At 39.9% G+C, this 144,179-nt stretch overlaps 2 protein-coding genes across 4 annotated transcripts in view; both read right to left on the minus strand.

Annotated features, from left to right (window-relative positions):
* Positions 1–1,324: 1,324 nt before the first annotated feature.
* Positions 1,325–87,446, minus strand: KIF21A (kinesin family member 21A). 2 transcript variants are annotated; one of them, XM_041474639.1, is made up of 37 exons: positions 87,286–87,446; positions 58,473–58,695; positions 57,011–57,193; positions 53,997–54,146; positions 53,220–53,354; positions 49,950–50,117; positions 48,465–48,580; positions 44,389–44,584; positions 43,410–43,599; positions 42,761–42,824; positions 41,789–41,992; positions 38,525–38,563; positions 36,247–36,331; positions 35,958–36,075; positions 35,426–35,614; positions 34,325–34,524; positions 33,820–33,927; positions 33,246–33,314; positions 32,925–33,136; positions 32,079–32,232; positions 31,546–31,746; positions 31,117–31,218; positions 29,209–29,374; positions 28,701–28,721; positions 24,794–24,854; positions 24,526–24,580; positions 22,912–23,129; positions 18,604–18,714; positions 17,934–18,062; positions 16,352–16,390; positions 14,248–14,384; positions 11,686–11,866; positions 11,173–11,337; positions 10,365–10,482; positions 7,348–7,518; positions 4,311–4,510; positions 1,325–2,568 (listed from the first exon to the last, which is right to left on the minus strand). In XM_041474639.1, the coding sequence occupies exons 1-37, from the start codon at positions 87,327–87,329 to the stop codon at positions 2,475–2,477; spliced, it is 5,016 nt and encodes a 1,671-aa protein (XP_041330573.1). In that variant the 5' UTR covers positions 87,330–87,446; the 3' UTR covers positions 1,325–2,474. The 2 variants fall into 2 exon arrangements, with proteins under 2 accessions (XP_041330573.1, XP_041330572.1); XM_041474638.1 differs by lacking the exons at positions 17,934–18,062; positions 38,525–38,563.
* Positions 87,447–112,118: 24,672 nt separating this feature from the next.
* The window catches only part of ABCD2 (ATP binding cassette subfamily D member 2), a 42,391-nt gene continuing 10,330 nt past the window's right edge, over positions 112,119–144,179 (minus strand). For both annotated transcript variants that reach the window (XM_041474548.1, XM_041474546.1), the window contains exons 5-10: positions 141,001–141,095; positions 139,429–139,574; positions 125,527–125,672; positions 118,886–118,970; positions 118,040–118,165; positions 112,119–116,479 (exon numbers count right to left, since the gene is read on the minus strand). In XM_041474548.1, coding sequence (XP_041330482.1) covers positions 116,269–116,479; positions 118,040–118,165; positions 118,886–118,970; positions 125,527–125,672; positions 139,429–139,574; positions 141,001–141,095 — 809 coding nt within the window. In that variant the 3' untranslated portion in view covers positions 112,119–116,268. The remainder of the gene's footprint in view (positions 116,480–118,039; positions 118,166–118,885; positions 118,971–125,526; positions 125,673–139,428; positions 139,575–141,000; positions 141,096–144,179) is intronic.

Genomic DNA, 144,179 nt, shown 5'->3' on the forward strand with positions numbered 1-144,179 from the left:
TTTGTGACTTCTTAGAAAATTAATTTTTCAGAGACAACCTTTGGTTTTTTTTGACACAAACATGTTCAGACAGTGGGAGTCTAGTGCTTACCTTTCTCTGATTTCATATTATCTTTTGTCACATATATGGGTTTACAGCACAGATGAAGTTTGGAGATAAACAAACAGTCAAATAATTCTCCATTAAGACAAGACAGTGATAATGTGACCTTTACAAAATGACACTTTTCTTCCAATTACTTGATGGCAAGAACTTTCAGAGCAAAAGTGTGAAAGCTCTGTTCTATGGTAATACCTGGTTTAGGTGGAATATCTTTCTGGAAGAAAAAAAAAATTAAAAGGAGGTATTTTTTAGGAATACATTAAATAACATTAGTGCCTATCAGGAGATAAGCCAAACAAAATATCTGCACTGCCAGGCATCACTGGAGAGGAACATCTGCAGCTCAGGTCAGGGCCACGCAGCCCCATGTGGTGCGTCAGTCGAGCAGCTGGACAGAAGCAGGCTTTTCCCAGGTCTGCAAGGGCCTGTGTCCTGCAGTCACAAAACACAACATTCACATGAATCTTGCACACACAGCCATGAGTGTCCAGCCCCAAAAGCAGGGGTCACCAAGCTGTTGGTATCATTTGTGTAGCTTGGCAGAACATCTGCTGGGCCAAGGGGAATGGGGACCCTCCACCAGGCACAAAAAGCCTCTCATGTTAAGTATTGCATGTAAATCCACTCTCCACTGGAATTTGCTCAAGGCTGTCACATAGTCCCAAATCATTTGTGTGTATACCCTTTGAGTAGCTAAAAAGCATGATAGACAAACACTGAGTGGTAGTGCTGCTGCTTATTTTAACTAATTTATACATTGTTTTTTAACAATATGTATCATTCATCACCTGTTTCTATTAAAACTTGGAATACATTGGTAACCTCAAATTTCAAGCAGTATTTTCATCTCCTTTCAAGCTGAGCAGAGAAGGAAGTAATTCCTCCAAGTTCAGTAAGAGGCATCAGCACTTTTCCTTATTTGACAGACCATATGCAACAAGGTAAGAGAGGTGTCATCTCGTAGGAACAGGAGTCACCTGCTTCATTTTATGTCTGTACTGTACTAAGTGTGAGGGAATCCCCCTAGGGTTCCTAAGTACTACAAAAACACAAATAATGGCCAAGGAGAACACAGACATGGGATACGATGGGATATACAGGCTGTAGTGCTCACCAAGCTACTCTACTGCACTGTGTAAAACCATGGGTTTTATATGCAACACCTTTGCAAAGGAAATGAATTTTTTATAAGGAAGTATGATGAACAAGGCAAAAAAGCAGTTCACATTCACATCTTTATTTGTTAACTACACAAGCTATAATTTACAGACTGATATTTTCTGAAAAATAAAAACAAAACAACCAAAAAACCTCAATATCCAAACACTGTTTCTGAATCTACATAAAATTTTAAAATTTGCAGAATTTACAAATTAATATTCAGAGCAGTTGGGTAAATTATACATCCTCCCTCAATATCCAGGTTCAAAGAGCTTTAAAAGTCATACAGGCACAAGATATTTTCTTTATACAACCATCTATTTACATAGCTTTTCCCAATAAACGTGGTTCAGTTCTCAAAGTAACTGCCAAGGTTTGCAAAACAGTGTATTTAAAATACATTTAGCAGCATATAAAATTAGATAAAAAGGAAAGACAATTTGCTTAAAAAAAAGAAAATGTGAGATGATAGAAACAAATCCGTAAGAAAAATAGATTAAGATATATTTATCATGACATTTTGAACATCTAGTCATTGCAGAACATAGGCAAAACACAAATAAAACATAGCCATTTGTGGGCATTTGAGTTCTAGTCCTGAGCACAGAGTATACACAGCTGCACAACTTTGGTCAACACAGATTATAAGCTATCAACACACAAATCATATGGCATTTGCTGTTAGCAGGATACAGCCATGTCAGGTAGATGTATCGTTAACAGCTTCTTCCCATCTATTATTCACTCCACTTTCCTAACAACAGTGTAAGTGACCTTTAAAATCTTCAAACTGCCTCTCATAATCAAAGGCTTATTCCTGGGACACGTTCCTTCCCCTGTTACCCTAAAATGCAAAACAGCTGATCATACTTGTGAGTGAAATACAGCAGAGCACTTTTGTTATATATTTCAGGTTATAATTTTGAGATGGTCATTAGAGAAGACTGAATTCCCGTTAATTTAAACTGTGAGTATTACATATGCACACAAATTCAGCCATAATATGTAGAGATACACGTGACTGTTGAGACTCAAGCATGTTACCAAGAGGTTATTAAATACAGTACATATTTTAAGGACAGCAGGTCTAGTGGAAGAGTTCACGCATTTTCAGTCCATTCCAGTCATCAGTGTTTAACTAACAGACATGCAGCGAACTGCATAGAGTGCACCTCAAATTTATCAATGTATTCCTTTATCCCCTGTAATTTCAATTACTGGCAAGATCTTCATTTGCATCTCCTGTATCTGAGATCTGTCCATCTATTACATTTCGAGCTTTCCAGATCCTCACAGTGCGATCACTGAAAACCAAAACAAAGCAGTGTTAGAGCACTGTGGTTACACTGGGGAGGGAGAGAGGGCGGGCAGGGGAGGTTTCCTTAAAAGCTTGAGTGTCTTATTGAGGTATTGTTGGCAAAATAACAACTCTTTAATGGACACGCAAAGGTTACTCCACCTCCACGAGACTTCGTAATTTAACATGTACAACACTGAAGATTCCCTAACCTTATCACAGCACTGGCTATGACCTTTAGCCATCTAAGAATGTATAAAGACTTTATGCCTAAGGAAAGTGGTGTCAGTCTATCATAAGAAAAAGTTAAAAAAGCACAAAACCACAAGACAATTCGAAGTCCTAACTCTCCAACAAAAAATACCCAACAAACCCAAACCCATTTGCAAGACGCTAGATAGCACATGCCAGTGAGCTGGTGCTTGGAAGCCCAGACTCTAGTTATGTATTTTTGGAAAGAAAATCACTATTTACACAATTTTAAAGTATGTGTAAATAAAATATCACATAAAATGTGTTACAAAACTCTGTTATAATTCAGAAGTAAAATGAAGTGTTAGTCTTGTTAAATAGCAATTTATTCCATGAAAGGGAAGTTATGAATTTCTCATAAACATTAAATTGAGTGACTAGCCAACACTGATTCATATATTCCTCACAACCTCTCAAAAGAAACCAGCAGGCAGAGCAGACTTCGTGACAGTTAAAAGTGTTTTCTGACTTGTGCCTTCATTTTACTGTTAATTGTTAGGAACCATCTAAATTTTTTAGACCTTAAGCCCACTGCTAGAAATACCAAAATTTTTTTTTCTATAGCAAAAAAGAATGTATTTCAGATGGATGTATGTTCTAAATGGATTAATAATCTTTAGGCAAACAGAGACAGAAGCTTTGACATCTCTACCCCTACCTATTAGTGCTTGAACATAAAACCTGACCAAATACGAAAACGTGGCAACTTTGAAATCCTGCTATGATTCAGAAAGACCTGCTTGTAATTCAGAAGGCCAGAAGCTTCCACAATTGGCACAAGAATGTAACACGTCAGCTTTCACAGCTCCTGTGCTCAGACTACACCACAAAGAGGCTCTGTCACCACCTCCTGCATATTCTCCACAACAAGGTACTTTTCTTGGTCAATTCCCCTGAGGTTTCAGGTCCTCAATTTGCTCGTTTTTACTGGCAAACAAATATTCAAACCAAGGTGTTTACAGGACAGCAGGATGGCTTGCAAAGCTTCTTGCAAGTGCTGTATGCCAGCACTTAAAAACAAACCAACCACAAACCAACAGCCATGAGCCATGGCTTTTAGGAGAATTTGCACAGGTGAAGAATGAGTCATACCAGGAAATAATCCAGCTGTAGAGACAAGCTTATAAAATTCTCAAGTACTGCCAAATTGTCCCTGTCATCCTGTAGATCAGTGGTTCCCAAACTTGTTTTGATCATGCACCCCTACCACTAAAATTTTTTTAAGCCCACACTGCTGTGTATATTTATTAATTATAAACACATACTACTGAGTTCTGATCATTTATTCCAGCACCCCACTGGGTCATGTTGTGCATCCTCTGGGGTGCAAGCACCCCACTTTGGGATAGCTGTAATAGATATTAGCACTGAGGGGCATGGACTGGACAAGGTCTCCTGATGCTTTCTATGAAGTGAGTTACATGTCTTAAACTCATGTGCATGGACAGAATTCTAGCAGGAGACACAGAAAATAAAGATTCATGGAGAAGAACTCACTCTGCTGCTGTGAAAATCTGGCTGGAGTTGGTGCAGATGGCATTTATAGGGCTGTCATGTCCCTTCATCTCCCCGATGGGTGCAAAGGTATCCACGTTCCAGAGCTTGAGGGTGCCTCCCCTGCAGCCGCTGAGCAGAACCGGCACACCGGGCACCAGGCCAAGAGCACAAACCCAGTCCTTGTGAGCATTAGGAACTTGCTGAAAGAGAGAAGGCAGACAAGTCTCACAGGGCTGCAAAAAATTCCAGAGGAACAAGCACAGAAGTGGAAAAATCCCAAGTTGTAAGCCTGATTCCTTGTCTTGCAGCAGTTTTGCTACTTGGCTCTGGGTGGCTTCTGCACCTTTAGAGCAAGGAGAGTGCTAACTTCCAAGAGTGTTTCTTTTTGTGAAATAATACTGCAAAACAAGAAGAAAATCTAATATGCACAATTGACCACATATGGAACAGAAATCAGTTCAGGATAATGCAAAGTCTCCATGTTTTCAAATGCATATTTGAATGCATTTTTGAACATATGGTCTCTGTATATGTTTCAGGTCTCTATAACTGCTATAAAACATATAAAAAGAAAATCCAAAATACGGCATAAAAATAAACCAGGAAGAGAGAAGCTCTGTCTTTGCCTTCTTTCTTTCTTATTTTCCCACTACACATTATAAATTGATTTTTTGATGTTGCACTTCACAGAAACACCTTAATTCTTTATTGAGGAAGGGCACTAGCATTTTAGTTCTCATTCAGAGAGCAAAATGCTGCACAGACCAGCTGAGAACAGCATCCTTTTGTTGTTCTCAAATTTATTTGAACACATATTTATTCTCACAAATAAATACACAGGGAAAAATAAAAACATGGGGAAATAACAGCCAAAATTTGCTGTCTTTTGGAGATAGCAAATGTGGCTTTTCTCTAGTTCAGTTTGGTAATAATTGCTTTGCTTTGCTGTAGTGCTCATAATGGAGTATATTCAGCTTTCTAGGATCACCTTGGTGTTTCATTTATAACATACACAGCTACCACAGCACTGGTAGTCTGAATCTGCAGCACTTCATGAAACTGGGAGTGGCAGGGGGGTGGGGTCATCATGGTTCTTATAAATCCCAATTTTGTCACAGCAGGGTTTTGTGATTTGGGATGTGCAACAACAAGTGAAGTAGATGATTCAAATTCTTTTGAATAGCATGCTTGTTAAGGGATTTTCATCAATTACAGGGGATCAACACGTGTATGCCAAACCAGAACCTCTGATGGAACATTAGCATTTCTGCTGTAAAGCAGCTTGGCTCTGTTTCAGGTTTTGGTTGCTGGGTAGATTAAGGAGAGCAGCTGTTCAATCTGCAGCCTTGGAGGTTTTGAAAACTCAGCTGGACAAGGCCTTGAGAAACCCGACCTAACTACAAAGTTGGCCTTGCTTGGACCAGCAGGACAACTTTACATTGTGTGACCTCCAGTGGGCCCTTCCACTCTGAATTATCACATGATTAGCAAAGCAGCAGCATTTCTCATTCCCTATAAAAGACAATGAATAAAAATTATTTCTACTCTGTCAAATTCTTCAGTCTCACCTCCTTGAAAAACATGCAGCATTTTATAGAAACAAAAAGAAAGAAGTAAGTGTGAAATTATTCTTACCAAGTTCTAATTTTCAAACCAACAAACAGGGCAAGGCCAAGTGGAGAAATTATGAAATGCACATATACCAAAAGGAAAGTAAGGAAAGTGATATAACTAGACCAATTTACATACTTATTCACCCCTGATCCTGTACTCTCTGATGGTAAATTAATTGCAATAGCAAAAATGCATATTGCATAATATTTTAATGAGCCTAAAATGCAAGAGTGAAGACACTCCTTAAAACTTTAATGAAGTCACTCTGAGAATACAAAATCTTTTCAGTGCCTATGATTTTGATACAAGCTGCTTAGCACATTTTTCTGGACAGACAAACGTGAGGGCAGATGTCCCAATACAGGCAAGTGAAGATTTTTGTAAGATGCTAAATTTATAATCCTTATTTTAACTGCAAAGTCTTCGTAGTACTTTGAAAAGGAACTGGCACTGAACTGGATGATTTTAAATGAAGGTCAAGAAAGTTTATATATTTATGGAAGACTAAGTATGGCCATATAGAAATTTTCTTTTTAAAGTAACTAGTTCATTATTTTCTCATGTCCCAATACTTTAAAATTTCATTTGCTTTCTTGCTATCAGTCTGCATGTTAAATGCATGCTACTCCTTTCCCTAAAAATTACTGCAAAACCAGCACTCTCTTCTGGTATTTGTTTTTCTGCCTTCCAGTTCTCGTTCGGTCTCATGCTAAATAATCACAACTATACCTCTCAAGAACCTCTCATAAGACCCAGAAGAACAGATCAGCTTATAGCAGGTAGGCAAAAAGCAAAGTTCTTCATGCCAAACAAATTGCAAATTCCCTGGATTTGAGGTCCTTTTACACCCACTCCCTTTTTTTTGATTTTTACATAAGGAATAACATACAGCAAATGTGTTCTGACAGCAAGTGTTATTATGAGTGTGTTGTACAAATAATGTAACACATGCACTGTATAAGGAGATGATCTAAGATCTAAGACTGGGTGGAGTGAGATAGGCTGTAAAACCTCCTCACAAGAAAATATTCTGTAGCCTGATTTAAAGTATGTTTCTCATTAATGAATTCCCAATCCAAAATTTACTAACTTGTCAAAGACAAGTATCCAATGATTTCAGTTACAGATGAGGCAAATGCTGCTTTTATTCTGAAGCAGAAAAACAACCCCCATGTACTCAGAGCTAAAACAGGATAACCACTTCATTAGAATTTCCTGATGCTACATGCACAGAAGAGAAAAGCAACTGCATGTAAAGATCAAGTACATTATTGATTTCTTTCTTAGTCAGTGCTCTATGCCTTTCCTATTAAAAGCACCAGTGTCTATGTGAATAGTCATTGTATGAGCCTGAACATTTATACAGCCTGAAAACAGTTCTACAGCGTGACTGTCACAGCAGCTGCATGATTTTTTTTGTTACCTGAAGAAGGTCTTTTTGAGACAAATCCCATTTCTTAATTCCATTATCTCTCGATCCACTAAAAAGGTTGTCTCCCATAATAGCAAGTGCTTCAATGCCATCATAATGAGGAGGTTCAAAATTGTGTGTAGGACTCACGCTTCCAAGAGCCCCTTCAGTCACATCAAACATCTAAAATAAATAATAAAATATGTTATATGAAATTTTCTGCCATCTAACCTGCTTGAAAGTCATGCAGCAAATAACTTCAGGGAAAAAACATATTACAGTCTTATTACAGGCCACAGTATCATGATGTATATTTGACAGAATTTATCTACCAGAACCACTCCTTTCTCCTCTTCCAGCTCTTGCCTGAAGTGGGAATACTCCAATGACTTCAGAAAAGACTGCTCTGGAAAGAAGTACTACTACTTGAATATCATATATACAGCAGTTTCACAGGAAGGGCCTATATGTACCCTGTGAGTGAGTTTGGAAACATAACTCACTCTGGGAGAATTTGCACAGGTAAGTAGCTTCAGAAAGAGGCATTAATATATTTTTCTGGACAAGTTGTTTTGGTAAGTGTTGCATACTATTACACACTGATGCTTTTCATGTACTAGACACACCTCTCTCCTTGCCTGTGCTCCAAGAATGGGGTGTTAAAACAAACTCTTTAAGAAAGGCTGCTTTAACAATTTAAGCCATAATCAATCCCATCAGGTCTTTGTTGCTAGAGCTGCAGTGTAAGCAATTCTGATTCATTCTGCATTGTAGGGAACCAGAACTCACCCAGTGAGACTGAGCTGAAAGAACAGATGAGCTGTAACTTTTTAAACCACCAGCTCTGTTTCACAAGCAAATGTCAAACTTGATCCTCTATTATTTGCTCTTTATTGGCCTTTTAGAATGAATAAGCTTAACGGTAGAAAAGGGAAAGCTTGGTGTTGTAAAATAATACCTTGTGAGCTAAAGGTATTTTAAAATAAGTTACCGCATTCAATTAACATGCATCAGTTCCAACTGTAACAAAAAATTCAGTGATAAACCAGAAAAATCAGGTACCTAGAGATGACTAATATTACTGACTCAGTAGACAAGACAGTAGTTTCCTGTGGCATGACAGTATCTGTCACCAGACCTGGTAGCCCAACAGACTTACCCATGCAGAGAACCACAGATTGTTAAGGGGTTAAAATGGACCTTAAAGATCACGTAGTCCCAAACCCTCTTCAGTAGTAGGGACACCTTTCACTATACCAGGCTGCTCCAGGCCTTACCCAGCCTAGCTCTGAATACTGCCAGCACTGGGGCATTGACAACCTCACTGGGAAACCTGTTTCAGTGTCTCACCACCTTCACAGTGAAAAATTTCATGTTAATATAATAACATAAATTTCTTCTTTTTTTAATCTGTGCCCATCACTCCTTGTTCTGTCACTACAGTTCCTGATGAAGAGTCCCTCTCTGGCTTCCCTGTAAGCCCCCTTCTGATACTGGAAAGTTACGAGGTCTCCACATAACCTTCTCTTTTCCAGGCTGAACAGAAGCACTGAGAATTTGTAGACAGCTGCACATACAGATCATTTATGACCTGTATCACTATCCAAAGTGGCTTGACAATTCTGGAGGCATTCACTTTGGAGAACACACACTACTCTGAAGCATACAGAAATGGCTGAAATATCCCTGGACATTGTAGTGATCTAAGTCAAGAGGCAGGCAGACAGGAGGATTTATGTAGCCTGGCCACAGAAAGGAAGGAAAAGAGGGACAGATGAACATCTCTGACTGTTGACAGCTTTGTTTTCCAAAAGCCCTCCCACCTCCATGCTTGTCACAGGAGCTCACAGCAGGACAAACTTGCATTACATGATTCCACCCTGTTGTTCCCACTGAGGTCCTTCCCTCATTACCATGCCAAGGTGGCAGCTCATAATTAAACCAATAATCTGAACTGCGCAGAGAAGTAATTCTCAAAGTGTCTGCCTCTGTCTCCCCACTGCCTAAGAATCCACTGACCTCTAACCATAGGGACACTGCTGATAGAATTCAAATCCACAGCCCAAACTGTCCAACTATGCACTAACCTCTCAGGCAGTTTTTTGCATCTGGCACAGTGCACAGCCAAGCATCCAAGAATTGTAGAATAATATGAAAAAAAGAAAGCTGAGCTCAGTGAGAAAGCTCACACAGGTTCTGGATCCTGCTCCACTCCCAGCTGTGTTCATACACTTTTTCCAGTGTGTGAGAAGAACACAACAAAGGGTATCCCCTCATAACAAGCTAGGGTTTCTTGCCCATTCTCTCTGGCCTCATGCATCATACATTCTTGGCAGTGTGAGCATCAGCTTTATGGATGATCTACAGTTCATTAGGTCTGGTGATTTGGGTGTAGCCCTGAGAAACAGGAGCTTGTGAGTTCAAATAGCCACTGGCTGAGATAAGCCAAAAAAAAAAAAAAATTCCCTCCTCCCAAAAAACAGATTTCCATATCCTTGAGTGAATTAAACACAATTCCAAGAAACAGAAAAGTATATTGGGCACCTTGGCTGAGAAGTGCTGACTTTGCTGTCTTCCCTGCTTCAGAACACAGGTAACACTTCAGAAAGAGCCTGGGCTAAACCTTGGACTCTCTTACGTAAGGAACACACAGGATGTCTCTGCTGAAACAATTAGGTCTGCACACCAAAACAGAGGCACTGACTTAAGATACTTTAAAGAGCTAAATGTTACCTAAAAGTAGGTGTTACGAATATTTCTCCAAGACTTTGTACACCTGACATCCAATTTAATGGGGATTTAAAAAACAGCTTAACTGGAGACAACCACGCATCCATCTTCCTTGGTGAAACAAAAAAGGCACTGAAGTGGTAAGTATTATGACTGAATATTAATCATGATCCATGACTGGTGAAATAATTTTCATCCTGGCCATCACATTTTGAATGTGTAGATGTAAGCTACTTCTGCTGAAGCCTGCATCGCATGCTGACGTGCCAAGTTAAAATAAGCAAATACTAGTGGTTTACCTTTATATAATGATCCTTTGAACCAGTGATAATAAGATCTTGTCCATTGGAGATCTGATCAACAGTAAGGCACATAACAGGACCCTGGTGACCAGTTAGCTTTCCTGTAGACTGAAATCTTTAAGGATAAGAGAAGAAATGAGGATTTGTTAATTTTTCATATATCCAGTATAGTCCATAGCACTGTTCCTGACAGAATGGATAATTTTATTTTTACTATGTCTTCTGTACTCATCCTCTTGTTTACCTATACTCTATTGTTCATATCCATGGATAAATATTAAATCTACATTAAACACAACAAAACCCCTCTACTTATGCAAAACAGGAATTAAAACATTTTAAAGTAAAGATGAATCAGTCCCCTCATAAGTATTTTCTGTATTTGGAATGCACTCTTTGGGAGCAGGTTCTGTTTGGAAAAGTGTAATTATAGTACAGCTATCATAACCCCATATTATATTTCATTACTTCCATTGGCTTCCATCATCTCATCAACAATTACTAGTCAGGATTCCCATCCTCACCTTACAAAAGTGTGTTTTGTAGTGCCTGTCAAACAAAACCTTGTGTTTTTCCAGTCATTTATTACTGAAATGATTCACCACAATCTTAACACATGAGAAAATCATTATCTCAGTAACCACCACAGATGGGTTAGCTGATCTGTAACTGATACCATATTTTGCCCAGGTATGGACACTACCATATAGAAGGAACACTTCACTGACTGTTTCATGTGCACAACTTTGCTGCCTATGCACATGTAACCACCAAAAGAACGTTCTCTTTGGCTGGTGTTCAGTACCTTTTCAGGTCCCACATCCTCACTGAGTTTCCAGCAGCTGCATAGAGGAATGTGCCAGTTGGATTCAGTGCAATTTGATTGATCTGGTTCTCTCCAGCTGGCATAGCAACTGTTCTGTTAGTACTTCCTGAACACACATCAGCAGGCATAGCTTGGCCTGAAGACCTGAGTCAAAGAAGGACAAAAAAAAAAAAAGAAAGAAAAAAAAAAAAAAAAAAAAAACCCCACAAATTCTACAGTTAGTTTGCCATACTTTGTATACTCTCTAAAAACAAACGTATTTCACTGAGCAAAAAAGGCTACAAGCCAATTATGAATACTGAACATCTGATAAAACTCTATATGCAAATTTTTTTGGGCTCCCATTACTGACTGGTGCCCCATACTGACTTAGCCTGAACATGTAAAGAAACATTCCCAACAGTGTACTGCAATACTGAATTAAATATAATAAAATGTATCTAAAACTAAGACTCATTTGATTCTTTGGCATCTGAGGTTAAGCATACTCACGTCAATGTCCGAATGCACTTGGCAGAATCTCTGATGTCCCACACCTTGATATAGGAGGTTGAAACTGTGAAGACCAGGCTTGTGTAGTTGCAATATTTAATAGAAACCACATTATTTGGATGACCCCCTAAAGACATAATCTCTTGTCCAGTTACCAGATTCCAGACTTTGCAGGTACGATCTAAATAAAGACAAACAAAAAGGGGAAAAATATTAACAATAAAAACCCCCTGAAAAATCTCATGCTTTCCCTAAACTCAGTTAATTAAAAAAAAAGCACACGCACTCATTTGCACTCATACATTTTCCTCCATTTCTGCAGACACTGCAGAAAAACAGCTAAATGAAGTAGTTCTTTAAAAATACACATAGGCATCCATCTATCATTCTCAAAACTAAGCAAGGTTAATAATTAAATGTGCTTTCAAGATCTGCATATTAGTTCTCGAAGCATTTTATCAGGATAAAAATCTCAAGGGAAGTGAGAATGCAGACAATTTAGAGGCTGTAAAGTATGGATGATGATAGATGAAGAGAAGAATCAAATTTTTAATTCAAGAATTCATTATCAAAAAAATAGTTCAGGACGAGTTTTGAGACCTAGCATGGCCGAGTTCTGACTGCCACAACAAAACTATAAAGGTGAGAAGGGACCCAAACTCTTCAGTGTTTTGGGGGCCTCTGAAAATCCCAGCAGAGAGTGCTTTAGTCACTGTTTTGATTCTGTAGCAGAGGATTTAAATGCTGCAACCTTTTATGTGTTAAAATCCCAAATGTACAGAAGTTGTCAAGAAATCTGCAACACTATGGGCAAGAACAGGAAACTCTCCTTGCTGCACCATGTCTGTATCACTCCATGTATTTTAGATATACATTTATACTGAAATAAGTACAGGAAGGATGAAGAGAAAGCTTTATGTATAGACTCTAGTTTTGATAGCATGAAGGTAAGTATAGCAAGACCTGTCTGCCACTTTAAAACACCAACTACCAAGATCAAAGATCTGCAATGCACATGAGAGCTTACTGGCATTTCTGAATTTGTCTGCAAGTATTATCTGATGTCAGTGAGCCAAGACTTTCTGCTTCAGCAACAATTTCAAAAGATTCAACTTTATTTAATTAACAACTGTCTACACTCTTGAGTAAAAGTGTACTTGGTAAGCTCTCCTCAAAAAATATATACAGGAAAAATTCTCCCATAAGTTTAAGAAGCTAGGATATGACTTAAAAAAGGTAAATATTTGCAACATTTGCAAACATCCATTAAAAAAAAAACAAACCAAACTACCAAACCTTTAAAATACAAATCTAGATCTAAAATAAAATTCTAAAACATGCCCTTTTTTCCCCTCACATAGCCACTAAATTCAAAGTCTCAACAGAAATTAACTAAGTATTATTTACAAAATCTAAATCAATATCCTTTTTTGCAACTGTATATGCTTGTACAAATCTCGAAAAGTAGGCTTAAAACCTGCAAGATCAGAAGTTTGCCAACTCAGTAAAAGTGTGTGATTTGGTATTTTTAACAGCCAGCTAGTAGAATAGCCACAAAAACCATAACTGAATATTAGCAGTGGAAGACCTACATCTGATGGGGTTGTCAACTATGCTAATACTGGGATAAAAGGGATGTCCTGAAATTTCAAGGTTTATTCATTATATGAACTATTGAAAAGGAGAGTCTCCCTGTCAGCAGGTGTTAACTTCTTCCCAGACACTCTAATTCCTGTTAGCTTTGATACTTTCAGGAAAAAAAGAGTCTGCCATAGTTTCAGCTGCACAACTAAGACTATAACAAGTCCTTTATATTAAAATAGGTGTTTGTGAAGAGAAACCATTGAGCTCTGGTGGCCTCTGGTGGTATCTTCAAGCCAAACTGAGCAATGATACTGGAAATTCACTACAGACAGGAGTGAATGTTTTCTTCAAAACAAAGAAAAATGTTTTCTTCAAAACACTCCTTCTATCAGTTTGAGAAGTTTAGAGAGTGACTGCACCATCCAGTAAGGAACTTAGAGACTACTAAAATTCCAAGCTCTCCCTCTAAGGAAGTCAGAGACTACTAAAATTCCAGGCCATACAGTTCTTATAACAACAAAGGACAGGCAAAGGACAACAAGATGCACAGAGGAAGCAGAAGATGCCTTCAGATGAAGAAGATAGCTCAAAGAACCAACTATAGCAGGAAGGGTATTCAAACCCTGTGCAGTAGAGCCAAGTATGTGCCAGTTCCCCTTCCACCCTTACCCTGAAGCTATTTACATTGCATATCCTGTGTGTACATGCTACCATGACTGCTTCCATCATATCACTCAACAACTGTTAATATTACTGCTTTTTGTGGCTTTCCACTACAAATAAGCAGCCAAATACTACACACTGGAGTTAGAAACCTGTACATAATTACTGTAAATCCCTCTTCAGCTTATGTTGAGAAATGGACCTCAGAATTTTCCATTGTGTTTACAGCACTAAGCACAAATTGAGAATTTCACAACACCCCAAGTTATCAAAGCAGCCTCTGCAGACAACAGAGATGAACAGAGCTCGCCCAACCTTTAGATCCAGTGAAGAGAAGATCATCAGTTGCATCAACACAAAGCACAGCCTTGGTATGTCCCTCAGCTGTATAGATACACTGAAGCGGGGACGATCGGATGCCTTTGGAAGGAGGAAATGGGTTAATTATCCCCCTAAAGAAAAAAAAGGAATGTGAGTTGGGCATAGTAATAGATACAGATAAAGCTAATTTACTTGCACGTAGGGAAAAAAAAATTAACCTAGTGTTCTTAGATCATGAACTGTGTAAGGACTTTTACTATTTAGCCTCAATACACGTGAACTCTGAACTATCAGTTAACCACATACAAAAACAAACAAATGAAAAGACAACAAGATGCTAAATGCTGGGTACATGGCAAAGTCTGCATAATGCTGAACAAACCAGGACACTTAAAGCTTCTGTATGCCCAAGATCAACCATCTAAACAGCACAATGTGAAGAATTGAGCAAATGTAATGTGCGCTGCCAATTCCAAACTCGGCATGCATTTCACATCATCTGCATTCTATGGGCAGACACAGAGAACTGCTGTTAACTTCTGTGCCTGAAGAAGGTTCCCACTGCACCCTGTACCCAACAACATGCTCATGCTCAAATGGCCAAAAGGGAGGATGATTGGAATGCTGACACCCCAGAGGAATCTTCCTGGGCACTTTTGGCTAATTCTGTGGTGATGCCAAAAGACTAACTTGCCTGAAATAAACACCTCACAATTCTTTACCAAACAGAAACTACTAGCAGTCTAAAATCCCATTCATACAACTGCATGCACACAGACCTCTTTATTTCTGTGAAGTGTAGAAAAGCCTCAAGGTAATGCCCAAAACATGCAACACAGCTGTGACCTGGCCAGCTTGCAGTTAAGACTCACTGTCTTGCTCTTTTGGGAACCACACACATAACTGAGGAAAAGGAACTAAACCATAGCCCTATCTCATCAAAACAAAACAAAGAAAGTATCAGATGCTTTAGGAAAATGTAAAAAATTCATAATATTGTCCAGAAGTTTGCTATAGAAAGGAAAAAGTCCTTTATGATGCAAGCTAACTTTGTGACAACTGGTTAATTTTAATGTACTAGATAAACTATGACTTTAAACATTTTTATAGTTCGGACATCTTCACTCACATACTTCATTACTCCTCAGCAATCCTTCTATAGATTTTAGTAGTATTAATAGTGTCTTAAATTGTGTAACATTATCTTCCTCATTTTGGAAAGGCATTCACCTTCATGTACACTGTTTTATGCTTTCAAGAAAACAGGAACAATTTGATTTTTAATTAATTTAGGTCTCCATGCTTTTATTTTCTATCATCACACTAAACTAACATGATTTTCTCTGTAGTATTCCCTAGTGGATCATGCTGCCTCTGAACTGAGTTATTCCTCCTGCTGTTCTCATCCACTCACTTCCATGACAAGCCATGTAAAATACATGTCCTGGAGCTATTTATCTACCTATATGCAGTGTTCTAAAATCTACAGACAAAAAACCACTACAACTACCACAAGGACCAGCCAAAGCCACCATTACATTATTAGCAGTTATTTGACTGCCCTTCTCTAGATAAACTAATTTTTTCATTGAATACCAAAATCCTAACTCACAGGGACACAAGTGGCAACATTTCTTTCATCTCTTAAGCTATTGTGCATTCCCTCAGAAAGACATAATAAAAAACTACTCATTTTTATTTACACTAGGATTTCATTTTAGTGATCAAAGCATACAATGGAAAAAGAAAAACAAAAATAAGGAGAAGTAAATAAAACATAAGAAAATGTCTGCTCCTATTTTTTTTTTTAAGAAAACAAAGAGAGAAATAATGTGTCCAAGGTCTAAGGAAACGTTTACACCATACTTCAGTTGTAATTAAAACACCTGACATGCTCAACAATGATAAAAGAATATCCTAAAAAAGGAGAGGGGGAGACATGCTTGACCCAAATCTCAGATATTTCATATTCCGGCAAAAGCAAGAGAAACAATGCACAGGTATCAGGAAAAATCATGCAGCAAAATGAAATGTCTTAAAAACTGGAATAACTTTGGTGAGAGATGCCAAGAAAACAGAAAAGAGAAAGAGAGAGTACCTTTGTACCTCCGACAGAGAGGAATCACTTTCATCAGACCTACAATCAACAGTGGTGGAATTGTGAGGAGAAAGAATATAGGTATCAGCAAAGGAACGCCTCCACATGAGAACACACAACAGCATGGCCAACTCAGAAAAGCAATGCAAATCCACGTACATTATGCAGCATTGCTCAAGGTATATCTCAAACCCATGATGATACAGGGGGTAGGGGGGAAAGAATAATTATCTTAAAATATCACTCTCAGCAGTAAGTTACAGTAGACTGTTTCAGCTCCAGAAGATGAGTAACAGCAGCTGAGCCGTTTCTTATTTCCCCAATATTTTCTTAGAGAAGTAAAGGCAAAAAATTAAAAGAAGACAGATGCACAAGTTAACTTCCGTAAGATAGTGCTTGTTGAGAATATCAAAAGAAGAAAAAAAATACTCTGAACATCACTGCCTGCTAAGTGTAGAAGAAACATGCAAACTATTAGTCATAGAGATATAAATGTTAAATACGATAACTCAAATAAATACAGCAATTTGCAAGCCATGCTAAGTTCAAAATCCTTCACCTCTCATTTTGAAAAATGTTTAAAAATAAAAACCAAGAAAAGATACAAGACAATATTTTCCCAAGACATGATGATTTTCAGTACATATTAAGATGTCCTTCATTTTCAACTCAAGCAGATTCAGCAGTTTCTATTTGACTTCAAAGTCAGTTCAGAGAAAATGAAAAGGGTTTGGTGGGAGTTAGCAATAAGAAAGCTAAGATATAGAAGTCATAAGCACAGTTACTGAAAGCCTTGCAAGCCTTGGTATGTGGTGGCTGTAAACCTCTGAAAAAAACCATTTTATTCAAAAAAATAGTGTAAACAGACAAAAGCAATTTCTTATCTTGCTAGACTTATAAATAAAGGTTTATTTTAAATCTGAGTTGCAGTTCATAAGCACTGCATGGTATTTGTATGAGTACTGAAACCTGTAATAAAGATTCTAGTCAAGTCCACTGCCATTTGGAGTAACGCTCCTAAACAGATGCCTAATGTGAGAAAAATCTGTTCTACTTCTTCTAAACAAGATATGAATATCATCTACTCCTGCAGATCACCTCCTAAAGTCAGTCTGTTCAATAATTTGGATAATCTCTAAACAACTGTGTTCTACCCATTTCTATGTCCCAACCTCTGAGGTGCTGTTCTGAGAGCACTCTGAGCAACACTGGAGCAACTGAGTGACTTTCAAAAGCACTACTTCCTAAATTATCACCTAAAATCTATTTTTGAGTGTAAACACACACAGAAATACACAAACATCTAAGAATTCTACCATTTTCTATTTTGGGTTTAAAACTACAAATACCAGACATAGCCTAGAAAACAGGAAACAAGGTTCAGCAGGAAATTTCTCTTCTCAAATTTTTACAGTGGTTCCATGGTAATTTAAAATATTTCCTTTGAAAACTACACAATAACAGGAGAAGTATCTCCTCCTGTCTTGCAGAAGGGCAAAATTTCTACCAGACACTACACTGAAAACTTGAGCACACTTTGCATTTCCCTGGTTGGGGGCTGAGGCTTCCCTTTGTGACTTACTTATCCTGCTGAACTGATGTGTTTCCCTGAGAAACAGTAAGACGACTAAAAACATTCATTTCATTACGGGGCCGGCTTGGTGGGGAAGTAGGAGGTGACAGACTAGCCTCTGGGGCTCCAGAATCTGAGCTACAAAAAAAAAAGAACATCTTAAACAGGTTATGAATGGTTAGAAGAGTTAAATGCAACATGCCTCAAACGTTAGATGCTCTTTTCTTAAGCAAATAATTAAGATTGTAATACTAGCTACAGATATTTCTCAGAGAAGGCAAAAAAGCTTAAGGCCGCAGAGTGCAAGATGGCACAATGTTCAAAGATTAAGTGGTAAAAGTGAATGCTACAGGCAGAAAACACACATGTAAAACGAAGAAAATCTTATAAAATTGAAGGCTCTTAGAGATATTGATGACTTTGATTTAAAAAAAAAAAAAAAAATTTGCAAATGCTCCAAAGGACATTTTCTCAGGGCTCTGCCCCTGAGTTATTTTGTACAGAAAAACAACCTGGAAAAAGCCTCAAACAACCACACATAAGCTGAGCAATGAATATCAACACTGACAACCATACAGACTTGTCCTGGAAGAAAAGAAATAGAAAAATACAGACTTATTTTTCAAGAAAATTCAAAGTTCAAATTATGTCAGAGGAAATAAATTTTAAATAATCTTACAGTTTTTGTTCTTTTGTCTTTGTCTTTTCCATTGTTTTCTCATAGGTTTTTCTCTTTGCTAAAGGTGAAGGCTCAGGTATTTTCTTCTCTGGAAGAGATGGTTGTCTCGAACTAAAACAAGAGCAATCATTATCTCACTCTAAGGCCCTTCACAGAACATTACCTATCATTCTCTCAGTGTGATTTCAAATTTTAGAACATACTTAATCTATTATTGTCTCTCTTGAACTTAAGGATTATAAACTTGTTCTCACACTTGAACATAAAAATATACCAAGTTATGAATGTTCAAACTTGATCAACATACAGTGTCAGGTACTGAAAAGTTAAAGGAGATTTACTAAGTCAATAATAGAGACTCACTAAAAGAAATAAAGTGGAGCATGCATCCAAATTAAGATCATGGAAGTTCTTAAATTTCAGATTCCACATTTGCATATACAATAAATCATTTACAGACATGAAGAACACATGATTCTTATACACAAAAGAAACTTTGCAGTAACACATTCATGTTAATTAGGAAGTGAGAAGAGGTACTTCCCATTGACAAGCTGACTATTATTACATGGTTTCTCTTTGTCCCCCACTTCCTTTCTCCCTTGCTTTCCGTCCCTCATTTGTCTCTCCAGTTCTTGCTCTGAAAAAGTTCCAATTCACAGTCACTGTGGTCTTTCTCCCAACCTTTTATTCCCCATTAAAATTAGCAAGAATATCAAGAGGACAGTATTAAAGCTGACACCCAAATGTTCTCATTTCACCACAGTCAGACAAAAGAAAAAATGAAGGAATCTGAATGGTCTCCATTCCTCTGAACTTCCATTTCTCACTAGATGAGCAATCACAAAAGCAAAATTTGTTTTGTTTTTTCCTATTTCTTTGTATTTAGAAGGATTTTTTCCCATGAATATGAAACACTCATTAAAAGCAAGAAAGCAGATTCTGGAAGTGTTTTTGCTCCACACAACTCCATTTATCAGATAAAGCCCATTTGGCAGGCCACCTGCCTGACATGGTTTCAACCATCACTCTCAGAGCTCTACAGGTTCTGAATATGCATAGCTCCAACTTCTCGACATGTTTCCCTTAAGAGGAAGTCTGTGCTACATAAAATCCACCTGGAGACTGGAATGCAGAATAACATGATTTAACATGGACAGCACAACCACAAACAGCTACTTGACTCAAGCAGATGAGACAGTCTCATGTGACCACAAACCCTAACTGGAATGTGAGGGACCTGTAGGACCTAGTGCCAAGAACTGCATGTCAACCCTAGAGTTCCCCAGGGTCTTCAAGAGACAGGAAAAGCAGGACAAGCAATAACCTGCCTGGTTTTGCACAGAAGCCTAGAAGTTAAGTAATAAAAACAGGGGAGAAAGTGGGTCCAATTCCCTCAAGGCCAGAGCACCCATTTCTGTGTAGGGCTACCATACCTCTAGGCACACTGTGCAAAGGACACCAAAAAAGGTGGAACAGGACACACTCCCTTCCCTCTCTCTACGCTGGACCAGTATGCATTTAGGAATGCAAAAATCCTGAGGTTACAAGGCAAATTCTATGAATCGGGCTGACAGGTCTTCCAGCAAGGATGACAAACAGGCTAGAGTGTCTACTGCCAGGGTTGCTTATACATCTACTGAGCAGCTGCTTGATTAAATAAAGCAAACCAGAAACTGGAGCCCAAGCTCCTCTGCCTCACCCTGGCATCCTGCATACTCAGACATGGGGGCAACTTTCACTTGCTCACTCTCTACCTGCCTGTGAGTCTTCCACCAGTGGAACATCTCTCAGAAGAGGGTGTAAACAGCATCATCATTTTTCTGAATTCTTTTTGAAAGCTTGGGAAAGCAGATATTATAAAAATACAGCTGTCTTGCTGGAATGAACTTCCTAAGCACAGGTGTAAAAACCAGGTGCATGATGGCAATGACCTAACAGAAAAAGAACAGGACACATGCCTACTTCCAGGTTTCCAGAGCCCTTTTACATTTGCCAGGACATCAGACACCTGAATAGAGCTGACAGAAGTCCTACAGAAGACAATTATGCTCTGAAAAAGCTGCTGTAGATGAGTTGAGTATATCAAAGGACAAGGGCACTAACCAACTTTGTAAACAGAATTCCAGTTAAATTAACTGTTGGCCATATGTATTTAGGTGCCTCCCTAAGTAACAGAATCACACAATGGTCTGGATTCCAAGGGACTTACAGATCACATAGCTCCAACCCCCTTCTCTTAGGCAGGAACACATTCCACAAGACCAAGCTGCTCTAAGCTCCATCCAACCTGGCCTTGAACACTTCCAGGAATGGAGCATCCACAGCTCCTCTAGGTAACCTGCTCCAGTGTTTGACTCTCACAGTAAAGAATTTCTTCCAATATCTCATGTGCACCTATAATCTTTCTGTTTGAAGCCATTACCCATTATCCTATCAACACACGCCCTTGTAACAAGCCCCTCTCCAAGGACCATGGAATCACCACAAACCTTAGAAAACTGAGGGAGTTCCAGAGTGGAGCAGTTTGTACATATGCAGACACCTAAATTTGCACCTAAACATATAATTAATTTCTGTCTCTTTGAGAATCCATATTTTGAATTACTGTTACAGCTTCTACATTCCTGAATGTCACTTAAGTAAGTGGCACAAGGGAGAAAACATTTATTGCAGGTAAGGTCAAAATCTCTTCCTGAATAATATCTTTTATTACAAGAGATACGCTGGCACCACAGGCCCGTAAGGGAAGGCCAGATGGCTCATAAAGAAAAGCTTTCTTCAACTATGACCAGATAAACCAGCAAGAGTTCTGGTTTTGAAAAAACATATACACTTGCAGTAAGAAAGTCACTGCAGATTGACTGTGGGAATTTTTGATCAATTATCTACTAAAACATGATCAATAACAATTCAATATGTGAGGCCTACTGCTGACTGAATTGACTTTTTGACAGTACGTAACTCTCAAATTCTTGCAGAACACTGTTTTGGGAAAATCCTGGTTTGCCTTTTTGACAGCTCACTTTCACAAATGGATACATTCTAGAAGATGGAGTGAGGCAAAAGTTGGTATTACCTGAGTCTTGGATGTCAGGTCATAACACTTGATGTTTTAGATCTTGAAGCTTCAAAAGTCTCTACTCATCTCACACTAACTGCTGAAACAAGTGGGTTTTCTCCACCTATGCTCACCCTCAAGAGCATCTTTCCAAGCAGATTCTATTTGCACTGAAGCCATCAGCATGGGTTAATAATTGCTGTCAGCAGTGTTTTACTGTACACGATTGCCACCTCAAGCACATGCCAGAAATACATAGTAAAAAAATACAAATTGCAAATGTACATTAGATAGAGACTGCTGTAAAAATATTATGCAAATAGGACAGATGAATATTAAAAGATGCATAACTCCAGAACCTGTAATGTGAAGATAGCTATGGGACACTGATTTCCACATCACTGAATGTGGGAAGTGCATTGAATTTACACATGAGCTTGTGCAACACAGGAGCTAGTACCTAAAAAGCCAAGAAAAGGGTCTTTAGCAGTGAATGGCCAATAACCAGCAGTGACATTGGTAGATATAAAATGAACAGCAAGAGCAAGTGAAAATAAAAGAGTGTGCATGAGAGACATCTGCTGGCCCCAAAGTAAAAAGACAAAATTATTTTTAGTTCTGCTTAGAATCAAGAGAACAGTTAGTAAAACTGTTCTGCAGGTAAGTGCGACCTGCAAACAGAAAGGACTTTTGAGAATTCATAATATCTAACATTTTCCTTTCAACTTTTTACTTGAATATACTCTATTGTTGCACAGACTTCATTTTATGCATGGTCCATACATGACAACTCACAGAAAGATTTTCTCCTAATAATTAGGATCATATACAAATAGCATGATAAAGTTTTTGGGTTGTGTTGTGTTTTTTGGTTGGTTTTTTTAAAATCTCTCTGCTCTTCTAATCAGATTCTCGCTACAACCCTAGAATATGCATTTCCCATAGCACTAATACAGCAAACTATTCAAGGTATTAGAAGGGTTTTCCCCTCTACATAGAACATGGTTACAATAACAAAGCAGCTTAACAGAACTTATATCTTCAGTAAGAACCACAGTACTTACAAGACTGCATTTATACTTTCTAGAGTGGCAATGGTAGAAAGGAAGGAGCTTTTGTCAGTATTATTTAGTAAGCTTCCAAGTATATCAACCTCATTTGTGAAGTTAAAATAATAGATTACAAGAAATTGGCAACATGCATTTTTTAAAAGCAAAGGATAATTAGTACAGCATGGCCAAACTTACATGCTGCCTATCTTAGAAGGTAAGCCAGATGGTGGGGGTATAAACTCTCTGTCCCTAGCAGAAGTATCATGTGTGTCAGCAGCCACGCCACCCTCCCGGGTTTCTGCGGCGGAGGCGGCAGAGCCGGCCAAGGCAGAGTCCGCGGCGCTGCTGCCCGAGCCCAGGTCGCCGCTGGCTGCGTACAGCAGCTCCATCTGCGTGGTGGTCCTGCGGCGGGCCTGGAGACAGACAAAAACCAAACTGCCACTTCAACATGCAAAGGTGTGTGTCAAGAGTCAGCTTATCATTACACTACACTCAGCTTATCATTAGCTGGCAATTAGCATCTCCCTCAAACACTTGGCAGTTGCCTTTGGAAACTACAACAAGAAGCTCATCTCTGCTTTAGGGCAATGATTTCAGAGGTAATTCAAATTCAACGGCATGAAACACTGATTTGACAACTCGTTTCCAAGGATATCCTTTCAACCAGCTGCCTGCCAATACTATATGAGCACAATTTTACTCACCTACAGTTTATCCAAATGAAATGTTACAAAGCAGAGAGGAAGAAAGCAAAGTGTCAATTTAAATAGCTACAATTATACTGGTGTGACTTCTAGCATCAATGCTTCTTCTCATATACAAGCTCTGCTTCTTCCTTAGTTTAAGTCACCTCAAAAGTCCACATGAATTAAAATTCATTCAGCATTTCAACAATTTGAAAACAACAGAAAAACTCACTAAGAAGCTAAGCTTTGTGTGACACAGTAATTTGCAAAAAATGGTTCATACATGTTAGGTGTGATTTTACAGTGAAATTCAGGTCTATTCCTCAGGGAAAGACAGACCAAAGATCCAGTCTGAAAAGAGCCATTACAAAAATGATATGTTTATTTCACTGCCTTTTCAGACCAAACTCAGTTAAAGAGCCCAAAAAGCTGCACACCAAGGAATGCTACCAAATAATTCAATAACCAACACAGATGGTTTCCTCCTAAGCCAACTGCAGTTGGAAAAGTGGAGTATAAGCTTCTATTTACTTTGCAAACTTGGTTTGTTCTCCTGTGAGCACAGAAGCAAAACTGCCATCAGTGCACATTTCCAGTTCACACTACCATTAATATTAAAATGTAGTCAGCCTAGATATAGTCCTCCATTTTCAACTGTAATTAAGATCCTGGGGGTCAAACTTTTGTTTCATAAACTTCAAGATTTCTGTGACAAATGGCAAACCATAAGCATGTTCGCAGTTCCCACTGGCAATAGCATTGAACTGTAGCCTAACTAATACTAATCTGCAAAACTACACCAGTTTGGAGTGCAAATAACTGGAAGAACACATCTCTTTCTGGAATTCTAATAACTCAAACCCAAAATACTGAAGAAGTTGTTTTTATAATTGCTTTTTAGAGAGGAGTGTCACACAAAGTCATATTGCACACAAATCATATGTAAAGTACATCAGTTCACCTTCTGCACGTCTCCATTCATTGCAGTCTCTTGGGCAAAGCAAGAGCTTTTTTTTTAATGATACCATTAGATATCATTAAATTATGAATTATTATAGAATCATAGAATCACTTAAAAGACATTAAGAGAAATTATCATCGTCATCATCACTGTAAATCCTACCTTGCTTTTGGGCTTGACTTCACCACAAAGCTTCAAGAGATCTGAAGATAATGAACTAAAAGAAAAATTGCATCACAGTTAGAAAGTCATAATTGTTGCAGGTTTGCAGATGTGTATTTTTATTTTTTTCTTCTTTCTACTGAAATCGTGGGCAAAGTATAATGAAACAATGTTAGAGATACATTCTAAAGGATACATGATTCTGCATTACAAAAGGAGGAAATTACAGTAATTTTTCTAGAACCAGTAGTCACAAAGATTTCCTCACCTTCCTTCTGTTCCAGGACTATGCAATGGGGCATCCTCATCAGTACTATCGTCCAAATTTTCTAGAAAATTTCCAGAAGAATAACATTAGTCTGTCCCTCTACAACAGGATGTGAAGGCTTTAAGTACTATAGAAAGCTACATGTTGAATGTAGATGAACACAGTACAAAAGATGGGGGTTTTCAAAATATCTTGACTATTTTCTATCCACCCCCCACTGATTTTTACTGCCACCTAAAATAATTATTTTCATACAATCTAAATACATCATACATCTAGGCATACTGTGGCAATTGTGGTCCTCTGTCTACTGTACCAGAGGAAGAGATGATAGAAAACCAGAAATTCTAGAAGGAAATCTGTAAGAAAGCAGATAAAGCAAAGAAAATTATCTGCAAGACATGGAAGATATGGGATGTAAATCAATGGACAGTAAGAATGTCTTTCTTCTCTTTTTTTTCATCTTCTTGCTGCAAGACGGAATCAGCCTGGCTATAATGAAAAAGAAAATTGTATTTTTAGCTAGCTAGTGAGCTGAGGCTCAGCCTCCTCTGATACAGAATGCCACCAAGCATTTGAGCTGACACGAAGCAAGCACTTGATTAGTATATAAGGATTCATTTCAAAAGAGGATGATGCTACCACTCAATACTTCAGAACAGCTTCCTAAAAAGAGATTAATTTCTAAAGGAAGCTGCTCAGTAGAAATGTTCCTGAAGCAAAAATGGGTGCACAAACCTGTCCACAGAAGACAAAACCAGCATGCATGCCACATACTAACACTGTCAAACATCCAAGTAACACGTCTGCATGCAAATGGTGCAAAACATTAAGCTGAGACGACGAGTCAAGGGCACATGTACAATCAGTTCCAAATGCTGGGAAAGCAAATCCCCTGAATTGCGTGTTATTCTAATAATACATTTTAGGCATAGATCAAGGACATGGGTAACACATTTTGCAAGCGATGTCCCTTATTTTTGAACATACTCATGAAATATTAAGGATTAAATAACCTTGTAATGACATTCCATTACACCTCCTCTTTACTAGAAAAGACACTGAGTTTCTTTTCTCAATTTCTGCAAAAAGCAGATACCATTTGCAATGCATAGAACAAATATATTTGTAACCCATATTAAAACAGGTTTCTCCGTGTGTATGTTTTAAGTGCGAGTTCATGCTTTTGGAGAAAGGGAACAAAGATATGCAGCTTTCAGCTGAATTTTAAGAAGGAATAGAAAAAAGAGAAGGAAAACACTGCCTTTTGTGTCTGCTGCATCTAAACTCATTCCCTGAAAAAGTTAAAACCATCAGCATAGAACCAACACCAATAATGTACTTCAGAATTACCAAACTGCTGAATTAATCTTAACAATGTAATCTTAATTATCAGAAATACAACAATATTCTAAAGAAAGGAGGGCCACAGGAATAGCACTCTGAATTTTCAGGTTTCTTTTTGTTCCATCATGGATTTGAAGCCAGATTAAAACCTTTCAATACTTATTATTGTCACTAGTGTTGTTATTATTGCTATTATTATTATATGCCTTCTGCAAAAGTGGGAACTTAGAGTACGGCTCCTTTCAGTAAGACAAAAGCAGCATCCCTAAAATAAATGCATTTTAAAAAAATATATGATTCCTATTAGAATTATGTTACTTCATCCCCTGCTCATAAAGAACTTGTGATCTCTTTCTACAAGTAACTAAGTAGAAAGTGTGGAATGACCACAAAAGGTGGGATTTTATTTGTAGGCTCACTCTCATGTGACCTGATGAGTTTCTTCAGTTTGCCTGCAATTCAACACAGGAAGACTGCTCAAAGCCCCCAGAGAAACCAGTGCACAGAATCAACAAAAAGGTAGAAAGAGCAAGATTTTGCGAGAGTGAGAAGAGATGAAAGGAGAAATGAAGTTAGTAAAGACAGTAATGTTTGCAGGGATAGCTGCTAGCAAACCACTGCTTGCAGAACAGGTGGAGAATTTTCTGATTATTCATCTTCATTCTCATGCAGTGGCAACTGGATGATACCAGAACAATGCCATGCACCAGCACAGTTCACCCAGAGGAAATGACATTTGACCAGCCCTCTCAAAATCTGCACATAGACTGTTGTGACTCACATCCATGAATGCCCATACATCACAGGTGGGAAGTAAAAGCAGCTTCCACAACTCCTCAAAGAGGAGTCACTTCAGCAACATTCAAAACTCAGTTTCATGGTCATTTTAACTCTTCACAAGAGCAGATGGGATAGTGAATGGCAGCTGGTTCATCCACCAAGGTGGATGTGCCCTGAAAGTCCATTCAAATCAAAACCTGAGCCTGTGATGTACTTTTCTGCAGACTGAAACCTCTTGTCTACAATGCAAGTGCACAACTACACTGGCGAATGTACAAGCTTTTCTGAGCCAAGTGCATTCAAATAGCTAAGAACTTTGAAGATGGTGGACCTGAAAGTAGGCATCAAGAGGGTGAATCTCAAATACCATGGAAATGCAATCCCTTTGCTTGGATATGGCTCTCTGTACTCTACCACGGAGATGTCAGGCATCCTGGTGAGACTGATCTCAGGATCTGCTGCCACCCACAATTCTACCTGCAGGAACTGTGTCAGGCCCTGCCTCAACAACATCCCTGTGAACCAGCCAGCAATCCCAGCACCAAAGTCTCACTACAGTGGTGTCTGAACTCCCTGCTGCTAAAAGGTTTGGTCACTAGTGATCCACAAAACACAGACTACCAACAGCCTTGGACCTAGCTTGTGCAGCACATTCAGCTGCATTTTCTTCCTACAAAGTCTTAGCAGAGTCCTGAGTGGCTTAGATACTCTGAAAGCCTCAGGTCATGCTTGCAAAGTGTTAAAAAGCTCCTTTAATGAGATAAAACTCTATGAAAAATTTGATTACAGAACTACTGTTTCAATACATTTAGCAAGTGGCTTTTCATTGCTTCAGATGTTGTTAATAAGTAAAAGCCTGCCCAGAGCTAAAGAAAATACAATGTTGTCAGGAGAAACAATGCTCCAACAGGAGTGAACATGCACACACATTAAAGGCCTGTTCTAGAGACACTATGATGCTACAAACCACTGAAGTTCCTGAATAAATAACTGGCTGCATGTAGCAAGATCCCCTGACACAGGTCTTCAGGTGCCACTTGACAGAAAGCTGGCCAAGTTCTCACCATCTCTACATTATGATCTAGACACTTCCATGTAGTTTTGTGCTTTGAAATGCTGTGCAAACAGGACAGCAAAATGTGACTGAAAATAGCACAAGACAACACAAAAGGAATTATCACTGGTAACAGGATTATTTTTCTCAAGTTCCAAATATAGCCAATTCTTTGGAGGGAGGAAAATAAGTTTAATTCATTTGGGACTAACTCTAAAGCAACAGCAAAAGAGACTTATCTCAAAATCAGTGAAGTCAGTAACTTGAACCCAATTTAAAAAGTGGGATATAATCCTGCATTCTCTATAATATATACATTACAAAATGAGCTATTTGCAAAAGGTTAAAAATGACCTGCAAGTTAAGAATTGCCTTTTTTTCCAAACCTAAAAAGATGAACATAATTTGTCACAACAGTAGTGTATCACAAAATAGTTTCATGTCATCTGAACATCTTTCGGGCTCGCAAGCACCAAGTTATAAATTTGAAATACAGCTCTGCTTACTGTCTTCACTTTTAACTACCACAAGGGCTATTACCACAAGAGCTAGGGGTGGTTTCAGAAAGGAAGAAATGCTCTTGAAGCTCATGATAATGAGTACATTTACAGAATAGTTCATGCAAATTTCACACACTCACAAATTCTAAGATGCATCAGTTAGTGAACATGAATGAATTAGTAACTCATGCAGCTGTACAGTACACAGAAAGCTAAACATACTTACCCAGTGGTATGCTATCTAGGTCTGTGTAAATACAGCAACAAGGAAAAAAAAGCAACATTCCAATCAAAACATATCCATTTATAAAAAGAAATAAAAAAAAGTACCCAAATGTATTCTAAATTTTTCTTAGTATCATCTCATGAGAAGTAGAATAGATGCTGTAACAACGTAAAATGCCAATCCAAAATCCCTAGCATATGATGACTGAACGGGATTGAATTTTTGAACTTCCCATTCAGAAGTTAAAACAAATCCAGACTGTAAAAATAACAAGCAGATTATTTGAATTTTAAAAAATCTCAATAATTAAAAAAACTTTGTTTCCTGCATTTCACTGCTTAGAGGGTCTACTTAAAAATGCCATACACGCATGTCAATTGTGAAGTATAAGATGTTACAATACAGCATCTATTCAGAAAAGAAATAGTCTAGAATGCCCAGTACAACATGCATAAAAGGCAAACATGACATGCAGTTGACTATTCAGAAAACAAGATGAAAAAACTACCTTGCAAAGCATGACCCAGAAAAGCATCAAGTTCAGGATTTAATTCAGCTTTTTCTTTTAGCATATGAAACAGCAGTTGGTTTTGAGTAGCACTAGTAATTTCTGTCTGCTTAAGGCGTCCCTCAAGAACCTTGATCTGAGCTTCTTTCTGAGCTGCTTGGAGACCCTAAGAGAAAGAAAGATGAAAAATGTTTTATCACAACCCTTGTTTTACAAAATGAAAATTGTCAAAAATTTTTAAAAACTACAAACACAAACAATGTGTACATTGCAGCTGCCTTCTCACATCCTGAAGATCAGGTGTCAACAAAGGGACTTTTTCTTTCCTTCACCTTTTGAAGGGACTCACTAAGCATTCCTTTAACTTGCATTCCTCAGACTGCCTTGCAAATATGCATCTAGTGGCTAAGTGGGACATGACTCCCAAGTGCAATTCAGAGTCTTGGCATTTTTTTAAGAGTAGCAAGCATCTGAAAGATCAACACCTCCACTTTTCCCAAATAACTACTTTTTAAAAAATTATTACCAAAAAATTATGGTACTCTATGACAAGGAGCAAGGGGGAGGTGGAAGTGGGACAGGGTGGGACACAGAACTGTAATCTTTCCTACCCAATCACTCAGTGACTTTCAACTTCTAATGAAAGATCTTATGGCCTAACTTATGACAGAATTCATTCTAAGAGAACTTCCCTAGATCCATGGAGTGGAGGGAATTTTTTAGTTGTAGAAAATACAGCCAAAGAAATTTATGGAACGGTTTCCAAATAGATCTCCAAATTCCAAAAGAAACAGTAGGGAAAAATGAAGGTACAACACATCTTCTCAAAGTCTTGTAGGGCAACAGCAGACTTTGAGTGCTAGTGCTTGAGTAACAAGTGCAGCCCTATGAATTTACACATTACATTTTGAATGAACTAAAGCTACATATCAATAGACACATTCTGCAGGTGAAAACAAGCAATAGAATAGACAGTAGGCATGACCAATTTTGAAAAAAAAAATCCCTTCAGCTTTTCTATGTGATAATTACTAAAAAAAAGATGATAGAATCCTTCACATAATGGAGCTTTTTATCATAATAAAGAGAAATTGTTAACAGAGTGAGTCAGACTCACTTTTCTCATATTAACTCTGTTGCAAAATCCATTCAAACACATCCAAGGGTTGAAAAAATATTAGAAAATTGAAATTTCCAGAAGCCAGTGTGATTGTGGGAATTTTCTTTACCCTTTTTTTCTCTCACAAACTTTTTGGACTACCTGCATAGTGACAAATCAAGAATGCAAAAGAAACCCCAGAGAACTGGTCAGGGGGCTGACCCAAAGACAGTTTCAGTATCATCGAAATCTTCCATTTGACTCAATGAGACAGAAAGAAAAGCAGCAACAAGAGCACATGATACATGTGTGCACAGGGTTATAAGCTGCCAAATACTTATTTTGAAAATATAAGAGCAAACATATTTCCCCAACACCTTCAGAAGAATCTCTGTGGCTCTACTCAGACTGAAGTACGTCATGCACCAACGTGTAACTTAAATTTTGTGAGGTTCATATTTGTACAAAGATGACTGAGCCAGTCTTTCAAAAAAAAGATCTTGAGCTCTCTTTAGGAGTTTGTTGAAAATCACAGAGATTTATTTGATTACAAAAAGCTAGTGCTCTTGTAAGAACAACATGAGCTAATACAGTGAAAAAGGCTCTACTGGAGGTTGGGAAACATGCATTAAGTTGAAGAGGACAACAGATCTCAAGGGCCTTCACACTGAGAATCAGCATGACTCAGTAATGTCGACCAGCTTTGCTCTGTTTAACACACATTAGTTATGTCTTGATGTCAGGACAACATAGCTGCTCCTGGCACATGCCACAGTCCTGGCACACACATACTTCACTTAACACTTTACCTTATTGATACCCATCATAAGGAAGTGATCAAGCAAATATCGAGCTTCTGTCAAAGTGCAAGCATTAATCACTGCTGTTACATCCAAGGTCTCTCCTTCTTCCTATATGTACAAGAATAAGCCCATCAGATTGTGAAAAAGTCCCAAGAATTATATTAATTTATTGCCAGCATAACAGAAAGTATCAGCTTTGACATTTAAATGCTTTGCAATCTTAACCTGCAAATTACACTACTGACGCTAAAACTCAGGTATCAATTGTATAAGTCTTCATCTCAAACTTCACATAAAAGTTTTCACCAATTTTCACTTCGTGGCTCAATAATTACACAGACAAAAACTGATTTCTAAATGAGAACATTTTCAGTGCTAATACAGTTGTGTTCTCTTGTCCCCATTTTACCATTTTTGCAATAATATTTGACCTACCTTTGCTTCTTCCATTTGCATAATGTTTGCTTGGCAGTCAGAAATGCTGTCATTGATGTAGTCTATATTTGCAGTTACTGATTCCATCTCCTCATTTATGTTTTGGACACTTCTATCTGCTTCACTGCCACCCCCACCCTTGATGAGCTTCTCCCTTTTCTTTGAAAGCTTATCTCTTCTTTTGGTGAGTTCTTCACGTTGCTATTTTCCACAAAGACATAATATTACAGAAAAAGGAATTAGTAAGCCCTTAGAATACTGAAGCACCTTTTTGTTTTCCTTCGTTTGTTACAGTTTAATTAACATGTCATGATTCCCATGGGAAGAAGTTACACAGGTGACTACAGTAATCTATTTGCACATGATGCCATTAATGTGCTTCTTAGTTCTTACTAAGCACAGCAATCCTATTGCTCAAATGTTTACTGGAGCCAAAAGTGTCTTCACTGACAACAGTAGTGAAGCCAATGCTGCCATAACAGCAATTAATTTACATTATTTAATACAGCCAAAGTGCACAGCAGATCACCCACCGTAAGCAACCTGTTCATATCTGCCTCCATGTTGGAAATAGTCATCCTCTGCATAATAATATCAGTTACTCTGCGTTCCAGCAACTGCCACTTCATCCTGGCTGCCTTCGAGGAGTAAACTCTGCTCGTCACTGCTTTCCGCTGGTACTTCCTTCTGTGACACGTTCAAGACAAACACACAGCTAAGTCTGAAGTAGTCCAGTGACAAATTCGAATGTGGAAAGGATCAGGCTGGAATATTTTTCACAAACAACTTAAGAATGTCATGCAGAAGTTGTTGTAGGTTTTCACAGCACCAGACAGCTGCCTCTACCCAGCCCCGAACTCTACTGCACTCTAACATGCTGCACTTGAAAAACAGGTTCTAAACACTGCAGCATCTTTCATGACACACTGTTGAGCTCAAATGCCACGTAGGTGTTGTTCTCTATTTACCAAGGAGATCTGCTTCAAATCACAGTGGAAAAGCACAAATAGACCTGATACACTGAGCTGCATTTTCCAACAAGTTTCTCCATGAACTTAACACTGCTGGCATTGGACCACCAAGGTAATTTCTCTTGAAGGGCAGATTTAAAAACCCTCAAGATTTCAAAATCCAGTTTATGTGACCTGCCCCTTAATGCCACTTTATATTATGATATTATTGTCTTAAACTCAGAAATCTGAAATTGCATTTGATAATGGTAAAATGCCCATTTTATGAGCATTACATGATAACAGTTTGACAGCTAACAGCTCTTGCAATGAGGAGGATGACACAGGTGTTCTAGCAGATGTACCTGCTAGAAAGTGCACACAAATTTCAGTTCTTGTAAGAGAGTTCTAAAAAGCTTTAACCCTTACCCTGTTCCATTTGTTGCAGTTACAGATAATGCTTGAACCCTTGCAACAGGAATTCTCATCTTCTGCTGTGCCGCTGTTCTGGAGCCATCATGCTCGCCTGACAAACTAGAACTTGCTTCCTGCATGGAATGCTCAGGCAGACTCAGCTTTCGACTCACTTTGCCTGCCACTTTATCAGACAGAGGCCTTACTTGCCGACGAAGGGCTGTGACCTGAAACACAGTGCAAAGACATGATTAGCTCTCCCAAAACTGAGTTCTAAGTTACAGCAATACAACATTGTTCTGTTTTCAAAGATGCATTGCTGTTTTACCACAGTACCTCTTCAGTTTTGCGACGCAAGATAACTTCTTGGTTTCTTTTCTGAGCTTCCAGAAGCTTGAGCTGATGCTGTGAAAAAATAGAAGCAGCACATGATATTTTTTCCATTCTCTCTCACAAGGACTGCACTGTATAAACAAAAAAAGAGACCTCTACACATTAATACATATCTGCAAAATTGCTGTGACATGAAGACTTAAGTCATGATTGTTTCTTGATCTTCCTAGTGCAGAACAAAAATAAGTGTTTCACGGTATCAATTCTATCAAAACCAATAATGCCATGCAAGCAAGGTGGTAGCAACAACTTTGTGAAGTTTCACTAATCACTAATTCACTGATAATGTTGATATACATACTCAGTAAGCACAACAGTTCATAGAAGACTTATCACCTGAAGCTGGGAACTGCGTTTGCATGGAAGTCAAACCAAATTTTGTGCATTTTTATGGTGAAAATATACAGGTACATGCCTGCCTCTTTGAATGCATATACACAGTGCGTGCCTGCAAGCAGAGGCACATCATAATAGCATGTGCTTATTCCAAATGAAAGTTCTTTATCTGTGAAATCACCTCTCGTTTGCGTTGCTCCTTTTTAAGCTGTGCAATCTCTCTATTTCTTCTAGATTCAGTCATTCTAGCTTTCTCCTGCTCTTCTTTCATTTGCTTCATCAAGCGAACCTGTAAAGAGGTCATCACTTAGAAAAGCTGTTCACACTGAAGTGCTGCTCCCTGCCCTCAACCATGTAGAGTTTTCTCTTCAAATTGCCATTTTCCACTATATTACATGCTTTTAGCCATTTACATCTTCTATCTAATGTCGTCTTCACTCAGTGCTGAATAACAGCTAATAAACTGTGCAAGCTTATGCATGTTTGATTCCTTAATTTCTGTTCATTAAACCTAAAAGCTGCCCCTCTCCCCCAGGAACAGCCCGATGCTCACATCTCTTCTGTTTTCAGACTTTCAGGCAGATAACAGCAAGAACAGACTTATCAGATAGATGGATGCACAGGAGATTTCAACCCCATTTTCAGTAAACATTCATTGTGCAACACTTCAATTTACTGAAATATACCTTGGTTTTCTTCATCTCTGTCACCTCCTGCTGCAGTTTCTTCAGCTGCTTTTCATATTGAGACTGATTTTTAAGCAAACGTGCATGCTCCTTTTGCGCTGTTTGAAGTCTCTGCAGTTCTTTATTCATGGCTTGGAGTTTCTTTTCATATTCTGACTTGATTTTTTTTGCCTTTTCTTCTGAATATGTCTCTACAGAACCTAGAGTAAAAGGGAATTCTTAATCTGCTTTTGTTCAGGGTACTTCTACTTTGCCAGCCACAGCAGATAATTTCCTGTGCTCTAGCACTGCTATAGTGTTGCTCTGCAATACCTTTAAAACAACCTAATTTCTCTCTAGTTCCTGCTACCTGCACTGCTTTGAACTTGTATGCATTCTGGGATAAAAGATCAACTATTCACACTTTGTAACAAATCTGAGCACCTGAAAGCACAAATACACACATTCACACTATGTACACAGGAGCATAATACCACTCCTAAAAGCCATCAAGCCTAGCATCCCTCTTCTGACACTGATCAACCGGGAAGGTCTAAGGAATAACAGGGGAACAGCAAAAGCTTAGACAGCATATAACCATAAAGGATATATATGTTTAAAAAATAAAACCAAACAAAATACTTTCCACAGCACTCCCAAAGTGCAGTTATTTATGGCTTGGGATTCCTGAGTCATAGGTGGTTTGTCATCTCAATGCTAATACATATTCAAAAATGTTTGGCCCATAAACACCTCTGAAATGTGTGTTTCACTGATGCTTGTTCCTATTCTCATGCAAATAAAAAGAAAGTGGGGAGGGGAAAGAACACAAAAAAACTTTTTTATCAGGAACTATCTCCAGGATTATGAGAGCTCTTAGAAAACTGAAAATGCTTATTCACCCAAATCAAATACCTGTCAGTAGCAACACATTTCAAAAATTTCTTCTCTCAATTCTGATAGAAACTAGAATGAATAAAGAATGATTCACTGGCATTATGGGTACAAAACATACTTCTGTTTTCTGCAATTTCTCATCAAATTTGAAAAAGAAAATGACAGAAGTAGAAGATGGTTCAACTTGAACAGCTTATACAAGATCAGTGATTTTGTACTTCTTACCCAAGTTTTGAAGAACCTGATCTCTTTCAAGCTGGGTGTCTCGGATTTTATGTTGTAGCATCATTAGCTTCTCTTCATACTGTTTTTTCAGTGTTTGCAACCTTCGCTGGCTGTTTTCTAGCTCATCTATCAGTTTCTGCTTAATGGCTATTTCACAGGTGATATTTGCCAAGTCAGCTTGATAATTTTCTAAAATAGAAAAATCTCTGTTAAAGTAAAGCAAGGACCACTTGAACACGGATAATCCTTGCAATCTTAGGGTCACTGTAAATACATATTGCACACGGGAGGATTCCACACAAATCACAGTGAACCTGGCCTCCGGTCAATTTCAAAACCCATACAGGGACACTCAATCAGCTGTCTCATATTACATGTTTTAGCACCATAACAAAAAAAAAAAATTCCCATAACATGCTCTTCACAGAGAATTACACACAGATGGTTTACAACACACTTTACTGCCTACCAAGACCTGAGATTTTTACAGACATTATTTGCAAAACTCTACAGAATATTGCACTGACATCACCTTTTTCATCAGAATCAGAATCTGATTCATCTGAGCTTTCAACAACTTCCATATCATCTTCATCCTCATCATCTTCCTCTTCTTCATCATCATGATCACTGACTTCCTGAATTTCCTCCTACAAAACATAGACATTAAAGCACTCCACACTTTTCCAGGCTTAAGTAATTTTTGACTATCATTATGAAGCAGCAGTATTCACCTAGCACATTCCTAATTTTCTTTCTATAACATTGTAAATCTTTAAACAGACTATGAACAAATAAACCAAACACTTATAAATACTTACTCCCTCCAATTCATTATTCTCTCTCTCTGAAGTGCCTTTTTCATCTCTTTTCTCCTGCTCGTTGTCTGTGTTATCCTCCTTGACACTAGTAGAAGAGGCAGACACAAATTATTCACAAACTGAAATGGCAATTGTTTCCCATCCCCCAAACCAGTAAGACGTAATTCCAAATAAAGATGAAAAACAAAGAGTAGTTAGAAAAATGTACCGGTGTTGGGCATGGGTAAAACACAACTTCCAAACTTCTGCAGATAATGAAATAATGCCTAATTACTCTTAATCTTGGTTTGCAAGGTAATAGTAATGATTAGCACATTGTTCCAGCATACTGCACAACTGGGACAATCAGAATACACATCTCCATATACTACAGCAGCACTCATTTTGCATGGAAGTTGCAGTGTACCCAGAGTAGCTTTTACAAAACAATAAAATAACATTGTGTGCAAGTACAACATACATTTCAGGTATTCCTACACTTTCAAGCTACAACAGAGCCTACTGTACTTAGAATAGTCTTAAAATTTATGTATAAACCTTAAACAATATCCTAATTCATCATAATTTATACTTTTTCAATTCGTTATCTACTTTGACATAAAGGGAATGCTCAAAACAGTCACGGATACAACAATAAAGAGGGTTTACAGAAGGGTTTTTTTGATTTTGTTCTAAATGTTTGGTGTATTACTCCTTAGGGCAAGTTTTAACATTTTTAACTGCACATTTAAGACATCACATGCAAATATAAAACAAAAAATCAATGGCACTTTGCACATTGTCACAGACCAGGTTATCAGTCCCTCTAGTGCTACATGTACAAAACCCAAAGCTCCAATGGATGGGAAGCTGTGACAGAATAGAGCTAGACACCATAGAGGTACTAATGAAAAAATGTGGTTAGGACTGCATTATGTGGAATCCACCCCAACTAACATCAGCTGCATAAAAGTTTGGCAAATTGTGCTGTCACTGACCAGGCACAGAAACTAGAAATGCACATCTTTCTCCACTGATACCAAGAGGAGCTCAGATTCACGATCAAACTCTTGGGCAAATCCAATACTCAGTGCAGGGACAAGAAATAGACAATAGATTTGAGACACTATGATTTGGTTAGTGACATCTTTAAAACAGAACTCAAATCTAAAAAGTGCCTGTTGAGTAACACAATGCTGTGTACACATGATCTTCTGTTTTATTACTTTTTAATCTATTTAATGCTAACTGATTCTCTTCTGCCCCACTCATGACCAGTCATGAGCTGACCATGCACAAGGCAGAAAGCTTTTGTTTGGACCATCTGAATCCATGCAGCAGCTGGGTATGCTGGAATTTAAAAATCTAACCAGATTTGTATACAAAAAAATGCCTAACAGGGAACACTGTGTCGTACAATCTCATTTCCACAGATTCTCCTGTCCCTCAAACCAGAACATGTTCTATGTTGGTTATTAAGCCTAAAAGATAATGGATCTTAGCTGCAGTCCTCATGCAAATTGGGGCAAACCTCCAGTTTCCCTTCCACTCAGTACAGAACTAACCACTAGAGAGAATTTGTGTTCTGCCTAAGAAAGGGGAGAGACAGGAAGAAGGAGAGCCAGCAGCTCTCCCAGGTAGAACTGTACTGCTTCATGTGTGTGTTACTGGTCTGTGGATTCACATCATGTGCATCGATTCACTGGGTAGGGTTTTTGGATAAAAATAGCAGAAAAATAAAAACTCCTTTGGTTTCACTTTTAATCATAACATAGCTCTCTTTTTAGAGCCCTCAGTTTAACTGCTCTCTGTGAATGACCATTCATCTACTGATTTGGCTGAAACAGAATGGGAGGAACGACCAAGGCTTTTGTCACATTTTCAGAAACCAAAGCAGCAGACTTGAGTGAGGTGCGATGGTCCAAGACACTCTTGATCTCACATGCCAAAATTATTACTGTCATATACTGCCTGCTAGACATTTCATACTATATGTGCTACTGCACCTTCCTCCTGCCTTTCATTTCACTTAGACCATGCAAGAAAGAAAACAATTAATTCAACAGGAATTCCACCTCCCCATAAAAGCTTGCTCAACCCTGTGTAACGCCAGAGTCAACCTCAATTCCACAACAGAGGTTTCTTCCAGTTAAAACACTAGCTGAAAGCGAAAACCCAGGAAAGAAATCTGAAAATTAACTACTCCTCAAGTACCTATGAATCTGCCCAACTTCTTTTCATGTATGACAACCAATTAATTGAAATGACAGGTAATTAAAAACCTGGGAAATATTCCAACCTTCTTTCTTCTTGACTGCTTTCCTCAAGTTTCTGTAGCCTTCAAAAGCACGAGGTACAGTATTGGAAGGCCAAGCCAATGAAGGACAAACCAGACAGTGAAAAGCAAAAGTGATAAGAAGGTAAAAAAATGATATATATGAGCTTGCGGAGTTTAAAACGAAATTTTAAAAGATACCATCAAGAGACAACAAGTAGTAAAAAGGCAATATATCCTGGACAGTTGCAAAGTAAACAGAAAACAAAAAAAGCATGGGTAGGTTAACTAATTTGCCACTGATAACAAGTAAATTCAAGTTACATTAAAGAATAAATTTTAGACAATATTTTTAACTTTGCAAATTATTTCTAATAACGGATTAAGAAAATATCTCAATTCTAGAAAAATATTTCTCCTATTTCTCTACTTAAAAGTGGCTGGTAAAATACTGAAAATTGCAAATACTCCCACTGACCCAAAGTTATATATTCTCAGGAACATTTCAGGGAAAAAAAACCAATGCACTAGTCTCATATATGCTGATAATGTATTGTAATATAAAGTAAGAATAAGAAAACTTTTTAATTATTAATCAATTAATAGTCTAAATAATATATTCTGAATATAATTAATACAAAAAAATGTTCAAACTGCATTCATGTTTTTGTTTGGGTTTTTTGTATGTTTTTAAATAAAAAGTAGAAAACTGCAGCTTATTTTTCTGAGATTCAGAAAGTACATGTCAATAATTTCTTGTTATTTTTTAATAAATTAACAAAAAACATGCACCAAAAGCAATGAGATGGACAAAATGTTAGTATTTCTGCCTGCACTTTTTCCTCTTGAATAAACATGGATTTATCAGTAAAAAAAGTCTGCATGACACCTGAAAGCATAGAGATGGCTTAAAATTCATCAACTACTGAAATTCCTCATTTCCCATTATGACAAATTTCAAGCAAGTTTTTGCTGCCTTTTCACCTTATACTGCCTACCACCTTCCTTTGGTATCAGCTAGGAGCTAGCAAGCTGAACCCCATGTAATTTTTACCACTAATTTAGTTTAATTAAGGTTAGGGGAGTCAAAAGAAAACAGTCAGAAATGGTTACCAGGTATGTAAGATTAACTAACAACTGAAAGGAACGTGGAAGATTTGCTCAGGGGCTTCTAGTGGTAAGTCACATTAAGTCACACTGTGGGATATTCCAATCAGTAGGCAAAATATTACTGCTGTGTAAACTGTTTCAAATAAACTTCATGACAGGTGCTTATTAAGGCTACAGATATTTAACACTACATACCTGCTGCTCTTTCAGAACCTTGCTCTTAGACCTTCAGGCTACCTCACAAAAATTTAAATAAGCTGTATGTATTTAAAATTATGCACCTCTTGTCATACTGACCCATACACAGGAAACAAAAGACCAAGAAAGGCAGCAGATGGGGCAGAACCAGTAGCTAGGCTTACCAATGCCATTAAAATAGAAAAATGCTAGTCAGATAGCTTTAAAAGAAAGGCAACACTGAAAAGAAATAGTAGAGTAAATGTAACTAAATGCCTGTAGAAGACATAATTATAACAAAGAATCCCCATCAAACTGCACGGCAAAGTGTCTGTGCATTACATTAATGTACACACTGACAATTCCTGAAATTTCAATAGAATAAAAATTCACAGTGATATAACCTCAACACAGACTTTTCACTAATTGGATAGAAGCACTCTGCACATAGCAAGAATGACAATGTACAATCCCTCAAATTCTAGCATTTCTTAGCATCTAAGGAATTTTCCTCCCAACACGTGCACCTCAGAAATGTCTTTATTACAAAGCAGTCCGCAGATAGGCCAGTAGATAGATTCAAACCTTAGCAGCACTTTGAAGAGTACGACCCCATTTTATAGAACACAAGGCCCACTTTAAGATAGAGCCATCAAGAGGCCTCTTCCAACTTTAGTTTTTCCATAGCCCTCTAATTCTACAAATCTAGATCAAAACTGATCTCAAAAATCATTTATGGTAAGTAGACCCTACTTTCAGATCAGACTACTTGGCCGTCCCATCACAATATTATTTTCTTGGTGTGAAAAAGTATGACTGGCTTTCAAAAAAATAAAACAAAAAAAAAACCAAACCACAAAAACACAACCTAACAACTGAGACTTTATCCAAGTATGTAGCTAAATGCATGCTTTAAATGTGTTAAAAAATACAGAATCAAATTTCTTTGTTCCTGCATTTACAGTTAAAGGACATAATGAAGTGCTTGGCTGAAGAGAGGACAGAACATTCTGCTGATTTTATTTAGTACTTCCATCTTCCCCTCAAGTTCCTACAAAAATGAGACAAAATCTATCAAAATCCCCATAAAAGTCTAAGAGCTTCCTAAAAAACGAAACGCAAAGAATCTAGTTGTACTTAAAACGACTGATCTCTAGAAGCACCAGACATCTGTGTGGTGAATGGATTTATAGATATGGGACCTAAAATTAAAAATATGACTGATCCTCATCTACTTTATACTTTGACTATTTCAAGCTTAAACTGTTATAGTTTTACTCTGAACTTGCAGAAGTCTGAAGGACCATTATTAAAAAGAGTAACAGATTAGAAGCATGAAAAATTTCTCCTAAAACAGAGAGATTTCTAATGGACGCAAAGTCTGAGTACACAAAGTTACACTTGCTGTGCTAACTGCTATCTAAACAGGCATTTATGTCAATTTCTATGAGGATTTTAGTAGATGAGAAGTTGGACAGCAAAAAAATCAGCAAAGCATGATGTTGCAGAGAATTAGGAAGCCTCAAATTAAAAAACATTCATAGAAGCAAAAGATAAAGCAAAAGAAGCCATTTCAACAGCTACCAAAGAATCCCCAGCTATTCAGAATATCTTTTCTTCAGAAAGCTGTTTCAGTTTTGACAGAGAGTTAAAAAAAAAAATTCATAATTTTTTCAAACTTCTGTTAAATTTCGGGTGCATTTTAGAAGAAAATTTTAAAAACATAAAAATTTAGAGAGAGCTCCTGTGCTTTTATCACTGTGCATAATTACACTGAAAAGTTCATTACAAAGGAGACACTCAGTCTACAAATACTGCACACTTCACTGGAAGAAAAGATGCAAAAGAAAACCTGTAACTGCAACATGTAAAAGGGTTTGAAGGAACAGCTGTTTAGGGTCCAAACCCACATAAAAAGCTCTTTTAAGTCTTAGTAATTTAAAAAAATAGGCCTTTTTACTAAGAAAGAGAAAACAAATAGCATTATAATTAATACACCACCTCTTTTTCTTTTTCCTTTCTTTTTTTTTCAGCTTTTCTAGATCTTTCTTGGCTATATCTAGAATTTCCATTGTCTCCTTCTCTGAGGAAAGCATAGAAGCAGAAAATGCTGATGGTCCACCAAAGTACGTGGCTCTCGATGAGGCTCTTGACAAGCTGCGTCGAAGATTTTCATTCACTGCTTCACTTTCTAATAATTTTGCTCTTAATAAAAAACAAAACAAGGAAGAATTGTAGACCATTAAATGAGCTGTACACTCTTGCCTGTGTAACTTCAATGCACTACATTCTGTCTAAAAAGAAACTACAAACCAAGTTGAATTCTAAAAAAATACAATGTAGTGAATTCCTTTAAAATACCATTTTATACAATGGTTATATATACTGTACATATATTATATAACCTTGACAGAACACATGAAAATATGTCTGTATGAACATACACACAGATATATATATAAATATATATACACACAGATACAAACCTGAACATGCTTTATGAATATAGATAGTATATGAAAGCTACACAAAAGCTCTAATGTAAACTGAGGACAGGCCAGATAATTTTTATCATGGTATATGTCCAAGACATACATAAATAAAAATATCTAAAATATTTAAGATTTTCTGAATTTTAAAAGTAATTATTTTTAAGAACATATTTTTTAAACAACCAATTTCTCAGTGCTATCATTTTTATATGAGGTTATAAAGTTATAAAAGAACTGTTCTAAGTTTCACTGTCCTTGGTGCAACAATATTAAGTTATCACCACAATTTAGGCAACATCTTACTCTCATTTCTATTGTCAGTTTGATCTCTAATATTTTTCATTTTTGTGTCCAGATGGTCTTAGAAGCTGAAGGACCACTCTCCTAAAGTAATCCCCACACAGGAAAACAGCTGAAGTGTTGCTAACACTTCTATTAATTTTTTAAACAAAAATTCTCCAAATACATATAATGCAAATACCTGAGATCTTCAATTTCCTTGATATAGTTGTGAATCATGTTGCTTATTTCTTCATTTCCTTCCCCTTTGAAGGACAGAGAAAAGGGGAATGAGGGAAGAGACAGATTAAGAAAGGGTGGTAACAGTATAAATATCTGAATATAGCTACTAGGCACAAGGCAAAGGGAAACAGTCACATGGGCTACACACGTAAATCTTATTTGTAAAATAGCTTTCCTTCTTAAACTGAGTTACGTTTTTTGTTCCTCTCATGTGATCATCATATGTAACTTCTTTTCCATATTAGCACATTTTAACAATGCTTAAATCAAAATTATTCATCTGAAGTTTAATTTGGAGTCAAATTTACTGATTGTTAAACCACCACAGGAGCTAAGCATCAAATAGTTCCTACACAAAAATATTAATTCATGTTTCCTGTTCACATTTCTAAACAGATGGTCAAATCAGGGTACCAAACTATTTGTATTATTAAAAAAGTCTCCAGAGACAGAAGAAATAATCATATGGGGGCCTATCCCTGCCAAAGGAGGTCCTACATTGCTAATAAAAAGGCATAATTTCATTTCAAGGGATCAACGAAGCAAGAACATATAATTAAGTTAAGTTTATGAACTTCTGAAGCAGTTTATGCACATTCACAGCATACCTGTCCTGGCTAGCACTTGGTTGGCCTGATCACTCATCAGCTGCGTTATTCTGGCTCTAAGAGCATCAATAGTCTCTTGCATTGCTTTAATTCTAACACGCAGATTGTTGTTTTCTGTTTGCAGCATTGCATTCTCATGGAACATGTCATTGATGCTTTCAACACCTTCTTCATCTATAATCCTTTTACCCTTCAAGAAAGTAAAAAGATTTTGTTACCAGTCAAGGCTGACCTACACTTATAAAAAAATTCTAAAGTTAGTAAATGCAGTTCACAGATGACTTAGAATTCCAAGCAGACACTCATAGCACAGGATAATCTCTCAAATAGTTTAAAACAATGATAAAGGGATAGTTTTCAAAAGATTGATGTCTGGGCCAATGCCTTAGCATCTGGGTTTCATGTAATTCCACTTCAGTCTGAAATACAAGTTATTGAGAAGGTTAAAAAATGAGAAGATAACTCTTTATCAAATCAGAATACTAGCTCAAGAAGAGAAAATGGTGATCCTGTTCAGTAACGACCTTTATTGCTCAAAACACTGAATAAAATGCAGGAAGAAACAGGCATAAGTATTTGTCTTATATACTTGAGATTGGATTTTTAAAACAAACTGTTTTAGCCATCCAGGAAGTTTTCAAAAGCAACACACAGTAAATGTCCACATTCACTTATGCACCAGTCTAAGTTGTGGTTTGGTCATTTTTGATTTGGAAGTGACTTTCTTGTTGCCTTTCAAAAAGCAAACAGCATGCATCATCAGTAAATATCACTGACATTTGCTGACATCTCTTTTTTTGGGGATACAATCTATGCTTTCTAAAAACATCCGATAATCACTGGAATTAAGTGTTGTTTACGTCAGGGATGCTTTTCCAAGGTTTTTAGGGTATGAAGAGGAAATAGTCAACAGGAAAAAAAAAAACCAAAAATGTGCAAGCATTTTAAGGCAGAAGAAGTCCTAAGAGGACAAACTTACAGTTTTGTATTCCATGAGTTCCATCTGTAGCCGTGCAATCTCACTGCGCAAAGCATTTATTTGTTGACTGGCCCTGTCCTGATTAACCATCACCTTGTTCTTGATGTTCCGTGCCCGGTTGGCGTACTTTAATGTGTTCAAAGTTTCCATGAAGTCTCGATCCGAAGGGCTCACACATGCTATCATGAGCGTTTGACTGGAAGTCAGAAACACAGGTCAGCATTACACACCAAGGAGAAAAAGAGCAGAGAGAAGCTAACAGGTCCTACAAGGTGAGACAAGAGTAGCAACTTTACAGTATTTGTGAAAACACTTCTGCACCTAGCTCACTCCAAACTGTGAGCCACAAAGGTCAGCAGGTCTTGTATCTCCTTAGCATAGAACAGGAGATACTAAATCATTACTTGTTCCATACATGAAATTGTAAAAGCCATCAATGGGTGTTTCCAGAAACGTTTCTCAAACATTTGCCTAATCATACATAAACTGAGATTAAGGAATTTATAGCCAACCTAAATTCCTGGACATCGATTTGGATCATGCAGCTGTCAGGACTGCCTACTGTAATACCCGAGTTGCTTACCTACTTCATCTGCAAGATGCCCAAATGCTCATCTTACCTGTCCATACATGTCTAATGTGCCTGTTCTCTACCTCAAGTTCTGAACTGGCCGAGTTCTCCACTGCAAGTTATCTGCTGTTGTCCAACAGAAGCCCAAAACTAGGGCTTACCCTTAGCACTCTGTGTCTATACCTGAATTTGTACCACGATTCATAACACCACTGCTTAGGGCAACTTTCTGCAACAAAAAGCAGCAGGACCTGAGCTCTGGGCCCAAGACACCTATGAACAACCATTCTCCTTTCAGTTTCCTACAACATTCCCTAGCCATCCCTTCATGGGATATTATTGCAGGATGAGAACACAGTCCATGCTCCAAATGAAAGATCAAGCAGATAGACCAGTAGGAACCAGTAGGACAAATGAAGGCATCATTCAACAGTTCTTCCCTCAGTTCCTGGAGCACACTCATTTCATGTCAGGTAAGAACAGCCTAGAAGCTCAGAACCAGACTTCCAGCTGCAGAAGGTGCATACATTGCCAAAATTCTCAACAGAAAGGGCAAAACATCTGCATTTGATGGCCTGAGTACACTCCTCCAGGTTTTAAAGGAATTTGCTTCTCTGTTGTATGTCACAACTTGGATAGTTAAATTAGGAAGAGTGAATTGTCTCTGGGGCAAAGGAGCATTACCTACTTCAGGCAGGCTGGATTCTGATCTTCACTTTCTATAATTTCAGACTGAAACAAATGAATCCCTGCAACACACTGTGAGGCAAACAAATTCACCATACACACTGGGAAACTCAGCTAGAAAGAATAAATACCCTGGGGCTACAAAAAAAATAACTTTCACCAACTCTTCCTCAGTTCTCACCTGTATCTTTGTGTCACTTCTCCAAACTCTTTCAGTCCTCAAGATACGGCCATGCAAGATTAGGAACAAATTTTTTAATTCTGACATTGAGAATGCACTTACTTTTCTAAATCTCAGAGGACTGGTTCTGCCATGTGTCCATCTTGAAAACTGAACAAATTGAATTCCAGTTTCCTATCTGAATTGTAAAACGGACTAGGGTTTTTTGACACTGTTCTACTTCCTTTATGTCACCATTTCTTTAAATTGCTCCCCCTGCTCCTGAAGTTAGGAAGGTTTTAGTTTTTCATATTATACACTATAACATTCCTTTTAAAACACCAATGCTCCATATTTTTATTTGAATAATTCAAGAAACATTAAGTGCTGCTTCAGAACTGTTACAGCATTATACTTAAAATAAGAATGATTGTGAGAATAGTGAAGTGATACAATGTTTTCATCACTGTTAACTCAGGATTTACTACAACCTAATCCAAATCATTACTTGTAAATTTCTGTAAGTATTTGTTACGAGAGAAACAATTATGTGGTTATACTTAGAGTGGAATTTGGAAGACTACAGAAAAGGCATAAAGAAATCTAAATCTGATTGTCCAGAAGAAAAAAACTGCAGTATTTGTTAAAATTTAGCTTTCCCATGCATTTTGATTGCCAAAGCCCAGCCAGGAAACCATTAAAAATGTGAGGGTTTTATATACAAATATATATGAACAAAAATCTTCCTTAAAAGCAAAGTGCTGATTTGAGATGTCTCAGCATGTAAGTCACACACAAAAAAACTGGGGGGAAGGAAGGCATCCACATAATTCTCATCAATCAGAAAAAAAGAAAGAATACATACAAGTATCATTAAAGACATTCAGGGGCATCATCTGCTATCTGTACATTTGTGCTAGTTTTGGCTGGAATGGAGTTAATTTTCTTCACAGCAGCTGGTTTGGATTTGTGCTGGAAACACCTCCTACAGGTCCATGATGCAGAGATGCCTGAGCTGCTGCTGAGCAGGGTTTTCAGAGTGTCAGGGCTTTTTCTGCTCCTCAGGCTGTCCCACCAGCAGGTGCACAAGGGACAGAGCGGGACAGCTGAGCCCACCTGACCCAAGGGATATTCCATCCCATACGGAATCGTGCTCAGCATATGAAGCTAGGGCAATGAGACAAAAGGGGGGATGTTCAGAGTGACAGCATTTGTCTTCCCAAGTCACTGTAAGGCATGATGGAGCCCTGCTTTCCTGGGAATGGCTGAACACCTGCCAGCCCATGGGAAGTGAATGATTTCCTTTGCTTTCCTTGCACATGCGACTTTTGCTTTAGCTAACGAAGTGTCCTTATGTCAAACCCTGACTTTTCTCACTTGTGATTCTCTGAGGGGCAGCGAGGGAGTGTCTGAGCGGGGCTCGGCTGCCGGCCCCCATCGATGGCACGCTAAACAAACTCCGTGATTGCTCCTGAAGAACACGGCGGGAGCCGCGGAGCTGTGAGACGCGAAAATATTTGAGAGACAAAGTAGTATTTCTACAGAAGGCCGATTTTAGAACAGTTTGAAAAAAACGTGCTGACTAGCTGGTATATTTGATAAAAAATGTAATGAAGTGCTTTTTGCATTTATTTACAGAAAGCTTAGCAGAGCTATGCTGTTTGATTTCTGCTAATTCTTGAGTTTCTTCCTCCCGTTTGCACTTTTGAAAGTTTCTAGCCCTTATTTTGTTTTTTTCTGTCTCTCCTTTCCCTCACACTGCAGTGCTTCAACTCGTTACTAAAGTTATCTCTCTGCAGAGCATCACAACAGTTTGAGAATTTTCTTCCACTTCTCCCTAACTCCTTTGTGAAAAACCTTCCTACGTTAATAGACACAGGAGCCAGGCATATTGGATCACATAAAAGAACAAGAGTACTAACTTACTAAAATATACTGTGTGGTCCCTATATATTTGTACATGTTAGCATTACAAATACAAAATCTATATTATTTTAATACATTTGTTAATGTTTATTTATATAAAGCATTCAGAGGTCAAAGTTTCCCTTCACTGTATGTGCAGAATGTATACAAATGGATTAATACAAACCCTGGTGAAGGACTACTTTGTTTTTATTAGGCTGCAATCCAACATCAGGTAACTGAACAGATGCATCATAAACTGAGATACATAATCTCTAAAAAGATGGAAGTGACTGTGGGTGGTAAACTGACTCCAAGCTCCTGTGCATGGCAGTCAGAGCAAACAATTCACTGACATTTCAAAAACAAAGTAACAACAACAACAAAAAAACTACCTCTAAGGGAGAAACTCATCACAGCTTTAAAGTGTGCTGTAAACAAAACCTACCATTTGAACTATCTACAATCTACAGATATTTTCATGGGAAGAACTTGCCTGAAAATGGTAACTTCTAAGTAACCTGAAGCTTCATGTCTAGTAAAATATCAATAGCACTGAAAAGAACACCACAAAAAATCCTCTTTAAGATCTTTCCCTTCCATTGACAGCATTATTTGCACAACAATTTATCTCCAGCATCTTCCTCCAACAAGACTTTTATCATCATTTAATGTTCATTTTACTTTCTGCAGATTATGTTCTCATTCATGCTCTTTCACAATGAAATACATAAAATGTTCCAATTTTCATACCTGTTTCCCCCAAGAGAGTCTTGAAGTAGCCTTGTAAGCTTTGAATCTCTGTATGGTACATGAGTTGCCTTCTTGCTTTTATCTCCCAGTGCACTAATTACATTGCCAAGTGCCAGCTATAAAACACCAAATCACGTAACACACAAGTCAGAATCAGCTCCTGTGTAGTTTTATATTAAAACACCTATAAACTGGAGTCAGCGTATTGTGAGATGACAGTTAGCATAAAAGTATTTCTGAAGATTTCTGTATTTTACATTTCAAAATTTTTGTGTTTTCAACAGCGCATTGGATAACTTACGGTCTGGTACCTGGAAGTGCCAAAGTGCTTAGCACAATTCATATGCACTATTAGTATCTCATGTCGGGCACAAACTAAATTTGGTACTACTTAATCTAACAAATATTTGCTCTGGATGATAATTAAAGTTGATCTCTACTCTAATAGTAGCTATAACTTCTTTAAAATGAATTTTCTTGATCTGCTTTATGCTACGTTTAGAATGCAATATGGGGCATTTATATGAAGGAAAAAAAAAACACCCAGAATTTAGTACCTCTATAGTTATAAAGCAAAAATCATCTGATAATGATTTGAGCATTTAAGACTTGAAATTAAAGGCTTGTAGTCCATGGCTATCCTGTTCCATTACTAAAATGATCTAATGCATGTTTATAAACAATCAAACATTTGGCTGTGAAATTATTTTTATGTGGAACTGCACACTCTTGAGTCAAACTGAAGGATTTTGCTTTAGGTGGCGCCCTGTACTGCAAGTTCTTGCTTCGGAAATGCTGCAGCTGCCACCAGCAGATGAAGAACTGCACACGCCCTGCTCGCTTGGAAGGGTTTAAAGCACTTTCAATCTGTTCCACAAAACTGAGGGCTGGACTTCACCGTAAATAAAAGTTCTGTGATCTTATATTAGTTACATCACACTGATTTTCCCCTTCATGCACTTTATGTGCTCTTTGTTAAGGACACAAAGCGTCATCTAGATCCCCCAAATCCTGCTGGCTTTGTGCTTATGTCAATGATGAAATTGAACTGAATGTTCTTTCTCTTCCATGTAATATAACCAGAACTACAGAAAATAATCAATGTCATGATGGCAAGACAACCATTGAGAAAATTCTAATTTAACAATACCCCAGAAAACTGGTACTGTACAATAGCCCAGAAAAAACAAGACATGTTTTCACATATAGAACAGACATGTATTTTTGTGTCCTATTTAAAAGAGTTGCACATAGCCTCCATGTAGCCACGGTGCACAAAACAAAGACATGAAACTGCAATCTCCACTGATAATCACCAGCTCTACATTTCAGTGCAGTTCAGCATTAACAAAAACACTAAATACAGTTAATTAAAAAATAGCCAGAACACGACAAAAAACAATTAAGCTACAAGCTATAAATTTCATTTCTAAGTGTTTTGCCTGGGTTTGTATTACATTATATTGTACAGTTGTATAGTCTTACTAGTCCACAGTTGATGGAAATGCCTTCTTTTGCCCTTTCTCCTGTAGCTCCTGTTCGCTTTAACCTTTCAGATCCCGCCAGATCAACAAAATGAAACTTGGCAGTAAGAGTTTCATATTCATTCATCTCAGAAGATTCAGATATTATCCTGTTATCAGTGGCATTATCCTGAAGCAAAGAAGAACCCACAAGGCTTGGTGAGATCTTTCACATTAACATTTGCAACGTTCAATCAACAGTTATTTACAAAATTACCTCTTCACTATGACCATCTCCTTATTCTCTCCTTTATAACAACAATATTTTGAAACATACTATCTCCATTTTAATCATATGATACTAACATATCATTCTTAAAGACCTAGTTCTAGATGCATGTGATTACAAATTACTATAAGTACAAACTACTATTGCTTCTTGATGAAGAAATTAGGGGATATATCTACGAAAATATACAAGTCTCCAGCAAGGTGAGCAACAAAGTTGTATCTCTCCTAAAATGCACTGTTGAATTGATTATCAAAGGAAACAGATTTTAAAAAACAAAACTTTAATTACATTATTGCCCCACAAAATCACCAGAACCAGCTAGTTCATAAACCTGCCAAATAGCTGAAATATATTTTGATTTTATACCTCTCTAAACCCCATCACCAGCCTCCCTGTGGGGTCATTCTTCAACTTACATTAGGAATTATTGTTGGAAACCATTTCTCCTAGCAGTCAGTACTCCACTAGCACTTCTGACTCCCCCAGAAAACAAGAACAGTAGAGGGAACATTAACAGGTTCCTTTCTCCCTTCCACCGTGCTCCCCCAGGTAATGACTGGCACTTGCTGCAAGCCTCTGTCAGTGCAGGGAGTGTGCCCAGGAACACACTGCACTGGGGCAGGTACCACAGCTCAGCCTCTTTACACTTCACATCCCAAAGCACAGCAGGAAAATTATCCTTTTTCATTAGACAATCCAAACTTTCTTCTGTTGTTTAGTTTCGTTCTACCATTCACTGTAGACTTTTATTTTACTACAAGTGTAGTTAGATTTACTGTCAGGAAAGTAACACAATGAGAAAAATCTTTAAATCACTCACTTCTTGACCTTACTGGTAAGACACCCATTGCAGGGCAATTTCTACTAACTTGGCATGGTGTCAGATAATAAGCATATATCAAGTGTATACTGGATTCATTACAAACTCACAGCCCAAACTACAAGCTTTATTGGGAATTTCTAATCACATTAAGCATAGAAAACCCAGAAAAACCTTAAAAAACAAACAAACAAACCCCAACCTAATCAAAAAGCCAAACACAGACCCTCAGGTATTCTGTGGTGACCTTTATGTCCTCGGCCAGCCAGCCTACAGCTCCCTTCGCTACTGCATTACTGGGGTAATGCAGATCTCTGCAGATCAAACCCTTCTGATGGTAGTTAAATATTTCATGCATCCTTTTGCAGCAGTAACAGAAGAGAACGTGAACTGTGCCACTTCCACAAGGCCAGGAATCATTATTTCTGCGATTTTGATGTTTACACTCTGGGGACCACACTTACTCCCAGCCCTCAGAGTCATGATTAATGCATCCCTTCACTCTCCCTCATTTAGCAAGTGAAGTGTGCATCCAGAAACTTCCCAGAAGCACGGCTGCTGTGAAGAGAGCCCCGGGAGCATGTCTGTGCAGCGCAGCCCTGGCTGCCTGCCAGCCCTGGGCACGGGCGAGCGCGCTCACAGGGGGCACGGCCAAGGCTGTCATCCGAGAAGGAGAAACTGCGTTGCCCTAGTAACAAAGGTCTCCCAAAACTGTTGTCTACAGAAACTTGAGCTACAGCTCTCCTGGCCACCCAATAATAGCTTGTATTAATTTAGATTCCAGGAGCGTTCAGAGGACAGTGTCAGGTCTGTCCTCTACTCTCCTAAACAATACAGAGAAAGAAAAGTGCTGTCTTAAAAAATTAAGGATTTAGCAATGCCCAGCTCCGCAGTCAGATTATCTTGTGCATATCTCCCAAGAAAAGCAGAAACAAAACAGTCTGACATAAGGCAGAAGATGGCCACCTCTTCCTCTAACACAAGCCTCTGTAAAAACACAGGCAGAGCCAGGCAACAGTCCCCTGGGGCAGCTCTGCAGGCGGGGAAGGCTGCAAGTGCACCAGCACAGGGGATGCTGCGCCAACAGCCTGCAGGACACAGGCCCCCAGATGACTTCTCACTCTCCAGCAGACAGTTTGCAACAAAAATTTCCAAGCAGACAGCGTCACCATTCAGTGACTGAAATGCCCTGTGTGGGCTTGGAGTGCAATGCCAATCCCTCCCAAGTGAAGACAGCTGACCACACCACCAAATCCACAGTTTCAGCATGGAAAGCAGAAAGAAGTGTTTCTAGCAGGTGTATAATGCAGGTCTACATACCACAAAGGACCAGGAAGGAACACTCATTTTGCCCATAAATGATTATTTGGAGTATTAAAAAAATAAAAGCAACCCCCCAAAAAGCACTGCAAATCCAATTCACTGTTACACATGCTTAAAAATGTGGTAACTATGGGACAGATGCTACCCAGATAGTATGTACTTTTTAAAAATTATATGCAAAAGACCTTAAGAATATTCAAGTTAAGTCCCCTGAAGGTACTGTAGTTTTCAGTAACGTGGATTTCTTCAGAGCTCTCCCTTTACAACATACACCCAACAGCAACTAACAGCTGAAGAGTCACATGCAGAATATTTTATAGAAGAGATCCATGTTCATTCATAGCTTCAATTTCAGGTGTATAGATTTAACAAAATACCTGCACCACAAATATATAGCTATTTAAAATATATACACTGAGCCTAAGAATTTAATGCTTTTCCACTTGCACCTTATTGGATATCAACAATTAATCTGAAATATCCAAGCAGTTTCAGTTAGGTGACTGCAAGGTTAAACCCACTAACTGCTAAGACACTTAACTGTGCCTTCCCAATTAAAAACAAATTATATTTTAACTTTCTCACTTGTGTATGTTGCAACAAAATACCAAAGAAAACTCTAGAGGAGAATAGGTAGGTTCCTGTAAGAGTCTGCAATTTATGGTTGCCTCTGGCTAGAGGATGGTTACATATGCACAGATTAAATCAAATTATTATAATGCTTAGCAAATTCATCAAGCATTATGATGACTACAGCATCTTACTAAGTGCAATTCAAACAGCAGTGGCTGCCAAAACTATCCCCATTTTGAAAAATGGCTACTAAATAGAAGTTTACCAACAGCAAAAATACGTACGGCATTAAACGCAGGACAGACCCTGGTCTGACACAGGTGTATAGTGAAGATAGCATGGGACCGTGAGCTCTGAACGTTCATCTGAGTGCTGGCAGTGGTTCGAGACAAAGCTCCCAGCTTCAAGCACTGCATCATCTAGAAAACAGGCAACAAGCACATTGCATCGCTTGCTGGCTAAAGGAAAAATGCTCTATGACTAAAATTAAATTTCTCTCTTTGTTATGCATTCAGTTCCTATACCCAAAAAAAAAAAAAAAAGGATAAAGATCCTTAAATAAGCAAACTAAAAGTATTTTTTGTGATTTCTGTAAAATACTCAAATCTTTGTATTCCTCTTTTTACTGTACCCTAGTACAGTACATTAACATTTTATTCAGATTTGCAGTGAATAGCAGTACTGATACTGTTTGTATGTGAATAGCAGTTTATTTCACATCACCCAAATGCAAAGCTTTCATTTCAAAGAAAAAATAACATATATAAGATTTGGGAGATCAGATTTAGATATATGTCAAAATTCTCCCAGCAGAACTATATTATGAACAAAAACCTGTTCCTAGCTTTAAATGAAAGTGATATGCACTTAGTATCAAATATATCAGATTTAAGGCTACAAAGAATTAAGAAAATAAAAATTTTTACTAGCTTTTCTGCTTAAATTGCCCACGAGACAGATATAAGCTAGCATGACCTCTATTTTTAAACAGCCATCAAAGCATACAGACATTTTTAGAATCTACTTGGCATGTTACAGTGTAATTTATTTCCAGTTATCACCTCAGATTCTCCATTCACAGTTCGGGTTGTAACGCCAACTGTATAAATTCCTCCTGCTGAATCTTCATGTATTTTAATATTTGATTTTTTATTCTTTGCATCAATATCACGTGTGGTATCAAACAGATCAAGAATTTCTTCATTGTAAAGCTGAGGTGAAGAAAAAGACAAAAAACATTTTCAGAAGGAGTTCCTCCAACGACTAACAAATTTGTGCATGGCACATACCAAAAGTTGTAAAAATCCAAATGTCTCAGCTCCCAAAAGATGTGAAACATACAAACTTACAAGGACAATAGGTGACAGAGCAGCTGCAAATTAAGTGACCTGCACAGCTTCCTATTATGCCACCCAAAGATGCGGTCAATTCCTTCACGTTGCCAGATCTGACATAAAATTCTTCACGAGGGAAGAGGAGGAATCTGGTGCCAGCAGAACAAGAGTGGTTTCTGTGGCAGGCACCTGCTGTCTTCAGATTTAACCTTGGGCTTTTCTTTTGTGGATTCAGTTGGCTGCACCCTGCTTCAAACACTTCCAACTCACTCCACTTGCTCTCCCTGCCATTGCACCTTTCTTCATCTCCTCTCCCACACCTTCATATTTCTATGGCACTCATTGAGACAAATTCTTCCTGGGTAGGAAGGAATTTGACATATAATAATAGTTTTTGTGCAAGCTGCCTCTTAAAGACACCAAGCATCAGTCCAAAAATACTATGGCATGGCTTCTGGAGCAGGGCTTTTGCACTCCATAAGAATATCCTCAACTCTATGCAGTGTTTAGATTGAATTGAAGATATCAGGGGGAAAAAAACAAACAACCCACCCAGAAAAAACATTATCCCACTGAATTTCATGGCTGAAGTCTCTGCCTGTGTACCCTGGAACATATCAAGTGTCTCTAATTTAGTTATACTAATTCATGTCAGCAAAGCTCAGCCCAGACGAATTCAATTCCTGATCAAAATCCTTAAATAGCAGTCAAAGAATCACTACAACAGATCTGTATTCACACAAGGTACTTTCTCACAGTACTGAAAGTGACTTTTTCCTCTCAAAAGCAAAAAGTCGTCCCTGAGAAGAAAAAGCTCAGCATTTCTCAATGTGATGCTTTTAATCCCTTACATATTAAAAAAAAGTATTATATTTCATTATTAGGCATAGATATTCTATGTAGGAATCTTCTTACTAATGTTTTATCTTCATAAATTCCAATAAACTGATGCCACAATTTGGAGCCGATCCTGATAATGCACCTGCAATTGGATGGCACTGCATATGCCTGTCTTTTGGAAAAGCAGGAAAGCAAGGAGTTAAGGGAGGCAGACTGCAGCCAACTAAAGAAAGGCAAGAAAGTAGCAAACAGAAGTCACTGTTCCCAACAGTTATCCAGCTGTACGACTTCAAAGTTATTCCAAAAATACAATCTTGCTTCAACTTGCTCAAAGACTAAATTATTGTTTATGCAATCCAGCTCTAATGGTAGACAGGATGGGAGGAAGAAGATACTTTTTGACACAAGAGTAGTGTATAATATCAAACTAATCAGAAAAAGCTCCTTCTGGGAAAGCCTCAGTAAAAGAAAAAAAAAAATGTACCAATTAAAATGACATTTTTAAAGGGAGAAATTATTATATACATCATTTAACTTTTCTCTAAATAGACAGACAAGACAGGTTTTAGTATCTACAGTTCAGCTGAAATGCACTGTAATGGCTGCAATTCTTCACACCATTCTCACTGTAACATTTAATCACTGTCCACTGCAATTATGGGACTCAGTCATATTTGTAATGTTATGTCAAAAAACACAATAAATTCAAAAACCACACTGGTTACTGCTCCCTGTGCTACTCACGTTGCAGCTGCCTAAGCAAAGCTGCAGCGCCCTGGTGCACAGGGAGCATTCCCCCAGCACATGCTCAAGCCAACTCTCTCTAGGCAAATATTAGCCAGAGCAACAAAACATTCTGCATAAGGGTAGCAACGACAAACCTAGACTGACACAAAACTAATGCCAGCTTGTTAATGACTAAAGGACTTGGTTTTATTGCTGCTGAAGTAAACTAGCAGCTTTTCTCATGGGTAATATTGAAGAGGGGGTTTCTACCCCCAAGTAGATAAAGTTGTACATACTGAAGTAAGCAAAACAAACTTACACCTGCTCTTCCTAAAATTGATTCTGCCTCTCTGTGTGCCTGAAGTATCAGATTTTGCAGCTTGGTAGTAAATGTAAATACGTTACACCCAAATCAATCAATCTAAAGAGCAGTTCCACAGCCAGGAGACACAGTATAAAACCTACAAGGCATAAAGCAACACCCGCTGCAGGTCAGAAAATCACAGATGTTATGGCCCCTTACCAGTAACTGTGTCTACAAGAAAGCACAAGGGGAGCAGTTTTTGGCCACAGTACTGACCAGGGTTTTTTTTCTCTGAGTCTAAGAAAGAAGGGAACAGTGACACTGAAGCCCAATCCTAAACCAGTGGGAACTGCAGAAAGAAGTAATTTTGTGCTAGGTTTCTTCATTGGTGAAAGAAAGTCTTCTGAACAGATTTTGAAAGCTAAACAAGTTATGGCAAAGCAACAAAAGCAGGCAAAGCATGGTCACTACGCAAAGCCACAAAGTACAGTTAGGGGGATTTTTATAATATTTTGTTTTAAAGCTTTGTCAAGAATTACCAACAGGCAAGAGCAAGAGAAAGGGACAAATGATGACAAACAAATACTTCTATTTCAAAATAACACTATGAAGAGAAGTAGTAAAATAATTGGAGTAAGATAAAAAGACATTTTCTTAAATTGAAGAGCTGAAGCAAATCCCATAAATTTTCCTTTTGAAATCTTGTCTATTAATTCAAAACATCTTGGGAGAAAATTTAAAACAAGCAACCAGAAAAAAAAATAATTGGTTTTCTAAAAAAAAAAAAAAAAAAAAAAAAACAAACCAAAGAAAAAATAACTACAAAAAAAATCCACATAAAGTTACACCCAAAAATGTGGATCATATTTACCTCTAAGAACTGTGCATTCACTTTAAAATCTGGAGGTGGAAGTCCTTGCTTAACAGCACCTTGTTTTTTTTCTTCAATACATCTGAAAAGGTGCTTAACAGCACGTGATATGATGCCTTGCTCCTCTTCTGTTATGTTGACATCAAATCCAGTGCCCATGGTGTATGTTTTGCCAGCACCTGTCTAATTTGAAAAAGGAGTAGTCACTAGAACATGTTAATAGCACAAATCATCAGAAATACAGTTTGTGCACACTAACGTTGACATCAACCTGCCATCTTTACAATAATAACACACACAACAACAGGTCACTATGGAAAATGGATAAACAGCAGAATTTGGACAAACTCTATTGTTTAATCAGAGATCACAGACAAGAAGGCAGTGAGCAGTTCCACCTTGCACAACCCTTCCTCTAGAAACTTTCCCTACCCAGTTCACATCAGCCTTGAGCTGTCTCCTCTAGGTCAAAAGATGAGTTAATGTTTCCAGCCAAGGCTGTTAATTGAAACATGTATTTTGAAGGTAAAAGCAGCATTTGCAATTCTTTACTGAAGTAGATCAAATGACTCCCTTAATTAAGATGTCTGAATACCTCAGGTATTATATTCCCATTGTTCTCACTTTATACTAAAGAATACAAGCTCTATCTTCACTAGGAAGATAAATCTAATTAAATATGAAGTCCAATAGAAGTCAAAGTAGTGTAGTGTTTTCACTTAATTAATGGGTCAAGTCTAAGACAAAGATAGGATCACAGAGCTGAACATAATCTGCTAAACTGGATCTGCAAACTGCTTTGTTTGACTAGGAATAGACTTCACCTGGCTAACTTGAGATGCAACACCTAAGAGAGGTGAAATTCAGCATCCAAGACCACATTTTATGTCATCAACCTGTAAGGGACTATTCGGAAGACAGTGTATGTCTACACTGTGCTCAGCTTTGAGTGTGCCCAATGTACTAAGAGGGTGTGTTCCTGATGAAAAGTTCTGACTTTGGAATCTGAGCTCTACATTTTGCCCACAAGCAAACAATGTGGTGGCCTGAAGTTCTCCAGGATCTATTTTTAAAAAGCTCCTATTCCCAAAAGTCTCTAAAAATGTAGTGGCTTGAAAAGTTGCTCAGAAAAGAATCTCAGTACAACCTATCTCTATAGTTGAAGTAATATGGTCAATAATTTGTATTGTTGCATTGAGGTGAATTCAGGAATTATATGGACTGATACTCCTTTCAGTATTACTATTAAATTCAGATCTGTGGCCTATATATATTCTGTGTTTCAACTGCCGGTCTAAACAGAATTTATATAAACTCAACACTCGCCTAGAGAGTAATTCATTGAAAATAAACCAAAGATGCTAAAATGAGGTTAATGTCTTCAGAAATTTAAGAGAAAAATCAGTTTCAAAAAACTGTTTATCCCAAAATAAACACTTTAAAATAAAATTGTGAAGCTTACCTGGCCATAAGCAAAGACAGTGGCATTATAGCCTTCAAAGCAACCTTCAATCAGCTTTTCTATGCACTGTACATAGATCTCTTCTTGCTGTGAGTCAATGTTAAAGACATAATCAAAAGTGAAGGCCTTATCTTTTCCCAAGAACACTTGAGGTTCACCAGGTGTGACAGATGTACAAATATGGCATCCTTCAATCTTCTCTTTGGCCAACTGTGGTCTAATTCTGTTTTGGAAGAGATAAAAACAAATATTAGAAATTCTCATAATCAAAAAGAGGAGGAGTACACAATATAAATACGGGATCTGAGAATTCCTTAATGACTGAGAAGTGAGAATCTTTCTTCACCAAGCCAGAAGGTTTTTGGTTGTCTGAGCCACAGTACTGACTGTATCAGAACCCCAGCCATAAAACTGCTCACGCAATGACACCATTTTTTCTGAAGGTTCACCTACTTCAAGCAGAGGACCTGCCTAGAACTCTGAGTGTTTCTGTATGTTTATTATGCATTACTGAAGAGTCACTTTTCTATGTTGTTTCAGACTTGGAAATCAAGCTTTCCAGTTTTATCAAACTTCTGTATGCTTTCATTGTAAAAAAAAAAAAATACAGGCTAGTTTAAATAGCAATTTGGGAGCAACACCTAGTTCAGCTGGTTAGAGCCTGGTGCTAGTGATGCCAAGATTGTGGGTTCAGTTCCTGTATGGGCCATCCACTCAAGAGCAGGACTTGAAGATCCTTATGGGTCCCTACTAACTCAGAATATTCTCTTAAATGAAAGCCTCCTTGCTGCAAGAGCAATGACAACAAGGAAAAGGCTCAACTGCTTCTTTCCTTTTGTCAGAAAAGGAACTTGTACAGCCAGAACACTTCTGTGAAATGTTCTGGGAAGTATCAGTGAAGTATACCTTCAGAAAACAGAAAAAGAACAAGTTCTAAAGGTAAGAGTGTCTCATTCCTCATTTTTCCCCTCTAAGGCAAATTTCAGCTTTTATTTCAGTTTTTTCAATTTCTTATTTTACAAAGTAACTTGTAGAATATAGCTTGAACTTCTTATATTCTATAGTTTTATTAATTCCTCCGCATTCTTAACGCTCTTGCAGCCTCATCAAAATTGAATTCATGTACTGGCCTCATGACTAATAATGACTGCTGAAGCTTGTGATTCCATGGGTTTAATGATTAACTATCAAGAAGAAAAACTCTGGCCCACTTAACACACTGTTCTAGCTGTAAGTAACTAATAATTTGCTTACAAAGCTACCTTTTCAAAAAGATATTTCCAAGTTCCCAAAGCAGCACCAAAAAAACAACCCAAACCAAACACACAAAACTCACACCACAACACGTGCAGGGTGCAGTTTGAAAGATGCGACAACGAAGGCTAATAAGAATGATAAAAAGACACAGTACAGCTACATACAAACAGAAACTTGCAGTATTTTATACAGATCCTCCAATTAATAAAGCTTCAGTGTGGCTACTTTCAGCTACACAGTGTTGAAGATCTGCAGGGACAGAGTATACTTAAAGGCACATATTCATCTCATAGTCCGTGCTTTAAGGGCCACATGCACCTTAATGCTCTGTTCAGAGTAGCTGTGCTGCCTTGAAGCAAATTCCCCACCATTTTCAGATATCACATGTTGGTTTGGATCACAGAGCAGTTTCGGTGTGCACAGTTTACACCCCCTTCAGAGGTAACTAAGCCAAAATGCTTGACTCCAAACACACAAAACTTGTTCCAAAATCTAATGGGAGCATAAGGGCCCAAAGCTACCTGCTGATCTACTGGGACTGTGCCAACACCTGCTGATACAGAGAGAGCTGGTCTCCAACAGCTGAGTGGACTGCTGCAGACCAGTTATGCACGTTAGATGAAGTTAGAAATATCCTGCTTGAAAAACACATTTAAAAAAAAATCTCACAGAGCATGATGTATCTACTCTTTATTGCAGATTCTGAATTTTTAACTGACGGATGTGCACTGCTATCAAGAGTATTTTTCAGATGTTTCATTCTGAGCGTTTCACTATATCCCATGTGTGACACTGGAGATTAACCTTAATTTATCTGTGAGGTTTGTGCACATGAATTCCAGTAGAGAAGCTTCATTAATGATCAGGAGGTACCACCCTTGTCAGCTTACCCTCTCATGTAAAGTGAAAATTAAGTAAACCTTTGAAAAATATCTTTAAAGAAATGATTATAGGATGTGCCAAACAGGCATAAATATTCTACAACTAGTATTTGCATTTAAGGACACAAAGTGTGTAATATAGGTCAAATTTTCTCTCTAACAACATCATAAGGAAGTTTTTTCTTCTTTAAATGAAATAAGAATGTTGAAAGTAATTCAGGATTTACATAACTCCTTCAATAACAACCAACTTGATCCACTTGTACCTGTGTTGGCTGAACACAGAATCTGATAAATATGTACAGAAGCTTGTAATACATTTACTTCCTTCTAAATTAAAGAAATTTTGGTAATAAAATAGCTTTTATTTCTAGGTAGAGAAAGTCTTCAAAGAAAAATTAATCATAGGCCTTTTCTAAAAGCATTCTACACAACTGGAAGGTCGAGCAAATAAAACACTGCAGCTTGCTGTCTAAAACAATATTTAGAAAATGCCTACTCAGTAGGTTATGCTGCTGCCTTCTTCTGCTGCTGTGAAGTCAGTCAGAGAGCAAGCTCCTTTTTCAGACTAAGCACTCTTATTCCTCCACTAATCCAGTGCACCAGTAGAGAGGCCATCAACTGTCCTTACAAGAATGAACTCTGAGTGCTCGTAAAGGTCCAGGGGCATGAACACCACTTCTCCCCAGTTCCAAAAAGGCTTTTAGCAACAACTTGCACAATGAAGCTGACAAGTTTTTTTAAGAAGTTTTTCTTTACATGTTTTTAATTTTCTTTCAAGCATAGAATAATTTTCTACACTGATGAACTGATGCAATTATGACAGGTGCCGAATAAATTTCTCCTTCATACTACCAAGTAAAGGCTGACTGACCATGAAAAGGAACAGCATGCCTAAAATATCAATGATTTGCATGATAGTTATTACAGTGATGACAGGACTGTAAAGCGAGCAGTTTCGATGTCGCCCAGCAGATCCTTCCCATGAGAATCCTCCCGGCCCGGTCCTGCCTCCCCCGGCAGGCAGGCAGCGCCTCCCCGAGCTGTGCTGCACAGCAGCCAGCTGCACACACCAGCCCACAGCTGAGCTGGGGCTGTGTCACTGCTAGCAGCTTCCTACCAGCTCAGCCACTTCCTCTGGTTCTAACACAACACTCAGAGATCCAGCAGTGATGATGGTGTCCTTCCTCCCTAACTTACCACTAGATCTGAAGGCAGTGCCAGGAGAAAAAGCAGCATTTCACCAGCACTTAGGCAACACAAAGGAAAAACAAAGCAAGACTCGCCACAGCAGGGAAGCTTCACGCCAAAGAGAAACTCCCTTCTCGTTCTGTCACTGGTCTTACAGAATGTTCCACTCGGCTATGGAGTTGAGAGGCAGCAGAGACAGATCATGACTGCATCAGGTTTGAATGACATCTCCCCCCCAAAAGAGATGTGCAGGCAAGAAACCTTCATCACCCAACCCGAGGTCTCCTCAAGGGACACTTCACGTTCTGACATCGATACAGCTCTCTTGCTAAGTTTGCCATGAAGCTAATGTGATGTCCTCAATGAGTAAGCAAGAGATTCCTCCCCTTCACCCTGATTTCTGGCCACTTAAAAACAATGTGAGTGCTTCACCCAAACCTCAAGACTCTCAGTACAACTGTTTGTACTGATTGTGTGGTGCAGCAAACAGAAGTCCTCATGCAAGTCGGATTCAGTTCCAGCACGGCCTATAGGAACATCTCCTCCTTCTCCATCCCACACATGAATTGGGAAAGTGATTTTCGCTTTCTGCTTACAGTCAAACAATTTCCACTCTCACGTCTCAATGTGGTCACTTCTGCCAGCAAAGCAGGCAGCGCCCGCACTTTAAAAATGTGAAAGAGTTCATTCTGGTCATCTCTCCTTGCCCAGCCTGTGGTCTGGCAGTCTGCCACTGAGATTTTTTTCCAGGACCAATTTGACTTCACCCATTTTGTCTTCTACATGGCCCTACCCCACCTGTTTTTCAGGCTACTCTCTTAATTGCAGACAATCAGGTTTTCTACCTATTTCCAATCACATCTCCTTAGATGTGGCAACTTCCCAAACAACATTTTGCTTTCCATCCTTCCCTCTGCTCCTCTCCAAAGCATGAACACACCCAATTCTTGTTTACGCTTACTTTGCAGCACCTCCAGGCCACACACATGAAACTTAATCCCCTAAATCTCTCCAGCCTCAGCACACTGGGACAACTTGTCAAATTAGGGAGTGCTAAACCAGCCAGTGGTTGCACAGTAATGCACTGTATTGTACTGGAACTAATCCCTCAGTAGAGCAGGGGCACAATGTCTCTGCTAAAAGCATTGTCAGCTACAACAGGCTCAGATAATACAGTTCAGGGACTACAGTCATCATCAGACCAATACCCTGTGTTATGCAAGACATCACACTTTACAGAATTGATTCCTGATTAAACTAGATGATATCATAATATCTCTTTGAAAAGCAGCCTAAATTTACTTCTAGGGATGAAAAATTGTCCCAGTGATCTAAATATAAATATATATTATTTACATAAATAACTACATGCATATATAAGGATGTTTATACATACACACACAATCCCTTTTCACTACTAAACAGTTTTACCTCTGTGTCTGTTTATTTAAAAGCATCTCCATTATTTAATTTTACCCAAGCAATCTCTAACCATCTATGATCACGTCACCCCTTAATCTCATTTCATATACTAAACAAGACCAGAGATTTTTTAAATTTGCATCTCCATGAGAAGAACTGTAAGCTCTAACAAAGGGTAATAAGCTAAGTGTTTACCATATGCCCTCTCAGCACCTCTAATAGCAGTAAGCACACAAGAACTTCTATGACTGATCTAAAAAGGGCAAAGAATCAAATTATTCTTGTTTTACAGAAAGCAAAGCAGAAAAAAATAATCATAGGTTAATCTTTCAGACTGCAATAACTATCCAGAAGCCATGTGTGGGAAAGAAAAGATTACTCTGAAGCCCCATGTAAAGTTCTTTCTCCTTAAAAAGGCTCTGTGGGGCAAGGGCTGTTTTCACCTTGCTCAGAAAAGCATAAATTCAAACCACGTGCTATGCTGAGCAGGAAACAAGTAAACCTGTAAACCCAAGGCTCTCCAATACTTCTCTTACTACAATAAGCCTATTAAATTTTACACAATTGAGTTTCACATGTGGGTATATGAAACATTAAATCCAGAAACAGCTAATAAAATACTTAGTGAAGCGTAGCAGGCAATACGAACTGGGAAACAGACAAAAACTGCCCAAAACCAGAAGAAAACAGCTTCGAACTCTTACTTCAGCATCAGAATTCCTTCACCTTACTACTCCCTTAAATTCACACTCATCAAGTTACTCCCATTAAATTCCCTTCAGAGCAAGCAGGGAGTAAAGAAAGCTAAGCAGGTTTCTTACCTGATACTTAGGCTTGCATAAACTTTTCACTATTTTTGCTTGCACACACTGGAATCTTGCTCTGCGATTAGCAACACTTTCAAATGAGACCACAACTATAATGTCTGAATGAATTCATCTGAATTACACCTCTCAACGAGCTTTAAGGATACAAAAAGATCTGGCATATGAGAAACTCCAGGTTTATCTCCTGTTAACACAGCAGAAAGGGTGCAGGAACAAATCTTTAGGCTCGTACCAGCAACTGTCACCTACAGAGAGTTTCTGAAGCTTGGGATCACTAATGGTCTAACTCCACATTAATGGTATCAATCACCAGTATTACATGTACTGGCATTGAGATGGACATGCAACTACAGACGTACAGATTACACTGACCACACGAGACACGGCTCAGCAGCCGAGCCACCCAGCCCATGGCCAAGTCCTTCCCCCTGCCATGGGTCAGCTCCCAGCCCAGGAAGCTGCTTCACCCTGTGCCAGGGGCCCAGGCACACAGCAGTCACCCAGCCAGGGCAAGCAGCACTACCTGGAGCTCCACTGCTCTCATGTAACACTGGGGCACCGCTCCCATCGGTGCTCCTCTAAAGCTGCACGCTGCAGACTGAGCCCAGGGCTGCAGGCAGGTGTGTGCACCCAGAGCCCAGGTGTTCTCGGCCTAAACCTACACCTCCTGGCAAGCACAAGTGAGGCAGATGTTTGGCACATGTACTAACACTTACCTACTTGATGTACCTGGAAGCCTCTTCGTGTCTAAAGACATTTCAATACAAAGGCAACGGTACAATTGACAATACCAGAAATAAATCCTCCTGAAACAATCTTGAATATTTTTAAAAATGCAGTAAAGACAGTGACAAAAGCTTAAGCAGGATCTACATGGTCCAGATTTTACTCCAAAGCCCTATTAAGATACTGATAAAAAGGTATCAGCATCCCTTCAAACCATGAGTAGCCATTAAATATGACCATTAAGCCTTAACTTAAAACACCCAGCCACTAAATTGCCAAATGTGCTCTGAGGTATAACATTTTCAACAGCTAACTTACTGTAATGCAAGAAAAAAAATTCTATTCAAAAACATCCACAGAAAATATTTTGTTCCAGTGCTGCAGACTGTCATTTCCAGTTTGCATTTAATGAGAAAGCCACACATGGAAAACTAGAACGAAATCAAATTGAGGAAATATACCACTGCTATAATTAGATTTGTCCAGTTCTCCCATACGCTCAAACTGTACCTCTTCAATAATTTTTTTTATTTTTACACACAAATTTAATTTCATGAAACAATTACCCTTTTCAGTAGCTTGGGTCTGGTCAGCTCCCATATCCACTAGCTGTTCGTGCTGGAGATGACATTGGCAGTGCCAGGCTGAGGCAGTTCCACAGGCTGCAGCTCTGCCTGGGTTCCTGAGGAGCTGCACAACAGCTGTGTCTCCGGGCAGCCGCCAGGGCCAGGACACAGCTCAGCAGTGTGATTTCGGATTAATTCTTGTGCAACTGAGTAACAGCCCAGCAGGCCGTGCAACACAGATGGCATCCCCACACGGGCAGGCACAGCCCCACGCTTTTGCTGGGAAAAGAAAATGCACAGGGGAAACACCCAGGCTTGCTCTCACATAATTCCTGCTGCTCTGCATGCTTCCTTCCTCACACCACCCCCACAGGTGGGCTAGCAGATCCTCCAGAAAACCTAGAAAGCCTCCAACATCTTTCTTGATAACATGAATGAACACATTCACACAAACCTTCTTCATGCAGTTTTATTGTGAACTAATTTACTCTCTAGTGAGCAAAGAAATCCACAACTTTTGAGAAGAATTTGGCTTTTGAGAGAGAGAGAAGGGAGAACTGTATTGCAGGGCTTGTACTGGCCTGGGCTATTTCTAGTTCAAGACAAGGTCATCTCTGATGGAAAAGCTGCACTACCATAAACTTCCACATGCCTACCAAGCACAGGACTGGCACACTTCCAGTGGGTGCACACATCCAAGTGCAGCTTGAGTAAAGCTAAACAGAAGTGCCTTTTCCAAAGGCAAACAGTTTTAAATTGTTCTACTGTACTACTTGCTGTGGTTTTCTTAACATCTATTGTTGTGTGTCACCCCTCTCAGAAAGGTAGAGGAGAGATAACACAGTATCTTAGATAAAATGAGAGCTAAGCAAATGCAGCAAAGTATAACTTATGAATTAAGACTTGAAGTATTTATGGTTTATGAGCAATAAATGCAAGAAGGAGTTAGACCTTCCTACAAGTAAAACTCTAAATTAATTTCATACCATACAAGAATGCAGGCACACCTGTATCATGCAATGAATTAGAAGAATAGAGACCTCAGTCACAGCAATCAGGGGTCAAACATGCTTCGGTGCTGAAAGGGTCAAATGCACTCTGGTGCTGAAAGGGACTACAATCACCTGATCTCCACATAGCTGATTAGCCCCAAGCAACTGCCTTTCCCCATCAGGGAGCATGAACAAGTCATTCTCAAGAGTAAGAAGCAAAAATAAGTATTTCTGCTGCAGAAGGAAACACAGCACTCAGCTGAACTACAGCACGATTGGCATTAGCTCAAGCTCTGGACTCCATGCTGTATGGAACAGGTGGACATACACTGAAATAAACAGGTCACTCACTAGCTACCTCTCCTTTAAGGATTAGCTCTGAAAATATAATCCCTAAGAATCCTTATCACCTTTATATAAGAAGAAAAAAGGAACTCCAGAAGGTCCTGGGTCATTTCAGTTTTTATTTGAGAGGTAGCTTCAGTCTTAGAAAGCCCTGCGTACACTTTCAGCTTTTTGTCTGCTTACACTGCTCTTGTGGACATCACCCAGAGTTGGCAGAACAGCAGAGACATCCCAAATACTTGGTTCAGACATGAACAACGGGTCTCTTCCCCAGGTGATCTGGGAACCTAACATTTCCAAAAGGCCAACCAGAAATCCAAGAAATGTCTTCTGAACAAACAAAAGAAATACACAATCAAGAGAAACTGTAACCAAAACATTTACTCAGGGAAGCAGAACCATCTGTGGCTATGGATTTGGATGGCTGCTCCTTATCACTAAAACTGTAGTTTACTAGAGGGTTCAACCAGTCTGCAATTTGATGGCTGTGCTCCACATAGATTTATATACCAAGTCCAACATCAACAAAGCAAATTAAGGACAGTACTACCTTTAAATTGCATATTAAATCTACCCCTCTTACAGTGACTGCACTTGATACTTTTAAATTAAAGGTTTCCATAAAAAATATATTTTCGCTTTTAAGACTATAAAGCTCATGCACAGAAGTATGAAACACCATCTTCATTTCACTGGTGGTGTTTCACATCAATCACTAGCACTTACAATAATGAAGACTAGTATAGATTACTGCTATGAAAAATTCATGGCAATAGTACCTGATGATTACAACATTTAAAGAACATAGAGGTCAGAAATTCAAGAGAAAAGGGAAAATAAAGGTCTTTTGGTGTGTCCCCAGATCAGTGTCTAAACTACAGCCCTCATGGATACGGAGGCCAATTAAACCAGCAAGTATATCCTTCTGAGGGTAAGGATTCATGAAGAAAGCAACTCTACACACCAAAGAAAGAGAATTACACCCTATATTTCTTTTGCAAATTATGGAGGTTTTTTCCCCTCCAAAATATAGCTTTAGCACGAAACCCAGCAGCCTCCCCGTTGCTGCTCTGGGGCTCGCAGCTGTCAGGAGTGGCTGAGTCACCGCCCGGGTAAAGCTCACCGAGCCTGGCACTAATTATGTAACAAGGGCAGCATCGGGAAAAGGAATACATTTCCTGTAGCAACTTTCTGCAGCATGACTGAAGGCTTAACACAGCTTACATGTGCTAAACAAATACCATTATAAGTAAATTCAGATGAAAAAATAAAAGAAGTTTACAGAAGTCTTTTTGAAGAGCGCATAGCCCAGCAGCCTAGTATCCCTGAGCCCGGATAACAAGTGCTGCCAGGATCTTAAAAGACACCTTCCTTCCAGAAATGTTAGTGCCAGAATTCAGCTGACAAAGTGATGTACTGTCAAAAGTAACGTGGTGAATATAGGGCACCCAACCATCCAAACCACTGTAGCCACTGCTGCCTTACCACGCTACAAAGTAACGTTTATTTAGGTCCAACCGGAAAAAAGGGAAATAATCAAAAACAAAACAAACAAAAACCTAAACAAAGCCAAAAAAATCCAACAACAAACATCCACAGCATCATCAAACAACACTAAACCACAAAAACCCACTAAACCACTGTCTTGAGTACATCCAAACCTAAATTCAGTCACATTTAGCTCAGTCACATTCAGCTCAGGAATTTTGAGATAATTTGGATACCTCTTTTATGCCAGCAACCAATCAGCCCAACATATAAAAATACACTAAACCTCTAGAAAGTACATCAGTCAACAAAAATGTGCTTGGTGTCAACTCTTTTTAGAAAGTACACTTGTAACTAATGTTTAACTACCAGAGTCAAACTTCAAACTTTACTAAAAGCACAATTTTGTGAGACAGCTGGTTTCAAAAACATTGCCAGCAGCATCATTACATCAGCAAATGACCCAAAAATGCCCACATAAAGGCACAGAAATGACAGTGGATTTCTGGTTCAAGAGTTGAAATCTCCTTCTTGCAGAGCAGTAACATGATTTTTGCACACCCTCACATACAAAAATATTTATCTGTAAAGTCAAATAAATAACTTAAAAATACAATTATTTAATGCAATTAAGTGAAATATTTTAAGAATAAGTACTTGCATTCAGGAACTTCCTCACATTACAAATTAACCTTGATTTCTTAAAAGCATTGATAAGCACCACAAATATATTCAGAAATAAGCAAGAAAAAAAAAAGTTTCTTCACTATAGAAAAATATTTTTTAATAGAGCAAAGAACTGATGTAATGCAAGGCTATCCAGATGACCAAAAAATTGTCAGTCATGCCAACACTAGGCTTCATTCAATTTCTTCCTCTTCACTTAAATGTATGTCTGTTCTAGAAGTTCACTATTTCTTCCAAGCAGCCTAGTTTTTAAAAATAGGTACCCTGTTATTTTTAAACAAAGTTATAAGGGTTTGCTATGTCTGCAGCAAAGAACTCTTAATCGCCTCCCTTACCCAGATTTCCCTTTCCTTTTTAAACACCCACACATATTCACTTATGCTCCCAGCTCTTACAGCTATAGCACACAAATCACTACGTGTCCATGGCAGGATTACTGTAGCTCTGGAAATTGTCTTCATTTCCTGCCCCTCCACACAGAAACACTGTCTTCCCAGTCGTATATACTCAAGTTTAGGGCACTTGGTTGCTTTACACCTCTGAGCCACAAGTCCAATAACTACATTTCACCAACTCAAAACAAACAAAAGTCTCCAACATACCTATAGGTAAAGCTACAAGCCACTTCATAAGTAATTACAGTTTAACAACAAAACAAAAGAACAGGAGGGTCAGGTCAGTTTAAAAAAAAATTACAAGTTGTCATTAATCATTACTGAAATGACTGCTTGGCTAACACTACTAAAATAACCAGAGACTTCACAATGGGACAAGACAGCTAAAAACAGTGTTTCAATAATCTGTGCTGAATAGTGCCTTCACTCTTAACTTTCAAAGCAACATTCCAGGAACAAAAACCACTGTATGACTTTTCTGCCACGCCTTCCAAAAAAAAAAAAAATAAATAAACCCACAAAAAACCATGTTGTATCCATAACACCCGATACACCAAGTTCCAAAGCAAACTGCAGAAAATTTCTTCATATTTGTTGTTGACTGTTTCTAATGAACAGAAGTTGCTCTGTTCCAAAACAGAAGGTAGACTGTTCAAGCAGCGACTGAAAGCTCTGAGCTGGTAAATCCTAACTCTGGAGTAAGGAAAAATAACTCACTGCCTTTATTTAGTACTGTCTGTTTTCAAACTTGCAAAATAGAAAGAAACAATGTTATCCACCTTCTCCAGTCAAGCGGCTTCAGCTACATGTTGTTTTGTGTCTGAATGTCAATCGCAAATTTAATTATTATCTTCTTGTCTACTCATTCTATTTGCAAGGCTGCAAAATCATTCAAATAAGCAGCAACAGCATCAAACAGAATTTTTCCATCCTTCTCTTCCTATGCAATGACACTGTATTAAGCTGCATTCTAAATCTTACTACCTTGCTGCTCTTTCTTGGCTTGAAAAATTTAGTTAAAATCAGGACAATACAGGAAACTACGTTCAAAGTTCAGTAGGTAGAATTTTCCCCAGACTGAGCCATGCTTCAAACAGATTGCTCGGTACAATGCTGGATGTTCTTTTTCTGAGAGCACTTCAGGCAAATATAAACTGTCAATCCCCAAACTCTCCCCCACCTTTCCTCCATTCCTCAATCCCCACCAAAGCTGAGAAGTCTGCAAGTCTCTTGGTACTCATTGTAAACAACACCCTCCATGAAGTTTCAGCCAGGTGCAACACATAGATTACTGACAGGCCATATCCTTTGTTCAGCTAAATGCAGACTGACTTTCAGATGTGGTGGAGAGGGGACAGGGAAAAAAAAATTTAGTGAGAGAGTATTTAACATTTATATGGAATACCAGTAGAAGGCTGAAATAATTGGAGCTTAAGTAACACAAGAAGTCAAAAGAATGGGATTTATCACAGTTGACTAGTGAAGTAAGTTTAAAGTTGGTACTGCTCTATCAGGGCCTCATTCAAAACCCTCTGTGCAAGAAATCCACTGGAATCTGGAGCCTCACAGGAAAGCCAGTTTCACACAGAAATTCACATCCCAAAGCTAGAAGAGAGAGGTCTCCTCTGCAACAGCACTTGTGCTTAGGGCTGAGCTGCTGCCATTTCACATGCTCAGCCTTTCATTGAGTCCAGAAGGGCTTATATGACACTATATAAATAGTGACTAAATATCCAATATATCACTGGAGATTTTAACCTAAGAGAAAGGGAAAGAGAATGCTTTGATACCTCATCAGAAAAGCATGGGCAGGTTTCACATTCTTCATTTTTGAGAATATATAAAATAGAAAAGCCTGTGTGATCTTGTAACTGTTTAGCTTCCACTCTAGAGCAGGTAGGAGCTCCTTGTTGCCTAGGCTAAACAAATTCAGTGTGGAAATACAGTCATTCTCCTCGTTTAATTGCTACTGGCATGCAGACCTTGCTGCATTAGCAAGCTTACAGTTTGGAATTACCACTAGTATTAATACTGGTATATTTCACCAAAATAATAGCTCCAGGACAGAGCACATCCATGAAACAAGTGCACCTCAGTCATGCAGCACAATGTAAACTGCACAAGACTCATGGCATACACTCTGAATAAAGTTTATAAAGAACCAATTACTTCCTTGCTACTTATATTTGCTTTAGACAACCATTATCTATGCTGGCCTAACAGCAAGGCTAAACACTTTCTGCTTCACGTCCTAGCTGTAGGCTTAATTTTTCATTACAGCTCAGGTTCCCTGATAAGATTACAAATCCAACCAGAAATCCAAAACTATTAATGCAAAGTCACTTCACAAAAACAAACAAAACAAACAACCACCAAGAAAAAAAATCATGCAGCAGGGCAGCTCACACAAATTAAAAGCAACTATCTCCATTTTACATCACAGGCCTGGGAGGCTCTGACTCCATTTCTGGAACAGTTCTGTGCTCTGTGCAGCTGCTGGCCTGGGCACTGCCCTGCCAGCCTCCCTCAGCTCCAGCGCACAAAGCAGCAACACCTGATCCTGGGATCATTTCTGTCTGCTGAATGCTTGGCCACAGCTCCTTGGGGACATAAGGTAAAGTCTGTCCTGACAAGCTGCTTCAAGGTCAAAACCCATTTCTTTTGCCTTGACTCAATTAAATCAGCTCTTCTTGGCAACTAATACTTCTAAATCGGGCATTTCCCAGCTGCTCTCAGAAATCACCAATACAAATCACTTGTGGTTTGTCTGCATCAGAGCTCATAGTCCCTCATACACTGGAGATAGCACAGATGCTTTCAAATTAAGTATTCATATATTAACAGTTTCAAATTGCCTTAGAAATTTAAGTTTATGGTAACTGTCTCGCTGTAGTCCTGATCTGTAAACCAACTGAGATGGTTACAGATCTGCCACAAAATTTGTGACCAAGCATCTCATTCCTCCAAGCCCTTAACATCAGACAACAGAGGAGCTTCTTTGGCTTAAATGAGACCTAAGAGGACAGTGCACAAAGGGAGGGCTCACAAGGTTTTCCAGGAGCTAAGAAGGAACTTCACCAGGAAATGGAAAACTATGAGTTCATACAAAATGGTGTGTAAATGGCATACTGGTAGTGCCTCAAGGCCAGGGAGAGTATTACACTAAGGCTTATATAAAGCTTTCATAATGGGTCACACATTTATTAAAAGCTACAGACAGATATAGCTCTATAATAATCCAAAACTTTACAGCTGTTTCAGATAGTTTTCCTCACCAGCACCACGAAGCCACAAGACTGGATATTAGCACAAGCTACAAACTCTGCATTGCCAAGTGCTATGAATCAGGCAGCTGCCTCCCACACCTCTGACTTCCACTCCATGCTGCACTCAGCTTCAACCGCTTACCAGCCCTGCTTTTACAGCAAAAAGGGAAAGAGGGAAAAGATCATTCCACAGTAACAAAGTTCCAGTGTTTTGGACAACCTTGTTTCCATTTAAAATAATTTTTCTTAGTACGACAGACTACATTCAAAGGATGGGGAAAAGAGGTAAAAGGCTGTTTACTCCAGTATATGCTGTATAGATATTTAGAAAGAAAAATGGAATATTTAGAAAAAACTTGTTAAGGTAACTGGTGTTCTACAGAAATTGTCAGCAAGTATTAAAAAACTCTTAAGAGGGGGTCAATAGATCAGTACTTTTTTCCCTGGAATTTACAGGTTTCTCCAAAACAGGTACTTTAATTTTTTTCTAAGACAGTCTGCTTTTACATTTTGTATCAAAGAGAGAAAACTCTGTGCTGTTTAAAATTTTAGTATTTTGCTACATCATGCTAACCAAACTGTTAATTGTATGTTTTAAGGGATTTCACCACTGAATCTGAAGAATGGCTAAGGCAAGAAAGATAGCAAAGAAGTCTCTTTCAGCTTTTAAAAAGTTTCTAAAATAAAATACTCTCAGGACTGGGTTTTTATGGAAGTTTTTTGTTATTGTTTGTTTATTTTTCTTTAAGAAACATGACAGCTAAGCAGATAGGGTGACCTTAAGATCTTCCCAGGAAAGTTTGTTTTCTCCCTGGTTTCAACTATAGACTTTGACTGCCTGTGCCTTATCACTTGACTTTTGTTTACACAGAAATACAGAACTCTGTCATCAAATGAAGTGCAACTGTAATGCAGCCCTTACGTAAGCTCTATCACATGAATAATTAGCAAGGCACAGAAAACTACAAATAGCTTATTTCCCAACTCTACTTACCATTAGAGTTAACCATTTCTAGACCACTGAACCAAGGATCAGTGGCTGAAGAATGGGAACAAGATAAATTGAAACTGTGAGAAAGATTCAGGACAGGAAGTAGGATTACCTAGTACAAATGAAAGGAGGGAATTTCTTTGATTTGGCATTTGAGGTCAGGACTGGTTTTACTTCAGATATAATCATGTTTTTAACAGAACACAAAATTAGATTCTCAATCAAATCCAGTTGACTGGGGTTACACAATACGCCATTAAGTGTCAGAATGGACCAAAAATTTACACAATCTTTTCTGTCTTTCCTATACTGCCATCCTAATCTCAAGGTATCACAGAGTTTTCAGTTCAGAAAAACAAGATTGCAGCCCTCTGTTCCCTGGCAGCCATTGCAATGCATTAAGTTGTTTATCTCTGATCTGCAGCAGCAGTGTTGGCAGAGGAGCGTTGGCAGAGGGGTCTTGCAACAGCAGCAAAAATGGAGCAACACAAAGACTCAGCAGCTGAAAAATAGTCCAGCAGTGACACTCCACCTAAAACTTGCTGACAAAGCAGAAACTACTTCAGTACCTCTAGAAATTCTTGCTGGGGCTTTAAAAAAAACCACAACAACCCATACCACAATGAAATCTGGTATGTGTAGTCCTTTGTTATCTACCTTAGCTACCAATTTAAACTAACTAGACCAAGACTCAAGTGCAAAAAATAGGCCAAAAAATAGCTTTTCTTTTAAAAAAGAAAAGGCCCTACACTCCACAAGAGAGCTCCTTGTGTAATCTGTAGTTCTCCTCTAATTTTTGCATCAGTCACAAGCACACTGAACTGAGTAAATCAAGTATGCAATGGCACATAAGGATATCCAGAAAGACTCATGCATTAGATTAAACAATTTCTGGCTGTCTTTGAACCTTTCAGACTTCACAATGAAACTGGAAACGCTATGGCTCTACACTATCTTGGCATCCCTATCTAGCTGTGCAGGACTAAAGGGAGAGCTTTGAATGTCCATTTATTTTGGAAACAAAACTTCTCAGCTATTTCCAAAGTAACTGAAGATATACCATACCCTTGTGCTCCAATTGTACCTAGATCAATAAGCAATAGGAGTTTCCTCAGCACTGAATGAACACTCAGAAGACAGACTCATTGTTACTCCAGCACCAGAACTGGGCCTATAAACAGCAGTGGACCTCCAACTCTGTGTATCTTAACCTGTACTGGAGAAAAACACCAAAAACAAGTCACACAGATTATTTAATTAATGCCAGTCTTGGAAGTGAAGTGGCTGGTGTCCTCTAACCATGCATTAGCTCAGCCTGGCACACAGAAGCAAGGACCCATGAAAGGTCCATGGCAGCACCCACCCTGACACACAGGGGTGTATCAGAGGACTCCCAGTACTGCTAACACCTGCAGCAGAGACAGACCCCTTGAACACAAAAGTATCTCCTACATTTTATTTCTTTATTATCAAAATGGAAAAATAACATGATGGCAATTCAAGTTACTTGTGAGCAAAGGAGAGGACCCCATACACATTTGCTGTGCTGGAGTGACCACTCCATTCTACACCAAGGAGGTGGCAAAACAGGAGAGCAGCTATCATTACAGCAGTGCAGTACATGACAAGCATTCTGTCCCACTGGATATTCCCAGGACAAACATTTAGCCTTGAACAAAGGAAGTCTTCTTTAGGTGGTAACTGCATGTATAAATTAAAGAATACACATATTAAAGGTGCAGTTAGTTGCACAGCTAGACTACAATTAGCCATATTTCCTTGACATATCTGACAAAATTTGGAAGTAGCTCTTCCTAGCTACAATCTGAGAAATCAAAAGCATATAAATTCAAGAGACACAGATGTGAGCTTTGAAGCATTTTATTCAGTCTACCAATACATTCCTCTGTTTTAAACAGATTGAACTTCAACCAGACAGCTCTTACACATACTAGGCAGATATCCAGCAATACAAACCAAACTGAATGTGAACTTTGCCCAGCGCTCCACATGCATTTTATGAATACACTAATCTAAGTAAAAAAATCAAGTTAAAAAATCCGATTTTCATATACAAGACAAAAATTGATAATGCACAAATTATAATTAATTTCCAAGGAGTCATAAGAAACCACTCCAAGGCAGTCAGTGCTTTGGGTTGTGTTCACACCACTATCACATGCTTCATGAGATAAATCACTGACTATTGTGCACAGTTCTTTCTGCCATACAGAAGATACTGTCTGAACAAGCCAGAAGAACTGAAAGAATGAAACATGAACTGTCTCAGGACAGGGAAAGAGATTATTCTATAAGATGTCTGAGAAGAGCACATCTGAAAAGCAAAGAAACATTAAACAATGATGGAGGTAATTATTCCCATCAGTCAGCTCAGTCAAAATAATGAGTAAGCTTAAATTGTGGCAGAGAAAATGCAGACAGGTGAGCACCACATATTCCTGCTGGGAAAAAAACCCACTGTTAGCCCAACCTGAATCACACTCCAAATGCTTTCACAGCTGCAATATCACATTTGCTGTGAAAACAGTCTTCAAAACAGGTAGGGGTGGGTCATATGAGGAGAATTAATAGACTTTACACAGAAAGAGTACAGCAACCATGCAAACAACAAAAGCCTCCAGTACTTCACCCTGTGTATGCTTACAACACATCATCTCCTAATAGCAGCCCTATCACCAGCACCACTGACTGACTGTCAGTCCCCCAAGAATCTGATCTACCATATTCAGAACTCAGCTGGAGAAGAGGCTGCACCCCCTTTGCTGAAGGTGTCCCCCACATTTCACCTTTCCAACAGACCACAGGCACAGAGCTTTTCAGGATCTTTTTGGCTTCCAGGCCTTGTCTCATCTCTGTCAGTGCAGAAGAGAAGATTACAAAGACAAAAGGCCCAAGCTCCTTTCTGAGGCTCACACTGGGAAGACAAGAGACACTGGTCAAAAAACAAAGTGAGAGATTTCCCAGCTCGGCATGAGGAAGAAATCTGACCATCAAAAATTGGAACAGTCAAGTACTGGTTGCCCAGAGACACTGGTGAATCTCTGTCTCAGAGGTTTGTCCTAGACCTAACTTTAGACAGAGCCTTGCAAAACCTCACCTGAATTTAGCTTTCACACTGCTTTGAGGGGGAGGCTGGATCAGATGACCTCCTGAGCTCCCTTCAAACTTGGATTAATCTAGGCTTACCCTTCCAAATCAGTAAGGCTTTAGTGTTCATGTGGACATTGTCACGCCTCTGTGAACACATTCTGACATTTGAATGGGATCATTCAATTGTACTGAATTCAGGTCCTGGCACCCCACATGCAGCTTCACAGAATTACAGGCAATTGGGGTGGAAAAAAACCTGGGAATGTTGGGAGTTTATTCACCCACTCTACCTTTCGGGACCAAAGTCTTAATTAATTAACCAATTAATTAATTCAACATGTAATTAAATATTTAAAGTATTAACCAATTAATCAAAAATCTTCCTGGCAGTTACCAATCTGAACTGTTTTGAAGAGTTTCCTGTATGGACAATTTCACATCTCCATAGACAAAGCACAGGTTTATTTCCCTTCCTAGTCTGTTCATTCCACAATATCCATCCTTACAATGGATAAATATTTTCTCCTCTCTTTTACTTTTCTTATGCTCCTTCTAAGAAATTTAAATCTACCATGTTTTACAGACTTCACCTTGAGCATGAAGAACATGTTATTCCCTTCCACTCTGTACTTGACTCTTGTTATTTTAGGATGTGTCTCTTACAAATCTTCACTCCTCATATCCCACATGGAACCAGACATGTTTTCTAGACAAAGAGCCCTTTCCTGCCTCTTTTCAATTCCTCTTAGTCCACATTTTTTGTGAGCAGCAAGACCTAAAACCTACCACTAGACATCAGCAGCACTGAACAAAAAATGGATTTCTTTGCGCCTTCGTAAAGCCTCCAGGTTCTATATACACTGAGTTTCTTCTTTTGCTACACTACAACACTGCCTTCCATGCTCATGAATAATGTGTACATTCCTCAAACATTTGCCTACAGCAGCAGCAGAGAGTGCATCAGCCCTTTGTTTTTAATCATGTATCATCCAAGATGTAGGTCAACAACATTCTATGCAAGTTCCCTCTTCCCAAAGAGGCATTTCCACACTCAGCATCGTGAGAGCTGGAAATCCACAGAAGCATGGGCCAGCTGGTAGGGCCAGCCTCGTTCTCGGGGCTGCAAACACAGAACAAAGCACTTTCATTTGAAAATCTCAGCTGTACTATGTTTCTTGGAGGTCCCTTCCAACCTTGACAAGCCTATGATTCCTCTTCAGGGCCTACCAGGGCTATACTTGTTGACATTTAGAGAACAATGAAAAGTCCATCTGTTCCTACAAGCTTTGCAAACAACAACAATGAAATAGATCTACAGCGACATTTTAAAATGCAGAGCCAAGACAGTGGGTTGACCAGCCAGTGCAGATCACTTTGAAGACTGTGTGAGGAAGACAAAGAAAGAAAGAGAGCAAACCAAAAAAAAAAAGACATGCACAAAACAAAAAACTGAAATATCTACCAAAAGCAAATTCAATTCAGCCCCAATTCAAACAAAACTCTTTTGGGAGTACAAAAAAAGAAAAAAACAACATTAATTATACTAACGTTTAACTGTCAAATAGTTTACTTGCAAATACCAATTCAGCCCTATCTCTCATCTAATTTTTAAAGCTTACTGAACACCAATCCACTTTTGCTGATCTCAAAGTTCTGCTTGTAAAGATCAGAATGGCAATTTTATTGTTCCTGAGTGATGGGCTGACTGATCAGATTAGACAGAAGCATTAGCTGCACTCTAAGTGATATAGATTGAACAGGTGGCCTTCCCTCTGATCTACAGCCTCTTCAAACATTTACAAGTAGAATCCTTCTCATTTCAATCACCTCTAGAAAATATGCACTCAGATACTTAGCCATCCTTAGCCCGACGTAAAAATATTTTTCTGATCTTTAATTCATTTCAAATAGCTTGCCCATAAACACATTAGCCTTTCCCAAATTTACCAGTAATTCACATGCATGATATAATTGTAAGTGAAAAAAGAAATACAGATATTTGGATGGTATCAACATATATAGTCTGCAAAGTAATAATATAGATAATAATTTTAAGGAAAAATTCAAAGGCTTGACATTACACAGAGTCTAAAAATTATTTAACACGTACTTAAAATTAAAGATTAGACTTCAAAAAGAATGCATTTGAGACTAGGGAGTGAAATAAACCTTACCTGGGCAACTTATGCAGAGTGACAACTAAAGCAATGTATGGTTTGCTTAGCAGGTTAAAAAAAAAAAAAGTAGTCAGCTACTTCCTCCAGATCAAAGTGTCTGGTACAGGCATAATTTTTTTTACTCTTCACAGAAACGAGCAAAGAGGAGAGGGAGAAACAAAGCCATATATAGAATTTTTAACTCTAAGACTTTTCACAGAAGGTAATTACTAACTCAGGTGTTTTAGCAGAGTTGGTTTTCTCATGATATTACATCATGTATTATTTATATCGTAAGTGTTTACTTTGAAGCTACGTCTCTGGCCTGAGGATCTTATTACATAATTCTAAGATGACAATAAACAAAGTGCCAGGGGAGCATGGGGAGGGAAAAGCAGGAAAAGAATATTAAAAAAAAAGACATATTACTACCTACACTCATACCCCTCTTATATTCTCATACAGGTGGAGATGGGCACACAGGGATGGTGTCCTGTGACAGAATCAAGCACAAAATAAGACAGAGGCACTGCTGCAGTTGGTAAATCAATACCACAGAGAGTGATTAGCAACTCCAGGACCTTGGGATAATGAGCTACTCAGAATGACACAAAAGGTCTCTGGACTCATCTCCCAATTACTCCCATGCTTAAGGAAAAAAAAAAGTCCAACAAAATGAATGCTAAGGATTACTGACTTTGAAAAACAAAGTTAATTAGATAAGCAGTTTGAATAAAATATATACCCACTCATCTTAAGTCAGTCTACCTTTCTATCACTTTATTCCAAGAAGTCTCACACACAACATGGCACCAAATACTTAAAGGAACCCAGATACCCCACTTTCTACATTTTATGAAATAACAGATGTTTTACTATGCATGAGAAATTTCCTAGCAAACCTGCTAGTGACCCCAAAATTATACAGGACTGTATTTCATCATTTGCAATGTATTTCTAGAGGATAAACTCTTCTTCTGTTCTTTAGCCTATTATCGATGATTTGCATAACTTCTTAAACAACATTGCTAACAAAACATGTATTTAATACATAGTTTCTTGACTGGCATTAGGACTTCACAGCTCTGCAGCTTTCCAGCTTAATATATCACCTTAAATTTGTTTTAGCAGTATTAAGCAAAGGATAACTAACATAATTAGAATTGGAAGGAAAAACCAGTTCATTGAAAAAATACACAGCTAAAGATAATAGCCAAGAGGTTGGAGAATTGACTCAAGATGTGGAATACCTTTTTTCAAGGCCCCAGATGAGACTAGACCCAGTAAACAGAGAAACCTGTTTGATCAAACTCTTCCATTATCAAAAGAGAACACAGCAGAAAAGATAGTGTCAGACTTTGAGATGTCTGACAGAAGGGAAACATTTTCTGTCTAGGCCTATTATCAATTACATTCCATGTGCTCAGCTCTGGTAGTTGAGCTGGTAATGCTACAGCATGCTACAGCCCTTGAACTCTCACTCACCTTGAAAATACTGCTTTACTCACGCTTTTACAGCACCAGTTATGCTGAACATGAAGGGAAAGGAAAAGAAGTATCTTTCAAAGCTACAATATCCAAGAGGAAGCACTTCAAGAAACCTGGAGTATTTGAGAGCCAGTATGGAAAGATTACATTAAATCTAAAATGTCCTGCAAGGAGACAGCTGTTTGCTAACCAACTGAACTATGCAGAGTTCCTACAGCAGCATAAATGCAAGAGCCAACAGTGAGACACTAAATTACCTAGACAACAAATCCTTTAGTCCATTTTTAAATTCAACAATGGAAGTGCACTGTTCAATTTGAATGCATATAATTGCTGTGTATAGCAGAGCAATCATAACCTTTTACTAAGGTCCTGTTACTCTCAGCTTTCTGTGTTGAAGCTCCAGAGCAAACAGGCTCAAGGGATAAGTCTCGCATTTTCGTTAGGTAGACTTAAAGATGTCAAGATGCTTAAAGGGTGCACTGTCCCAACCAGCATCTGACAGCTGATTCAAAGAAAAAAAAATTCTTCACACAGAAAAATAATTATTCCAGCAGTGGCCAACTCTACCAAATCTGCTGAGGATACTACTAGAATAAAGGAACAGATGGTACTCACTACTCACTCTTTATTTCCATTCAGATTCTATTCAGGAAATATTTTATGCTAATCAATCATAGGCTCTGAATCAGCAGGTTTTCACATTTCAGAACACATTTTGAATGTTTTGTTTCTCTATGCATCAAACTCACTGTGACATTAACCTTATCTTTTCAATATTCTCCATTTGTATCTTGTTGCCATAAAACACATCCAACAAGACCATTTTTGAAAAGTAAGGTAGCATTTCTCCCCTTACACTGGAGCAGATACATTTCACAAGGGAAAAGTGGAAATGAACACAGAACTAAAAAACAAACAAACAAACAACCAAACCACCTCCCCCAAAAAACAAACAAACAAACAAAAAAAAAAAACCACCAAAAACCACAAACCAACAAAAAAACCAAGGAAAAATAGGAAGAAAATTAAGAAAAATTTAAAACTATTCAAGAGAAGAGAAAGAGAGCATAATAAAAAGGAACAGCTCATGTAGTTACTCTAGCTAGACTTGTTCAGATCTGGTTTAATTAAACTTTCTTGTTCATCTGTTCAAATTACACTTCTTGACTGCATTTTACATGGAAATAATATTAGCACAACAAAAAATTCTATAGTCATCACAGATATTTAGTATTCTGCTGTATTTTCCTTAAAATAAAAAAAGCACCTGAAGTTTCTTGATTTCACCAGCAGTAGTCAGGCAACCTAACATGAAAGCAAGAATTCCAAGAGCCATCTCCGAGTGGGCAGCAAGGGCAACCTATAAAAGGCTTAAAGCAAATCAAGGGAAACAGGGAAAGAAGAGGGAGGGAGCAGGACTCTCTTGATCCCATGCACAAGGGTCATTCAACTACTACAGAAGAATTTACAGATGCCACCTGAAAATGTGAAGCCCGGAGTTAAGTAATAAAGGAATGTCTAGGCCAACAGATCATAAGTAGTAAAGAAAACACCATTAAGTGGAAATTAGTGACTAACTCGATGGTTTTTCAAAGCAAAGTAAACTCCCAAGTCTTCTACAAACTTTGGGAAGTGACAAGTTAAAAATATAATTCATCCAACAGCACAAGCACAAGATTGCCGAGGTACACCAACCACTGCTTCTTCTTCTTCTTAAATTCAAGATACCCATCTTTTGGCAAGGAATACATGGCATTAAGGGAAAGGTCCAAGTAGGATTGCTTTCCCCTCCATCCAAGAATGAGTTTCTGTTTACAACACGAGTGGTGAAAAGGGAAGTTTATTTCCTAGAAAGCAAATCACAGATTTCAGCCTGCCCCGAGCAATATCAGTAACGGATGATCGAGTCAGATATTATGAAACCAGAATTAATTCAGCAGCAGAGGTGCCGTGTCTTTTCTTCAGCTAAAATGCAAAACATACCAACGGGGTAAAGTTTCAGAGAAGGACAAGGGGATGTTTGTGTAAGTCAGAGAGCAAAGAAAAACATCAAAACTAACAAAAAGATATGAAACAGGAGCTTTCCATTAACAGATTCCATGCAGAAGAGTTATTTCCCAACAGCTTGCTATTGAATGCTGCTGATAATTTCTCTTTTATTACATGGGGCATTCTTGTGTACTTACAGACTGCTGAACTTCATTAACACAGTTACATATTTTCCCAAAAAAATCTTTTATAGCTGATTACAGATGGGAAATAATTACTGTCCATTAAAATAAAAAGTTTGGTCCATTCTAAGGAACCAATGGATACTACTATAATCTATTGCTGTTGCTTATCTAGTTACAGAATGATTTATGAGAATATATAGCACTGTATGGGAAGCATGAAATTAGTATCTCCAGAGCTTATAATATATACCACAGCATACATGTCCATTCATCTAGCATCTGAGATTCTGTTCATGGTGGGAAGCTTAAACACATCTGTAACTGCTTGCACAACAGCAGCCCAAGAAAGAGAATCAATCTCAGCTGCCGTCAAAGTGCTTCAAAACACACTTTTCTAAAAAGGACAGGTTCCTTCTTTCCTAGTATATCTAACAGTAGCTGGATCTAGCACAGAGGAAAACAGCCTCACTAGAAAAGCTTAAAAAGAAAATGCTTTAAAAGAAGAATGCAAAAATGTGAAAAGGTAGAGGGAGGCATGACAACAAACAGCAGATCCCATATGAGGACAAAAAAAACCCACACAGAAACTAGTGAAGTAGGAAAAAAACTCTACATAGGACAACCAACCGATCACACAGTTCAACAACTGGCGCTATGAAAAAATTCCATACCAAAGCTTTGCAATGGGAAGCTAAATTTGCAATGAACATATTCTACTTGTGCAATCAAAAGTCAACACTGTATCCTAATGCCGTGCCACAGTAAGCTTTAGCTGTAAAAATCTCTAATTTCCACTAAACTGAATTAGTAACCAATGTGTTTTTCCAGCCTACTTCATCCCCTTTTTGGAAAACCAGAAACAGGAGCAAATTAAAGCATGTGGTTTTAATTCATCAGCTGCACTTATTACATCTACTGTTACTAAAGTCATTTACCTGTAGATCCATTACATTTTGCACACAGTTTCCATACTTGGCAAACATCAACATTTCACTTTTGTGAGCAATGTCACAACATATTGCAGACACCCAAGGTGGGTATGAAAAGGAAAATTTTTAGACATCTCAAGGCAGAACTGGGTGCCCAGATCCCAGAGCCTCTCTACACACGTGAGGAGGAATGCAGCAATGTTCTTTTCTTGAGGGATGAAACAAAGCAGATGTCAATCACAGCAGATGAAGCAGCACCAGTGAGGCACTTTTACCAAAGCAGGGAAGAAGGGAGATGCACACAGGCATACCTAGGATGATGAGAAATGGAAACTTTAACTACTCTGTTCTTTACAGATACTAAACATGCCTGATCATAAAACACCATCCCCTGAAGCTTCTTTGTGTTCTGCCCATTAACACAGTTTCAACTGGGCTCCATCTTTCAGGAGAACATGCCCAATGCCAAAGCTCTTCAGCTTCACCAACTGGTACTTCATGTTCTTTTGTTGTCCACTCCCCGTGAGGTGTCACCCAAGCATGTCAGAGTGACCATCTTCTCTTGACTACTGGTCCGCTTGTACAGCAATTCATCTTAGTACACTGTACTTATTTTCTTCTTCTGTTTTAATACAGCATCTCTGACAAATTGACACTGTATCATCTATACATCCAGGGCCTCCACTGGCTCCCAGTGGATCAAGGCCATCTTTCAGCTTGGAGGGCTAGAAGACAGACATTTCCTTCAATGCTCTGCATCGTTATTTGGATCCTGCTATGGAGAAGACATAACAGACACCCTTCCATGCTTTATCAGGTACAGTCCTTCATACAAGACTTCTCGTTAGACCTATCCAGACATGATTGTTCTCCAGAAGTTCTTTTGTTTAATATGTATCCAAAAATGCAAAGGACTGAAGTGCAACTTTGATTTCTTAGATCACCACTACTAGAACATCCTAAAATGGCCCCAAGCCACATGGAGCAAGGACAGGCACTAACTGTTGGAGCCATTTCAATTCCTGCGACCCAGCTCAGGTCTGGTTGGTAGAAGAGTAAAAGTAACTGCACACTTCTTGGGTGACCCGATCCAGCCCCTTGCATGGGTGACACAACAGCTCTGAAGTGCAGTAACACACCTAGACCACTGGCTGTTGAGGAGCTAAATCTTAGGTGAGAACTTCATCTACCCAATACACCAGAAGCCTACACACTGTATTGTGCTGGTGTACACCACTAAAGTGGCAAGAGACAAGAGTTAGAAACTATAACCTACATCCTTTTGTGAACTTAAAACAGTTGCCTACGATGTTGATACATTTCATAGCCTTCTTGTCAAAAGTTCGTCTTCATACGCTGAAAAGACACTTTAAAAAGCAAGGCAAATTTTAGACTTAGAAAAATGATAGTTTTTCACATTTAAAAGAAAGTTCTCTAATCAGATGACTGTTTTCTATCATGGGGGCTCTCTGACTTTATCTGAAAACAGACACTACATGTATCACACAGAGAGCAAAGCTCTTTGCCAAAGTTGCACACCATCACCCACAAAGCCCACAGGTCTTTCAGTGGTGGGTGACTAGAGAAAAATCTTTTCTTAATTGGGGAATTTAACATTAGTTACTGGATTATCTGCCAAACTATTTTCAGCTTTTCATGCTTCACTAAACCGGAGCTCATCAGTCACAAACCCATGACTACACTGAAGAAAATGGGGAGCAATTAGCATACATGATGATAGCTTAAAGCTGGTGCTAATTGGAAAGAATGAAGTATTTTTCATTCCTGTTGGATACAATTAGGTGAGACAACCAGGTTCTGGAAAAACAATTTGCTAAGCAATTTCAGTGATGTCTATTCTGTAAGCTATGTTTAAAGTCTAGCCAAATTCATGCCTTTGCAGTATATCTTGCAACTACGGGGGCTGCAAACTAAAAGCTGGTCCAGCTGTAGAGAGAGCCTTGTTCAGAAACATACATACAAAACACAACAACTAATTCATCACAACTGTGGAGATCATTACTGAACTGAGCTCAAGTTGCCAAAAAGAGCTGAAGAGCAAAACCAACAAGGAAACAGAATGCAATGCTCATAATGCATGGTACAGCATGGCACCAATATACACTGAGATGCAAAATCAGTTGAATTATAGGACTGCACAAAATACACAATCAGAAATAAAAGAAAACCATCTACAAAGAGCTACTGGTGTAAAAACAATTATTGTGCATGCTTTTGTTCATGAATGCTAAACAGAGAGGGGAAAATCTTGTACATGAATAGTTAATTGACCAAAAGGAAGAAAGCAGACAGGAGGAAAAAGGCAATCCTTCATTATTAGTGAACTGCACTCAGGCACAAAAAGTTAGTTAGACAATTATACTGCAGAAACATACCTTAGAACATTAGGGATTTGTTGTCAGAAACTACAGCTGGGTGACTTTTAATTTACTTCTACAAATTCTTTGCCATATATTACTCCTACACAATGTGTTTTACCACACCTACAATTATAAATGTATCTTCACCAGTAGGTTTTTTATTTAATTCCAAGCTGCAGCAAACCTCTGCATTTGTAAATGAACTTCTACATCACTACTTCTTTTGGCTCAGAACATATTTAATATTTTCTTCAAATGAGAGAGCAGTCTGTAAACCTGTAACACACCCTGTTTTTAGGATCACACCTATCTCATATTTTCCTTTTTAAAAATACAGCCTAATTATGCTTTAGAATAGTACCTCCCTGAACATTATGTGTAAAATGCTTCAACAGACAGCACTCACAAAAGCATCTCTCCCAACAGAAAATGCTGCTGCAATCAGACTTTAATGAACAACTGCAGCATACACCCCACGTTATCAGGCAAGGGTGGTGCTTCTCTGTTTACTGAAAATGTTATTGCAGCATTCTCCCTACTCCATGTATCAACAATAGCACCCAATAACATCGCTTATTTCTGCATCCTTCAGAGAAAACAAAACAAACCTAAGAAATCACCCTCTTCATCTTCTTGAATTCTGTAATGAAAGACTGTCCATGGACCCACTGAGACAAACAGACCTTCCTGTAAGGTCTGATTTCTTGTGTTGTAATACTCCAAGTATGCCAGCATAAAAAAACTTCTTTAAAGTAAAGAAATAAATCAACAGGCAGTATCACAATTTAACCCCAAATATTGATGAACCGATACATAAACAGAGATAGACATATGCACATATACATGTATTTCTCCTCATGCTTCAATCATGTAAAGACATCTTGAAAACTGAAGCATCCACGGGCTAAATTGGAAGCTCTTCAAACGATAAAATAGTATTTTCACGGAGAAAACCGAGAAGAGCCAAGAGCTCAGTGATGAATAGCAGATTTTTATCTCTGATTAAAGAGCAATTTGAATTAACTGATGTTATAAAATTATTTAAGCTCCCCTCCCATCATGACTTCTACATACACCTAATTTCTATGTAGTGGGAGCAGCCCTATGGGAGTCCATCCCTCTGGTATGTGAGGTTAGACACAGCCTCCGCGGGATAAAAGCCTTTATCCTTCTAAAAATACCAGCGAGCCAGGATCCACTCCCCTAAAGCTCCGTGATGCAAACAGCATCGCCACATCCAGGGGCTGCCCTGCTCCCATGAGTAAGCACTAGCAGCACCGGGCTATAATTAGTTGGAGTATTTTTAAGGTCACTGCTCAAAATTAGAGAGAAATGACTGAGAAAGACCTCAGAATGGTGGGGGGTTCCCCCTCTCCTGCGGCTATTTCCTACTGCTGTGAGGAAAAAGAGGCAGGGGCCGAGGGGCGAGGCACTCTCTGCAGGGAGATGCGCCAGGCTGCGGTGCCCGGCCGGGTGGGCGCTGGGAAGGCGCCGCGGCCCCGCCGCCCGCCCCCGGCCCGCAGCAGCCGCCGCTTACCTGACCGCCACCCGCACCGAGCTCTCGTCCGGGCCGGCCGACATGGTGCCGGGGCGAGGGGCGGCCGCAGCCCCGCCGGGAGCTCCGCCGGGCCGCGGAGGAGGTGGGAGCACTGCTGCGGCTCCCCCTCACCTCCTCCTCCTGCTCCGCCACCGCCTCTCTCCAGCCATTTTAGGCGACTGAATGAATAGGTAGGAGCCGCGGCAGTGCAGGGCGGTTCGCACCGCTCCTCCTCCTCCTCCTCCCTCCTCCCGCCCCGCTCCGGCCCGGCCCTTCCAGCGCCTGGGCAGGGAGCGCTGTCAGTCAGGCACCGGCGGGCCGAGCCACGGCCCCGGCCAGCGGCCCCCGCCCGCTGCAGCCGCAGTGCGTCAGCGGCCCCGCCCCGGGCAGCCGGCACCGCGGGCAGCCGGCGGGCGTGCGGGCGCTGAGCTCCCGACACACAGACACCGCCTCCTCCACACGCACCCCCTTCTCCGCATGCCCCCTTCGCACACACACCACGCGCCGTCTCTCCTTGCACACCTGTTGGTTGTGTGGCCGAGCGCTCCTCGCGTTTGCCTTTCCTCACGCACACCCGCGGCTCCCCTCACGCCTGCTCGCCCATGAAGGCTCGGCGCACTCGCCCTGCCCGCGCACCGTGCGCTGGCAGCTGTGGGCGCCTTCGGGGTGCCTGGCCACGCGTGGCTGTGCCCCGGCTCGCACGGGCACACGCGTGGCGCTGACCGCCGCTGCAGGGCTGCGCAGGCACTGCTCGGCCCCACACCCCACTCGCGCTATCAACCCGCACCGCACAAGGGCTGTGCACGCAGCTCCGAGGCTTCCCTCCCGGGAAAGAGGGGCTCATCCCGCTGTCTGCGCTGGGTCGTTTGCCCTTGCACCTATTTCCCTTTCCCAGGCAGGAATGAGATGCTCTCCTTCCTCTTCTAGCCCTGTGTGGTCCTCGCGAGCCTCGTGCCCGCGGGAGCACAGAGTTCTCCCACCTTTCTGGGGTACTGGCAGGTTGGTTTGCCGGAGCTGCCCCAGCCAGGCATCTCTGTTCTCACTTCGCTAATGAAATGCCTGGCTTTGAGCTGGAAACTGAGTGGGCGGATGACACTAATTTTTAATGCAAATCCTATCCCTGCCAGGAAAGAAGCCTGATTATTTTGCCCAAAACAATTCACATTCCTAAGGAAGATTTTCCATCAGAATAGGCCCGGGTTTGAATTTTTAATGATATGCTAAAAACCTTGCAGTTCTAGTTGTTTTGCTTCTGATAGTGAAGGTTGATCAAGCCCAGGCCCAGCCTCTGTCAAAGATGTGCAGGTGAGGTCTCTCAGCTGGCTGGGGCCTCTAGCCATAGCCCTGAATCTTTCAAAAGTCTCTCCTTCTGAGCAGGAATCCACTGTGTTATTGTTGCTCTGCATGTTTCTCATAGTTATTTTCTCCAATTTTTCTATTTTTCTTTACTTGCATAGAAATTTGATTGTTTCTAGAAGATGACCCCCCTGAAGCTGCTATACAAAATGGTGGTCTCCTTTCTTCTGAGCTGCACAGCACCAGCATTCAAATCCCCAACAGCATTTGAAAATAGAGGGAACTTAAGCTACCTACCATATTGCTGGGGTAAACTGAGATAATATTTATCCAAAAGGCAGAAAAAATGGAGACACAGTTCAGTATGAAATCATTGAGGGAATCTGGTACAGTCAGAACAAAGGCTAGGTTTCTGTGGGCTTGTCAGCTCATTATTCTGTATTTGATGTGACAAACCAGATCCCTTGTTTCTCCTTTTGCTATGATATTTTATGGGATGGGCAAGATAGCAGATAAAGAAAAAGCTCCTGCAGGTGAATTGTGTTGGCATTCATACCAAACAGCCTCAAAATGAAAGTGATATGAGTTTCATAGTTCAGGGCATTTCCATCTAGAGGGGACTGAACACTCACGACTGTGTCATGCAGGTGGGTATTGTACTGAGCTCTTTTAAAATAGCTGCAGCTCACCCACAGTGAGTGGAATCCTATGGCCTAATTAGGTTCTGACAATTTATGTGCACCAGATTTACAAATCCAAGTCTTATCCAGAAGTATCCAATGCATTTTTTTCAGCTGGCACAGTTACAAGGTTAATGTAATAAGCATACTCAAGCCAAATTGATACCTGGGCACAGCATTTATTTCACACAGCATCTTTTGCTGTCCAGCAAAGCTCACCCGCATCATATTGCCATGCCTGTGAAATCCTGCTAACTCAGTGTCTCTGGTTTGCCATGTGAGCTGTGCTGAAAACTGAGCAGGGAGTAGCAGCTGCAGGATGCTCAGACTCAAAATCATACTCTAGACCTTTCCAGGGCCATTTCTTTTCTGGCTGTTTTGTGGCTATTTGCTTCAGCTTGACTTCATCCAGCCCTCTATCTTTTATACTGAAAAAGAAGTTAACAGATCAAAAAGTCTGGCAGAAATTCTCCTGAGCTTAATGTCATGTGTATAAATGGGTTATATGCACAGATTTCAGACCTTAGTGACAAAGGGTTTTTATCCACATTGGTATTAAAAAAATGTTGGTGCTATAGCAAAATTACTCTATTCTAAGTTATGTTTATTTCAGTCTTACAGTATTACCCACATATTTTCTGTCTTGGATATTTCACTCCAATTCCAGACTCTTCTGAAAGTGATCTAGCAAGTGACATTTAGCTTCTCACCACGTTTCATGCAAATTGCCTGGTTTGTGTCCATTCAGATGTAAAGCAGGAAAAAGACATATGTCCTGTTTCTATGCAGGATTTTTCTCTGTGTTCCCCTTTTCCAGAAAACATACAACTCTTCTGTCAAAATGAGCTTTCATTTTATTTTTATTTTTCCTGACTTGTGCAATGTAAATAAGCAGTGTGCTGTACTGTTAACTTGGCTTTGCCAGGAAACATAAATCAAATCTGCTTTTTATTTCTTATAAAAGTGAATGACCTGTGCCTTCCAGCATCCTATTCGTCTCCTCAAAGGAGTAACTTGAATAATTAAGGGCACAATATCCCTTTTTTTTATTTCTAAGTACGTAGATAAATTGCCAATGTCTAGTTGATCTTTATATAACGCTGTATAGGCTAGATGGTAACATTTACAGATTTGTCCAATCTCACAGCTAATGAATGAGGGTTTCCTAAAGGTCCCCTCCCCTCATGGCACAGCACCCAGTACCAACCACCTCTGGTCGCTCCCTGAGCAGCTGAAGACAGGTGGGGGACAAACTTCAGGGCTGGGGAGCAGGGAGGGAGGTTACAGCTCTGGTCCCTGCTCGGTGCTTAGAGGACTCCATCCCTCCCTGGCAGCCGTCACACTTTCACTGCCTCCGTTCTCCGGCCTCCTGACTCGGCACCATGAGCTTCATTCACTGCGCAGCCGAACAAAAACCCGTGCTTGGAAGGGTCAGTGCTCTGCCTGCCACACGCACAGCACACCCTGCACACATGGGCAAGCTGCCCACTGAGTTCCTGTAAGCCTCAAAAGCCGCCGAAAATCACTGAGCTGCACACAACCTGAATGAGCCAAGCAGACCCCAGTCAGGAGTCAGAGCCCTGTGCTTTGACCTGTGTGTGTTTGCAGACAAGTTGTGTCAGCTGTGCCTATGCTGTACCAGCTGCTTTTGAAATTATCTAATTGAAATAGACCACTTCCAGTTTTTTAACTGATAACTTACCAGTGCTAAATAAGCCAATTTAATCAAAGATTTGGCTTGTTAGTTGCTTATTTCTTTGACCTGTTGAACATTTTGTTTGAAGAGGAGATTCTGTTAAGCAATGGAAGTGACTTGGTTTCATCGAGACAGGCGATAATATATAAATCACTGATTTCTGATTAATCTGTGTCAAATAGATTAATTGCACCATGACTGGTAGAAGGCTTCAAAAAAAATCCTTAGGTTTTGTTAAGTCAAATATTAGATTTTGTCAACCTGGGCTTCTCCCCACCATTATGGAAGGCAGAGATTCTTTCAGATATAGACAGTGGAACGTGAAATATTCAAGTGCTATGAAAGAGCAATATTGAAGGACATTACATCTCATCATCTGCATAGTTCATGCTGTTTTATTAAATTCACGCACACAAAACAATCAGCTAGTATATAATCTCATTAGTACTATTGTTTTATTGAATGTATATACTAAATAAACATTTCTTTGCTACATACAAGCCACAATTTATTCTGTGATTTTTAACACGCCATGAAGCCTAAACATTAGGCAATTAGAATACAATGTATAAATTATTATGAGCAAAATTTGTATTATATTCATTCATACAATAGTTTGAAAAAGGGGAATATTTTAGCTCATATAAGTGTCCACAGATTTTCTCTGCTTTTTAAAGCTTTTTGCTTTTCCATGTCTGTCTCTGAACTGTGTGACCCAATAATTCCTTGAAATGCAGTATCTTCTGATACAGGAAAGGTAACTGAACTCCTGTGCAACTGGGTTTCGTGAGCTGTTGCTGATGGAAATTATGTCAGCAACATTCACGCATCAGCAATAATCACTCCATTTTCTCTCATAAACACTAAACTCTTCAGCATTAATGCATACAGTGCTTCCAGCTTTCTACTTGGCAAAGTGAAACTTCTGTTGGTATTTTCTGCTTGATGCCTTGGGCTTACATGAACCTTAGGCTTTTCCATAGTCATCTTTTGAAAGATCTCCGCTACAAACAAAACTAAACTTCTAAAAACTGTTACAATTTGATTTTTAAGAACTTTCTGAAAGTAGTTTTTTTCTTACCTGACTGGCTTCTCATTTTAAACTGCAGATCTTGGAAAGCAGTGAATCTTATAAAAGACATTTAAAATACCTTCCATTTTCTTCCTATCACTCACTAAGACTTTTGGTTAAATAACAATGAGTAAAGAAAAGTGTTAAGCCACTCTTAACTGGCAGGCTAAAATATGCAACAGGGAAGCCTTTGCTTCCAATAACTGTGGAGAAGAAAGCAAGCTGCTGAAGGAAATTTTCACTTGGCTCGTGACAGGATGGGGGGAAGTAATCTCAAAGTCAAGAAGGAAAAAAGGAGTGCAAGGTGATGTTTATGTAATCAGAATAACAGCAGATAAGGAAAGGAAACAGACTGGTTTAGTTCAGATGTCTGTGGAGAGAAGAAGGTAGAGAAACTAGAAAGGACAGGGTGGAGAAGGAAGAGGGATTTCTGGAATCAAAGCCAAGCAGTGGCTCTGCAGGGTTATTTCTGGAGCTGATCAGCATAAGAGGAAAAGCAGCATGAGGCACCTCTGAAGTGAGAAGAAAGGAGGTTGGTGTTTTCCATTCACCTGGAAAACCAGAAAATGAATGAACTGTACAGGAGAAAATACAATGAGAAGAAACATATGATAAAAGGATCATATCTGGGGCTGAGCAGAGGATTCAGTGGGAATAGAGCTACTACACTTCATGAAGAAAAAAAGTATTTAATTGTTTACTAATGCTTTTTACTCATAAAAATTTTATTGTGTTAACTATATTGTTGTTGACACAGCAGAATCATTTCCTTGGCCCCTGGCAGGCCAGAGTGGTTGTGTTATATAACAAAAATGTGCTTTTGCCCATGCACTTATTTATCTTTCTTCTGGGCCTAAGGAATGCTGTAATTTGTACTACTATAACTGCTATCTATACTAAGATGGTCATATCAGGGTCATATATACTTTGATAGAAACATGCATATTGTATTATATCCCATGTAGCACAAATACACATTAGATCCCCATTGAACCAGTACTGCCAGACTAGAAGAAAATACGTGAAAAAGAACAGGGCTAGAACATATCTCTGGAGCAAACATCCATTATGTGATCTTAAACAGATTAATGATTCAAATCAGTGGATATCACTAAGAATGAATACGTCTTTTATGCCACTTTTATGTGTTTTGAGGATGTGTTGGTTAACTGAAAGTTGGCATCACCTGTTTTGCAGTAAAATCTTGCATGTTCACCTTGACAGCTGGAAGTGCCTTGAAGTATTAAAGGAAGAATCTAAATACACTGTAAGTGGAAAAAACCTCAGAAAGTAGTCTTTACAATAATGTAATTTAGTTTAATCATTTGTGATAATACTATTAAAATCTAGCACAGTGTGAAGAATAAAATAACTCTTAACAGGACAAGACCTTACTGGGTCTTTGGGTTGTTAAATATCTCTCAAGGTTAGCCATGTCCTGTAGTTTTTTGCAAGGGACTTAATCCTCTGGGTCAGAATCTTGTGCTTCTAAAGCTGGTTCTTGGGCCTGACACCCAATGCCTTGAAATAAACCCCAGATGATCAGGATAGCTGAATGTTACGCTGTCTTCGTGTCATTGCAAAAGACTACAGAGTGGTAACACTGTAGAGTAGTAACAGTGTAAAGCTGTAAAGTAGCCAGCTACTTTACAGATCTTAACCAAAGCTTGTACAGCTCTTTCCTTCTCATAGAGAGAAACTGAGGCAAGAAGGACACATGATGCCTGTAGAAGAGATGGTTATCAAAAACAATATTAGGGCTGATTCCTGTGCCTGTGCAAACACTATTAGACCACACCTTAACAAGGTGAATTATTAATACAAAAGCTGCACGGGAAATTAATTTCTGCTGCCTCTCACCAAAACCAGCTGTTCAGACTTGAATGTGTCACAGTTGCACAACATAAATTTTGCCTTAAGGATACAGTTACCCAACACGATGGATTTTTTGTGATGTCCTTCCTAATAGCATCCTCATCCTTCCTCTGTCTTTCCCATTTCCCTCTTCACCACCATGATTTCAATTTCTGGTTCAGCCTTCTGGAAGGTACTGAATGATGGGAGTTCTGTATTTGTATGGTGAGCACAGCATTAGCAGTCCCAGGGCAGATTCCTCTGGGCAGCCTTGCCAATCTGCCCTGGATAAAATTAAAAAAAAAAAAAATTACATATTTAAATGACAAGCATCAAGCCCTAGCAAATTCCAGATGGAATCAATGTTAAGTTACCCATCTCTGGTAAAATATCCAGATGAAAATAGTTCCAGCGAGGCTGGGAAATTTTCTGTTTCCTTACAGAACCTGCTGATGACTACTAGCAGAGGTTACTTGCTGGCCAGTTCTATTATTGCACTGTGGAAACACCTTATCCTGCTGAACTGTGTTCCCAGACTCCTTCCCTCTTCTCTATTCACTACTCATGGAGTGCCTAAGACCCAGATGGTGAGTTCTTCTGCTTAGAACTTGTACAATTTTTTACAAAATCCCATTTCCTAATTGGCATCCTTAGGCATTTCCACAATAAAACCAATAAATAGTAATAACAAAAAAAGAAGGATGGAAGGTGGGTGAAGACATGACTAATTACCTAAACAATACTTGGACCACAAGCCACAGGCAACATAGGAGCTTGGGGAAGAGCAAGTGGGTGGAGAGTTACCCGAACAACAGAGGGTTGGGCAGGTAAAGAATAGATATTGCAAGACAAAACTGAGAGTTTTTATTTTGATAGCATCATGGAATTTATAAATTAAGGGATGACAGCTGTAGATTAAGCATGGCACAGGTTGCTTTACTCTCTCTGTGTATGCAGCCTGGCTTGGCACCGTCACATGAGACTCATGAGAAAAAAGTTTAGTTGAAATGGTGATGTAACAAGCTGGGAGGTGTGAGAAGCAGAAGTTCCCAAAGCAGGTTTGCAGAAGGACCACGTGCTGTACCATGGCAGCTCCAGCACCAAGCCTCGCCTCCCCTTCCCATGAGGAAGGACGTGATTCCATCTCAGGGCTGGGCTTACACTTAGGTGGAGGAGAGGCATGCACTTATACAGGTAGTAGCAATTAAACAACAACTCCTCACCTTCCCCTGGAAAAATGCAAGAAACTGAACCTTGTTTGCCTTAATATTTATTTTAATTTGTTTTTATACCACTCACTGTGTGCCTATCACTTGGAAACACTTAGGCCAAAAAATGATACACCAGTGACAGACTGAATTTTATTCAAATTTATATTTGGGGACTGGGAGCACAGATATAGTTGCTCCTGAAATGAAAGAGCACTTCTTTGCACAGTGGGTAATGAACTTCTGAAATTCATTGCCACAGGAGGTTGGGAAAGCAGGCTATTAGCAGGCATAAAAAGGGATTAGACAAGATTTGTGAACAATGCCTCTATTAGTAGATAATGACAGGAACAGGCCGTTCCAATGTCTGTGGGCTTAGGAGACTGGACCAGAGGAAGAAGCCAGGTACACATGCTCTCCCTGAAAAGCATCTCCTGTGTTCTCAGGCTATGCAATCTGGATCTGCCTTGGCCATCTCTGTTAATGTCGTGCTGGGAATGTGGGGCACTTTCCAGGCTCTGCTGGGGCCTTCAAAACCTGTGGCTCAGCCAGGGCAGATGGCCAGCACCCATGCAGCTCCCCCAGGGCCATCACAGGCTTTGGGCAGCAGCAGCATTGTTCAGAATGCACAGCATTTCTGAATGCTCTGATGGGTTAAGCCCTAAGTGGTGCTGCTCTCAAAGAGGGCCAGAAACCAGCATGGTGGAGTTGAAAAGGAGTTACAAAGAACAAAAAGGAACTGGCTTTAACAAACCATTCACTGAGGATCAGGAAAATATAGATGGAGGGAGGCAGAAAATTCTGTTAATACGATACAAGTTTGATAATTGTTTGGGATAGCACCAAAGGAGCTCACTCTCCAAAAAGTTAATAAAAACAAGTATTCCTTTATTTCAAGGGTATGACTAAAATGAAGAGTGAACATCAAACTAGACATAACTTTTCAGCTGTCTTTTTTCCAGCTGAATGCTCTAAATCCACTTAATTCTGCTCATACAATTTCTGAGTACTTCTACTGCCCTTTTCTGAATTCTTCCAATTCTGTCACCTCCTGCCTGAAATCAGGAGACTGTACCAAAACTACACTCCATGTTAGGCTGCACCGTGGATTCTTACCCTAAGACAAGGATGTTCTCTGTTTTTCTCATTTTGTTTGCAAGTCCTGAGGCTGTGTTTGTCTGACTGACCAGCACTGACTGGCATTTGTTTTTCGCCATCTAATATCTTCTTCCTGTATGGTAATAGTGAAATCTTTTTTTGTTTTGTTTTCTCTGTAAAATGAAAGACCATTTTCTCCTCTGTCTTTGTGCTCTGAATTTCATTTACCATTTTTTATCACTGAGTCATTCTATATTAGGAGATTCTTCTAAATATTTTCATAACTATTAAAGTTATTATCTCATTGTCTGGCTTTTCATGGAAAATGTAGATCTTAGCAAATATTCTTCTGAGGCTCAGGTAATACAAGCATTGAAGAAATTAGGGATGTTTTAGAAAAATATGAGTAATGAGGAAGACCTGTAATATGTGATAGACTGGTACAGGGGAAAATACTTAAATTATCTGTGTGTGTGTGTGTGTGTGTGTGTGTGTGTGTGTGCATCCCTGGTTACATAATAGCCACAGAGCACATAACTGAAGAACAGAAATACCTGGAGGGAATGAACGAAGAATGACTTACAGAGGAACAGACTGTGATTGAGAATACAGAAAGAGGATCTCAGGAATGAAGTTCATTACAATGATCTGTGTACATATCCAAGAAAATCTTTTTGGGAAAGTAAGAAATCCCTCACTGCTGGGACATAAATACCACTGGCAAAAAAGGACCAGGAGCAATAGCAGTGTCCATTCAGAAATTACTGTGACCTTATTTGTATCCCTAGGCCCATGGACAATGGCTAATCAACACAAGAAAGAATTCTGGTTTGCTTTATGCTTTTTCTTCTGTATTTTCTATTCTTTGAGTGAAGTCCTACTGTAACAAATGTGGCAGTGTAATGAAAAAAGTCGCTCACAACCACTGAATAGTAATATAGTAGAGAAAAGAGCACCACCTAGTGCTAAGTGCTGTTTCTTGATGCTGAGGTGTCTCCATACACTCTTATCTTCTGAACGTCTTGATTTTAGTGTTTTCCTGCAGTTTACCCGTCCAGAAAAAATGTAATCCTTGGCATCGAGGAGTATCCAGGCTCCTGATAAGAGTAGCTGGTTCATCAAGAGCTCAACATCTCTCAGAGTTTTGTGCACACTAAGGTAATGCCCTAGGCACTTAGTTAACATAATTGTGGTTATTTGTCTGATTCATTCAGGTGGATTCTACTACCCTTACTCACCCAATGGAGTTTTGTGCTCCACAGATAAGTCTGCTTTCACTCTAGTGAAAATTAATCAGCACTTAGGGAACAGGCTTAAGATAGCAGAACACCAATCTTCTAATGCTTGCACTTACAAAGACAAGGATTCATTGCATTTACAGTCTGATCTTACACTCACATGAAATTTTCTAGCTCTTCTTGGATATCTAAAAGTTGTACTTTTTTTGTTTGTTTGCCTGTTGTGGTTTTTCCTGTTTGATTGGGGTTTTTTTACTTGTTTGTTTGTTTTTAAAATGTCCAGGAGATCTTCAGAAAAACCATTGTTTTACATGAGAGTTGTCTTCATTATCATGATGATAGATCATATGCAACCTTAATTATTTTTAAAGCATTTATAATTAAGATCTATTATTGTTTGTTTTCTTCTGATTATCAATCCACATTATGTTAGTGTTCTTATTTTTGGTCTTCAAAGCCTTCCACTTTGTATCACAGCACTGAATTTTCTGTCATAATGTAATTAAAATTTCAAAAGAAGACAAGAAGCAGGTAAATCAACTTAGAATGATTCTGCATCAGCTATCATTATATATTATTTAAATAGCTCCAGACTTGAAGATACATGTAGCATTGGTTATATGAGGTAATTTACATATAGGTGTCTATAGGAAAATGCAATTTAAATGCCTTATTCCATTAAAATTTGTGATCTTCGCTGACACCTATGGCCAGATTAAATTTCTCTAATAATGGAGTTATTTCTTCTTCCCTTGAAATTATTCAGCATTCACCATCATTTTAAAAGGAAATTATGAAACTCAGCTATTCAAATTCCTTCCATATCCTCTGATTTGCAAAGCATAGTTTAGCCCATAGATCTTTTTATTTCTGTCCTTTATAGTCCTACATTTTTATCCTATCAGGCAAACTTTGCCAAGTGCAATCTTCACCTGAAAAGAAATGCTCTGTGACACCCAGAGCTCTTTCTGCCATATTGTGTCTGTAGTCTCACTGTTGCAAATATTGCTACCCACTAATGATCATTTTTTATTTTAATTTCTAAAATATCAGGTAATTAGTTTGGATATTTTTCTTTATAGGAATGTTTTCTTCTTTTGTGGGTTTTTTTGTAGTTTATAGGATCTTGGTTTATTCTTACATATTTTTGTCCTTTACCTAGAGAATACAGCAGAATTTGTCTGTATAAGTGTGTGTGTGTGTGTATAAATATATATTAAATACTTTGGAAAGGGCTGGGATTTTGGATCTTTTCTATAGTAACAACTGTGGGGATCATGGGAGAGTCTGTGGGAACTATCTCATTGCACGTGGGTTTAATTCTGTCACCACACTCAGCAACAGAACATCTATTCATAGCTACACTCCTGGCACAGTAATTAACTAATTAGCAGGGACTAATTGATAAAAATGCAGCTACAGTGAATTAAATAGCCTGTGCACGTCTAACTAGGAGAGTTCTGAGTTCATACTTTTTCTCCTCAGGAGACTAACAAACTCCTGAGAAACGAAACCAAAGCAAAATTATACTTTGCTATGAGTAAGCCAAGAGCAATGAGAGACTCTGGCAGCTGCATAAAGTTCAGGTTTATGGCCCCATGCAAGGAGAGTGTGCAGCCCTGCATTAAGGACACCCAGTAGCAGTTAAGATCCCTGCTCTCACCAAGGGCCTGCTGCTCTGCCCTCCCCAGTCTGGCACCTTGGCTTTTTCCTTTAGAGGAGGCAGAGGTCACCAATGCTGCCCTTCAAACGGAGTGGTGCTGGACTCCCTTTTCACCAGCGCAAGGAGAGGGCAAGCCCTGCTCCACTGTGCCTGGAAGCTGTTCAAGCCTTCTTCCCCTGTTTGTTCCACAGGGTCTAGGGAAAGAAAAAAGTATACCTGTGTCAATGACAGCTTGGGAGACTTAGTTATTCACTAGTTAGTTATTTCTAGGGACTTCTTTGTTTTCTCACACAGCATGCCCACTGTCAGGAAAGCTTGGCAAGGAGGAGGCTAGTTGCAAGCAGGAAGCCAGAGTCCTGCTCTGCTGTGATGATAGCTTTTGCAGGAGCAAACGAGTGGCATCCATTTAAAAACTGTAACAGACCAAAGATTCTTTTTCTTTTTTTTTCCAGACTGCCTATTTGTTTCCAGTTCTGGTTTTGTTCTGTGTTTTCAGCAAGCATATAATTACCATGAATTATATAGCAGAACAGGGTGTGTATAAGGCACACCTTGAACAAGCAGGTTCTCATTGGCTTGAGCAATGGCTTGAGAGGTGTTGTTTCCCAAGCACAGTCTGGGAGGCTTCTGCTGAAAACTGTTTTGTTTTAAAACTTTAAAAAGTGACATATCATACCTCCTGCTATGACAGGGCAATCTGTAGCTCTTGGATTAACTAACCATAGCCTCTCCTTATAGCAAACATAGAAATATTAAAGAACAAAGACTAAAATTGTATTAAAGCAGCTACAGATAGTGACTGTCAATCATTTTTAGCAGATGTCTAATAAATCCTTCTTTTTATGTTTGGGCAGGGTAGAGTAACTACCTTTCAGATTTCATCACCATATTTCAGTTTAGTCCTAAGATTATTCATAGAATGGTTTGATTTTGAAGGAACCTTATAGAACATCTTGTTCCAACCCTCCTGCTATGGGCAAAGACACCTTCCACTAGATCAGGTTTCTCAGGGCCCCATTCAACCTGGCCTTGAACACTTCCAGGGCACGAAGGTGAGACTGACTAATCTGTAGTTCCTGGCATCTGTCTTTTTTCCTTTTCTAAAAATGAGGGTTATGTTTCCCCTTTTTTAGTCAGTGGTAACTTCACAGGACCACCACAGCTTCTCAAATATGATGTATATTGGCTTACCCACTCCCTCCACCTCAGGACCCGCAGATGGATCTCATCAGCTTCCATGGGCTTGTGCACCTTCAGGTTCCTTAGGTGGTCTGAAACCTGATTTTCTCCAACAGTGGGTAGTTTTTCATTCTCCCAGTCCTGCTGACTTCCTCTTTGCATCACTCCTGAGTTTGGAGGAAGTGACCTTTGAATATGAACCATCTTTCTTGGCCTTCTCTTGCCTCCAGGACTTTCTCCCACGGTACTCTATCAAGCAAATCCCTGAATAGGCCAAAATCTGCTGAAGTCCAGGGTATTGAGCAGTGCACCCTAATCACCACCCTGAGGACCTCAAACTCCACCACTTCTTGGTCACTGCAGCCCAGGCTGCCCTGGAGATTCACATTCCCCACCAGATCCTACTTGTGGTGAGAACAAAGCCCAGCACAGAACCCCTCCTTGCTGGCTCCCCTATCCCCTGGAGGAGTTACCATCAATGCATTCCAGGAATCTCCTGGATTGCTTATGCTCTGTTGTGTTGTCCTTCCAGCAGATATTGGGGTGGGTGAAGTCCCCCATGAACACCTGGGGGACCTCATGTACTTCCTGACCTGGCAGCTGGAGCAGACCCCCCTACAATGTCCCCTGTCCCTGCCCTCCCTTTAATCCTGACCCACAGGCTCTGGGTTGGCTCCTCTTTCCCCCAGACTTTGCTCCATGCCCTCCAGCTGGTCGCTGGCATGAGGGCAACACCCTCCCCTCATCTCTCCTGCCTGTCCTTCCTGAAGAGCTGTGTCCTCCCATTCCAGCACTCCAGTGACAGCAGCCACCCCAGGACACAGGATCACAGCCCTGCAGGCCTGTGCACGTCTCTGCCTGCTCTTGTTTATCCCTGTGCAGTGTGTGCTTGCACAGGGCCAGTGAGGTTGGGTCCCCAGTGAAACAGCTCTCTGGCTGGAGTGTCTGGAATTCCTTTGTGCTGCCTGCCCTTCCTGCTGACCTGTAATTCCACTTCAGTGTCTGGGCATCTCTTGCTTTCCCTGGCAAGGACTGGAAAGGACTGAGATTTCCCTCCCCTGGCACCCTTACTTTAAAGTTTCTTCACCAATTGGACAAGCCCTTGACCAAAGATACTCTTTCCTTTCTCTGACAGACGGACCCCATCAATAGTCCAGGTTTCTCAAAGTGGGACCTGTGGTATAAGCAGCCAACCTCTGGTTGTGGCCCCAGTTCTGTGACCATTTGTTGAGTCACCAGATTTGGCCCTTTCAAGCCCCTTCCCTTAGACCAGGAGAACTGATGAAAAAATAACTGCTCCCCAGAGTCCCTCAGTCTCCCAGCTCTGAAGTCCTTCTTGATACCTCTTGTTACAGCATTAACTTGCTACCCCTGTTACTCAGTCTGTTACAGAAGCCTTTCATGAAGGCATCCTGAAGGCTTCAGCATGCAAGGTGATTATAAAAGCTATCAAAAACTAAAGAGAAGAGCAAATCATTGTCAGACAAGCACACGGATGGAAGGAGCTCACCTGCCTGAAAATCAGTGCTGCTGCTCCAGTCAAAGGAAGAGGTAACTGATTATCATTATAGGCACAGGACAAATACACACATTATAGGCACAGGACAAATAGGGAACATTTGTTGTTATTCATTCTTCCTATTTACTTTATTTCTGTGGAGATCTGCTCAGTCTAATTCCTCAGTTGGGTTGATACAGCAGCAATTCAGATTTTTTTCCTGGGAACTTGTTACTGGTACCTTCCATGCTCCTCACTGACAACGTAAAATGCAATAAACCCAACCTGCTACCTGAATGGTGGTCAACTCAGGTGCTAGATGGGGACAGGACACAAAGAAGCCCCCCAAAGAAGAGTATTACAGAGTATTTCAACACTAGTCTCTTTCACAGAGTTAAGGTTCTTAGACTGAAGACCCAAAGACAGTCTCTGTGCTCTGAATTTCTCTATTTACCTGGGAAAAGAGTGACCACCTTTTGCTGCTTGACAAACTGTGGGACAAAGTTCTACCTTACTTCCTTTTTGTTCAAGCATGAAGTGCATGATGTAAATGCAGACCTGTGACACGTGTACGTGACATTCCTGTCACAACATACCCTCAGTCCAAGACCCCCAGTGACACTCAGAAGTGACCAAAGTTTTCCTGTGTCCTTGTGAGGTGCTCCTTGGTCGTACAGCAGATGAGTGGTGCTGGTAGCCTGTACTTTGCCATGTGATTACCAATGATAATTACCAATAAATAACCCCTTCACATACCAAAGTCCAAGCCACATTGTGAATAACTGGGGTTACAGTAAGCTATCCCTATGGGCAAATTTTTATATAATTGTCCACTATGGGTACATGTTCACACAGCTTCCAAACTGTCTTTCAAATTAAGCTAAACCACTCAGACATGTGGCAGCCCCTTCACTTGGCAAACCCTCTCAAGACCCACAGAAAGTTTGCTCAGAATTTGAGTTAAAACCAACGGAACTGATGTAATGCTACTTTTAAGAGACAATTCCTGCCTCCCCTTGTCGAGGCAGTGATGTGTGCAGCATGTCATTAGAAAGACAGAATTTGTCACTGAAGCCTTTGTGCTGTCTTTTTCCTCTAAACACTAAGTTAGGAGGCAGCAAGAATAATCAGTGGGTTGTGCTTAAGGCCCAAAAGCTCAGAATCCTTCTACATAATAATAAAACTCAATATTCATCACTATCTAATTTGCCATTCAGTCTTCAGTGTAACTGCATGCATTTGTCCAGAATGCTCAATAAAACATTCTTAATTATACAGGCTTTTCTGTATATTTTCTAATTCAACTACTACTTACAGTATTTCTTTTTAACCTGTGGGTCATGTTCTTTGAAATGAATCTGAACTTTAACTACTTACTGTCATCAGCCACCTGCTAAACTATCTTCTATTACCCAACAAGTTTTTGTGTAGAAAATACTGTGATTTATGTACTATAATACAACCCTCTATTTAGTTACACATAAAATCTTAGGAAATCTTCTCTGGGAAGACTGAAATTTTCCTGGCTTGACTCTGTTTAAAGGTATACACATAAAATAAAAAATAAAATAATCTTGTTTTGTTATATGGCGTAAAGACAAAGTTATTTTTTAAATGTTGTAGTTGCACTATATCTTGTCATGTTATCTTGTCATTAAGAGTTTCAAAGATGCAATATTTTTTGTAAAGGCCAAACTCCTGCACACTTATAGTTATGCAAGAGTAAAATCTTTCCAGATTAATAGGAAAGTATCCAGCACTCATATTCACAAAGAAATTATGAAAACTCAGATTAGCCGCATATTGAAGGCTTGCAAGTTAGAAATATTAATATAACAACAATCCAATATTTGTTGTTTTCTAAAAATATCACTATTTTTAAGAAAAGCTGCTCAAGGTGTGGCATTAGCAAACATAAAACCTTGCTCCATTTTTTCTTAATGAAAGTACCAGAAGTGTTTGAACTCTGCATTGGAAACAGATTGTGCAAGCCATCCCCAGCACGTAGAACCTAGTTTTGAAGCATGAAGAAACAGGTTTTGAATCAGCAGGGAAATGGTACTGAAATATCTCTAGGTAAGAACAGGCAGGGAAACATTTCATCATGTTCTGTAACTCGTGGGTCCAGCTGTTTGTGACACGTGTGGCAGCACTCGTAAGGAAACCCATTTCCCACATGCATTTACTCAATACATGTGGCGTGCCATGAGAGTCATATCACGGCAGCATCTGCTGGATGCAGAGGAAGAACTATGCAGAAAAGACAAAAGCACCATAGAACTTTGCCCACATAGTTCCCAGGCTGCAGCGAGCAGCAGGTTAGAAACATTCCAATCTTGCCATTGTGTTCAGGACACAACTGATAATCACCAGGAAACACCTAAAGATATGCATGGTGTAAGTCTGTGCTGGCAGCACTGAGTTGTGCTGCATCCGCACAAGGCACATCAACATAAAGCTCTCATAAATCTTCATTGCAGTGGAAATAAAGCACAATTTCACATCCATGTGGGCTGGTTGGCAATTCACCAACAGCCTTCATGCACTGTTTTCTGTCCCACCCACACAAGTCACCGGTTCAGCTGTTCTCCCACTCTGGAGTCCCCTCCTCTGGCTGATGAGGAGCTGGCTGCTGTGGGTACTCCTGCCGGCTCATGCCACACACAAAGCACTAGGTGGCCCTTGCAGTCTGTCCCTGTGCCCCACACATTCATCATGTTTAACATCACTGGACCCAGTGGGTGGCCTGGGACAATCAACTTCCACACTTCCAGCACAACAGGAGGATGCTGGACGTGCTGGTGTTCAGAGAGAGAAACCATAGCGTGCCAGAAAGGCATTGCCATGGTCATGGCTGGATGTGGCCAGAGGTTCCCAAAGGCATCTGGGGGTCCCATAAGGACCAGGGGACCACGGGTTCAAAGAAGTTCTACAAATGGGTTAAAAAAGAAGCATTAAAATTTTCTTTAGCCCATACAATACTGGCTGAAGGGGTTGAAGTGTTCCCAGCTCTAATGATTCACTAAAGGTGGGCAGCAGCTCCCCTGGCTGTCGGCAGGCTCCTCTGGAGTGGGAATGAGGGTTCTCTGCTGTGGAAAGAGTGGTTTTCCAGCTGCTCCACCTAACCCTGTCAGCTGGTGAGGGATGGGTCCCTGGCTGGGGAGCGGCTCCTTCATCTCGTTCTTGGTTGACTTCATGGCAGCACTTGCACAATCCCTGGAACTACTGCCAGGCATCTCTGTTATGTGAACACCCTCAGAGCTCTTATGTACTCAGTTTGAAACAGACTTCAAAGATGCGCTGCTTCTAGTCTTCAAAAGAAAGCTCTACTGCCCCCAGAGGGGAAGCATTCCCTGGCTTCCCTCGCCCAGCTTTCCCTTTCCTCCACCGCACTGCTGGCTTTTGGCTCCACTGAAGTGCCTTTAACCTCACCCCATCAGCGTGAGATAGCAGTCAAGTTTCCTCCTTCCCCGCTCCCTTCCCGCAGCGCAGGGCCTGGGCAGAGCAGCAGGATGCTCCGGAAGGTGTCCTTGTCCCGGAGCCCTGCAGAAGGACACCCGGGACTGCTGCTGCCCCGGCCCCACTCCCTCACTGGGGCCAGAAGGACATGGTGCTTGGGGAAGCCAGGCTGGCAGCTCTGCTTCCAAAACAGCACAAATGCTTAAGCTGGAACAGATCAGAGGAACTAACCTGTTTCTCAACAAAGCCAATTCTCAGCCTTTTTATCACTCGTAAGAGCTGGGCTTCACCCTGCCCTGGGAATTCCAGTTCTGTGGAGGTAAATAAAGGAGAAATATACACAGGTTTTTTTAAAAGAAAATAAATTAAAAGGAACTTATTTTTAGTTTCACAGCCAGAGAATAAAGCCTGGAAATATGAAGCACAGGTAAGGCCAAATGCAAAGCAGTGCCATGGCTGTGTGTGCTGGGTAGGTACTGCCTGTGCTGTGTGGCAGCTGCCTGTTCTGGGACCTTCACCAGCACCTCCTCTTGAGAAAGACACACCAGGGTGTAAACAGTTGTGCTCAAAACTCTGTGAATAAACAGAAGCACAAGAGGAAAAAAATATAAATTCCAACATTTCCAATTTCCAAAATACATGACCTCCCCTTATTTCACCTTGGAAGGACAGAGTTGGGAGCATGCCCCTCCGTCTCCTGTCTTCAGACTCTGGTCTGTCAACAGACAGCCAGCATCAGTGATCTCTGTAGCGAAAACCTATCTGAAAGGGAGCTCTGACACTCTCAGATCTGCTCCCCCTGGAAGCTTTTCTGGGCTATCCTCTTCAAAGTGCAGGAGGGACACACCATCTGCATCCTGGATCAGAGGAATAGTGTATGAGATTTAATTAAGATGATTTTGCCCTCCAGTCAGACTGTTTAAAAATTAATTTTAGTTCTCCTACCTCTTCCATTGAACTCACAAGCTAGAGAGAGCAATGTACCCTGAAATATTGATTCTGCCTCAGATGGCAGTGACCCACATTCATGGGTGCTCAGCCCAGGACTGTTGCTGCCCCAACACTCTGCAGACTGAAGGAATGATCAAGGTGCTGGTTTGGATTAGAGGCAGAGTTTGACATTAATCCTTTACTTTCTTTTAAATACACCATGATTCATTATCTCAGGCAGGATCCCATATCAGGTGCATTAGGAAAGCTTTGTGAGAGACAAGCTGAGGTTGTTTGATCAAAGCTATGCCCTAGGCAACATGAGAGTTCTTCCCAGCCTACTACAGCTGGTTTCTGTGAAGGCAGACAGCACCGGTTTGAGAGCTGGAATTGACTGGAAGGGAACTTCGATGTGTTTCATTTTTCTCCCAAATTTTTCCCCCCCCTCATCTTATCAGTCATGTCAGTCCTACTAAACAATGAGTAACTAAAGGCCAAATTCAATTCACCTTTGATTTGCACCTGCAAATCTTACATCATCCTCACTGCAGGCTTCCTAAGTGTGGCAGAGGAGTATTCAGCTAGGAAAATGTCAGCCTGGAAGAGGTAAAGTCATTAAACTCTTGGGAAATGCCATGGTTACTGATCCTTGCCCACAACAATGCTGCTCCAATTAAGTAACGTAGTGTGCAAACAGTGGGGAAAAGAATTTGGGAAGGAATTTAGGATTTGTGAATTTTGACTTGAAATCTCACCAATTAAATATGCAGTGTATTGCATAATCAGTCACTCCCAAGAGCAACTAAACACCTGAAAATTATATAAAACAAAACTGTTAAGTGTCTTCACAATGTTAAGGGCCATGAATACAGTCACTATTTTATGTGTTATGCCTGAAAGTAATGACAATGTCTTAGCCCACTAATGGCAAAAGGAGTTGCATATGTTATCACTGGAGCTCACTCACTATCAATAATCTTTACAGGAAATTACTGTAGAGGAAGCAAGCCTGGATTGGGAGCAAACCTTGGCAATGCTATGCTGATAGGAGTCTGCAAACTCAGCAGCAACGTGGCGTCTTTCAAGTTCCTCTCTAATAATCTAATCAGTGTCATTAAGGAAACCTTTTCAGAACAGCTGAGTGACTGCTGACTGGTGACTCTGAGCTTTATGGTTCCAACATTTGCTTTGTTTAGTTTCCCTGACATGATCTGTGTTTCACCAGCAACAGATTTGGCTCTACTGTTCAACTCAGTGGAGTTCAACTCAGCATCATGTTTCGTTCCTGCCAGAAGCCCACAAGACTGGAGTTCTAGCAGCACTTCCCAAACAGCATTCCTGAGGTTTAGCATTACATGTGGAACAGGAGACCTGAGCCTCTAAGACAAAAGAGAAAATACACAAAAGCTTGTGCATTTGTGCCTGATTCTGGTGCTCAGTCAGCTGCAGGACCATCTGATTGAGTTAAAGAAGCAAGACAGAGGATGAAGAACTCTCCCAGGTCTGGAGTATTCGTGAATGCTCATGGAGTGCATTTCTGGTGAAACTCAGCCTGAAAGCTCTCCATGGCACGCAGCAGAATTCTCACCTGAGCCACTGTGCGTGAGGACTCATCTTCAAGGGCAACAAAGCAAATAGTTTCTGCTCACACACGCCTCATTCTTCAGGAGAGCGTGTAGCCGTGCCTCCCTGCCTCTTCTGCCTCTACCCACAAGAAATCAAAAAACCCTTGAAAAGATTGTGTCAGATAGGATTAAAGCACAAGCCCAGATAGATTACAGCCAGTCTAAGACCTGTTTGGGCAGGTGGGTGCAGACAGCAGAGGTCTGCTGGCCATGCTCTGCTCTGGAGGCAGCCCAGCACTGCATTTCATGCAGCCCAGCATCGTGTCCTGCCCAGCACTGGGTAAGGCAGGGCAGCTCCTGAGGGAAGCAGTGAGTGCCTTTCAGGGTGGGCAATGCTGACCAAAATGTGCTTTCATGGGTGCTGGGGAGGGGCAGCTCAGGTCTGTCTGTACTTGCTCCCAACAAATGCAGGAAAAGATCCAGAGAGAGTTGTCCTTCATGGCTCCAGGTCTCCAGTCCTTTCCTCCCAAGCTCACAGTAGCTCTCTGTGCAGCAGAGCTCAGCAGGGTGGCTGTGCTGTCCATGAAAGCACAGGGTGCTGCAGTCCTCCTGACTCCAGCAGCATGAAGTTCCCACTTTCCTGCTGGCCAGGAGGGACTGGTTTGACACCACTTAAGCCATAGATGCCATCAAACAACAAACACCCTGTGCCAAACAGGCACCTTCTGCTGGAGTACCCCAGCACTCATTGGAAGTAAAACCTGTCCTGGCTTCATTAGAGTCTGAATTTGTCTACTTCCAGCTTCTGCATCTCATTTATGTCTCTTGCAGCAGCATAAGGCTCTGAATTAGCAAAGTAAACACACATCTTGAAGCACAGCTTTAAACAAACTGAAGCAGAACACTTTGAACACGGCCTTACACTCACAGCAGACTAGGCAGGTATTTAGTGATACAGCCTTAAGCCATGTCCTAGGTAAGAACATGATTTGGGCCCATCTGGTTTGTCTCTAAGATGCCCTTGAGAACTCCAAACTCCCCTGGAAATTTGGACAGGCAAAATAGGAGTGAAAGTCAAGAGAGTGCGAAGATTTTCTAGGAAATAATTCTTTTTTGGAGGGGAAGGGGTTGGAAAGTTTGGGGCCCATGCCAGTGCAGTAAGCTCTGTTTTCCCAGAGGCACTCAGAGGGGCAGAGGAGCACCTTGATGGTGGCCCAGCTCTCACCAGAACAGCTCTGTCCTTGCCCAGTGCCAGAGCAGGGGAGAGGGTCTCAAGAAATTGACAGTACCACACCAGATCAATTATGGGAACATCTATCAGGCTCATTTTTTTAGAAGCAGATACTTTTTAATATCTTTAAAACTGATGTTACCACTGGTTGGTTTATTGTTTTTTTTTTTTTTTTCCTGGTTGTTAATTAAATCCTCTGCCAGACAGAAGCAGTTTTCAGCCCATGACTTGAAAGAGGAATTGAACCTCCCTTCAGAAGTCCCTGGAAAGCAGCCCTTACAAAGGAAGTGCAGTCATTCTCCCAGGCCAGATTACCTTGCCTCCACTTTCATCTTGGTGTGAAATACATTGTTCACTCTTTTTTTCACCCATAATAATTTAAGCAAGAATCTAATAAACAGAGTCCTCATCCTCTGAGGCTCAGCAATGAGCCACATGGCACATACATAAGGGAACATTGGCAATTAGACAGGAGTTGAATTCTCTGTAACATGATTACAGTACAAAAATAGGCCAGCAAGAGACTAAACAGCACCTCCTTGTACGCTCATTTTGCACTAGAAAGGATATGGCAATTTTCAGAATTTTCCTTCTGTGGCTGCCATTTCATACTGCTTATAAAGGGATTTTGTTTGAATAGCAGAGCTCAGACAAGGCATGCTGTTATTTAAGAACAGATTATATGCATGAGTTACCTAGAAATACTCCGAAGGACACTATAAAAGGCAATTGTGTACTTCTGATGAAAATTGAGGGCTAGGATTAAAAGAGTATTATTTGTTTTTCACAAGTATGAGCTGTGTAAGTTTTAAACCAACCTGGCTTTGCAGATACAAAATGATGCTGGGAAGTTTTGCTCAGTGCAGGAGTGTCCTGTTACTGTGAGTGTACATCTAGCAGAACCCAGCTTTACCACTACCACTTGCTGCACCTTAGTACCTTGCTTTAGTACCTTGCCAGCAGCTGCATTTGAGCTGTGCAGACATTACTCCTTGAGACTTTTCCTCAAAGTGTTTGGATCTATAAAAAAGCAGATGTATTAGACAGGACCCACTACCTCACTCCCTCTCTTCCAGCACCTGCCATCAAAGGCACTGCCCCCGGATGTCAGCGCTGCATCCATCCAAGGGGGGGACAGAAAATGGGACAAAAGAGTTGGAAGGAAGACTCAGTGCAACCCATATAATAAAGATAGACATCTCCAAACACACCAGCACAGCAAACACCAGCTGATAAAGAAGTATCTCATAAACTTGATGTATTTATAGCACACTGTGGCTGCAATTGAAGAGAACATTTTAACTGACATTTCAACAAGAATATTGGAATTACTGAATGCATTTTTTAGTTGCTTTAAATATTAAATAGATTGGGTTTGCTTCAATATCATATTATTTAAGGTAAGAATCATTCCTAATTCCCAAAGACTTCAAGTCTTTATGAAAAGCATTATGAATCTGATCTACTTGAAATGAAATGCTAAAGTCCAACAAATATGAACTCTCTTTCAAAAACATTTCAACCTAAATGACTTTTATAACAATTTTTTTCATGCTAGAGCTGATCAATAAATGAGTGGTTTTGGAGTTTTGTTTCTGTTATCCTAGAAATGCTGTGTCAGAGACGTCTTTGTATGTTTGATGACAACAAAAGAAAACTAATGTACTATTGCACAATTACTTTATTTCCAAGACAGGTTTCATTATTCTCTTTTTCTAACATCTGCCTCCTCCCATGGACTCTCCTGGACTGTTTTTTTCCCAGAGCTCATCCCAGTCTGGTGTTTATTGGGAGCCCAGCCCCAGGACCCAGCTGGCTCCTCAGCCCTGCATCAGCCACCATCACAATCTCTTTCTCCCTTTTTTAATTACCTGTTTAAAACCAGATTGTTCAGACACATCAGACTTGCACTGAGTCAGTGCAGTATTTTTGAAAAGTCACTGTTACGCTCTCAGAGATGGTATCACATTAGGTTAAAGACACTAATTTAAAAAATACAAAGCAGGTGCTGGAGAATGAGCTATAATCAGAAATAAGCCATAGAGACAGCGTTAAGATGTTCTTCCAGATACTCCCCACCTCATAGAAAATTTCACCTGTGGGAAGTCTTTGAACACCTTTGCTCTGAATATTTCCTGAGTCCTTTTAGCTCCCATGATGCAAGTCTTGCTGTTCCCTCTCTTCTGGGAATACCTAACCCTTGGGCAGAGGCTCAGGACTTTGACACTTCACATCAAACCCATGGCACCAGTCCTCCTGATCAGAAAGCAGAAATGCTCTCCAAGGAGTGGACACCAAAGCATTTCTCGTCAAAAAACGTGAAACTGAAGTGGAACTTCAGCTTTCAGCTCACCTTCTCCACTACCATAGTTTGATGCATCAGCCCCAGCCCGGTCCTACAGCCGGCCCAGAGATCCCCAAAAATTAATTTCTCATTGCTCATGTCCTGGACTTCACTCTCTGCCAGTGCTCTCCCTGTGAGTGGGTGCAGTGGCTGCAAGGGAGGCACAGGGGACTGGACTCCAGCCATCTGCAAGAATCTGATTCTCAAGTGACACCATCTCCACTGGCCCTCCAACTGCATAATCCAGGTGCTGCATCACACAGAACCTCACCATCCCCTGCCACACAGCTGGAAAGGGGCTGGACACAAGCCAGCTCTGTGGCAAGGCTGCAAAGGAGCCAGCCATTGCCCTCACACTCCCTAAGGAAAAGCTTGCTCCTCTGCTAGGCCACTGTGAGCTCTTGCTTTTTGATTATTTGTGGCACTGATGCTCTGTGCATAACTGTGTCTCACAAAAACCCTAACAACAGCCTCAGGGAGTGATGCTGCTGGGGCACCTGATGCTACACTGCTGACATGGCCTTCTGGCTCACTGCTAGGTGTAAAAGCCCCAGCAAGGGGTGGCAGCTCTTGTCACCTTCCTGTCATCAATCAGCTACACACCAAAGTGGATGGCACGAAAAATGAGAAACATCACAGCAGCCTTTGATGGCAGCCTGACCTAGGAATGAAATACTTGTTTTAACTTGAAAATGCACAGCATCCACCCCAGCTTTCCTGCTCCATCACAGAAACAAGGGCTGGGAAAGGACTCCCAGAGCACATGCAGGCAGATCCTGACTGCTTTGTGGATGACTCATAAGGAACACTGTAAACTGAAAGTAAATGCAACATGTTTTATTTGAGATTGGAATAAATTACAACTGTAAAGCATATTTTATTGCTTTATAAATTGTCTGCTCTTAAAAGGCATTAATATCAAACATAAACAAAACAAAGACACATTTGATTAACAGTTCAGTTCTCCTAAGCTTCATGAACAGCTCAGTAGGGGATTTCTTTATGTGATTGGCTCAGAAATTTGACTTTGACATGCACTATCACCATTCATAAGTTTGAGAGGACTGTAGATGTGTTCATTTGCTTTAAGATATAATTTTCTCTAAAATATCCCATTTAATACCCAGTCCTTCATTCCCTACTCAAATACAAATCCCACTGCTTTTGAAAAATTCCTTCGAAACATACGTGGGATTTTCTGTCCCTGCAGAAGGAGGACTTCCAAGTCCAAACCCGAAAATGATTCTGACCACAAAACTAAGTAAAAAACAAAGTCCTCCCAGGTTAAAATAGTGAAATCCCACACACAAAAACTGCGTCCTTTCATTCTGAAGATTCTTGCAAAAACACTCTGCATTATCTGAACACACTGATGTGAAGGACTCATATTTTTGTTGTACAGATACTACCTGCCTGAGGCAGGTATGACTTTTGCTCATCACCTGTGCTCTTCTAGGTGCAAACAGACCCAGGCAATCCAGTCTGCCCTGAGCCTGGGGGGTGAGAGGGTGCTCACAGGGCTGGGTGTGCCCAGCACTGGGCAGTGCCCAGCCCTGAATGCACAGACACTGTGACAGGGTCTGGCTAGCTCCAGGTAGGTATGACAGGCAGAAAGGAGGCCAAAAAGTCACTTCCTCAGCCTGCTGGGGAGCCACAGCTCCTCAACATCAAAAAGGGAATGAACATTCATAAGCAGTTCTCATTGCACCACAAAAAAGCTTCTGCCAAGGTATCCTGTCCCACTCTGATCCTCTTGCATGGCAAGGGCCATGTGTTCCCCATGCCCTGGCTCCAGAACAGTTCTCCATGAGCCATTCCTGAGCAGGGAGCATGCACCTCTGCTAGGCTGGACCCAAAGCAGCACAAAATGAGCTGGACCATGCCCTGTAAAACTCTCCAGAAACAGAAACGGAGACTCCAGTCTCAACTAGCCCTTGGAACAACACAGAAAGTTTGCAGAAAATACCTCCAGGGCAGCTTCTCTTCCTGCCACAAAACTAACTTGAAATATAATGAGCCCCTAGTACAGAAATTCCTTCTAAGACCAGCTGGGTATCACTCAGGAAGTTCCTGTTTAGAGAAGTGTTTCTTCTCATAGCGGCCTCTAATGTTCTTGCCATGCCTACAGGAACACAAGTAGCTCAGTGAGATGCTACAGTATCTTACACTATACAGCTGAACAGGAATGGTTGTCTGTTACTGGATCCAAGAAATAAATGTTGAACTTCAAAGAAAATACTATTAGATTGATCCGGGTCTGATTTCAGGTTTCATCAAAATTTCGTAACATTAAAATTCATAACATCAAAATTCCACTAACATATATAAATTTTGTATGTTTTATGCATAATCTCATTTAAAAAAAATCAACTGCAAACAAACTTTCTTCTACTAAACGTGGTTTCCTCAGAAGAGATTTGGTTTGTGCCATGAGGGATATCCAGCTTTGATCTCTGTAAGGCATACATCAGATTTCAGGGGCTGCCATAATGGCTCCCAGCAAGTCAAAGGACAGGGGCAGAGCTTTGGTGGGATATCTGCAGCTGTGCCAAACTGGGCCAATTCTTCAGCACCTTTCAGTATCACACTCATTCAGGGAGTGGATAACCCTGGTTTAGTTCCCAGCCACATGTTAAAGTGCTTAATTGAGAGGTGAGGAACAGCAATGCCCGTTCCTCCACCTCAGGTCCTGACTTGGGAAAGGCTTGTGGAAAGTGGCTTTGAGGCTGCCTTGTGCTAGCAGGATACACTGCAGCTGGGACAATGGTATGTGCATGGTGTGCCCTGATCCATCTCATCTTAGAGAAACATCAATCAGAAACCTGCAAGCTTTTACACTCATCAGTCATCTTGGTTATGCTCACTGAGAACAGATTCTTGGCTGACTTCTCTTTTTCCTTAGCAGTTATGAATTTTGCTTTGAAGATGAGAAAGGGGAAAGCTCACCTTCAGGGAGAGGGACAAGCACAGACATTTGGAAATTAAAATGCATACACATGTCAGCCACCCCAGCAGTGACCTCCATCTGTGTTTTACGACACATCTTATTATCTCAAACCTTAATTTTTCAGCCCTTTCAAAGGTTCCTAGGAGCATTCCTTTCTGTATCAGTGAGATGTCTCAGGGGGCTCTACAGAAAAAAAAACTAATGAAAGGAACCAACTGTTGTCACCAGGGTAAATTACAGGGTTACATTCAAGCTACAGACACTGGAGGGAGCAGACTTGCTCCATTTTCTGGTGCAAATGCCATACCAAGCAGCGAGCTGAGCACACTGAGAAGGAATATGGGCTAATGGTTAGTGCACTGGACTGGGATTTGGCAGATGGAGGTAATCCACCTTCCTCTCTTTCTTGAAGCAATCAGAAAAAAATAAACAGGTTATATTAACGTTAGGGTGCTCAAACATTTCCAGCTCAGCAAATGCCCCTAAAATATTTCCCCTCTCCAAACAGCTCTTAGCAGTTTATGCACTGCCTCTCTCAGACTAAGAACAGACAGAAATCTTCTAAGGAATCACACACTTCTAGGGAAAAAAAAACAAAACCCAACGAACTTCAGGATTGCTACATCTCGGCTAAGGCTCATTTGCCCATCTGCAAAGCTTCTTTCCCCTCCTGATCTTCACTCCTGAGCTGCCCCTTTGCCGTGCACTTGCAGTCAGAGAGAACAGGACCTCCTAAATACATTCACGTCTTTATTTCTAATTCTCCAGCTTTTGCATTCAGCAAGGCACTCAGGCCAGCACTGTCTCAGGCAGTTCTGTTAAAGAACCTTCTGACTGACTGGGGATCTGAACTGAAAAGCTGATGGGACAATCATTGAGTGCATCTGAAAGCAAGGCTCTTAACCAGTGCATTTGCTCACAGGGAGGGCAATGTTCAGCCACTCCACCAAAATATGGCAGGTATATTCATTAGTGGTTACCAAATGCTCTAACTTTTCACAGACCTTTATAAGTGCTGAGAATTTCATGTGGCAGGAGAGCCATGCCTGAGAATTCAGCCTATTGTTAGAAATTGCCATTTCCTTCTCCTACAGTCCTTCCCACCACAAAATGTCTCATGGAACAAACAAGTGTCTATACTGTGATTATGCTAATGGAGGAACTGGGTCAGACATGGATGCCAGCTGGATTGGACCCACAGAGAAGATGAATGATTTAATCAAGCCAAAACTAAGTCACTTGATGCCAGGCCCAGTGCTCCATCCACACCACCAGAGGTTACCGAGTAAGGGACATAAATAATCCCCTGAAGGAACTGATGTATCATGAAGGGCAAAGAGCCTTTGAAGCTATGTAATGGCATAAAGCACAAGTATATTACATGTTTAGCTCTGTCCCTGCTTCTCTATCATGAGGGCAGTGGGTTGCTCAGACACTTGTCTTCTGGTCAGCCTATTACATTATTTCCTATGGAAATGCAAGTAAAGGCATGTATACTATTCAGCAGTAGAACAGAAATCTTGTTTTACATGGGCTGAGAGAATGTTTCTTATACCCAAATGAGATTTTTGCATGCATCTGCATACTCACCCAGACAGTGGCCCTGCTGTGCTCCATGCCTGAGTGTCATGCCCGGTTGCTCTGCGTAGCAGGCATGTCATACGCACACAGTGACCCGGTACAAGAGCACATTCTGCAGGCCAAGGCTCAGGCAAAAATTCACCTAGCAAACCTAAGGGTGTTGGTCATTTGTTGCAGTGAATTGGGCTTTCACTAGGAATTAACGTAAGCTTTAATGACTAATCTTATCCTCTGTGCACTTGCTTATTTTCTTTTCACAGTTCAACCACTTTCCTCCCTAATACTAAAACACTGAAGTCTTACATAGCGTTCAGAGCATTATTTTCTGCTGGCTGTGTTTTGCTATGCTCTAAGCCTCTGTCACAATGCATGCAAAGGATAATGGCTGAATTTGTAATGCTTTTAACTAAAAAAATACTTTTAAAAACATAAACCATAAATTATTTATTCTTCTTTCTCCATTGTTTTAAGCACTGAATCTTCTCCCAGGATTTTACACAGTTCATTGAGTCTCTGCTGCATTTTAGGAATTCCTGCAAGCTGGGATTCCAGTCTCTGTTTTTCCTCACTCAGTGACAAACGGATAGCGGTGTCCAACTGCTCGAAACGCCAGCCGCCTTGTCCGTCAAACTGCAGCAAGTGAGTGTGGTACTTCCTGCAGCAGAAATTACAACATTAGTAATGGCTCAGGGAACAGATGGTTCCTTCTTGCATGCAAATTTGGATGTATGTGTCTCTTTTCAAAGGTGCCTCTAAGGAATTTGAGCTGTCCAGTTCTGGATCACTGGGTAAGACTTTTTTTTCAGTGACTCCTCATCCCAGGACACTCTTTCATAAGGGATTTGGGTATTTCAAAGCCTGTCGCCAGGACTGCCCCAGGCTAATAGTGAATTCAGAGGCTGCCAGCTGGAAGCAACAACACTGCTGTGAGCTCCCAGCAGGGGCAGTCATTGCCTCTGCAGCCCGCATGGCCAGGCTCCGAGCCCCTCGCCTGCAGGGATGCTGGCAGAAGTGCCAGCAGGGCCATGGAAGTTCCACTCATCACCTGCTGTCCCTCTTACTGCCTCTTTCTTAGAAACATTGTGGCTACAACTGCCTTCACTACAACTTTATCAGATGCCTTTTTCCCCAGGAGATAGAACAGCAGCATCAGACAAGGTTCATTTCTCCCTCAGGAATTCTAGTCCCAGTTCTTTTTTTATTTACCTCCCTTTCTGACAGATGTCTTACCTCCTTAACAGCAAATACAGTGAGGTGGGCATGATGCACCTGATCCTACTGATAAAACTCAAGTTTGTTCAAATTACACCTCAGTTTGCTCCCCTGTGTCTTACAAAGTTGGCTAAAGGTAACTTTATTCCTAAAACATGGTTCAGTTTGCAAAGGGCCAAAATAAAAGGTCTGTATAGGAGTAGCAGATCTTTCAGTGAGTATCAGGGTGTGTGCATTGAAAATATTCAAAGGTGTACATGTGGAGTTTGTCAAGACCTGACAAAACATTTTTCAGGAGGTGCCAGAGGAAGAGCACAGAGTTCCCTTAGAGCTGCTGGTATGACTGCATAATTTATCACTATAAATTATAGAAGGTAAAATGCATCATAAAATATTGATTGTAAATCTCATCCAGGGAATGTGAGTTTTAATAAACTCAATGGCTTACGACTCCAGACTAATATTCACCATTTTTGCATATTATACTTTGTGATACCAAATGCTTAACGCATCCTTCTATTTTTCCATCATGAAACTCCCAAAAAATCAAGAAGCTAAATGCTGCAGATAGGGGACAATTGCTAAAAAACCAGACATAGGATTCCTATGGAAGAACGAAGAGTAGTTTAACCACTTGCCATGTTTCCCATCTTCTCCCTGCACTGGTAAACTCCCCCAGGACACCTCAGGTATCTTGTCACCTTTACAGAATAATCTGGTGGTACCTGTTGTGGCTGTGGCATAGACTAATTAATTACCTCTTAGACATCTGCATTAGTAACTGAAACACATTAAAAAATAAGAGGGATAAATAAATACCTTTCAAAGAATGAAAAAAATCCATGTTAAATTAATTTACATCACTACTGCTGTAGACAACTTATCATAGAAACTGCAGTAGATACTGACTGAACAACTGCCCCAGTACAAAGAATAAAGGCCAATCCACTGCTTGTCAGAGAGCTAAAAGCAAGGACCATGATAAAGCCCTGAATATACTCACCAAAGAGAAGGTCTGTGTGTTATGGAAAGCAGGGAGATCCCAGCAGCTTTTGCAGCTTGGAATATCTTTCCTTCGACATCAATGCTTACAGCACTCGTACATTCATCCAGCAATGCATATTTCGGCCTTTTAAAAGTAGATAAAGAACGTTACTCTTCTAGGTTTTGGACAGTACTCCCATGTACAAGGTTTAATTGAAAGAACAACAGGAAGTAGAGAGCTATTTTTGCCAGACAGCTGTCTCTTATTTACAGCTGGAAGCTGGCTAGAAACAACATGAACTTTCCATGCATTATTCAGGTGAAAAGACAACTTCCAGGAAAAACGGGGTTTATTTCCTGTCCCATTTGAGTACACAGTGATCTAACTTCTATGTCCTAGTCTGACCTAGTATTATTTTCTACTCATCAAGTTATGCAGTAGCTAAAGCCAACTCAAAGCTTCCTATCCACTGCTATGTAAGGACTGGGTTGCCTTTATGTGCTTGCAGTCTCCAAAATCAAAAGAGGTTAAGGAGCTTGGCTTTCAAGCCCCAAGAGCTTCTTGCAACAGTCCATCACACTTCAGCAGCATTTGTAGGAGGGAAGATGCTTGTGCCCGAGATGTTACGGAAAGAAATATGTGAAAAAGGTAATGCTACGTTGCCAAAAGCAAAGCTTGAGAAGCATTATCCAAACCAAAGACAGAGCTTGAATGAATAAACAACAAGATTTATGCAGGTCCTATGCTAGACAATGTTGCATATTGCATGCAGATTATAGTCTACTACTGTTCAAACTGTAACAGGATCTGCAAAGCTCCTTCTCATTTTCAAATGCTTCTTAAGGAATGAACCATAACACTTACTTGTGGTAAAACATCCGGGCCATGCCCATCCTTTGTTTTTCTCCTCCTGATAAGACATCTTTCCAATCCATAATAGCATCCCAGCCTTTTTAAAAAAATGCAAACAAAATGAGTCAGAACAATATAAGTTTATGTAGGAAATGCAGCTTCACTTGCAACACCTCTGCAGTTTGTAACCAGAATCATAAAGAGCATTTCAACTGCAGAAGAGACAGCTCAGGCTACTGAATCACATCTTCTGAAATATCTCAATGTCTATCCACTGGCAATCAACTGGAAAGATGTCCCTTATATCATGACAAATTTGAAAGTGGAATTTAGACTTTTTGGTCACATAGATATTGTCAAAAAACTTTACTTACCATCTCTTTGAAAATAACTCTTTGACCTGTATATAACTAGTAATTTTATTCTCTCATATTTGTTTAATGGAACAATTCTCTATTTTTTTAATGAAAGGTATGAGTGGAAATTTAAAAACAAAGTAAAATAAATAAAGTGTAAAAAATAAAGAGCAGTGTCAGACTGCACTCACTACTGTAGGCAAAGAAAACTGTCAGCAAGCCCAACAGAAACACAACTGCAGACAAAGGGATGTATCCATGAGCACAGACAGGCAGTGAAACTGCAGTCAGGCAGGAGAATCTTCTATAAATTTTTCCTACTACCTTGTATTTAAAAATAACCCACAACTGCTATAACATGGGGTATCCTTATTTAATATTCTGCACGGCCTCTAACTGATTTATTTCTTTATCACTTTCAGGTACATGCAATATGAGCATGAGGCATTTCATCTGTGATCTTACAGCAGACTGGTGCTCTGTGAGTACTTGAGCATGATTAATTCCTCCTACAGAAAAAAATAAAGTAACGAATTGCCTTACTGAAAATAAGTTTTCAGTCAAACAATCCAGATGGAGAGAGTAGCAAAATAGATGAGTTTTCAAAAAGAACAGTGTGGATGTAGCAAAAAAAATCTGATAAGACATTTTTCTCAACAGATCATCTATTCATGAGGCAAGCAGCTGAAGCGGGGCTGAGAGGAAAAGAACATTTTTTCAGATTAGCCCCAGAAATACTGTAACGAAAAAGTTAATAACACAGTCAAAACCTGTTTTCTGCCACTGTCAAACTTAAAATAAATATTTGCCAGAAAAGACTATAAATAAGACAAAGCAAGGAGCGTGGGCTGTGTTATTTCTGATACCTGAACAAATACGAGACAATGGGGTTTATGAAGGTGCAGGAGGCTTGGTACTGCTCTGCCTGTGCTTGGTGCTATACCAGGGCTTGGCAGGACTGAACAAATATCAGTGAAACATCTGATGGGGGGCTGTGTGACCAAAACCAGTAATTGATAATGATAGAGACTAAATTTCAAGATTTTGCTCTATATAAAATTAGAAAATATAATGTAATCATTTAAAAATAAATATTTATAAAGTTAGATTTAAAAACCAGGCATATGCAAGAAAGACATCACCTTTAGTGATCCTATAGTTTTTCTCTATTTTCCTTCCATTCTTGTGTAAGGAGGCATCCTCACAGTGGGCACCCTCCCAGGAGCACATAAAGTGCTTTCTCTCAGCAGGCTCCCAACAAAGGTGGAGCTGTGTAATGACCAGCTGAATCACCATTAGGATATGCTCTGGTAAAGGGAACAGATACACACAGGCTGCTGTTGCTGAGCAGTCCCAGTGCTGGGACCTCACAGAGAGCTGGAGTGCTCTTCCACCAGCACCCTGAGCTCCCAAAAAGCACTGTAAAACACCTGGAACACTCCATTTTGGCAAAGGGCTCTGATAGGGGATGGGAATGGTTCTTCACAAAAGCCACAGAAACAACTATGCTTCTGAAGACAACATTCAAGGTGCTGCTTAGGTTCTGTTATTTTTAAGCTGAGAATACAGATGAGACTCAGGACCTGGATCTGAGCTGGGGTGTGGGTGGGTGTGCATGTGTGCACATGTGCCTGGGGGAGCAGTGCCTGTGTTCATACAGTTTCTTCCTGATCAGCTGGTTTATAAAGGTTTATTAAAAGACAAAAAGGGAATGAAGTTCAAAAAGAAGCATCCTCTTGTCAGCAAAATAATTATACTATTTACTCTAAAGGTGTAAGATTTAACCTTCATTTACCAGGATACAATGGTCATCTCTGTGCTTACTTCAACTTACATTATAATTGAGTATGACATGTGTATCTTTTCTCTTCCTGCCTAGCACCCTCCCTGAACTCTCCTATTTTCCACTTGGAATGCCTCAAACAACAGATAAGGAAGTGTGCAATTTTATATTATCCCTTAAAAAACCTCTTTTCTAATGTCTAAATAATTTGGTCTGAACATTTAGGCATTGTAACTCACACTAAACTAACACCCCTCTGTCTGTGAACAATAGTGCACCTACTTCTCTCCTGTTTCTTCCTGCTGACATGGCACAGGTCAGTGAAGGTCCTGAAGTATTCTGGGAATAACAGCCAAGACAGTGGCTTAGGTCACCCATAACTACATCCACTTCAGAAATGAAGAAACAAAATGCTCGCCCATGAACGCAGCACAAATCTCTCAGTAAGTGCAAGCACAATCCTGGCTTTCAGAGTCCAAATTCCTAGCCCACCTTCTTGTTATGGCTTTTGCAGCCAGTAAGACAAAGAGCATGTTTAATGTGCTGGGGCACAGTAACAGCAGCAGAAATACATACAGCTGCCAGCAAAAACTAGTGATAGCCTCAGGATAGCAGCATTTCATTTTCTTGTAAGGCTTCTTTTATAATTCCTTCAATTTTCTGAAGGAAAATGAAAGCTGTATTTGGCAAAACCCAAATGGGTTACTCCTGGGATCCACAGCCCTCTGCATCCTTCATCCTTGTGAATGCTTGCATTTTCATGCAAGAATGAGCATTCAGCTGCCATGAAAAGATAAGCTTAAAAGTTCCTTTTTCAGATCTACATTCCAAAGCACCTTATCAGACATGGACTGAAGGACAGAAGAAAGGCTAACACAGCAGATCACAGCCAGAGTCCACCCCTGCTGAGTTTTTGGGCACGGAAGCCTCTTTCACAGACATATGTAAAGAGAGCCCAGTGCTGTGCAGGGTGAATATGCAAGGACAACCTGGAGCTGAGCAAGGAAAAAGAGACCATGGATTGCACGAGCCTCAGCTCAGTACGACACTGCAGGGATTTGTGTCTCTGGATTTCAGAGCCACTGGAAAAGCTGGCAGAGCTCTCCAGAGTTCCTCTGGTACCAGTAACAAAAGCAAATCCAGGGCTAAAGAGATCAGGTGAAATAATCTCAGAGAGAGGAAATGGGCTTGTCCGTCTGTTTATACATGGCCTAGCACAAAGGCTCCCTGGACAACACCCAAAGATATGACAAATGTGCAAAATAATGAGGAATAATTATAATCTGAGGTGCTGAGAAACCATAAACAGGTTGGACTTGCTCAGTAATGTCATCAGCCCCAAGCGGACAGGCCCAGTCACGCGTGCACGGCGCAGCTCATGGCCCCATGGCTCCCCTGGTGTGACAGGCTGCCAGCAGCCAGGGCTGCCTTCCACTGACACTTGTTCAATATACACAGATTTTCAAAGCAGGTCAGAAGGAACTTTATGTGCATGTACTGCATATCTGCATGCTTTTAGCTCCCATTTCTGGACATGCTTTTTCACCACACACGCTGAACACAACCTTCATTTTGTATGAAATTATGGTTCTGGTAGAGCTAACAACTTTGCAAATGTTGATGGTGGCACCTTACAGATAATAAAAAGGTAATAAAACAGCATTCATCTAATGTCCAGGTGGTGAGAAAAACATTAGTGTGGGCTTCAGTGGAAAGGGAGCTCTGCCTCCAGCAGCAAAAGGGGGCTACTGCCAACAGCCACTGCCCTGGGTTCTTCAAGGGCTTGGGCTCAGGAGCATCCAGAACAGTGGTGCAGGGGAGGAGGACTGTTGTTTCGGAGGATTTAATATATTCTGTTGATACCGACTGAAAAATGCTTCATGAAGCTAACACAGAAGCTAAAGGCCAAATTGGGCTATTTATTTTACTTCCTTAAACGTTAATGCTAGGAAAATAGAGGAATTTCTGTCATTGGCAGCAACAGAAACAACATCAGACACAACACTTGGAATGCAGTGATCCTTGTACTGTTGCAGTGTAGAAATAATTCAGCTAAAAACAGTAACGTCATGCCAGAACAAATAATTTGAGTCAAAGTTGTGCACCTCTGGCTTCATCTGGCTTTTTCGTAACTGTCCACAAGGAGCAGAACACAAAACTGCAAAGTATCAGATTATACACACATGACATTTGTGATCAGTTAAAGCACAAGAGGTTTATATGAGATTTTCATTATTTCATAAACAAAAATGTTCCATTTTTAATAAAAATATTTTTAGTTTAAAAATATGATTTAAAGCAAAAGAATAAAATACAAATTGGAATTTAAAAATATTAAGCTACACATAAATGAAAAATTTCAACTGTTCACTTTCAGCAAGTATTTCTGTCTTGCTGGTTCAGAAAACCCCAGAACATGAATCTTTATCCCAGACCAGGGCAGCTTTAAAAAATATCTAAGCATATGAAATCCATGTAACGTGTCAAATCGTATGTCACAGATTTCCTCTCTGCTCCTACCTTGGCACTTGTCTCCTGCAAATACCCAAGAAGAAAAGGGAACAAGTAAGTATATTATGGTCCTAAAAACTTCCTGGTATGTGGTAATCTCTCTCCCTGTTTTCCGGCTTTGCCCACTTCTGTCACTTTAGATCACAAAGCACCTAAGACACTTTTTTCCCAACATTTGTTTGTGCAAACTTCTGCACAGTGTGCCCTTATTCTGAGCTTCAATCTAGCACCAGTGAACAGTAACAGTGTCCTCCAGCCTTTGTAATACACTGTGTGTGTTGTGCATGTGCAGTCAGACAGGCAGAAGAGCAAGAACGGGGTCAGCAATAAATACTTTCATTGGCACGGAAAGCAGCACGAGACTGATCCAAACCTGGGGTTTCAGTGACTGTAGCCAAGGCATCTTGGACATGGGGCACAGTGACTGCCCCATCAGCAGTTACACACTCCAGCTGCAGGGTCAGAAACCACAACCATGTGCACTCAGGGACTGCTGGGCGGTGGCTTTGGCAGCCAAGGGTCACGTGTTGTGCACGAGTACCAGCACACAGTGAGTGCACACACTCCACAGTGACTTCTTACCACTGACAACTTAATTAGTCCTCTTTTTCCAGCTGCTCATTCCAACATTCCTGCTTGTTCTTCTGCAATCTGAGCACCTCTTTTAGTGAAGTAAGTGACTCAGGAATACTAACAGGAATAGTTGTAGTGTCAGTGTAGGAAGGAGAGGCCTTCTCTGCAATTGTTCCAGTCACTGAGCTTACCTCTGCCTACTTCTTCTTGTCTTATAGGATCAGATTTGAATAATAACATGAACAGAATAATGGCAGATTCTAATTTTCTATTGCAGCAGTCATTACTACATTCTTATTACATTACAAAGAAGCATTAACCCATTGTGGAGAAGTATCTTTAGGTATACAATTGCTGTTGTAAATGATTAGTGCTTCCCACTCTAAAATGTGCAGAAAAGACCCTGAAGTATCTACACATACTTTAGAAAAAAAGACAGCTTCTGCCTCTTTACAGAACAACAGGCTGCCATCCAAGAATGGGAATTTAGAAACTGTATTGGGATTCTCAGCAGTTGAAGCACTAGTCTGTGTTGTCAGAATGATCCTGAGACTCACCAAGCACACACAAGGCAAAGTACCTGATCAAAACTAGCCCTGACAGCTGGCAGAGAAAGGCAGGGTACATTCAGCACACCCCTTAAAGGGGTCTGAAGATCCTTGCTCTTCTCTCTGAATGTTACCAACTTTGTCCTATGTCTGTTTGAAAAGCATAATGATGGGGAGGAAGTTGAAATTAGAGATTAGTGTCTGTTAGGAACAAAAGGACAGAAATTATTGCTGTGCTTGGGAGAAAAAAAGCCATGGAATGCTCCAGTTCCTTCCTAGGTACAAAAGAAGCCTTTAGCATCTTGACATTTATAGTGCCAGTAGATCTATACGCACTGTCCCCAACTCTGAGGACAAACAACACTGAAACATGGCAACTGAAACAGCAAGCAGTAGATGGCAACATTCTACTGCCAGCCAGTGTTGCTTGGTTATTTTTAACTTGCTCACTCTGGTGGGGTGGTCTCAGACACCCCTTTCCAAGGCACATAGTTTTGCTGATCCCACAAACTAGAGAGGTGAAAGCAGATCTGACTCTCTCATTCACATGCTTTCAAGTTGATGTAATCAGTGACATTACAATGTTTTAAGACAGTTTTTATGAAAATCAAGGAAGGTAAGTGATCCCACAATACCTGGAGAAGACTGGCCATCACAAGATAGTGAGGATCTTCAGCTTGAGCATGGATTTACTGGGAAGGGGAGGAGCATTCAGCTCTTCTCCCTCTGTTAGCATCAGGAGCAACAACCATGTGTCTGTGTAGCTCCCACAACCACAAAGGTCTGAATCAAGTTTTGCTGGTTCAGTTAGTAAAGGTCAGTCACACTAAAACATGCAAGGAATTGATTTTGTCAATTTTTCACCAAAAATATGCAATTTACCTCCTTCTCTTTGAACTATATGGTAGAGATGAACCATATGCAGAATGGACTCCAAATCTTGATCTTGGTAGCCTTTCTCATGCATGTCTTCCACTGAGTCTGGATAGATGACTTGATCCCGCAGTGTTCCAATGGACATGTAGGGCCTGAGGAACAATAGAGGGAAACGCAATCTGAGGATGGCTTCAGGTGAGCACATCTTGCTGATGCTCTATGAACAGGGTACAAGGCTTTAAATAATATGTTGCTAAAACTGGATTTACCCAGTGAGTGCATTGTGGGTGAACATTTTTCTAAACTTACCTTAGGGACAATGTATTGTTTCTATAACAGTTGATTACACGGCAACAACAAGGGTAGTGTTAGCATAGAAACACAATGACAGATTAGGCAGAATAAATATCCACTTCATAACCCATTTTGAATGCTTTCACTTGGAATCAGCAGAGCTATCCTGTATTGAAGGTTTGGTATTCTTAGGAGATTTAGAAATTTATTTAAACACATATATGTTAAAATCAAGTTGTTACAAAAATATTGCAGCTCAATATTTTGCAAATTATTGCAGCTCAATATGGCAAAGAATTCCATGGTGCAGAGCACTGAAAACATTCTTTGCACTGAAACCCTTCTTTCTCTACTATTCTGGAGTGCAGAATTTGGATTGGTCATAATTTAGCTGGCTCTAAAAGCCAGCATACCACCTCGAATTGCAAAGTAGCACACATTAAAGGGGCTGGTCACTTTAAACCTCCCAGCACCAGCCTCCCTTTGCCAAGTACAAGGCTGTGCTGTATATGAAGCAGCTTCTTAATCACCATATTTCCAGAGCAGGTAATACCATCTGTCTTACTCAACAAGCTGGCTCCAATTTGAAGCCAGAGTCCTCAGTCATGGTTGGGGAATGGCTATGGCCAATTGCCACAATGTAATGAGCTGTGTCCAGCCTATGGTACAGCCCAGGATCCAAAAATCCTCCTAGTCTCAAAACAAGAAAACTGAAAGAATAGTTTCACAGCTCTCTAAAAGATATCAGGCTATTCAGGTTAAGACAGCAAAGGCAACCTAAGACACATCTACTTAACCATTTCCTTTGCTGGTCTAAGGATTTCTTGTGAAGGACAAATATTCATCCTGTCTCACAGACACTGCTGATAGCTCTTGGAAACTGGAAACACCACAGGAACAGTCTGTGGGATTTTGAGTTTGGAAGGGAAAGTCAGAGCCAAAGAACAGTCAGGCTGCAGACTCTGTCCTGCTTTCTGTGCCAAGTGTTCCACAACTCCCTCTGGGTTCATCTGGTAAAACAATACTAGTCTTATTAAAGCTGTAGTGCCAGGGGATGATGATAGAGAGGAGCAGTCAAAACTGGGCCAGCAATGAGGAGGCTTCCAGGCAGCTTGCCCTTGCCACCAAGAACTGCTTCCAACAACTTCACAGTATGTTAAAAAGCAGTCAGTTTTCTTCTCTAAAAAGCTCTGGACCCACGTGGTGGAAAGGTCTCAGCCATGCAGAAGCTTTGCCTGGCAGAGATGTGTAACACCTCAGCAGATTTCTTCCCTTCCCTTGGAGGTGTCTGCAGAAGGGTGGATCTATCCATTGTTATTCTGAGAGTCCCTAAAATACACCATAGAGTAATGTGAAGGAACTCACAGTGCAATAAATAAAGAATTACAGAACTAAAGCTGCCACATAAACTAAAATTCACATGCAAGCTGGCATCAGCTGCATTGGTTTTAGTGCTGCAAACATCCATGTTGAACTATCTGTACCCGCCTGTGGTCAAACTACTTTCACCACCAACTGGGTGAGGATGGGAAGGGCAGGGGATTTGAACTCTTTGCAAATATTTGGTCATCTCTGTGTTGTGGCAAGCACCCAGATGGAGTAAAACCAGAACCACAAGTCAAATATAAGCACTGCTTGCTCCTCTTTGCTCCTTGTTCTACTCTCTGCTCATTGTGGCAATAGTACTGTTCTGGGCTGCTGCATGAACACTAGCACCAAGTGCAGTGGTGCAGTGAACTACTTACATTAATTGTGATATTGCAAAATCTCAACTCTAAACATTAAGTAACTTCATAAGTAATGAGCTATTACATATCCAAAATGCTCTCCATCTAAAATCCCAAAGGGCTTGACTTCTTGCATGTGTAGAAATCACTTCACTTGCTCCAGACTGCTGCCACCTCTGGGACAGAAGTGCAACTCCACCTGGGCTCAGAAAGGTTTAAATCAGCAGGTTAAGGCTGTGTAATTTAGGTGAAGCTGCAGGTAAGGGCAAGGAGAACAGAGTTATCTATCATATAATTTGCCTGGGGTTTAATACCTCACTCTTGTGAAGTATGATCCTGTAATGACTAGCAGCTCTGAGATTTAACCTACGGCAAAACAGGGAAAGCGATGCTCAAACACACTGTGCCAGCACGCTTGGTGCCATGCACTGTGCCAGGACACTTGGTGCCATGCTGTTTACTGAGTCACCAGCACTGCTTCCTGGCACAACTGCATTTTCTTCTGGCCTCACAGCTAAATACACCAGTACTGCCAAGCATGCCTCTCCCCACCCAGTTTGTCAAAAATACAGAGAAGCCCAGCTTGCAGTGGAGTAACAAACCTCATCATTTACTAACTAGCAGAAAATAAGAATAGCTTACAAGGAAACTACTGTTAACAGGCAGGAATCATGTGTCCAAAGAGACAGTTACTGGAAGAGCCTAATTATATACTATACCAGTCAGAATCCTCAGCTGGAAGGAGGGAGACTTTATTGCCAGTCTTTTTTTCCCCAATGCTCTTTAAGATAAAATCCAGTAGCTATCCTAACCCTTCAGCAGCATTTTAAAAACATTTAAAGGAGGTTCTAATCTTATTTAAGTGCCTGCTCTCAGGAGAACTACGTGGGTTTAACATTTAGCTCTGCATTTGCCACCTAAGCTGCAGGAAGTGGCAGAAGATCAGACATACATTTCTACATAGAGATTCCTATAGGTTAACTCTAGGTGGCTCCCTTTACCTACTACATAGATATTATGGACCGTTTTCCAAAAGCTTGAACATCTAGGGAATCCCCCCATATTTGAATTTTCTATCACCTTGCTTGTCAAGATAGTAATTTTACAAGCTGTTATACTTTGTCTGGAATCACCTCAGCAAAACTCCAGTTATTGCAATGCCCCTGGTTTAGATGAATAGTAAAAATTCCAGTTTTCACCAACAGCAAATCTTGATCAACAGTGCCTCCACTAATTAAAGTAATTAAACAACAAGAAACAAAAAGAAACAAAAGCCTCCACTAATTAAAGTAACTGAATTCTTAATTCTTCAATGACATTAGTAAAATAAACAGAAGAAAAAGATGGCACCACCACTACAAATTTGAGAAAATAAAAGGTCTTGAACGAACATGAATTAAATTCTTTTTAAGTAGCCTTGTGTCCACTGCTCTTGAACAGAAGGTGCTACCACCAAAGAGTTAAAAAATAATAAATAATACTTATCAAAATTTAAAAACCACAACAGGCTGTTTATCACATGGTGTCCAGTTCAAGGGATTTTAGGGCCAGGTAAGGTTTCAGTAACTGTTCTAAATATATAAATAATTGATCTGTCTTTAAACTACCCTACACTGAACTTTGCTGTCCCCTCATACAGAAATGGCCACAAACATCCTTTAAATATTTCAGATAGATCAGTTACCTAGTGGAAAATCCTACCAGAGTGCTAAAGACCGTAATGCCAAGGAATATAGCTAACAGGAAATGAAATGCACAGTATGAAAGGCTGAATTCTCAATGCATATAATTAGCATCTGGTATCAAAGGCTGAAAAAAAATCACATTAATCACTCTGTGGCTTTTTTTTTTTTTTCAACAAAGCTGTGCACATTTCTACAAGAAAACAATCTAGGAGGAAAGTGCTATTCATACTAAGGTATCATCTCATCTCATGATCTTTTACTATTACCTAGATCACAGACAGAATATTACTAGAACTGGTCAGATGGCAAAAAATGTTTAAGATGAGTAAGTCACATAATTATTCAGTTCAGTATGTATCTTGTGATAGGCAGAGAACACACAAAAACACACGTATAATTAAAATCAAACTATAAACAATTTATACAAAATTTTAGCAGCTAATGCATTCTGAAATAATTGTACCACCTGAAAGGAATCAATCAAGTGAAAAGAAAATACTCTCCTTTTCTTAAACTACCTCTGGCAGTACTCATGATTAAAGGATTACCTGGATGGTTGATCACGAATATCAATGAACTGAAGAACAAGGAGCTGCTCTGGACAAGGTTCTAGCCTGTCAGTCCCACCAGGCATATTCCAGCCTAAGAGGTGTTTCTGAGTTTTATCACAGCAGTGTAACACCACGAGCAAAGCAGTTTTCCTCTTCTAGAATGATCCCAAATTATTCACAGTTTTGGAGATGAGAAGTCACACTTACTTCACAGGGAAGAGAAAGCGCAGACAGCAATGCCTCTAGAGGAAAGGCTGGTTTTCCTCTGGGTCTCTACAGTGCTTAGTTACCAATGGCATAACTTCTTCCATGCACTGTGATATGAATACACAATAGTGTGCCTGCAGTGAAACACCTGCCAACACGTGAGAAGCCACACACTGCACTGACTTCCTTCTCTTATCTGCTGTGAAACACTGCATTACACAGGACAGAACAAGTCAGACAGAACAGAGACACACCATGTATATGGATACATGGAACATTATTATAGACATTTTATAAGCATTATTGGTATGTGACGTGGCTCTTCAAGGGAGCTGGAGTAATAAGCAGAAACTGAGATCAATAGGGTATAATTAATGCAAGATATTAAGCAAATAACCAAGCCTGGAAAAGTCTTTCCTCTTAGGAAAGCCACATTCCCATCTAAGCTATGTAGGTGCACACATGATGAACTGAAGAAAAAAATCCCACCTGCTACATTCTCCCATGAGACCATGACATAATTAATGACTAAAGAACAATGAAGTGAAAAGCTGGTGTTGTGGGGACTATTCTGCATTGTCAGCAGAAAACGCTCATCTCACCTAGAAGTTACTCATGTAAGTCTGAGTTAGTTACCCCTGTCCCTCTTGGTAGTCAATGGTGTCCTCTAGTGAACTGGTCCTAGGACACAGGCAAGCAGCTGCAGTGACCCCAGCTGGAAGACTGCTGTGCATTATGGAGCTGGTGATCTGTGGAACAGCTGCCTCGAGTGGCCACGGGCCTGTGCTATGCTTTGCTGCACTGGGCTGGGCTGTGCTGCACACACAGCTTGGCCTTCAGGCCTGTGCCACACTGCACCCGTCTCCTGGCTGCAGGATAAACTTTGTCAGCTAATCTTCACAGAGGAGCTTGCAAGCAGCTCCCACCTGGCACCAGCAATAACACTGCTGGCTTGTCCTTGTCTTTATCTTGAAGTGAAGCAGCATGTTCTCATGGTAACATCCTTTGGTCTGACAGGAGAAGTGACAAACGGCATTGTTTACACCTAAGAAAACCCCACCAGGGTGCTCAAGACCATAGTGCCAAAGAACCTTAGCACACATGGGCCCAAGCATAGCACATGCTGTGCTGTGACTAGAGCTCTGCCTGATGCTGCACAGTGTGGGCTCCTGGCATTGATGGGATTCAAGTACCACAGAACTGGTGAAGGGACTGGAGCATCTCTCCTATGAGGAAGAAACCTGGGAGAAGTCCCAAGGGGATCTTATCAACTTATATAAATACCTGAAGGGAGGGTGCAAAGAGGACAGAGCTGGGCTCTTCTTGCTGGTGTCAAGTGACAGGATCAGTGCTAATGGGCACAAACTGAAATAGGAGATGCCAAATGAGCATCTAGAAACAGTTCTTCACTGTGAGGGTGATCAAGCACTGAAGCCAGCTTCCCAGAGAGGCTGGGGAGTCTCCATCCTTGGAGATATTCAAAAGCCATCTGGACATGGTCTTGGGCAAACAGGTTTAGCCTGCAGGCAGTCAAACACAGAACTAGAACCTAAGAAATGTGTCACAGTGAGCAGATCATGGAGAAACCGGGAGAAGGCTGAATGACCTTGGAGTTGGGACGCAGTTCTGGAGTTTTGGAGCCCAAGACACAGGGGCAGGCAAATGGCAAAGCCTAAGGGGCATGGGAAAAATGACTACCTTCACTTCAAGAAGGAGGTGTTTGCTATGTCTACTACCTGGATTTTTAAAAGCATAGGGCACCGTAATGGAGTTTCTGATGGAAAACTATAGCAGGAAGGAGAAGAATGAACTTATTCCCAGGGAAGTTGATACCAGTTGTTATTAGAGCTTTCAACTGTCCTTCCCTTACAAAAAGCCAGCATCCTTTTAGTCTTTTCATATCAAGCTTTTTATGCCAAGCAGATTTAATAGTTTATGTTTCCCAGTGCTTCCCATTGTTATGTAACCAAATTGATTCTCATTACTTCATATGCCTAAGGCATTTGAAGTGTGCTTTATGATGCTCCTAGGTAAAATATTATTGAAACAGCAAACAGTTGCCATTCTGTTCATCTGTCACAGATCCTTTGTTGCATGGTTTCAGGACAGGTGCACTAAGCTGGAGGTAACTGCTCAAGCTGGACGGAGTAATGGGAGCTAAGTGCAGAAACTAGGTCATGTAAATACAACCACCATATTACTCCCTAACATGCAACTTTGTCTGCACCACTGCTAAGCTACACAGAGCTCTCAGTTAACCTCTAGGTGAATTTGTTCCCCTGGCACTGCTATCAAAACTAAATTTTGAAGGCAAAAGAAGTTGTGGATCCCCCATTCCTCTAAATGTTCAAGGCCAGGCAGGACAGGCCTTTGCACAACCTGATCTAGTGGAAGGTGTCCCTGCCCATGGCAGGGGGTTGGAACTGGATGGTCTTCAAGGCCCCTTTTAACCCAAGGCATGCTATGATTCTATGAGCTGCTCGTATCAGCAAAATGAAACTAACACAGATTAAATAGGCTGTCATTGTTTTGCAGGATAGATGCTATAAAAACCAGCCATGTATTCAGTTCTTACAATCTATTAATGGCTTTGTAATTATAAAACGTTTGTCAAGCTTAACCTACGTACTTAAAAAAGCTCTAAGCTTATTTTTTCTATCTTTTAAATGAAGTTTCATAAACAGTCTGGCACATAGATAGATGACTGGAGTAGAAGTTGAGTATATATCAACACATCTCAATTCCTTACCTACATTTGGCCCTCTTGGTATCTCCCATAGGCACAGCTTGCTCCAGACATGCCCCAGTCTGAAGGCACTGAGGGACCAAAACCCTGAAGAATGCTGAAGTCCTTCACAAAGATCAGTTTAGCAGTAGCCCTTAAATGTTTGATTTATGTAAATACATTTTAAACCTAAGGTAAGCCCCAATGCAGCAAGCTGACTATATACTTCAGTGTGGAATTTATGCAACTCTTTCCTTAATAACAGAAAATACCTGAAAACTGTGCTTTAATCAGCTGAGTCTTGTGTCTGGGCAGTAGAGAAGACACCTGGCATGGCTTGAGGGGGAGTAGCAGCTAATCCACAAAATCATTTCCCACCTCTGACTATCAGTGTTGGTGAATTTTGTACACAGTGTCCTAGCAAGAGGTACTGCCATTACTTGTGAGCAGTCAGCACATAGACCTAATAATTAACATTCAAACTCTGCAGCTCTGAGTGAGCCTTCAGTGGAAATTGAGAGGTTTCACAGAGATCCTGGCAGGCAAGTCTTCCACCAACCTACAGGGCAGCAAGATAAGAACTTTTCTGTTCTAGATGAGGCAAGATGGAACTTTCATCCATCAGGAAGAGTAAGTGCAAGCATTTCTATAGGAACGACAAAAAGATGAAATGGAAGAAGCTGTGCCCTGCCCAAGAAGAGAGCCTGACAGCCCTCTCAGATGCCAGGCCACAGTTTCTAACAAACAGCAGAACTGAGGTAAGCTGTCTGGACATGATTAATCTCAAAAGAGGAAAAATAAGATACAAGGTAGCAGGGAATTTTTAACCCATATCTATATCAAAATAGCATACAAACTATTGCACACAGTATGAAGTATGTTGTGTTATGTTTTTTGTTAATGCTTATCTATCAAAAACCTTTTTCTCCTCTGTCAGATAAGCGGTGAACTTTGGAAATAAACACACTGAAAAGGACCATCATGAACTTGATAAAAGCAAGTCCACAGGCAGATCCAGTGTGCCAGGGAGCAGGTATCTGTACAGCATGACATGAACAGATGTCAAAGTATTGAAGGAACGAGTCGACGTGGTGATGCACTATCAGCAAAATGCTGAAGGGCAACAACAATCACTGGTGCAGTGTTGGCATGTGCAGAGTACAGCTTAACTCCACCTGACTCAACTAAAAAGATCACAGTTAAAGACAGAGCAGTATTAGCTGACAGCAAATTAGGATGTGCAAAATACAACCCAAGACAGAGACATTTGGGCCAATCTAAATGAGATGAGGCAACAGAACTCGTAGAGGCGTATTTGCACAGCTCTTCATGCAGGCTACTTCTCCAGCAGACCACACACTAATAAGAAAGTAGCCTGCTACAGAAGAACCATATAGATACATACTCCATTTGCACCAACTTCTGTATGTCATATAGCGTATCTGAAAGTGAAACACAGCAATTTTGCAAGATGAAATTGTTTACATAATCAAAAACTGTTTCAGGATGAGAGTGGCTACTACTAACTACTTCATGCTTAAAACAACGTTTGAGTTGCACTATAATCTTCAAATTTTCATGTGCTTATAATGTAAAATTTACTTTTATTTTATCACTTTATTATTTACATCACTTAGAACTAAAACATTCTTGCTTCTTTCATCCACATGATGAATATCCTTGGACTACCTAAGGCAAATCACATCAGACGTTTGGATTACTCAATAGAGGTAAGGAGAGGAAAAATATTTCTGTGGCTGATGTAATTTTGTTTTGTATCCAAAGATATTTTTAGAATATAGAAGGAAAAATACAAGACAGGAAAAGACTTGTAAACGAACCCCAAATAAAATATCAGAAACAGAGCAGATGTATGTAAAACCAAACAGCTTAGGAGGGCCAGATAAACCTTTAAACTGTCCTATTCCAGACTGTCCTAGCATTATTAAGAAGGCAGCAAGACACAGGTATATAAATTTTAAATGTAAAAGAACAAACAACATTTGATACTAGTTTATCTTTAGTTGCCACCCTTTTAGCATTTGATAACCCTGGTGTTGAAAGAAAGAAATGTTAGAGATCTACTTGAATGAGCAATAGCAAGAGAGAGAGAATACAGAATTGGACCATTGCTGTGACTGCTGAGAAAGTGGGTAGGTCTTCTACTGGAATGGCATGCAGAATAACAAACCATACATGCTACTGGAGAAACACACCTCTCACCAAAATAACCACATTACAGTAAAAGCAAGCTGGAGAGAAAGAACAGTGACAATGGATGAGGAGAAATAAGTACAATGGATTAGTCCAGGCTCTATGGGATGTGTTACTCCAGGCTCCATGGGAATCAGTCCTCAACAAGAAAATGCTGATGGACATTTTAGATATGTGCTGTGTTAGGAAGACTCGAGAGTCATGATCAAAGGTTATGGAACTAACAGAGACTGCATGAGACATTCCTCCATGCAAATAAGACAGTATGACACAGAGGCAGAAAATTATTAACAATTTATATAAATAACTCAGTGGTAATTAGAGCTTTACTGCAACTTACGGTGCAGAGATATTGAGGAATATTCCTGTGCTGTTCTCAATGCAACCTGCAACTATGTGCAATTTTGCTGCCATTTAAATCAAAGGAAATGAGAGCCAACATGTGCAGAATCTGTCTCCTTACAACTGAAAAAGCTGAGACTTATAGTTGGAGAGCAAGAAAGGCTGGAGTAAATGCTAGGAGTAATTGTGTGCTAGAGCTCTCTAATTCCATGAAGATGGAGTGAAGAGTCTCCTCCCAAGTATAAGACCAACAGAGTAGAAGCAGAGCACAGTCTGGACATATAGGCTACTTTCAGATAGGCTGTGAAAGGCTAATTCACAAAGTGCTTCAGATACATCTTGTGTCACCTGAAAGGTGGCTGCAGTCAGGAGGGATTGGTCTCTTTCTCCAGGCAGCAACTGACAGAACCAGAGGACACAGTCTTAAGCTGTGCCAAGGGAAATAAATATAGGCTGGATATTAGGAAAAGGTTTTTTACAGAAAGAGTGATAAAGTACTGGAATTGTCTGCCTGGGGGGGTAGTGGAGTCATCATCCCTGGATGTGTTTAAAAAAAGACTGGATGTTGCACTCAGTGCCATGGTTTAGTTGAGGTGTTATGGCATGAGCTGGAGTCATCTTAAAAGTCTCTTCCAAATTAGTGATTCTGTGTGTGGCATATCTTCAGCATCAGTACTCATGTTACCCACTACATACTTTTTGTTAATTATTTATTATTTTAAATGATGTTTCTGGATTCTGATTTGAACCATGGTTCCTTACCAGCTAGAGTGACACGTTTATTTTTTCATTCATGCTACATTCTTGGCCAAGATTCAAAGAAGAATGCGAAGAGGTGGTTAACACAAACAAATTTTACTTTGCAAAAGAGGGACAGAGAGAAGTAGAAGGAGTAAAAATATACATTCTGCCAGTTACTGAGTCTCCTATGAGATCTGACAACTTGTTAAGGTGTGACCAGCTCCTAGCACTGAAACAATAACCTGCTTCAGGCACCAAATGATGCTTAAAGGCTCTTCAGGCCTCCGTCCCTTCTGCCTGCCCTCCCTTCTGCCCACTCTCCTCTTGGACAGGCTTGTCAGGGACAGTGGCAGAGCCCCTGAAATTCCTGGGCTCTTCTCACCCTGCCCCCAGTTTGTCCCATCAGCATCCACTAGACTGGGACTGATTGTAGATAAATTCTGGAAGGCCTAGTCCTATATAAGGGGAGAAAAAAAGCTCTCACAATGATTTCAGCAAAAGATAAAACAGCAGTATAATTATGCTAAGAAATCCAAAAACCCAAAAAGACAGGAATTCTTAAACTTCTGCTTTAAAGCTTACAAACCACTAAGTAATGCTAACTACAAAGTGCCTGCAGTGTGGATGAAATTTGGAGTATACAATGAGCTAATTAATATTTTAATAAATCATAATTTTGTATGTAGCTTTTGAACTCGAAAAAGACACATAATTTCCCACACATTTCTGGAATATTATGCTGGAACATTAAAAAACAGAAATGAAAAAATAATCCTTTCAGTGAACTCCTGTTTTTGTGGAGTATTCTGTTACTCAGTAGTCACTGTATTCTCCACCATTCATGTGTGCAGATGAGGTTTCACGCACTTGACCCAGAATGGGATGATGCAGAATTGAACTGAGCCACAGGAATGCCAATGCTTCAACGGTAACTGTGTCCACTAATGGAAAACTCTTAGACCAGAGAAGCAATGTATCTACACAAACACAGGGATGTCATCCTAACTTGCTGCTCTGATGGACATCCACCAATTCCAGAGCTTTCTGCACCACAGGTTCACCTACCCACCAAACAAAACAGTGAGGTAGGCTGATGCCGGGCCGATCCTACTCTATCACCTCCCAGATCCTGTCAGGCTGAAACATTCTCCAGAACACTTTCCAGATTGAGAGGAACAATTTTCCCTAAGGTTATGATGAAATACAAACATGATGAAATGTAGGCAGGGCACTCTATTCTTCAGTCTAGAATTCATAGAATTGTGCCTAACAAGAACAAACAAACAGAAGGTAATCAGGAGATAAAGCAGCAATTTGCACAGGATTAATAAGTAAAATGGTTGCACCAGCAGGACCTTACAAAACAAACCTCTTTAATTTGGGGACAGCTTACAAACCAGTACACAAATTCTAAATGTATACCAGAGCTAGGGACAGACAAAAAACCCCAAGTGAATGTGTGATGAATTTAGGCCACAAATAAAAGAACTGTTAAAACACTCACAGGTAGATTTTGGCAAAAAAAAGAGAAAAGCCTGGACCACTTAAAGCAATATACACAAAAGCCCTAAAACTCCAGCAGCTCTGTTGCAAATCTTGTCCCGAAATGTACAAACTTCAATATAAGAAATTCTAAGTATCTTAGATATTCATCTAAGACTTCGTATCCCCAAAGAACAAATACACTGGGCAAAAAAGCAATTTTAGATCCTCAAGGACAAACTGCTGTCTTTTATCAACCCCTTCAGCCACATTCACCCAGAAATCCCTACAAGATTCAGTCTCAGTCCCTGTCCAAATACGAGACACTGACAGGCCACACTTCTGATTGTACAAAACGCACTCTGACACAGCTGAATTGTCCTCCAGAGTAGACTTCAGAATCTTCAGCCACAGTCAAGGTGTAGCACTTTTGCAGAAGAGCTCTCTCTCTCACTCCTTGCTGCCCCATTTATCCAGACACTGCTCTGTCCCTTGGGAAGGGAAGCACAGAGCTCACAAAGAGCCAGAGAGCCGAGCTAAGGCAGTGTCCTTTGGATGCTGCAAGGACATCCTTCCTGTGGGGGATCCTACTAGGATGGACTGCATATGCCAATCCCTACACAGCTTTGGCCACAGAGGGCTGCAAAGATGTTGGGTGAATTCTGACTAAAACTTTTTGAAATGTTTCATAAAAGACGTCTGCTGGACAAACTTTTCCAGTACTGCAAAGTTAGGGGAAGCAGCTAACAAAGAACCACATTTATGGAAATGAAAACCCAGCAGATGTGATGCAATCCCCTCAACCAGCACCTTGGCAAATTTCCCTGAATGTAACAGGAGTCTGTTTGCTTTCACAGGATAAAGGGAACGTAAGTGAAGGGAAAGGGCTGTAAGCAAGCCAGTCACAGATGTTGATCTGAGTAGGGGCTGGGATCACACAGAGGAAGGAAGTGGCTGAAACTCAAGATTTTCTTAAAGAAAAAAAAACTCAGATTAGCTTTTGTTCTGAGTAAACCAGTTTTAAGAATGTTCCACACAATGGTTATTCTGAAATAATGTCCTGAAAAACATTTAATAAAGTATTTTTCTCCAAACTCCTGAATAAAAGTCTTGAGTGAATCAGAAAAATGACAATGGCTAGCAATAAATTATACAGATATTTGAAAAAATCATAAAGTAGCGTTCCTTGCTAGCTTCCCCTGCAGCAAAGAAAATCTACTGATCAGTTCAGTATATTCCATTCATCTTAATATCTTGTACTTTTTAAACAAGGCTACAAACTGTTACCATGAATACTTCTTTTGCCCATGGGAAGAAATGAACTACAGGAAGCAAAGATTCAGTGTTTGACTTTGCTTTTGCAAAACAACATAGTTAGAGGTCTCTAAGGAGATATTCTAGAACCAATTGCATAAGAGTATATACTGAGAGTGCAACAGCATGTCAGAGTACAAAGAAAGCACAACAAAGCCAAGCTTCCATTAGTGAAATGAGCACATATTATTAAAAAGGCAATCTGCAGTTACTGTTGGATTGGATTGTGGTCTCGCGGTGTGAAAGTTAAGTTTTGGTTACTTTGACACTTAAGAATCAAACCACTCTCACTTGTTTTGATCCTTAGTTTTAAAAGAAATCAGATTTGAGATACACTAGGTCTATTCCAAATTTCTTTCAGACTCCAGTCTGTCCCCAGTTACCCAGGACTTCAGCCGTCTGAGGAACACAGGCTCCAACACAAGCATATGTGAGCCCTTTCCAGTGACTAATGATGCTGCATCACCAATGAGAAAAGATCTCTTCTTATGAATACACTCCACACACCTGAGGTTGTGCTTACCACCTTTTAACTTGGATGTACACATCACAGATTTGAAATGTGAGAAGAAGGGTCAAAATTCATGTAACCAGGTAAAAGGCATCACTTTCAGCAAGACACATACCTTTGTGGTATATAAAACATGTGTTGTGGAGGGGGCTTGTAGAGAACTCCTTCATACACAGGCCACAAACCGCTTAAAATTCTGAAGAGTGAACTCTTTCCACAGCCATTGGGTCCAGTGATTAAAAGATTCATCCCCTCCTCGACCTGGGAAAGGGATGAAAATGCAAAGGTATTACTACACTGTGTATGTAGCACAAGAGATTCTAAGACCCCTAAGAGGGGTTACGTAAGCATTTATATAAAATTATCAACCAATTTCATTGATTAGCTGCAAGTATTCATGCAACTATTCTGGAAGCAGTGGCATTAGATAAAATGTGGGGGCTAAGATAATGAAAATTTCCTTTATATCTGAGTATCTCTATAAACTAATGTTTACAGTAGTATATGGTAGCAATATTTATAGTAATATGTTATTATATACACGTAATGTAATATGTAATATGGTTACATTACAGCATCAATGCATCACAGTCAGAATCAATTGTTCTAATGCAGATTAGGTCCAAAGGTGTTAAAAGTGTTTCAAATAGTGTTGTGCCTATCTGTGATATTAACTGCAGCTATGGGAGGCCAATCAAGTGACTTGGAAAATTTATTTCACACTGCCATTTCCCACTTAATTCCCTATGTTAACTTGGCTGTGATGACAAGTGATTTTTTTACTCATTTGACTCTTACCCTGTGTATATATGAGTGTATATTTATGCACAATCACAATGTCATTACCTATGTTTTACAGAAATATACTGACTTCTATATTTTCTTTGTGTCTGTCTCTTGAAACAAATGAATAAATAGAAATGTCTGCTTGATCATAAGGTTGGAATTTTACAATTCTGAAATTCCTACACTGAAGTTGTTACAAGTTTTGTCATAGCTAAGACCATTTCCTCCTGGTTCCTAATTCAGCGGAAAAGGAAAATCCTGCTTTAGCTGCATTAAAAGATCTGCTGGAATTGTTAAATTTATTTCTGATAATTTCAACTCTTTTCAAAAAGAACAACATCTGCACTAGAACATCAGATCAGGATACATCTGGGGGTAATTCAGTACAGGTCACTCGTTAAAATTGTGAGCAGGTACCAAGAGGTGTCTAGAACAGGTTTTTAAAAACAATACAAGTTTCTGCTGAGTAAATGCTCCCCAGCTGGACTTGTGAACTATGCTGTCAGCTATTAGTCAGTACTGCTCTTTGTGGTGATCAGGAAAAACTACAAGTTTGATTTTTTCACTGTTACTGTGGCCTCAGACTTTTAAAGGAGCCTTTGTGAGTAAAGCACCCCAATTTGATTGAATTTAACTAAAGGTGGATGCATAATCTCATATACACCTTTGAAAATCTCAGGTCAGTTTTTCACCTGGGAACAGCAACTGAAATCCTCCCTTTTCTTTCTCTGAGCAGGAAAAACTCCATATGTCTGCCTCTGTTGAGCTACTATGCCTACCTTTCTGGACTTCCCTTTTTATCCATATGCTCCTCCAAGTACTTAACATAAGGTATATGAATTCTGTTCTGTTTATGTTAATGTGATGGCAACAATCAGAAGATTCTTGCATATCATCTTACTTTGAAGTTTAGCCTGGAAACCACCACATCGCCATTCGGAGTAATTATAGGAACATTTTCACAAACAATTCCTTGATCAACATCAATTACTTTCCCTAGAAAGGTAAAAAAACCAAAAATTAGAGTTTGTGAAACCCTCCATTAAGCAATCACTTGTGACAGCCTCTGTGTACAACTGAGTATATTTTCAAGTAACAACTGGTGTTTGAGACAGCTCTTTTATGTGCTCCAGGCTCCCCTATTGGGAAATCTGGATAATAAACCTTAGCTAGTCCAAAAGACACTGTCAACAGTAGCCAAGAATGTGCAATGAAACCAAAATTTGATCCTAAACACAATGCACAGTATGCATCCTAAATATGTGATGCACTATAAAGATGTGTTCATTCAAATTCTACTTGTATTTTCTGTATTCTGCTTTAAATAGCTGTTTAATATCAAGCAGTAAAAAAGTTCAAGGGCCACCTTAGCCACAGGCAAACCAGTTAACCTTCTTTGGGGATTTAATTAGGAATCACTACCAGCTCTGAAAGCTGGAGCATCTTTCAGTCTCCTCCAGCAACGAGAGCAAAGGAGAAAACATTTAATGGCTTGCTTCCATCTCTTTTTGATGCCACAGACACTGTAAACGTGTCTGGTAAGTATTTGCAGAAACTCATAAAACATTTCAGTCAGGTAGATACACTTGGCATTTGGATTTCTGGCAAATTAAATAAACAATCTCTATTGGACATGCAGATACTCTGTAATACAAGGACTTTGATATTAACTGCCCTGGAAATAGTAAAAGAATGAAACTAACTTCTCAGTCACCTGTTAATGGTCTTCTCTAACAGAATCCAAACAGTTGGATTCCTAGAAAAATATTACCAATTACCTTTCTAGACAAGTTGCAAAGGAAATTTTTCTTTGTATTAGAAAGCAGTTTATTTATAACATAAACTAATTTTAACAAAGAAAAAAGTAACAAAGACCAAGTCAGTTAATTATAGAAGGCTCTGGTACCATTTTCTTCACTTAAGTTTAGTCTTACATTCTTCCTTTAGAGGCTCTTTGTTTAACTGCTTTCAACTTTGCCAAACCATAACAACCTGGGCAGAATTTTTTATGCCATGTTTTAGTCCAGGCATTCTTTTTTCATAAAATTATGTTACTTAAAACAGCATGAAAGTATGGAGAAAGAAGTGTTTTTCTATAAAAAGAAATTACTTTGATACAGTGGAGACACTGTAGTTAAAATAAATCTATGATAAAATACAGTCAGCTAGTAAGAATTAAGTAAACTTAATTCTCATTTCCTAATCCTAATTTCACAGCATTTGGTTGCAACTTTAGCATGCTTTTAAAATATATTTATGTGTAATCAGAAATACAATTTGACAGTATTTGTACAAGATGCACACAATTCTGTTTAACTTTTAAAATTCTGAATTATTAAATACGCTATAAGGCAATACTGTTATATGTAAAATATTATTATTATTTTCATATTTTCACACTTACTGACAACAGTAAATGCAAGGCACAACACAGACATTGCTTAGTTACACAGGCTTATACTGGATGATTCAAAAGGAACTAAGTATTACGTGTTCAAAGCGCCATTGGGGAAGAAGAATATTAAGGTTTTTCTTCTCTAACAATGCAGGCACACACAGGTATGTGAGCACGTGCACTTTTATCCACACACAATCCCCTCTTCAGGGATTTCTGAAGTATTGCAACCAAAACAAAGGAGGAAAATCAGTATTACAATAGCACTTGTCATAAAAAATGTGGAGCCTGTGGCCTAGATTCATCTGGCCTAAATTCTTCTCAAATCCCTGTGCACAATGCTTGGTCTTGGCTAGCTGCCTCTGAGAGCTACAGCTACACAAGAGCAAATGTTAGTCACCATGGCTTAGGAGGAATTCAGACTGGATGAAAAGTGACTGTAGGGGAATGAAATCTTGGGGAAAGGTTGCAGAGAGAAGAGGAGTGGGGTTTAGATATAGTAACCTAAAGGGAACATGAAGAGCACACTTGCATATCTGAACTGTATTTGGTTTTGGTTTTAAGCACAGTTATCTGAAAAGAGCCCCCAAATTATTCCATTGCTCCAGGAACTACAAACCTTTTCTCATGCACATGACAAAATGCAACAGTTTTAAACTGCCATTTCTTTTAGCATCAGCCAAGTATTACCAAGACCCATAAGATTAAGACATCAGCTGTTTCCATACCTATCCACCATGCTGCACCACACTTTGTTATAATGAACCTTGCAGGAGGACCTTTGAGAAATATGAGCTGAAGGGCAGCAGTGTTGAAATCGTTGCAAGAAATTATTTCACAAAGAGCCCTTTGGGGCCTATAACTCTACTGAGGCTTAACTTTTCAAAAGCTAAAGGAAGAGAACAAGGCTTTTCATCACCACAGAGGGCAGCAGCAGAAATGGCATGTTGGCAAAATGAGGAAAAACCCATTGCAAAAGCTGCCTTTGAGTATCTCAGAGAGAAGCTGGATGCAAGAGGCAGAGAGAGGTGGCACAATAAGGAGCGGATGTACACAGAAAATGCTCCAGGGAGGGTGGAGACAGAAAGACAGTGGCACCAGAAAGACACAGGATGGGGTCAGGAGGGAAAAAGTATATATTGATGAGATCATTTGGGAGGTGAGGAGAATGGGAAAGTTGTCATTTTCAGTAGAAGACTGCCACTAAATTATGAAAAAATGAGCACAGGCTGATATTTAATCATGAAAACATAGTATTTTTGGGAAAAAATACTGAACGAATTTGTCTTTATTCCTCCTACTCAAAGAAAATAATATGATGGTTGAAGATGAAAATGTTAGTGTCTCAGCTTTTTCTGAAAAAAAAAATGAATGGTCTGAGGAAAACAAGCACTGTCAGTGTAAGTACACGAACATCACCATCACATACAACAGTACAGTTGAAATGCCTTTTCATTGAAAGATTTTACAGAAAACATTTAAGCCATTTTGTGTATAAGAAAAGCATACCATAAGGACAGAGTTATAAGGAAGCAGGGGTTAATATGAAAGGCAACATGATCTCTGGGGCATTAAGGCTGAGAGGCTGATTAGCTACAGAAAAAAACCTCTGTTCACCTCCTGTCCCACTGCTCCATGCCTCCCCCATCACCCCTGGGAAATTCACACAAATATGAATTAATTAC

This window comes from Pyrgilauda ruficollis, unplaced genomic scaffold, assembly GCF_017590135.1.
Source record: "Pyrgilauda ruficollis isolate IOZ18807 unplaced genomic scaffold, ASM1759013v1 scaffold33, whole genome shotgun sequence".
NCBI classification, from domain to species: domain Eukaryota; kingdom Metazoa; phylum Chordata; class Aves; order Passeriformes; family Passeridae; genus Pyrgilauda; species Pyrgilauda ruficollis.

Bases quoted from the DNA above. Each gene is read 5' to 3' on its own strand.
- KIF21A (XM_041474639.1), bottom strand. From the start codon at position 87,329: ATGTCGGCCGGCCCGGACGAGAGCTCGGTGCGGGTGGCGGTCAG. The intron at 31,747-32,078 runs GTGGGTGATCTG...TGTGGAAAATAG, and splicing joins ATATGAACAGGTTGCTTACG to CAACGTGAAGAACTCACCAA. The intron at 18,063-18,603 runs GTAAGATTATTT...TTTTTTTTGTAG, and splicing joins AAGACAAAAGAACAAAAACT to CTCAGATTCTGGAGCCCCAG.